Source organism: Medicago truncatula, chromosome 8 (assembly GCF_003473485.1).
Source record: "Medicago truncatula cultivar Jemalong A17 chromosome 8, MtrunA17r5.0-ANR, whole genome shotgun sequence".
Lineage (NCBI taxonomy): Eukaryota > Viridiplantae > Streptophyta > Magnoliopsida > Fabales > Fabaceae > Medicago > Medicago truncatula.
This window is the reverse complement of record NC_053049.1, coordinates 12,410,811-12,554,989: the sequence shown is the minus strand read 5'-3', so window position 1 is coordinate 12,554,989 and position 144,179 is coordinate 12,410,811. Positions and strand designations below refer to the sequence as shown.

The following is a 144,179-nucleotide window of genomic DNA, read 5'->3' as shown; positions in this document are numbered from 1 at the left end:
TTGTATGACGATCATACAACATGTTTCAGAAAACTCAAACATGTATCTCAATTTGTTTTTTGCTTCGATGCACGGTGATCCTTATGTGCGGGGTCTTGTTAATTCAAAGGTAATTGAAATATAGACTTAAATTGGCGTTCCAGTTAGGACTGACAATGAACCGAACTAGCTCGAAAATAGTTCGAGATTCGGTTCGGTAAATAATTCATTGAACTTAATTCATGAACCAAATGAGTCGAACTTGAGTTCAAAATTAAGCTCGTTAAATAAATGAGTTGAACTTGAGTTATGTGTAATTCGACTCGTTTGGTTCACGACACAATATTTTTATTTTTTTTGTTGTTACCCATTGCTATATCAATTATAATAGTTTTAAAGGAAATAATATTCATACTTTTTCATCAAAGGTTTACACTATTGTCACATTTGAAAATGGCTACTTAATTTAAATATACTAGTATGGACACCCGTGCCGAGCACAGACATTAATTTAGACATACTTAAGAGAGAAAATATTGTGTTGTATCAAGTGTCAATTACAGTCCAACACAATATAGAATTGTGAAGATTGAGCAACATATAAGTGAGAAGGCTCAAATTTCAATGTCTTAAATATTTGGTGAAAACGTGCTATCATTCTCACTCGGAGGATTGCACTTTGCCCTATGGCGGCAACCTGTTTCGGTTCGACTTTTTTGGGGATGTAGTCACGAATGCGGAGAGTCTCATACTTGAAGGGGAGATGTTAATGTGCAAGTGTGACTTAAAGTTTCATATTGGATGCAAAAGTAGATATATTGAGCATTGTACAAATGATATGACCCGTATACATAATGCCCTGAGGTTTAGGGTGAATATGTGGTGTCAATCTCACTTATGTTTTTCAGTCAATTTCAATGGGTTTTAGCAGCAAAAAGGAGGAGTATTAGAACGATTGCCTATGATTTTAGGACTTTTGTAAAGTTTTCTATATTTGAATCTGTAATTCTAGTTTTCCTGAAACATAACAATTTTAAGAGATTTTTGAAGTAATTCACGAAGAAATCATGCAAATCGGCAAACCAAGACCACCTGAAGAATTGTCAAGACTTTTGGAAGACCAATAATGAAGATTCAAGAGGTCTCAGGAGACTTCACATAGGGAGGAATTATGTTCCCAAGTTTCAAGAAAAATTATTTAAAGACAAAGACCTAAAAACGACAAAAATCGAAGAAATTGGCCCCATAAGCACACAAGAATGCGCCTAGGGCATAAAAATGCATTACCATGAGCCCAGGGCATATTGCATGTGGTAGCAATAGGATTCCGGAGATAATTTTACCGCTAATGAATTCACTAACATAATAAACATCATCAATTATGTTATGCATAAGCTATGTAATCAACATCACCAATTACATTCTTCAAATCACGTCAAAATGACTATGAATGCATGGACTTCAAGTAAGGACTCGACAATGCATAACTTACCAACACACACACACATATATATATATATATATATATATATATATATATATGGGTTTTGCTAGAAGACACCTTTTAAGAATGTGTCTTTTAGCAAGGCAATACCACTTGGGTTGGCCTAGTGGTATTGGCTTGGAACCTGGGAGTGTGCTCCTCCTCAAGGTCTCAGGTTCGATTCTCTCAAGTGCCAATTTAAGGGGGTTAGTTTAGCAAATAGTGCAAGATTTTCTAACCCTTTATCTTTTATAGCATCAACTTTTAAAAATATCTAACGAGAATTGTTTGAACGAAACGACAATCCATATGGATAAACAAAAAAAGTAAGGAAAATTCTATATGAAAATGACTTTTCTGATGAAGTTAACATTATAACATCAAAATTGTAGTGAGTAACACCCCACTGTTTGTACAGTGGCATCAAAAGTTTGGTCCCCATACTATCATCAATTCATGAGATTAACAAGACTACACTTAATTTAATTTTATACTAGCTTGTTTCAAGTGTAACACCCCACAAAGTGTAACACTTAAGACTATTACATAATATCATCAAAGCTAAAATATGGTTTTAGTCACTGCAAATATGCCTCGTTTTGGTTTTAATCCTTGTGAAAAAAAAATTGTTTTTGGTCCCTGCAAATTTTTTTGTTTTTGTTTTAATCCAGGGACTATTTTCAAAAACAAAAATTTTTGCAGGGACCTTTTTAAAAAACAAAATATTTTGCAGGGACCAAAAACTACAAAATGGGTTCAGTCATCATGTGCCACGTATGCAAATCATCACAAAAATGGGGTCAGGGACTATTTTAAAAAACAAAAAATTTTGCAGGGACAAAAACAAAACAAAAAAATTTGAAGGTATTAAAACCAAAACGAGGCATATTTGTAGGGACTAAAACCATATTTTTGCCTATCATCAAATTTGTTTGCATGTTAAAGATGTCAACGATAAAATAGTACCTGTAAGTCCAAGATGTTGCAAGCATTACTAGATGAATTGCTATTGATCATTAATCACTAATCAACAATTTAAAATGAATCAAACATTAAAATCAAAATTAACTTTTTTAAAAAGGTCCGTTTCCTGACTGCACCGTAAAAACTCCCAAAATGTAATGGTATGACAAATGCAGATGACATCATGCAGATGACATCATTAAGATTTTGAAATCCCCTAACAACCATAGTATATGAACATAAGGTAGATCTAAATGCACATGACATGATACCTAAACCTTATAAAAGGGCATCAAGAGTTGGACACTGATTCCAACAAGCCCAGCCACAACCAAATCTAAACAAAGAAATTAAGTGTAGTCACTCCTCCAAATTCCAACTTTCACAATGTCTCATCTCATCATCGGTGACAATGCTGTTGATCCATTCATTTTTCGAGAATACATTGGCGTGAAGCCATACCCAGCTTCTCTTAATAATTTCCCATATGAAATTATTATCGCCAAGCATTTCCATTTCATTTTAGGCTTTGCCAATGATAGTTACAACGAAGAAGGAAAAGGCACCGGAAATTTTAACGCCAATTGGAATAGTGATTTCTTCGGTCCTCAAAATGTGATGGCTCTCAAGAGAAAGTATCCCCATGTCAAGGTGGTAATAAGCATTGGAGGTCGTGATGCTAACTTTCCATTCTTTCCTGCTGCCAGAGAAGAATGGTGCGGCAATGCCGTAGATTCGCTCAAAGAGATCATCCGATCATACAACGACTGTTCCGTCGAAGATAACATCTTAATTGATGGCATTGATATTTTCTATGACTACATCAATACCAATGAAAATGATTTCTCCAACTACGTTGGGGACGTTATAAATAGACTCAAGAAAGAGGTACGTATCGATGTGGTGTCTATTGCTCCATCCCATGAAACTCATAAACACTACAAGGAACTCTACTTGGCATGCACTGACGATATTAATTGGGTTAACTACCAATTCTACATGCAGCCTATCCCCTCAAAGAACGATTTTCTAAACCTCTTTCTTAATCTTGCAAAAGAATATGATTCTAATAAACTCCTAGTAGGAGGAAGCTCCGATCCAATTGACGCAGATAATTTTAATCCAGACGAATTCGTTGAAGCCTGCAACGATCTCCACAAAACTAAATCGCTCCGTGGAATTTTCATTTGGAATGCTAATGACTCCGCCAACAACGTCCCACCTTTCTACCTCGAGAAAAAGCTACAAGGGGAGTATAAAAGATTGACTAATTAATTACTAGCTCTATGTAGCCGGTAATTAAACTTATAATATCCACTATCTATATGTTTAATTATTCGGGTCATTTATCAAACTAAGGGATGGCTATGACGTTCCTTGCTGTAGTTTGATATACATCTTCTAAATAAGACCCAAAAAAACTTTAATTATTGCATGTGTGTGTTTTGTGTGTCGCACAGGTTAGTTACTTGTGCTATGTACGTTGTTTTAATAATGAATGAATATGTTATTTTTATCTTTATTTTTTTATACTACTACTATATTGAGTGCCCTTTCATGAGTTAATAATAATAAGAAACAGTCAAATAGATATTATGAGTTATTTTATAAAAAAAATTTCTAATAAATTGTATGAAAAAGATAAATTATATAACGTTTTGGTCATTTTACACGTATTAAGAAATGTAATAAATTTAGTATGTTGAAGAGATATTATAAGCTGTTTTACAAAATTGTCTTTAATAAATGATATGAAAAAGATAATTAAAGAATTGAAAAATATTGAGAGAATGATAAATAGTTAAAAGTATAATAGAAAAAGTAATAATAATGTTTCATTGAAACTGTAAAGCGAACTAAAATTTTAAACAATTTTTTTCAAAGCGACTTATAATTTGGGATAAAAATAGTAGTATAGTATGTATCTACATATATAAACCAATAGAACGACAGTGAAGCGACAACAATGTCTATATAACTTTAAAATAAGTATACTACCTATGTCCCTAAATATCGAACTTCTTGGCAAAATCACTAGAATTAAAAAAAAATGATATTAGTATTAAATTTATTTGTAATTCATATTCTTTTTACAATTTTATCCTTTAAGACCGAAAGTTAATTAATGTTTTCAACATAATATTTATTTTTTATCGAAGAAATTTTTTTTAAATAAATAGGAATTTGTTGGTAAGAAAATAATTAATGTTCTTGAAAACATCAAAGGGGACTTATAATAAGTGACAAAAAAAATCTAAAAAGGCTCTTATAATTAAGGATTTGGCTAGCAGCTGTTTATGTTATTTGGAAAGAGAGAAACAGACGAATTTTCCATAAAAAGGAAGAATCTATTCATGATATATACTTCCTTTGTCCCTATTGTAAGCACCCTTCTATTAGATGCAAAAGGTGCTTACATATAGGGACGGAGGGAGTATTTGTAAACAGGTTATGCTTGCAGTTTTCTTGTGGTTGAAATCGAAGTTTATCTCCTTTGATTTTCACTATAATGATTGGAGGCAAAACTCTTTGATGTATCTCTAATCAGCTCTAACTAAATTTTCCTTTCGTCCAAGTTTTTTCTCTCTTTTTTGGATTGTACTTGGATCTTTGATGTCTTCCTAAGTATACCTTGTGCTGGTTGACTCTTTTGATGGTTATATAAATTTCATTTTAGCCTTTTAAAAAAGAAAATTATAATTTGATTGCTGGATAAACAATTAAAGCTCATAACAATGCTTCCACTAGCAATGTTTTTCGAAGTATTAACTTTGGCTTTCAAACAACTTCTTATGAAATTTCAAGTCCATGAATCGAGTCATTTGTGTTTGTTTAATAATGAATTAATCCACTAAATGACTGAATAAAATTATGCATAATTTTCTGCTTGCATGTTTTCAAGTTAAAGTGAGTTAGAAGTTGCATAATGTGTTATAAACCTTTGAGGTCCAATACGTATGGATTCATCCTAAAATCATTTACTACGTTATAAACCCCCACAAAATTCTCAAATAAAAATAACACTGAACCTCCCTGATGTGTTATGATTTATTTGATTGCATAATGTGTTGGAATCTTCATAAAAATGTTGAATAATGTGACTTTTGCACGAGTTTGTTTTGGCATAATGAATATGATAAATAATTTATTAAATTAATCATTTTGCACCCTAATTTAACATTAGTTACTATAATTTGTCCCCAAATGAAATTCTAACTTTTTTTGTTTTTTATTTTGCACCCTAATTTAATATTACTTACTATTATGCATGGCAATATGGGGCGGGATGAGGTCGTGTTTTACCATAGGTAAGCAACATATGGGTGAAGTGTGGTGGGCATGAATAAAGCTTACATGTGTTTTAGGCTTTGTTTGCCAGTTTAAAGGGGAAGGCTTGGGAAAAAAAGAATGAGCAGGTGGAAGAAATTGAGAAAAATAGGAGGGGAGGGCTTTGGGGGGTTAACTTTTCTTCATATTACAAAACCCTCCTCATTGGGGATAATTAAAAAATTGTATTGGAGGAGGGTTTTGGATGGTTTATATGAATTCTTCAAATTTAATCTATGTTGTTATAATATTTTTAAAATTAAAAATATTGTAATCATAAGCATTAATTTATCATTCTTTAAAAAAAAAAAAAAACTACTCTTTAAAAATTTGGAAAGATTTCTCCATTTTCTCTCATATTTTCCATCCGTCAAAGTCTTCCCTCCCTCTTCCCTCCAAACTCCCAAACAAAACCTAAAACACACATGTAAGCTTTATTCATGCACACCACACTCCACCAGAAAAGGAAAGCCAATGATTTGTCAATATTTATTGCCATTATGGAATCCCCTAATTATTCACTTAACCTTGACATGTAAGAAAATAATTTATATTAGTATTGTTGAAAAGTGACTTAAAATCTATTTTCTAGTGATTCTACCATTTTGTGCCCATGTGTACGGTTTTGTGCTCAAGCGTAGGAGATATGCTGGAAACATGTTTTGGGGTTGTTGTTTTGCACCTACATGCAAATGCGCGACTAGGTCTATAAAAAAATAATTTTAACATAATTTTAAGTGTGGAAAAATGTTAATTTTGGGGAACCAAAAGAGATGACTCTTGGGAAAGGGTGGTGCCTTTTGGGAAGAGATTCATGGGATGGAAACACATAAGAGGTAAGATTGAGTGAAACTAGGGTTTACCAAAATAGTAGATCCTTAAAAAAACAAAGTCTAAGGATTGGTTCCTTTTGAGGATAGAAAATATGGTTCAGAAACAACTCTAAACACCTTCGATAGAGAAATCATCGAGTCTCGACCATATGAAGAGATTCGAGAAAATGTTAGAATTAGATTTGAAGACTATTCTTGTAACTCCTTTTGAAATCTTTGTGTAAAGTTAGTCTCATGATTAGTTGAACGAAGAGCTGCTCTCTCCATAGGGTAGGTCGGTATTGGACCGAATTGGGTAAACAATATTGTGTGTTACATTGTTGTTCTTCGATTCAATTGTGGTTTTGCTTTACATTATTGTTAGATATGTTGTTATCGCTTGCTATTGTTTTGGCTTTATTTAACTAAAATGCCTAATGCAATATCATTCTAATATATTAGAATCTTAATTAAAAAAACACGTCAGATAAACTTTTACATAATAGTAATTAACTGCGATGATAAACAAGTTACTAACATAATAAATAGTAAATGACAAGGCATCAAATTATAATTAGAATCATATAATAGTAAGGAAAAGGATTACGAAAACAATGCATCCAATCGTATACTTTGTATTTTTGTTTGAAGACATTAAGTTAAACCAGATTTTGCATTCATATTCAATTGATTTGGAGCTGTGATACTCTCTAAACATGAAATTCCATGATTAGTAAATCTGGAATCCTGTTGGGGGAATATCAACGGTAAAACAATGAAGTATCAATTTGCTTCATTTGTTGCTTGGAGCTGTAGTATCACAAGTATGCTTTGTGTGGCCAGTGTGTTTTGTAGCAAGTGTGAGGTAGAAATAGTACATTGTACTAGTGTGTATACCCGTGCGAGGAAAATTTCTTTTGAATTGAATTAAAAATAAAAATCTTGTGGTCTCACCAATTTATAATCCTGACAATTCTCACTACTATTTAATACGAGAATCACTTAAAATGCAATAGCAATATGAACTCCAAACACTAAGAAAATAATTATTAATAGAACCTAACATAGTCCTTCCAACTGCAGTTCCTGTTTTGCAAAACTGCCGGCAACTCAATCACCACTATAGACCTTTGTTCTCCTCTTGTTTCGCTATGTGGTCTGGAATAAAAATCAAAGAAATGCATAATGTCGACATATCAAGAAGGGTGAAGTTGTTGACCAAGTGACTTCAAACACACAAGAGGGGGTGAATTGTGTTCTTTAGAAAACGATTTAAGATAAGCACTTAAAAAAAGATTTTAACCAAATAAAATAAAGTTCTTATAAAAGGTTTAAATAAATATGAAAATAGATATGGTGAGATAAAATAAATGACAAATAAAGTAAAAGAGATAAAGGGATGAGAGAAAAAGACACAAGAAGTTTATCCTAGTTCGGCCTAAAACACCAAGGCCTACGTCTAGTCCCCAAGAAAAAGCCCCTTGAGATTTTCACTAACCTAGCTTTTAAACGGGATAAGCTAGTAACCTTTACAAGATAGCGAGCACTCTCCAAACAAAACAATCCTTTGTAGAAGAGCCTCTAAACCCAAGAGATATCACCTCTCTTGAAACCTTGGGATCACACCCAATACAAATAAGAATTACAATAATAAATACACCAAATGTGTAGATATAACAAATTGAAGCACAAGAACTACAAGATAAACTATGTAGTATAAAATAGCTCTCAAGATAATAAATTAGCAAGTGTAAAAATAATGAGAGTGATGTAAAAGTATTTTTGACAATGTTTAGTGCAAATATTAGTTCTTCTTAAATGAGCTACACAAAGCATCTATTTATATGCAAAAATGAGAATGAAATTCATTTGAGAATATAACTAGCCGTAGCATGATAAAATCAACTAGCCGTTGGAATGCAATTCTCCCTTTAATGATCAACGGTCACAAAATCAAAAAAAATGTTTCACCATAATTGATTATCCAAAGAGAGTCAATTATGGTTTGAGAAAAAAGACACGTTGAGGCATTAAATAACTGATAATGGATTATGTCAAAATACATACTAGCTGATTATCTCATTGATATGGTAAAGATACATAAAGCCATTTTAATGTGTAGCCATATCATAATCAACTATATGATTTTCCTCAATCAATTATGGACCAAAAGAAAAACGTCCAGGAGCATTTTCTTTGGTGTAATTAAATTATGATTAATTTACAATGATGCTCAAAATATTTTTAATGTCAAAACCAATTATGCAATTTTCAAAATAAATTTTGGCTTCTCATGTAAAAAATAGTTTTCATGCTAAATTAGATTTAAATGAAAATCACTGTGAGTGTATGATTTATTTTCTTGAGAGCTTTTTTAACCACTTACAATAAAGTCCTAACACATATAAAAATAAAACCCAAGACTTGATAACTTGAATTTCTTTTCCGCTTTTTGCATTGTTGCTCTTCTAGGACTTCTTTTGTCAATCATCAAAACTAATGTATTCCTGTCAAGGCATATATTCACAGAAGTCGTGTGAGGGCATGCTGCATAGACATCTCAAAATTCAAAAGCAGACGGTGTATTTGTATTCCATCATAATTAACTTTCTCATCTCTCATTAAGTGATAGGCGTCTCTACATGTATTTTTCTGCAAGTAAAAACATAAGAGATACAATACACAATACGGCTTAATCGCGTAAATGGCTTTCTTTTTTTAAATTAAAAATAACTCTGATACTCGTTTGATATGTATCAATGGCATCGCGTTGTGTAACCTCGTTGATATGTATCGAGTACGATTCACGACCAATTTTCCATGTATCCGTGCTTAAGAGATCCACATACAAAAACTAAAAAGCATAATTTTCCTAAATAACCAAAAACCTTGAGATTAATCCCTTCATTCTACATTCAGATGATTAATCAATATTAGTAGACACAATTTTGAGACGGTTTCTTTGCAGCTGTATGGAGGACCTAGTGGAAAACTACACAAAACAACATCAAACTCAAACATAAAGACTGTACCACTTTTAAATCCCAAATCAAAGTAAATTATGACTTTCAGGTGACCAAATTGCTAAAAATTGGTAGAAAAATGTGTACATTTATACAACTAAAATATTTTACACACAGAAGACTTAATGCAACCATATATAGAAGATAATAATGTAAAAAGGCTTAAATATACTTTTCATCCCTGTAATTATAGGCCGTTTGATTTTTCATCCCTGAACTTACTAATCCTTCCATTTTGCCCCTGTAATTACTAATCATTTGAAAGTTCGTCCCTCTTCCCGGATAATCACTGCCACGTCATCAAATTAGCAAAATGACATGGGAATTGACAAAAATACCCCTGACTTATTTTTAAAAATCTGAAAATAATTTTAAAAAATAAAAAAAATATAATTTTTTGAAATATGAAAAAAATATAAAATTATATAATTTTTTAAAATCTGAATATATAATTTCGAAAATTATTCAAAAATTTGATTTTTTTAAAAATCATAATAATAATTTCGAAAAAATTTACGATTATATAATTTTAAAAAATATATTTTTTGAAATATGAAAAAAAAATGGAAAATTATATATTTTTTTAAAATCAGAATATATAATTTCGAAAATTATTAAAAAATCTGATTTTTTTTAAAGATTTTTTTAAAAATCAGAATATTAATTTCGAAAAAATCTGATTATATATTTTTTAAAATTATGTGAAAAATTATTTCATTTTTTTTCGAAAAAGTTATTTTCAAAATATGTTTAGAATTTTTTTATTTTTTAAAATTATTTTCAGATTTTTTAATTTATAAAAACAATTTTCAGAATTTTAAAAATAAGTCAGGGGTATTTTTGTCAATTCCCATGCCATTTTGCTAATTTGATGACGTGGCAGTGATTATCCGGGAAGAGGGACGAACTTTCAAATGATTAGTAATTACAGGGGCAAAATGGAAGGATTAGTAAGTTCAGGGATGAAAAATCAAACGGCCTATAATTACAGGGATGAAAAGCATATTTAAGCCATGTAAAAAACACCAAAACTTCTTTCAGAAGAAAAAAAATGTCAACAACACCAAAACTTCATTAGCTTCTATTTTCACACAATCAATAGTAACTTGTTAGAAAAACTTCCGTTTCCTTAACTTCTATTTTACACAATGTTTCACTACTCCTAAGCACACCTTTCATTACTTGCCAAAACACCCTTTCCAACTCATTTACCTGTGATCAGTGAGCACAAAGACCCTTTCCCATTCATATGCTTCTTCCTTGATGTACCTCCACCTATACACTACAAGAAAATTTGTAATTTGCTACGACATTTTTGTGGTTAGCTCGTAGCTAATTTCAAGCGAACGTGGTTACGTATAGATATGCTATGAAATAGCTTTTGAATTGGCCGTAGCATGGATTGAGAGAAAAGCTTGCCAAGAAAATCATTCTTAGTAAATCCTAATAGAAAAATTTCCTAGCAAACACTTGGTTAATCCGTAGCAAATAAGTATTCAAATTGTATTTTACGTAGCAAGATAACTATGACTTATCATAGCAATTTTTCAACAAATCCATAACACATAGCCAAGACTTATCATGGCAATTTTGTAGCAACTCTAAATCAAAAATTTAAAATCAAATTTAAAGATCCTACCAATTATGAGGTTTTTACCTTTTTATTTAATTAATATATTTAAATCACTGCCAATCAATTAATAAGCAGCTTTAGTGTAACACACGAGAAATCCAAAACAAGTATTGCATAATAAATTATGTAATACAATAAATAATCCAATATTAAGGTTATACAAAATATATTTTTTTCAAATTAGGCTATACAATAATAATCTAGTATGAGGACTAAAAGAAATATTAATAAAGTTTACAATTCTCTCAGTGAAAACAAGTTGCCCCAGAAGATATGCCATAGGGGACCTAATCCCTTCTGCTCTTGGTCTGCAATAATAGACAAAGAAGCTTTCAATTCAGTGGAAATAAAAAGTAATAAACGTACATAAAAACTATATAGTATCTTATAATTTATCTCTAAAATACCTGTGCTTTCCAAGATGTTAAACACACCAAATAAAATCTGTCAAGAGACACATGTCCACTGCTCTCTAGTAATACATTTTTGGCTTCAAATTTCTTTTATATACCTTGTGAATTTTCACCAAATAATATCATATGTCATAATGTTGCTCTAGTTTTTGTGTATATGTAAATCATATTTTCAGTGATAAAAAGAAAAGGATGATATGATTACTACCAGGCCAATTTATAACACCTTATATTGATCATGTCATGAGTGTTATTGACTAATATGAACATAAAATCAATTATCATCACAATCATTAGTCCATGTCAGTAACATGAAAGTAATAAATCACAAGTTGCTAATATTGTTGAAGACCTTCTTCATATTTATTGTTTTAAAATAACAATTTGAGTCCTTGTTCAGACCTCGTAATCATAGTTGCTCTTTTGCAACGGATAACACTTGTGTACCATTAAGGTACGATATATCATTGGCCAATTAGAGTGTGCCACCTACCAATATTACTTTATAAATATTTTATTTGATATATTTTTTAAAAGGATACGCCACGTGACAGACCCTAATTGGCCAATAGTATATACCATTGGTACCTTAATGATACACAAGTGTTATCCCTTGTGCAACATAATAATCGTCATGTAGTAGAAAATCACTGTTAGGAAACATGATATCCAATGAAGGAATGAGAGAAAACTCAAATAATATTTCTATTGATGATAAAAGTGAATATTACAATGATAAGAGCTACCTTCTAATGAGGTGGTTACAAGTATATATACTACTACAAACTAGTATCTAACATATATCTCTAATAGTCCCCCTCAAGTTGGAAGGTGTTCAAAACACTTCCAATTTGAAATGAGAAAATACAAGGAAATACATCAAGCAAATGAAAATACAAGGTAAGATGCCGGAAATACATCGGCCAAGAGCATAGCAACAACCAAATGCTTATCCAACAAGAGGAAACCACAACTCAGACCACTTGGAGGAAGAAGCAACAAACCAACGCTTAACCACCATCCGGTGGAAGCCAACATCGACAAAGCCATAAAAGACACAACGCTTAACCATCAAGAGTTCTCAATAACTCAAGACAGAAGCACAAGAAGAAGAAGAAGAAGAAGAAGAAGACTTTTTAGCTCTTTTGAGCTGACTTTTTTTTTCTTTCAAAAATGTCATTAATTTTCAATAAAAATAACACATGTAACAAATAGATAAGAATAATTACCTTTAAAAAAAAATAGATAAGAATAAATTTAAATATTAAAAAAATGTAGCAAACACGATATGAATATATAAACGTATAGATTTTTTCCTTTATCATTTAAAAAGAGTAACAAATTAGATGAGTATATTTATACTTACTTTTTCATTATCTCAATTATACCCCTAAACAACTTTGTATAAAAAAGATTGTTGTTTGTGTCTTTAAAAAAAACAATTTAGATTATATTTTGTTTTTTTATATTGTTGGTGTCATTGAAATAGATAATCATGGTTAGTTTGATTTGTTATAACTTTTTTTTTTAAAGAAGATTTGTTATAACTTGAAAGCAACAAACATTTATATATATAAAAAAAAAAAAACGTTCATAATTTTCAAAAGTTGACGCAATAAAAAGAGTGGTGTGTGTGTAATTACGCTTCTTTCCTTCTGCTGGCATATGAAGGCAAATCATCCGAGTTTTACTTTCAATTACCATACATGGTGGATAAATCCTCTTCTTTGTTTGGGACTTCTCATTTAACAACAATTTCATTTTTGTTTTTTTACGCGTGCCTTCATTGTGGCTTTATCGCTTCGATTCTTAGTTTGCTGATGTAACAAATATTTTTATTCCTTAACTTTTTTTTGGTACTACTTGTGCTGAAAAGACTAAGATGTTTGATTAATATATATTTCATTTTAACTTCTTAAAACATCAAACAATTAATAATTACTAACAATAATTGACGATAATAGTAGCATCTTTCTCCTGCCGTGCAAGCCGTGTGTTTGAGTCAATGCTTGATGCTAATTTTAGGTCTCCCATTTACACTATGGGAAAATTCAGATGTAAAAATGCATTTTCATACAAGGACTATAGTGGTGATATACATACACATTGAATAATATAGCTTTCAAAGGGTAGAAAAATTATTGCATCTGATCCAACCTATCTTAACTTATGTTTTAAATTGTAATAAATAATAAAATAATATCTTTATTATTATTGTGTATGAACAGATATAAGTGCAGGCCTTTGTTAAGATGATGGAGGAATACAAAAGAGTAGACTTCTATTGGTCTTCGTCTTCCCCACACGTATTGCATTTAAGCTAGCAGCTACCACGTCATAAGCTAGTAACTTCGTGTGATTGTGACAATACTCTTTACACACTTTGAGTTTTGGGAAAGATGAGAAAGAAGGTTGTAATCTGTTGTCGTGTGAGTGCAGATATGGATTTCCAGTGTGGTTTCTAACACTAAATTATTGACATTAAACTGTCGTAGGACCAACAATAATAATTATATTTTGTTTTTAATACATTAACTTTGTTCTTGATTATATACTTGTGGATTTGTTAGGAAAAATGGTACATCTAAATAAACATGTGGATTGATACAAAACAATGAAGAATGTCATGGAATGGGGGGGGATCAAGACCAAAACTGCACCACGTATACGCAACAACATTCAAGAATGCACACTACCGACAAGTTTAGTTGAATAACGACAATTAGTGTTAATTTTGTAAGCCACGATGTTAGGACAATTGAATTACATGTTATGTTACTTTATCTATAAATATGACATGTAAATTTTTAATTAGACTTTCATAATCAATCTAACTATTATTTTACTCACAATTAACCTTTTTGCCTTTTATTTACTTGTGCTATGGTTAGTTCATTAATTCTCGACAATTCAACACTCTGCTCGCGATTTATCCTTATTTAATTGTTCAGGTCAACAACTATACCTACATACATATTATCCACCCAATAAGATTTTTAAGTCTGCAACGAGAATTGAATTTGGGTATTGATTTGTCCGGTGAGAACAATTGAGTGGCAACGGCGACAAAGAGAGTTATGAGGCTTCGCGGTGGAACGAAAGGTGCTTACAAACATGTTAGCACTCTGACGCTCAAGTCACTAAAGGAACTGAGAAAGAGTGTGTAGAAAATGTTATGAAAAGTGATGTGTACCTTGTGGGTGAAATAAATTCACCCATATATAGGCGCGCGTTGGTCATAGCCGTCTCCGAGTTATACAGCGTGTGATTAGTATAATACCCTTAAACCCCAATGCAATAATTTATGCAAAATAAATCATTTATTCAAAAGAGTTTTAGATCTCGTATACCTTCCTTATTCTTCGGAGTTTTATTTATATATATTGTATATTTTTTTAATCATTAATATATACTATACAAGTAACCACAATTTGGCCCTAGGCCGTCGCATCCCCTAGCCTATGCCTTGGGTCGGTCCTGAATACATCTAAAACAAAATGCAATTTTGAACAGCCCTATTCACAAATAGCAATATCTTTGAAGATACACCCCTAATAATCAGAACTAATTTTGCAATATCATTCATAACTTTCATTGATCCGAAGGAAGTAGAGTATAATATATTGTACTATACTTTTGAAGTATAGAATAGATTTCATAACTTTCACAAGTAACCACAATTTGATATTATATACTATACTTTTTCCGGTCTCAAATGTAACCAATTTTTCACTTTTTAGATTCATTTAATAAATTATGTATGTGGTTCATATTATAGACCACATACATCATTTATTTAATGAATCTAAAAAGTGAAAAGTTGGTTAGATTTGTGACCGGATAAAGTAGGATATAATATAATAGAGGGAAATCATAACCGGTGCCCCAGGGCATGGGTTAAGCATATGAAAAAAGAAATTATATAATAATTAATGCATTGAAATTGTGTAATGAATTTATAATAAAGTCAAAAACAGTTTCCTTTTACGATAATAGTTCTCTTTTATGATATGATTAATCAGTGTCCCGGAAACTCCGGTTAGCAGGACCCATAATATAATATAATATAATAAAAGAGTAAATGTTACAAAAGTGTTAAAATAAGTTATGTTAGCATGCTAGTCACCGGAGGAATCCCTATATGTGTAGTTGGAATCGTTGGTGTGTTGACTTAAATGAGTTATTCTTTTTGATAAGTGCTTTAAATAGTTTCAACGTACACAGGCTATTTAATGTGTACTTTCTTCGGCTATTTAAGTGTGTTAAAATGTAAATTAATAATTTGTTTCTTATAAAAAGGACCGGAGGAAGTATATTATATAATATCAAATTGTAGTTACTTGTGAAAGTTATGAAATCTATACTATACTTCAAAAGTATAGTATAGTATACTATACTTCCTCCGGATCAATGAAAGTTATGAATGATATTGCAAAATTAACTCTCATTAATAGGGGTGTATCTCCAAAGATATTGCTACTTGTGAATAGGGGTGTTCAAAATCGAACAAATTCAATATAAAATATTGCAAATTGAACCAAATCAAACCGAAACCGCAAAAAACTGCATTTTGTTTCAGATGTATTCAAGGCTGACCCTAGGCATAGGCTAGGGGATGTGATGGCCTAGGGCCCATGCTGGTAAGGGCCCAATTTTTTTAAGGTGGGGGTGTATATAGAAATATATGGTTTTTGGAGGTATATATAGCAAAGTTCATCGAAAGGCCCCACACATTAACATGATGAAGAGCTAGGTTGTAGGTTGTTAATGTTTTTGGCCCGATTTGCTATGTATACGCATGTATAGCACATATTTCTATATACATCCTCCCTATAAAAAAAAAATTAGTTGTTCTTAATAATGTGCCAAAAAAATATTATTATCGAAGAAATTTGTAATATTTTTTTAGGGCCTTTGTTCCTAATAATGTGCCTCACTAATATTAAAAATATTGGTGATATTTATTATCCAATAAATTGAGATTATTTTTATAACAAAACAAATTTTATTTTAGTTGAAAATGAGCCTACTAGAAAACTTAATCTTAATCTAGTCTTTCAAAGATTCCAAAAAAATAAATTATATCAATATTGTAATGTCAAATTTCTTGAATTGATTCAATGGATTGCATATTTGAATTTGATAATGAAAGATCATGCGAGACATATTCATAATTATGAAATCGATGTGAGACGCATTTGGGATCATGTGGCCCACTCAACATTTTTTTTTGTTTTGTTGTTCTTGTTGTCAATAGCTGCATTTGACTTACAATGTTTTAAGGTGCTAAAATTTCAGTCTACTTCATAAGTGTTATTGTTCTCTACTTCTATGGTATTTTATTTTGGTTTGCTGTCTATTAAATGTTTGATTTATTTTTAGATATTGCCTAAAAAAACATTTATTTGGTAATGAAAAGCGAAATAAAAAACGAAATGAAGAGCTATATGTATTCATATCGGTTTCTTATTCTTTGGTGTTTTATTAATATATACTGTACTGTATATATATTTCTCCACGAAGGAAAAAATTATTAGACAAATGCTATCCCAAAAGTTATTAGACAAATGTTGTCCAAAAAAATTATTAGGGAGATGCACTATAAATTTGCACTCCAATTCTATGATATGTCCATCTTTCATGATTGTCTAATTATATGATATGTTCATCTTTGATTGTTCAATATTCATTCATGCTAACTGTATGCCATCATTCATTATAAATTTTCACTCAGCAACTTGGTACCTTGCCAACCAACACTTACATGTCCTTGTATGAAAATGCATTTTCACATCTACATTTTCCCGTAGTGTGAACGGGAGACCTGTCATCATCAAGCATTGATTCAAACATACGGCGTGTACTGTTGGAGAAAGATGCTACTATTATCCTTAATTATTGTTAGTAATTATTGATATTACGTAAAGATTGAGATCCTAACCAGCAACTTAATTATCACTGATAAACTCCTTTACTTTAGTCACCAAACTAACTTAATATATTTATATTAAGTTTGGTGTCTGACACTCGTACGACACTTGTCAGATCAACTCAGTTCGGTGTCCCAAAAGTTTATTATTATGTTTTACTTTTACACTCGTTTAATCAGTGTCTGATATTTGTATGACTGTCATATAACATGTATAAGAAAACTCAAACATGTATCTCAATTATTATTTTTTGCTTCGATGCAAGATGATCCTTATGTGAGGGATTTTGTTAATTCAAAGGTAATTGAAACATAGACTTAAATTGACGTTCCATTTAGGACTAGCAATGAATCAAACCAACTTGAAAATAATTCGAGATTCGGTAAATAATCCATTGAACTTAATTCGTGAACCAAATGAGTCGAGCTTGAATTCAAAATTAAGCTCGTTAAATAAATGAGTTGAACTAAAGTTATGTGTAGTTCAACTCGTTTTGTTCATGAGACAGTATATATATTTATTGTTGTTACCCATTGCTATATCAATTATAATAGTTTTAAAGGAAATACTATTCATACTTTTTTTCATCAAAGGTTTACACTAATTGTCCGATTTGAAAATGACTACTTAATTTAAATCCTATTAGTATGGACATCCATACCAAGCACGGGCTAGAATTTAATTAGTAATACTTAAGAGATAAAATATTGTGTTGTATCAAGTGTCAGTTACAGTACAACAAATATAGAATAGTGAAGATTGAGCAATATATAAGTGAGAAGGCTCATATGTCAATGTCTTAAATATTTGGTGAAAACGTGCTATCATTCTCACTCGGAGGATTGCACTCTGCCCAATGGCGGCAACCTGTTTCAGTTCGACTTTTTTGGGGATGTAGTCACGAATGCGGAGAGTCTCATACTATAAATACTAGCCTTCCTCATTCATAATTTGTCGTTCAGATCTGTGGCAGTTCGAGAGGAAGGCTACTTTGGAGCTTCATGAAAGAAGCTATTTTCTCCTTGATTTTCTAGGGTATGTTTTTATCTTTAGTAATTTGTTTTTAGTTACCATGTGTAACTAATTCTTTTGAGGTTAGAGTTCTAAGATAAATCTCTGTTTATTTTTGTTGGATATTTATTTAATTTACTGTCGTTTATATTTTATTTATTCTTTTGGTCACTATTAAGTTTTATTAGGAAGTAGTTTATTTCTGTAATAAGTGCAACCCTAGATTAGGTACTTAGGTTGTGATAAGGCCTAATATTTCTATCACTAACTGGATGTTTATATCTTGATATTTATATCCTTTTACTAATAACTATTATATCTAGGAAGTAAGTGATTATCAACTAGCAAAGATACTGAAAAGATTTTTGACCCTAGACGTAGGTACTTAGTAAGTGAAACTATTAAGACTGGGTGGGCTCCTATCAAACCTATGAATTAACTAGTTTGTAATTAGGGAAATAAGTTGTAGGCTAATAGAACCATTCTCTTGAAACCCTTAGTAAGGTAGACATAAATTAAGGCTGCCTGTTTATATACCTAAGTAAGCGTAGAGAGAGTGTGTTATGAGTGTCCGAAGATTCATAGATGGACAGACCTAAGGGAACCTTGCCCTTCATTGCCTTGGGAAACACTTGAAATTACCTTTGAATTAGCAAAACCCTGCACGTAAGGACCACCGTGCGATCAACATGTGCAGTTAGCCATCGGAGGGATAAACCAAAATAGGTTATTAACGTCCCAACAGCCTCATCACTTGTATAGTCAATGTAAGAGAAATAAATGCGACATTACTGTTATATAATATATCCAACAATATAGACAAGGGGATTCGAAGAATACTAACCGCTGCTTACTTTTCCGCAACCAAAAACAGGTAACTTGCTCTGTTGCAAATTGATAAAAATTGCAAGACTTTCTAACCGTTTATCTTTTATATCATCAACTTATAAAAATATCTAACGAGAATTGTTTGGACGAAATGACAATACATGTGGATAAACATAAAATGTAATGGTATGACAAATGTAGATGACATCATGGAGATGACATCAATAAGATTTTGAAATCCCCTAACAACCATAGTATATGAACATAAGATAGATTTTTAATGCACATGACATGATACCTAAACCTTATAAAAGGGCATCAAGAGTTGGACACTGATTCCAACAAGCCCAGCCACAACCAAATCTAAACAAAGAAATTAAGTGTAGTCACTCCTCCAAATTCCAACTTTCACAATGTCTCATCTCATCATCGGTGACAATGCTGTTGATCCATTCATTTTTCGAGAATACATTGGCGTGAAGCCATACCCAGCTTCTCTTAATAATTTCCCATATGAAATTATTATCGCCAAGCATTTCCATTTCATTTTAGGCTTTGCCAATGATAGTTACAACGAAGAAGGAAAAGGCACCGGAAATTTTAACGCCAATTGGAATAGTGATTTCTTCGGTCCTCAAAATGTGATGGCTCTCAAGAGAAAGTATCCCCATGTCAAGGTGGTAATAAGCATTGGAGGTCGTGATGCTAACTTTCCATTCTTTCCTGCTGCCAGAGAAGAATGGTGCGGCAATGCCGTAGATTCGCTCAAAGAGATCATCCGATCATACAACGACTGTTCCGTCGAAGATAACATCTTAATTGATGGCATTGATATTTTCTATGACTACATCAATACCAATGAAAATGATTTCTCCAACTACGTTGGGGACGTTATAAATAGACTCAAGAAAGAGGTACGTATCGATGTGGTGTCTATTGCTCCATCCCATGAAACTCATAAACACTACAAGGAACTCTACTTGGCATGCACTGACGATATTAATTGGGTTAACTACCAATTCTACATGCAGCCTATCCCCTCAAAGAACGATTTTCTAAACCTCTTTCTTAATCTTGCAAAAGAATATGATTCTAATAAACTCCTAGTAGGAGGAAGCTCCGATCCAATTGACGCAGATAATTTTAATCCAGACGAATTCGTTGAAGCCTGCAACGATCTCCACAAAACTAAATCGCTCCGTGGAATTTTCATTTGGAATGCTAATGACTCCGCCAACAACGTCCCACCTTTCTACCTCGAGAAAAAGCTACAAGGGGAGTATAAAAGATTGACTAATTAATTACTAGCTCTATGTAGCCGGTAATTAAACTTATAATATCCACTATCTATATGTTTAATTATTCGGGTCATTTATCAAACTAAGGGATGGCTATGACGTTCCTTGCTGTAGTTTGATATACATCTTCTAAATAAGACCCAAAAAAACTTTAATTATTGCATGTGTGTGTTTTGTGTGTCGCACAGGTTAGTTACTTGTGCTATGTACGTTGTTTTAATAATGAATGAATATGTTATTTTTATCTTTATTTTTTATACTACTACTATATTGAGTGCCCTTTCATGAGTTAATAATAATAAGAAACAGTCAAATAGATATTATGAGTTATTTTATAAAAAAAATTTCTAATAAATTGTATGAAAAAGATAAATTATATAACGTTTTGGTCATTTTACACGTATTAAGAAATGTAATAAATTTAGTATGTTGAAGAGATATTATAAGCTGTTTTACAAAATTGTCTTTAATAAATGATATGAAAAAGATAATTAAAGAATTGAAAAATATTGAGAGAATGATAAATAGTTAAAAGTATAATAGAAAAAGTAATAATAATGTTTCATTGAAACTGTAAAGCGAACTAAAATTTTAAACAATTTTTTTCAAAGCGACTTATAATTTGGGATAAAAATAGTAGTATAGTATGTATCTACATATATAAACCAATAGAACGACAGTGAAGCGACAACAATGTCTATATAACTTTAAAATAAGTATACTACCTATGTCCCTAAATATCGAACTTCTTGGCAAAATCACTAGAATTAAAAAAAAATGATATTAGTATTAAATTTATTTGTAATTCATATTCTTTTTACAATTTTATCCTTTAAGACCGAAAGTTAATTAATGTTTTCAACATAATATTTATTTTTTATCGAAGAAATTTTTTTTAAATAAATAGGAATTTGTTGGTAAGAAAATAATTAATGTTCTTGAAAACATCAAAGGGGACTTATAATAAGTGACAAAAAAAATCTAAAAAGGCTCTTATAATTAAGGACAGATGTAGTAGTATCATAATTATAATTTAATTTGGCTAGCAGCTGTTTATGTTATTTGGAAAGAGAGAAACAGACGAATTTTCCATAAAAAGGAAGAATCTATTCATGATATATACTTCCTTTGTCCCTATTGTAAGCACCCTTCTATTAGATGCAAAAGGTGCTTACATATAGGGACGGAGGGAGTATTTGTAAACAGGTTATGCTTGCAGTTTTCTTGTGGTTGAAATCGAAGTTTATCTCCTTTGATTTTCACTATAATGATTGGAGGCAAAACTCTTTGATGTATCTCTAATCAGCTCTAACTAAATTTTCCTTTCGTCCAAGTTTTTTCTCTCTTTTTTGGATTGTACTTGGATCTTTGATGTCTTCCTAAGTATACCTTGTGCTGGTTGACTCTTTTGATGGTTATATAAATTTCATTTTAGCCTTTTAAAAAAGAAAATTATAATTTGATTGCTGGATAAACAATTAAAGCTCATAACAATGCTTCCACTAGCAATGTTTTTCGAAGTATTAACTTTGGCTTTCAAACAACTTCTTATGAAATTTCAAGTCCATGAATCGAGTCATTTGTGTTTGTTTAATAATGAATTAATCCACTAAATGACTGAATAAAATTATGCATAATTTTCTGCTTGCATGTTTTCAAGTTAAAGTGAGTTAGAAGTTGCATAATGTGTTATAAACCTTTGAGGTCCAATACGTATGGATTCATCCTAAAATCATTTACTACGTTATAAACCCACACAAAATTCTCAAATAAAAATAACACTGAACCTCCCTGATGTGTTATGATTTATTTGATTGCATAATGTGTTGGAATCTTCATAAAAATGTTGAATAATGTGACTTTTGCACGAGTTTGTTTTGGCATAATGAATATGATAAATAATTTATTAAATTAATCATTGTGTACCCTAATTTAACTAGTTACTATAATTTGTCCCCAAATGAAATTCTAACTTTTTTTGTTTTTTATTTTGCACCCTAATTTAATATTACTTACTATTATGCATGGCAATATGGGGCGGGATGAGGTCGTGTTTTACCATAGGTAAGCAACATATGGGTGGAGTGTGGTGGGCATGAATAAAGCTTACATGTGTTTTAGGCTGTTTGCGAGTTTAAAGGGGAAGGCTTGGGAAAAAAAGAATGAGCAGGTGGAAGAAATTGAGAAATATAGGAGGGGAGGGCTTTGGGGGGTTAACTTTTCTTCATATTACAAAACCCTCCTCATTGGGGATAATTAAAAAATTGTATTGGAGGAGGATTTTGGATGGTTTATATGAATTCTTCAAATTTAATCTATGTTGTTATAATATTTTTAAAATTAAAAATATAGTAATCATAAGCATTAAAAATAAAAAATATGAGGAGAGAGAATCTAGAGAGAGAAGGTGAGCGGGGAAAAGGGAAAAGTGGGGCAATCAGGGAGAATCAAAATGAGAGAGGGAAAGCTAAGCTGATGTCTAACCAGCACTATCGTGGTGCTTCACACAGGCTGGATAAGTCAACAACTTCTTTCTTTGTTTCAAATTTCTCGAAGTCAGCTAATATGGGGGTTTTATGGCAAATTTTTGCTAGGTTTGGTAATGTTGGTGAGGTCTTTATCCCTAACAAAGTTGATAAATGGGGGAAAAGATTTGCTTTTGTTAAGTTTAGGGAGGTTAGAGATGTGGAGGAGCTCGAGGGGAGGATGCAGGAAGTGATGTGTGGTGAGGAGGTGTTGAAGGTGAATCTGGCCAGGTTTGGAAGGGAGGAGGGAGGAAAGGGTCCGGTGATGGGAGTGAGGCGGGGAGAGTTTCCGAGAGCCAACGTTGTAGCTGGAAGATCCTTTAGAGAGGCGCTGACGAGGGAGGTGCCACAGGTGGTGGTCAAGGAGAAGTCTTCGACGCCGGCGTTGGTAGTGCATCCGACGGAGGAAATGCTTCAGTTCTTGAGTACTGGGTTTGTGGCACATCTGCACCATCCGAGGGAGGTAAGCCGTATCCAAGCAGCGGTGTTCATGGAGGGATGGAGTGGCATCAAGGTGTTTGCTATGGGTGAGGGGGTGGTGTTGCTTCATAGTGATAGAGAAGGGGAGATAGAGAGAGCAAGGGCTGAGAAGAAGGAGTGGTGGGCTAATAATTTCCTTTATGTTCAAAAATGGTTACCACATTTGATTGGAAAAAAAAGAAGAACTTGGGTGAAGTTGTATGGAGTACCTCTTCATGTATGGGATGAATCTTTTTTCAAAATATTTGCGGGAAAGATTGGTGTTTTTATTGATTTTGATAGTGACACAGCTGATAAGAAAAGATTTGATGTGGCAAGATTACTCATCTCTACTTATAGATGGGGTTTCATAGATGATTGGGTGAAGGTGGAGGTGATGGGGGCTAGGTATGATATAAAAGTGGTGGAGGATATCTCTTATAGTGGGATAGAGGAGGTGGAAGAGGAAATTTTTTTGGAACAGGGGTCTCTGCCGGAAGTTGACGGCGGCAAGACCGGTTTGATGGCGTATCGGAAGGTGGTTCTGAAGACAGGTCCGACGAGGAGGAGGTGGGAGGGAGTGAAGAAGATGAAGCTCAGCATGGGGCCCTCCAGTTGGATGACGTGGCTGTTGTTGGCATGGGGAACAAGTTGGGAGATGGGGATTTACAACTTTTGGGGGTACAGGGAGCTAGTCACATGTTGGGGGATAGCTTTTCTGATCAATCAGTAGGGATGAGACAAGTGGAAGCTACAGGACAGTTTGACCTTTTGATGGGGACAAGTGGGGTGGAGAGAGAAGGGAGCGTGGGAAGAAAGCAATTGGGTGAGGATGTTTGGCAGGGACACATGGCACCGCTAGAGAGGGTAGTTGTTGAGGGGGGACCGCAGCTGGAAAGGTGTGAGGAGGGTTTGAGGGAAGATATTTCTTGGGGACACATGGCAGCGCAGGAAGCTACCATTTTAGAGGTGGGGCCGAGTCCTGGTAAGAGGAGGGTCCCAACTCCTTTTGTTGTTGGGCTTGGAGAGGTGGGCCAAAGAATTTCTCAAATTTCAGAATCTGAGGAGTCTATTTCCTTCGGAGCAGGGGGTGCTGTTAATAAAAGAGGGAAAAGATGCAAGAAATGTCCCACAACATTTGGAATGCCGAAATTTATCCAATTGAATGATAAATTAAATGAGGTAAGAGCAGGAAAGAAGAGTAGAGGTTGTCCTAAAAAGAGCAAAGAGAAAGAGGTGGATAATATTGAAGAGGTGAACTTGGTGGGGGGAGGGGAGTTAGAGGTTGTGCTTCCAATTTGTCCTCTAACTCCTTCTTCGGGTTTGAACTTTTTTATGGAGGAGATGGGTACAATGGTGATGGAAACACCTTTAACGGGAAGGTCGGAATCTTTGCGTAAGGAAATGGATGCAACAAGATTATTGGAGTTGGAAAAAAAGGCGGGGATTACTTTTAACGTTTTAGATGGAGAAGTGGTCAAGAGGCTCGTGTCTTTAGAAGATGGGGACGTGTCTAAGAAATTGGTTAGGGAGAGGAATGTTGGTGATCAATGATTGTACTTTCTTTTAATGTTAGAGGTTTGGGGGGAAGGGTGAAGAGAAAGAGAGTGAGGGAGCTAGTGAGGGAGCAACATGTTGATTTTTTGGCTATTCAAGAAACTAAGTTAGAAGTTGTAACGGATAATCTATGCTTTAGTTTATGGGGAGATAAAGATTGCGAGTGGGCGTTTCTTCCTTCTCGGGGTAATAGTGGTGGTATTCTCTCTATTTGGAGGAAATCGGCTTCGAAACTTATTCATTCTTTTATTGGAGATGGTTATGTAGGTGTGTGTGTGTGTGGATTGGGGGGTTCATAATAAAAGATGTTTTGTTATGAATATTTATTCTAAATGTGATTTGGCGGCAAAGAAGCTTTTGTGGGAGAGTCTTGGTTTGGTGAGACATGCATTCGGTGAGGGAGCGTGGTGTTTGATTGGGGATTTTAATTCGGTTTGTGCTAGGGAAGAGCGTCGAGGCATCATTAGTGGTACTTCTTCCGAGCAAAGGTCAGAATTGCTTTTATTTAACAACTTTGTGGATATGTTGGAATGTGAAGATGTTAATCTTTTGGGGAGGGACTATACTTGGTATCATCCTAATGGTATAACTATGAGTGGAATAGACCGCGTGTCTATTTCGGAGGATTGGAGGAATCATTGGGGAAGTGTGGTTTTTTGGGCGCTTCCAAGAGATGTATCGGATCATTGTCCGGTAGTTTTAAAGGTAGAGTCTAATGATTGGGGCCCTAAACCTTTTCGGTTCAATAATTTTTGGCTTCAAAATCCTAATTTCAAGAAGGTGGTGGAGGACGAGTGGGGTAGGAGTATTGCTAGAGGTTGGATGGGCTTCGTATTGAAAACCAAATTGAAAGGGTTGAAGAATTCTATTAAGGCTTGGCATAGGAGTGAGTATGGAGATGTGGAGGCGAAGTTAGAAAATTTGAAGGAAAATATTAAGTTGCTTGATGAGAAAAGTGATAGGGGGTTTTTGTCGGTGGAAGAGGTGGAAGCTAGGAAATGTTTCTTTGAGGATTGGTGGAGATTAGCGAAGAGTAAGGAATCTTTGGTGGCACAAAGGTCTAGGTCGAAATGGCTTAAGGAGGGGGATACGAATTCTAAGTATTTCCATAAGTGCATAAAGTCTAGAACCTCCCATAATGCTATCAAGGCTCTTAAGGTGAATGGGGAGTGGGTCCAAACATCGGGGGATATAAGAAAAGTGGTGGTGGACTATTTTAAGAGTCATGTGGAGGGTAGTGTTTGGGTTCGGCCTTCTTTGGATGGGGTACTTTTCGACTCTATTGGTGATATGGGAAATAGGGTGTTGATTGCTCCGTTTACCTTAGAGGAGATAGAGAAGGTGATTATAGATAGTGATGGTAATAAAAGTCCGGGTCCGGATGGTTTTAATTTTACTTTTTTCAAGCATTTTTGGTACCTTGTGAAGGATGAAATTCGGATTTTCTTTGATCAATTCCACGGAAATGGTGTGTTGCCGAGAGGCTTGTTATCTTATTTTGTGGCTTTAATTCCTAAGGTGAGGAATCCGGGGAGTGTGAAGGATTTTAGACCCATCTCTCTTTTGGGAAGTTTATATAAGGTCCTTGCGGCGCGCTTAGCTAGGGTGTTGAATCCAATTATCTCCGCTTCTCAATCGGCGTTTTTAAAGGGTAGACATTTGGTGGAAGGGGTGTTGGCTATTAATGAGGTGGTTGACTTAGCAAAAAAGAATAAAAGGGAGTGTTTAATTTTTAAAGTGGACTTTGAAAAGGCGTATGATTCGGTGGAGTGGGGCTTTTTGGAGTATATGTTAATTAGATGTGGTTTTTGTGAAAAATGGAGGGATTGGATGAAGACTTGTGTGTTTGGGGGGTCTATGTCGATTCTAATTAATGGGAGTCCTACGGAGGAGATTAACGTTCATAGAGGTTGGAAGCAAGGTGATCCGTTAGCACCTTTTCTTTTTCTTCTTGTGGCGGAAGGTTTTAGTGGTTTGATGCGAAATGCGGTGGAGAGACATTTGTTTAAAGGTTTTGAAGTTAAAAGGGGAGGGGTTACGCTTTCTCATCTTCAATATGCGGATGACACACTTTGTATCGGTGAAGCTAGTGTAGAGAATCTTTGGACTTTGAAGGCGTTGTTGAGGGGTTTTGAGATGGTCTCGGGTCTCAAAGTTAATTTTCATAAAAGTTGTTTAATTGGTGTGAATATTGATGCGGGGTTTATGGAAATGGCTTGTACTTTTTTGAATTGTCGGCAAGGTGCGTTGCCTTTTGTTTATTTGGGACTCCCGGTGGGGGCGAATCCTAGAAGAGTGGCTACTTGGGAACCTTTGGTTGAGCAAATAAGGAGTAAACTTTTTTCTTGGGGTAATAGATATATTAGTTTGGGGGGGCGTATTGTCCTTCTAAATTCGGTTCTTAATTCAATCCCTATCTTTTACCTTTCTTTAATGAAGATGCCGGTTAAGGTGGTGAAGTTGATTATGTCCCTCCAAAGGAAGTTCCTTTGGGGAGGGGCCGTGGGGCATAGGAAGCTTTGTTGGGTGAAGTGGAGCCGGGTTTGTCTACCAAGGGTTAAGGGTGGATTGGGAGTGAGGGATATTAGGCTTGTAAACCTAAGTCTTCTTGCAAAGTGGAAATGGAAACTTCTTACCGATAATGGCGCTTTGTGGAAAAAGGTACTTGAGGATAGGTATGGGGTGAGTGGTGGCACGATGGGGGTTTTGGGAGGAGAATCATTGCATAGACTAGATTCAAATTGGTGGAAGGATTTGAGGAGTTTGGAAGGTGGTGGAGGGGAGGATTGGTTCAAAAAGGAGGTGGTGCGGAATATGGGTAACGGTATGGAAACAAGTTTTTGGAATGATAGATGGAAGTCCGAAGGGAGTCTTAGAGATCTTTTTCCGAGACTTTATGCAATTTCGACAAATAAAAACATAAAAGTGGGTGAGTTGAGGAGTGGGAGTGGAGAGGGGACGCATTGGGGATTCACGTGGCATAGGGAGCTTTTTGTATGGGAAAGGGACCTCCTTCAAAATTTAATTCTTCTTTTGGAAGGAGTAAGTTTGGGAGTAGGAAGAGATGAATGGAGGTGGAGACTGGGTGAGGATGGTGTGTTCACGGTTAACTCTTGCTATAAATTACTTGAGGGGTTGTCGTTGGGGGAGGGTCATTTGAGTAGTGTGGAGGAGGGTGTGTTTGGTTTTCTTTGGAAAAGTCGGGCACCAACTAAGGTGTTGGCTTTCGCTTGGACTACTCTCCTCAAACGAATTCCAACAAGAGTGAATTTGGAGATTAGAGGGATATTGGGAGCGGAAGATTCAACAAGGTGTGTGTTGTGGTTTGAAGGAAGAAACGGAGGTGCATCTTTTTTTGCATTGTGACGAGGTTCAAAGGGTGTGGAGAAAGCTTATGGCATGGCTAATTGTGTTTTTATAATTCCAAATGATCTCTTTGTTCATTTGGAATGTTGGTCGAAAGAGGTGTCCAATAAGAAACTTAGGCATGGATTTTGGATGGTGTGGTATGCTTCTTTGTGGGTTATTTGGAAGGCGCGGAACGATGTCGTTTTTAATAATGGTAATTTTGAGGTGGATGAGGTGGTGGAGAAGATTAAGGCTCTTTCTTGGATTTGGAGTTTGCATAGACTTAGTATTGGTCCGAGTCTCTACTATGAATGGTGTTGGAACCCCCGCGAATGTCTCATGAGAAAGGTTTAGGGGGGCACTGTTCAGTGTTCTTCGGTTGGTAGGCTAGGCTTTAGCAGCAGTTTGGCTTGGCAGCATGAGGTTTGGTGGCTGCTGTGGTCTGGTAGAACAGCGGTGCTTTGTTAGCTCCTTTGGCTTCTCAAGCAGCGGGTTTTTGTGCTTGTGTACAGTGGTTAGTTTGGTGCAGAAAAGGGGGGTTTTCTCCGTAACCTGGGGCTGTTCTTGAAGCAGTACTGTTGCTGTTTTTTGTTGTGTATTTCTTGTTCAGTCTAGGCTTAGTTTTGAGGGGGTTTTTTTATTGAGTTTTCTATTGGTGGAGAGGTGATTCTTGTTGCTTGGCCTTTTCATGTGTACTCTTTTTCCTCCTCCGCGGGTTTAGTACTTCTTGTGCTTGCCTTGCTTAATAAATTTTGCTGTTTCAAAAAAAAAAACTACTCTTTAAAAATTTTAAAAGATTTCTCCATTTTCCCTCATATTTTCCACCCCTCAAAGTCTTCCCTTCCTCTTCCCTCCAAACTCCCAAACAAAACCTAAAACACACATGTAAGCTTTATTCATGCACACCACACTCCACCAGAAAAGGAAAGCCAATGATTTGTCAATATTTATTGCCATTATGGTATCCCCTAATTATTCACTTAACCTTGACATGTAAGAAAATAATTTATATTAGTATTGTTGAAAAGTGACTTAAAATCTATTTTCTGGTGATTCTACCATTTTGTGCCCATGTGTACGATTTTGTGCTCAAGCGTAGGAGATATGCTGGAAACATGTTTTGGGGTTGTTGTTTTGCACCTACATGCAAATGCACGACTAGGTCTATAAAAAAATAATTTTAACATAATTTTAAGTGTGGAAAAATGTTAATTTTGGGGAACCAAAAGAGATGACTCTTGGGAAAGGGTGGTGCCTTTTGGGGAGAGATTCATGGGATGGAAACACATAAGAGGTAAGATTGAGTGAAACTAGGGTTTACCAAAATAGTAGATCCTTAAAAAAACAAAGTCTAAGGATTGGTTCCTTTTGAGAATAGAATATATGGTTCAGAAACAACTCTAAACACCTTCAATAGAGAAATCATCGAGTCTCTTGACCATATGAAGAGATTCGAGAAAATGTTAGAATTAGATTTGAAGACTATTCTTGTAACTCCTTTTGGAATCTTTGTGTAAAGTTAGTCTCATGATTAGTGGAACGAAGAGCTGCTCTCTCCACAGGGTAGGTCGGTATTGGACCGAATTGGGTAAACAATATTGTGTGTTACATTGTTGTTCTTCGATTCAATTGTGGTTTTGCTTTACATTGTTGTTAGATATGTTGTTATCGCTTGCTATTGTTTTTGGCTTTATTTAACTAAAATGCCTAATGCAATATCATTCTAATATATTAGAATCTTAATTAAAAAAACACGTCAGATAAACTTTTACATAATAGTAATTAACTGCGATGATAAACAAGTTACTAACATAATAAATAGTAAATGACAAGGCATCAAATTATAATTAGAATCATATAATAGTAAGGAAAAGGATTACGAAAACAATGCATCCAATCGTATACTTTGTATTTTTGTTTGAAGACATTAAGTTAAACCAGATTTTGCATTCATATTCAATTGATTTGGAGCTGTGATACTCTCTAAACATGAAATTCCATGATTAGTAAATTTGGAATCCTGTTGGGGGAATATCAACGGTAAAACAATGAAGTATCAATTTGCTTCATTTGTTGCTTGGAGCTGTAGTATCACAAGTATGCTTTGTGTGACCAGTGTGTTTTGTAGCAAGTGTGGTAGAAATACTACATTAGTACTAGTGTGTATACCCGGGCGAGGAAAATTTCTTTTGAATTGAATTATAACTAAAAATCATGTGGGTCTCATTAATTTATAATCCTGACAATTCTCACTATACTATTTAATATGAGAATCACTTAATATGCAATTGCAATATGAACTCCAAACACTAAGAAAATAATTATTAATAGAACCTAACATATTCCTTCCAACTTCAGTTCCAGTTTTGCAAAACTGGCGGCAACTCAATCACGACTATAGACCTTTGTTCGCCTCTTGTTTAGCTATGTGGTCTGGAATAAAAATCAAAGAAATGCGTAATGTCAACATATCAAGACGGGTGAAGTCGTGTGAGGTCATGCTGCATAGACATCTCAAAATTCAAAAGCAGACGGTGTATTTGAAGTCCATCATAATTAACTTTCTCATCCCTCATTAAGTGATAGGCGTCTCTACGTGTATTTTGCTGCAAGTAAAAACATAAAATTACAACACACAATTGACAATCAACCAGCAAAATCTGATTGCAAAAATTGTGTATGGAAGGACATTCTCCAAGAAAATCCCTAAAAAAAAATTGAATCAATATTATTGGGATGAACCCACAACAGGAGATGAATGGGTGAAGGAGAGAGGAGCAACAAAGGAGGGAGGAGTTGAACAGTCATGAGAATACAGCTTAATCGCATAAATGGCTTTCTTTTATTAAAAAAAAAAAAAAAAAAAACTCTGATACTCTTTCGATATGTATCAATGGCATCGCGTTGTATAACCTCGTTCATATGTATCAAGTACAATTCACGACCATTTTTCCACGTATCCGTGCTTAAGAGATCCACATACAAAAACTAAAAGGCATAATTTTCCTAGATAACCAAATACCTTGAGATGAATCCCTTCATTCTACACTCAGATGAATCAATATTAGTATACACAATTTTGAGACGGTTTCCTTGCAGCTGTATGGAGGACCTAGTGGAAAACTACACAAAACAACATCAAACTCAAACATAAAGACTGTACCACTTTTAAATCCCAAATCAAAGTAAATTATGACTTTCAAGTGACCAAATTGCTAAAAATTGGTAGAAAAATGTATACATTTATACAACTAAAATATTTTACTCACAGAAGATTTAATGCAACCATATATAGAAGATAATAATGTAAAAAACACCAAAACTTCTTTCAGAAGAAAAAAAAAATGTCAACAACACCAAAACTTCATTAGCTTCTATTTTCACACAATCAATAGTAACTTGTAGGAATAACTTCCGTTTCTTTAACTTCTATTTTAGACAAAGTTTCACTACTCCTAGAGCACACCTTTCATCACTTGCCAAAACACCCTTTCCAACTCATTAATTTACCTGTGATAAGTGAGCACAAAGATCCTTTACAAGAAAATTTGTAATTTGCTACGACAATTATTTGGTTAACTCGTAGATAAGCGAACGAAGTTAGCTAGAGATATGCTACGGAATAGCTATTGAATTGTCCGTAGCATAGATGGAGAGAAAAATTTGCTAGGGAAATCATTCTTAGTAAATCCTTAGTTAATAGAAAAACGTCCTAGCAAATATTTAGTTAATCTGTAGCAAATAAGTATTCAAATTGTATTTTCCATAGCAAGATAACTATGACTTATCACAGCAATTTTTCAACAAATCCATAACACCTAGCCAAGACTTATCATGGAAATTTTGTAGCAACTCTACAGAAAAAATTTAAAATCAAATTTAAAGATCATACCAATCAGGAGGTTTTTACGTTTTTATTTAATTAATATATTTAAATCACTGCCAATCAATTAATAAGCAACCTTAGTATAACACAATAAATAATCCAATATTAAGGTTATACAAGATTATTTTTTTTTCAAATTAGGCTATATAATAATAATCTAGTATGAGGTCTAAATGAAATATGAATAAAGTTTACAATTCTCTCAGTGAAAACATGTTGCCATAGGGCACCTAATTCCTTCTGCAATAATAGACAAAGCTTTCAACCCAGAAGATATGCCATAGGGCACCTAATTCCTTCTGCAATAATAGACAGAAGCTTTCAATTCAGTGGAGATAAAAAGTAATAAACGTACATAAAAACTATATATTTTCTTATATTTTATCTCTAAAATACCTGTGCTTTCCAAGATGTTAAACACACCAAATAAAATCTGTCAAGAGACACATGTCCACTGCTCTCTAGTAATACATTTTAGGCTTCAAATTTCTTTTATATACCTTGTGAATTTTCACCAAATAATATCATATGTCATAATGTTGCTCTAGTTTTTGTGTATATGTAAATCATATTTTCAGTGAAATAAGAAAAGGATAATATGATTGCTAGTGTTATTGACTAATATGAACATAAAATCTATTATCATCACAATCATTAGTTCATGTCAGTAACATGAAAGTAATAAATCACAAATTGCTAATATTGTTGAAGACCTTCATATTTATTGTTTTAAAATAACTATTCGAGTCCTTGTTTAGACCTCTTAATAATCATAGTTGCTCTTGTGCAACATAATAATCGTCATGTAGTAGAAAATCACACCTTTCATTATCTTAAGTATATCAATGTTATTAATCCAACTATTAGAAATGAGCTTGATATTTTATTAGTTCTCCTAATTCAAAAACAAAAACTAGAGATGTGCTCAACTCATAATAGACCAGAACCATCATTTACCGACATCTCTGCATTATAGATTAATACCAATTATAACATTTCAAATTTGAACTCGCATAGACAGTTCTTAATTTACAATGGTATCTAACTAAAACCCTAAAGCATAGATGGCCAGACAATGGAAGCAAGTTGAAGCTTGCTACTATCCCTACTAAACAAGAATGTAGGTGCCAGAAACTTCATTTCGTGCAGCACAAATCAAAATTTGAAGGACAGAACTGGTTGTCTTAGTTAATCGAGTACATAATTATATCTCAAAGATTTTAAAAATGAAAACACAAGATATAAGTCAGAGAAATACATAGATAGGTTATGTGCTTGTTTCATGTTGATGCCATAAAGTTAACAAGATCATCGCCTTCCAAGCCAATCAAATCTTAAAAAACGTGCAATTAACAAATTATGATGAAAAGTTTATCTAATCAGCATGAGTTAAGAGAATAGATTAGTGAATACATGTAAAAGATGAGTACATACAACATAGAATTTAGATATGTAAAAGATCAGGGCAACTCAAGGGAAGAAGTTCAATTGTGATGCCAAAATCTTATGCCTCCTTCACAAACAAAGAAAATAATGAGCATATTTACAAGACACTTCAATGTCCCAAACAAAGCACTGGATAGTGAGACAACTTTCAGAAAGAAAAATTAATGCAAATTATTTAAAACAAAGGTTCATTAAGTTTCTGCACCGAAAAATTCAGAGCTAAGAGGGTGAGGCTCAAAAATTATGATAAAAATGATATAGCTTCAAAACAATGGCAAGATAAAATCAATCACCTTTGAAAAGATTCGATCAAGATCTTGTAGAGGTTCTGTCCTCTAGAAAAAATATATTAGATACTCCAAAAGGTTCTCCAAGTACTCCCTGTAGAATTGAAAAAAGGAATACGAGTATAATGTACATATTCCATACAAAACTAGGATGCCGAAAAATGATCAACATATTATATAGATAGAGAATGCAACTCACCTATTTGTTTTCATTTTCGGAGGAATCTAATATATCTCATTATTCATTAAAAATATCAAGGTATGCAAAATACTCAATTGGCTCTTCAAACTTAGAATTGACGCATTGAATGTACAACTCATGCATGTCTAAGTATCGACCAAAAGCTTCCCTGAAATGCAATTTTCACATAATCAGTGACCAGAAAAAGCTACAGGTGCATAAAATATAAGTATTGCTATGGCTTAAGCAATGTTCCACAAATCGCGTGTCAACTCGGCGAGTTTACCGAGTTTACGTGTTTGACCGAGTTAACACTCACTAAACTCGTGTAAAATCGGGCGAGTTTACCGTTTTTTGCGAGTTTACTCCTGTATTTTTTTCCTTCAAAAATGGCCCTTTTTTTTTGGCCCATTTTTTTCAAGCTCAAACTTTCTACGTTTCAACTGAAGTGAAAATTACTACGGGGTCCCATCCAGATTTTAACGTTTCGTTTCATTTTCTTTCCGTTTTCAAGAACAGGGGAGCGGTGGAGAAACCTGGAAATTCTGACGGTGGAGAAACATTGAAATTCCGATTCTTTGCGTTTTCGAGTTGGGTTGCGGTGGTATTGTGGTGATGTTTGTTGTCAGCTGTAACGTTAGATTAGAAGGCATATATACAATCTTGTTTGAACGAAAAACAGAGCTTCAAAGTTCAAAAGGTACTTTAAAGTTCAGATTCAGACTCTCTTTTTCCTTTCCTTTATTGTTTCTTTTATCATCAAAGCTTCAAAAGGCATCTTTTCTAAATAGTTGTTACATGTTATTGTTAGGGTTTTTAACTTTGATCATCAGGTTTCTATTTCTGTTTCTATTTCTATTATTTAACATAGATTACATGTTTTTTTTTTAGTAATGATACATAGACACCCTTAGGTGGCAATACACCCTTTGACACCCACACAAAAATCTGACACGTAGTCACGTGGATCCCGCACAAGCACACTTTCTCTTTTCTCTCCTCTCCTCTCTTCCTAATGCATGGGGTGTACAAGGGTGTATGGGAATAAAGGGTGTCTATGTATCATTACTCTTTTTTTTTTCTTCTAAATAGCGGTGTTACACTGTTACTGGTTTAGTTTAGGCATCTTGTGAATTTGTGAACGTGCATTTTTTCTAAATAACTTATTACTGTTTGTTAATATTCAGAAGCTTGTTATTTAAACTTGGTTATGTTTTGTTTTCTAGGTTCACAACCATGTTTTGTTTTCTAACTTATTACTTTGTATTTATAATTAAGTCTATATTTTTCACTATTGATCCTTTTACAGTATTATATTAGCTTACATATGTCATGCATATAATAAATTGTATAAAATTTCAATTTTAGGTAAACTCGTACGAGTTTACGATTCGAGTTTACGAGTCGAGTTTACCTAGGTAAAACGAGTTGAGGTAAACTCTCGAGTTGCAAAACCTTGGGCTTAAGGCAAAGCCTAATTTCAGCAAGCGAAATCAAGAATCTTCGCATGTTCACCACACACACACGGAGGGAGGGAGGGAGAGAGATAGAGAGAGAGATATTTCCTCTAAACTCAATTTGAGGTTCCTCTTTAAGAAGAGCATCAAAATTGTCATTAGGGTCAACGACACGTACAACTGGGTGCTTCCTATGATACTCTCGTATCTGCACATACCAAAAAAATAACCAAAATTTGTTATCCGAACACAATTGATTCAAACAAATAAATTGGAGAGCTTAACTTAACCATATCCAATTGTTTATCCAATAATACACAACAATTTAGATGGTCCAAAGTCCTAATTTTTCCTTCACCTCTTGAAACTAAAATCATAAGATTTAAATGTATTTGTGACCCCTTAACTTTTAAAAAGTTGCAATTTTGACCCCCTAAAAAAATATAACAATTTTACCCCTTAACTTTATAAAATGTTGCAAAGTTGTTGAGAAGACGTCATGTGTCCACTTTTTGTAAACAGGGGTTTGTGGTATCACTTGTATGCTTTTGTGTGGCCAGTGTGTTTTGTAGCAAGTGTGAGATGAAAATTCTACATTGGATGGAAAAGTGAGTATTTAGCAACATATAAGTAAAAGGATCGATAAATTCATTGTCTTAAGATTTTGGATAAAGATGTGGCGTCCAACTTGCTTGTATGGTTGATCTTGATTCTACATAATGATCTCATTAAAAAAAAAAAAAAAAAGGAAGTGTTGGTGTGTGCTTCACCATTACAGGGAACCGACATTAACCCAATTAGGTGCATCATTGTTTCCTATTCGATAAGAACATTGCATGAGAACATCAAATATGTTGTGTTGCTTTTTGAAATTTGGCTCAAAATTAGATGTCGAAGTTCTGGAAAAATCGTGCCACGTGAGCATAGGATCATGGCACGATTTTGGAACATTTTCTAAGAGGTTGCCACTGGAAATATTGTGGCACGATTAACAGATAGAATGTAGTTCTATACTGGTGTACTAACTGCAATTGTGGCATGATGGATACCTAACATGGCACGATTCTCTTGGGATCTGGACACTATATAAAGCTTCATTATTCCTGTTTTGGGAGAGCTTTGAGAGAGAGAGAGAGAATTGAGAAACCAAATTAGAAATCTTTAGGGTTGAATGTCTTTGGTGAGAGTTTATTTTTTGGGTTGGGAAACATTTGTAAATACCTTTGGTGGTGAGATTTTATTATTGGAAGCATCAAAAACTCCTTTAGTGTTTTCTCTTAGGATTCACTTTGTGAGTGTGGGTGACTTGAAAAATAGGTAGGAACTAGGGTTAGTTCTTTGTGAGCTTTTAAGCTAATTTCTCGTAACCTCTTTGTATCACTCTTATCATAATTGATCGGAGGTTGCTCTCTCTCCCATAGTATGTCATTTTGGACCAAATTAGGTAAACAATATTGGTGTGTTTTTTCTTTCTCTTCTTTTTATCTTTGTTTCTTTGAACATGCTTGAGGTGTTTCTTCATACTTAGATATAGGTATGTTTGTTGTTGTGTTGCTTGAGACTACTTTGCTAATTGATTAACACTTCCTTTGTGTGATTATTTGTTCAAATTCATGACATTGCCCTTATTGTTGTGTGTCACTAGATTGTCATATGAGGCATTCATTTCAAGAAAAGGGATTGAGGTTTTTATGTGCTTGTTTCTATTAAAATTTTGGTTTGACGATTTTGTATTTCCATTTATATTGGATATTGGATGACTTTTAAACCATTCTCCTTTAATTTTAACAGTAGAACTACAATAAAGAATGTATTGCAATAATCAATTTTTAATTACAATGCAAAAAGGCTAATTTAATAAATGAGGATGGAAAGTGCAACTACCCTAATAAATTAGGAGGCAAAATGCTTTTGACCCTTTATTTTGTTTAAGAAAAGATAAAAGTTTATTTGATCGAATTCAAGTGAACTTTATTTATGAAATACAGGTCACTCTACTCATGAGGCACCCTTTAAAAAATTCATACACCATGCCAGTACCAGTAGAAATACATACAATGCCAAATTTCTTCATGAAGAATTGTTCTCTGGAAATACATCTAGGTCAACTTTATTTGTAGAAAACCTTTCTCTAACTTAAAAACATAGCAAACTACTCGTAGAAATACAAGTCAAATTTATTAATGAGACAGTTCTTGAAACTTAGAAGCCAAACACACCTCGTCTCTTGTGTATATAAATTGAGAACTTTACACACTTCCTGCAGACACACGGGTAAACTTTATTCTTGAACACCGAACTCCAACAGAAAAGAAAAGGGCATGATTTTGTTAATAGTTTTTGCCATAATATAAAGCATAACATTTGTCGGTTCCAAGAAGCTAAAATAGTTACATACCTTGATAACAAAAATAACAAATGAAAACAAGCTGAATCTATACATTTGAGGTGATTGGAACATAAAATTTCATAATTTAAAAATTCAGGTTTACAACTATATTTATAAAGCATTTGAAAATTTGAAACTCAGTTTTTCGGTGGTTTCATGATTTTTTGGCTAGCCTAAATCTATAATTTTAGTTTGGACAATTATATGTTCCCATCGAGTGCAAATCAAATTGAATTCTTAACTGTTTCTTTTGTTTCTCAAAATTAACATCTGATTCTGATGTTATCTTTTCTGTGTATAGATACATTTTTCTATAAGATGGGAACAAAATGTGGAAAAAAATTGTAACTAATTAACAAATCATGTTTTCAGCTTTTTTGCTGCTCGAAGAATAGGCTAAGTTTCAAAATCTTGTTATTGCTTGAATATTATCCTATCCTCATCATCACCTTCGTCTTCATCTACACTTTCACCTTCCACTTCATCTTTATCTTGACTTTTATCTTCATCTTGACCTCTACTTTCACCTTCCCCTTCATCAATGTTTGTTTCATCATTTGCAACTTTTAACAGTTTTCCACGAAAAGCTTTTCCAGATTTGGTAGGCTAAGACCTCCTTGAGTTCCAATCTTTGTATAAACAAATACTGCCTTAACAGAATTACAGTTCCGTAGTTCTAGTGTTTTCAGGTTACTTAGGAATGGAAGTAAATGAAAAGGTAGTATCACATCAAATAAGAACTCAAACCCATCAACAACCAAAGAAACTAATGAATTGCAGAAACACCAGTCTGGGACTGTCTCCGACTTGAGCCAAATTGGTTTTAACAAAGGAAAATCAACAGAAACACCAGCTATCAAGTCTTTAACGACAGATGTATCGATCCAATTCAGAGTTAATGTATGATTAGCTTCAGAGATATAGTTTCCTTATTTTCAATTTTTCCATTCTTGAGAGATAATCTCTTTTCTATAAGTTTGCATAACCTCATTGTGAAATACAAGTTCAAAATTCTAAACTATTCAAAACATATATGAAATAAAAGTTCCAATCTTTTTATATTCTTTTTCACATGAATAGCTCAAACAACCCTGTGAAGTCATCTTAGATAATTTAAACAGATGAGCTTTTGTCCTTTCTTGTCTTTTTATTTAATACTAGGATAAATATTAGATCATAGATGAGTTGAACATTTTCATGTTTAAGGTAAAAAAACATGATTTCTATATACAGTGATTACAGGAAAAACCATCACATAACATGATATTGACTCATGTACTCATAGGTTGTGTCTAGAATTTGAGTACTCTTTGCATCATATATTTGATATCTAAAATCTTTTAATAGAAAGGTTATCATATATTAGGGGTCATTTAAGTTTGAGGTTTGTAATAGATTGATTTTAAGTTATTTTGATCACATATAAGTCAATTAAGTTTGAGGTTTGTAACAGATTGGTCTTTAACTTATTTTGATCACATAAATCTTTTAAATTTGTAAATGTTTTCAATTTAGTCCTTCTTGTTAACCAAACATTAGAAACTTAAAGGACTCAATCGAAAATGTTTACAAACTTAAAGGACTTGTGTGTGACAAAAATAACTTAAGGACCAATTTGTTACAAATCTCAAACTTAAAGGGTATATGTGTGACCAAAATAACTTGAAACCAATTTATTACAAACCTCAAACTTAAAGGACCCTTGGTGTAATTTAACCTATTAGATATCTAAAATATTTTTATAGAAAGGTTAAATTGTTGATTTTTTCCAACTAATTTTAGATATTTATTTCAAAAAATTGTAGCCACAAAGTTTTCTCCGCTTAAAATTTGACACAAATCTAGTTATGAACAATATAATTTTCTGGAATCCGTTTCTCTTTAGAGAACAATTTATTTTAGGGTGCAAAGTGTATAATTTCAATCATTAATTAACAAATTAAAGATAGATATTGTGGGGGCATATCACAACAAATCTCGAGTTTGTTAAAATAACATTAGTTGATTTTCTCAATGTACATTTTAATCAGAGGATCCAAATCTAGGTTAGGTCGTGACATTCACATGTAATATCATATTAATATCTTAGTAAGTGTGTGACTGTTCTTGATGAGATTGGAGATATTTCATATGACATTTATGTGAAGTCCTTGAAAAATATCGATTGTCTTGAACTTGATTGAAGGAAAATGTTTATTGTCGTGTCTAATCATAGGAAGCGTAGAAGACAATTTTGACTTGAGTTGTATTCGTTATGAGTTGGATATATCCCATAACCCGAAGCTTCTGCTGTTTGTAAGTATATGGTTTCCATTAATTGATTGTATGTTTGATTGTCAAAAAAAAGTAAATAGTTGCATATCGAAGATTTATGTCGTCTAAAAGTAGACAATCTCAATTCTTTTAGTTTTGAGGGGATTGAAACATGTTATCATGTTTCAAATGCCTTCTTTAAATAAACAAAGTGTTGGTTTACAAATATCAGTACTCAAATCAATACACAAAGTGGAAGGGATCACATGTAATATTGTGGAAAGGAAACTTTCGAGTAAAAGGTCATAAATCAAAAATGGTATCGACATGACATCAAAGGGAGATCCACTTGCACCATGTGAAGTGTAATAGATGCTACTTCTCTACACACGTAACATCAGATTTATAATATCTTTAGTAAGTGTGTGGCTGTTCTTGAAAAGTTTGGAGATATTTCATATTATATCTATGCAAAACCCTTGAAAAAGTGTATGGATCTTTATTAGAGGGATATGTTTATGAGCATGTCCAATGATAAAAAGCGTTGATTACTATTTAGACTTTAAGGATAAAACTTCAAGTACTTGCATATGTTGTTTTAGTCACAAGATACATTTTTCCCTAACTTTTTGTTTTGGTCTTTTATTGCCATGTTCCATTTACTACTTAGTGAACACGTATGTGCATTTATAGTCATGTTATTGGTCCTTCTATTTCACTTCCAAGGGATGTGCTTCTTAAAGAAAATATTGTCACACTTTCATTTATAATTGGCCATAATGTTAACCATATAATTTCGGGTGATTACTATGAAGTAATTGATAATGCAAGAGTACCCATAATTGCTTGACTATAATAAAAATAACCCAAAATGTTATCCCTGTAATTAAGTAATTCATATGTTTCTGTTTCTTGCAGAGTTGCCTTTAGTTATTCTTGGTATGGTTGCATCAACAATACATTTGTGTGTCAAAAATAATATTATTAGCATCTTCCCAAAAAAAAAAAAAAAACTAACTATGCAAACCAGCTGAAGTAATAGAGTACACCAACCATTCCATTCTTTGAGAAAGCACAACAATCAATTCTCAATAACTTTGTCACGACCCAAAATTTAATATCGTGACCGGCGCACGAACTAGAGCATCCTAGTCCGGCAAGCCTATTGATGACACTTGACAAACTATAATTAAACCTTTGAAAAACGCATATTTCAACCCCACGTTTCACAACATGTCAAAACAAATACGAAAATACATAAAATCCAATCCTCCGTTTCAATTTTTTTACTTTATAAATCACAAGTAAAATCCAAATCCAAATGAAGCGCATATTAACATCGAAAATTCTCAAGAACAACAAAACCATAAATACACACATGGATTCTAACTTGAAACATTTATCTTATCAAAGAAACCAAACATCTATCTTGGGAAGCTTTGTGGGGTATATTTTAAGGTATTACTTCCACTGGACACCCCCTATGCGACCAAAAATTGCTAAGTGCGTGTTTGGTAGTATGGTGGATTTACTGAAATCACCATGATACCAAACATGCACTAAGTCAACTCAGGTGACTCACGTTTTCCTACCTACAAAATCAATTTACGCTTCTTTTTTTACATTGCTACTATTGCATATAAGCACAGAGTCAACACACAGACCACCCTTTGTATGAGTGCAATCTATTTGAGACAATGAAAACTTGACCTTCATCAAATCATTAGAATTCTTAGAAACAAAGTTTCCTACATGGTAGAGGATCCAGTGCCCTGGATTATCCAAATGAGTATGGGAGACAGCGCGTTGACCATCAGAAGTCGTCAGCTGAAACTTTGCAGGTTTAATATCCCAGCCATGGATGTGCTCGGTCTTGCAAACTCGTCGTCCAAGCTTCTTGGATGACCTGCCAAGGTGAAGTCTGAAGTACACGCTGTATGTCCCTACTGGAAATTGGAAATCAATATCTCCTTCCACTTCAAGCCACCATATTTGATGAAGATAAGCAACTGTATGGAACCTATTTACACACAAACAAGAATATACTCTATCAAGTTCCACCACCCATAACACATAAATTATATATATGTTAAAATAGAACTTTTTCCAAAAAAATTAAATGAGGATCATGGATTTCAGAAGTCCCTGGAATCATGTGTGCTGGCCAAATCCTAAAACTGACCCTGTTTGATGAACATTTGACAAATGTGATTTTGAAAAAAAAAATTGATTTGATATGGTTGAGTTTGAGTGAAATGATTTATGTTTGGATTGTTTTAAGTCGAACACAGGCATTGGTGTAAATCTAAACTTAAGTTTTTCAATTCAAAACAAAAACTATTTTATAACTACTAATCATATTGACATCTAGAGGCAAAAACAATTTTGACTTATGGTAACCAACACGCATATTTCCAGTAAAATCATATTTGACACAACGAAAAATCAATTTGATAACATACACTGAGCCAACTGGAAAAAATAGTCCATGAGGACTAAAATGATAGAAATTTTTTGCCGCACATGGTTGTTGCAAGGAAAGATGCATTTGGGTTCAAAAAGTTCACTAACATGGTCAATTAAAGACCAAGTTAAGTTATCCCCGTGAGCTTAGCTCAGTTGGTAGGGATATTGCATATTTTATGCAGGGGCCGGGGGTTGAACCCCGGACACTCCATTTCTCCACAATTTAATTGTGTCAGCTCTAGCCACTAGGCTGCTTAACCAAAAAAAAAAAAAAAAGACCAAGTTAAGTTAAGTGTCTTCTGACTCTAGACACGAGAGGGAGATGAATTCCTTGGGGTCAAAAACTAACATGTGGTTGAAAATTTGTCAAATTTAAAACTTGAGCCGTCCAATCTAGCACAAATGGGATAATTCTCTCTATTGTGTAACTGTGGGGGATTACAAACACATGCAATCCATATCCACAGGAAAGTTGGTATTGGATCATAACCTTTGTAAAGAGTTTGAAAAGTGTCAATATTCCATTCTTCAATCCTTGTAACTAACAGAGCTAGAAAGTGAGTCCAATACAGTGGAATCAATCAACCAAAGGGCGAAAAAAATAAAAATTTCGGAATGTTTTATATTTCCATTCATAAAGATGAAAACGCATCCTAACAATGAGTCAGGACATAGCAAGTTCTATAATGGCATAAGTAACATAATTTCAATTGCAATAACCTCACCTTGACTCTTCAGTTGAAATGTGATTCCAATATCTGCGATCATCTATCCCTGTAATCCTTAACGCTTTGGAGGAAATTGCCAAACAAACCCCACCAGTCCTCTTATCTAGCCAAATTTCCTAAACCAAAGTAAGATTTTTGACATAAAAATTAAGAACTAGAAAATCATGTCAAATAAAGTGGAGATCCTATACTTTTGTTACCACGATATTTCTTTAATTTGTGATATTAATGGGTTTCTATTTCACTTTCGATTCTCTGTAGCGACGGCACAAGCTACGTATTAGGCTATTATATTGGGTCTAAATGAATTTTGGTCGGTTTATTCTCGTTATCATAAATGCAAAGTGGAAATAACAACAACTTGAGAGTGATGCACACAATATTAATTAGAGGGTCTAACTTATTCTTGCAAAATCGGCTTTGTAAGGTGAAAAATATATCTCTTTATGAACTCTTTTCAAACTTAATCTCTTATGAACGCGGTACTGAATTTTGTTCCAATACTACAATTGATCCGAATGGTGTAGCCGCTTGAGACTTGAGAGAATTCAAAATCCTTTCATACACAAAAAATAAAAGTCATCGTAGCAGTTTTGAGAAATGAAATTAATGAGCCAAAATTGTTACCTTGGTTCCATTGTCAAACAAATTAGGCTTACAAAGCCTTGCATAAATATCCCTCTTCCCTAATTCAGCACCAGAACTAGAACTAGTAGTATCATCCTCCAAAGCTTTTCCCATGATAAACTCATAATTCAAAGGCAACTTCGATTCCCAAACAAAATCGGCAAAAGAAGCATCACGAAACGCCCTATTCAATCGTGCTAGCTTACATATATCCGGTGGATCCAAATACATCAACACCAATGCCACACAACTCTCTGGTATATCCCCAAGCCTTGGCCTCATACTACAATCCTCATCTCCATCACATACACATGAGGAAAAATTAGCACCCATATTCAACACACACAAAACCAAACCAAACCAAATAAACTAGTTAATCCTCACAAGGTAACATCCGAAAATTTCACCCACCTAGAATATAAATTCAACTAAAACCTTGATCTTGAAACTCAATTTATCAAATTCATCACATATCAAACCAAGCTACTATATCCTCAACAATAAAACTCTAAAATTTCAGACCCAGAATATGAATTCTTCTAAAAACTTGATCTTGAACCTCAATTTATCAAATTCATCACATACCAAACCAAACTACTTTATCCGCAAAATATAAAACCCAAAAATTTCAATGACCCAGAATCTGAATTCAACTAAAAACTATATCTTGAACCTCAATTTATCAAATCCATCACTTATCAAATGAAAATTTCCATGACCCAGAATCTGAATTCAACTAAAAATTTGATTTTGAACCTGAATTTTGAACCAATTGTGTACCTCCCAATGTCAAACCTAAAAAGCTAGTTGTGATGAAATGGGAATTGGCATGAATTTCTGTGAACGACACGCGTGTGTACGCCGTTTTCCAGTTGAATTGGATTCTTCAAGATCTATGGTTATATGAAGATCAGATTATGTTCAAACCTGAGAGAGATAGAGAAGAATAAAAGCATGGAGAAAATATAAAAAATGTGATGAGTGATGTGATCAAAATAAAAGTAATGATTTAATCTTCTATACACATTACACGTCCTCATATAACTGTTTTATGGATATATAATATGAGTGGCGATATTTGAACATCCATTTGAGACAACTCTCGTGATAACTTCTTTTTTCTCTCTTTTCATTGATCAAAAACAATTGAGAGAGAAAAATGAAGAGAGAGAATAAGAGTATAATGTGAGTATGAGAGAGAATGTTGTCAAAAAGTTGTCATAAAATGGATGTACAAATATCATTTCTCATATAATATTACGGATACAATATTTTTTAAGAGTCGTATTAACTTGTGTCTTAAGACACAAATTAAACTTTTACAACATTGAATACACAAGTTTCAAAATAATAATTTTATCTTTTTTTGACGGAATCCAATCATATCTAACTATATTTTTTTTGTCAAGATATCTAATTATATTTTATTATGTTAGAAAATATGTTGTCTCGGGGAAAAACATATACACCATTTAATTATTATTATATGCAAAAGGTCAATTTTTAAATTTATTAAATAAATGATATATATGGTCTATAATATAGATTTGATACATAATTTATTCAATAAATCTAAATAATTATTTTTTGCTTATACTTCCTCCGTCTCAAAAGTAACTGAATCTTTTGTTCATTTCATATCTATTAAGAAAAATGTAAAAGTATTGTTGTTAAATATTGGTGCATTCACCCTTATCACAAATGAAACTAAAGTATATTGAATTGAAAGTGATAAAATTAGTATTGATTAAAATTATAATTGGAAGAAAAATAATAATTAATATTATATTAAAAAGTCAAATGAGTCACTTATTTTGATTGCAAGTGACTCGGATATTTTGGAATGGAAAGGGTATTAGTGATGGGATGGTGGATTCATCATTAAGATATATAGATATATTTGGGTCGCTTTTGCATGAATTCAGTGTAGAAAACCAATCTTGCCAAATCTAGGGTTTAATTTTCCAAAAATGTCACTTTTACTCATGCATTTTTATTTAGTAATGATGAAGCATATATGATGATGTTAGTTTGGCATATGATAGCTCATCCTGGTAAGCTTTGGGTCCAAGTTTTCCATGCTATATAATGATTGTAATTTGTAAAGATATTATTCTTCTTCAATCACTCGTTATTGCATAGCTACCCCGACTTGGAGAGAAATTGTTGTGGCTTGGTCCTATATTAAAACTAATTTCTCATAGGTAATTAATGATGATCATACCATTCGTTTTTGGCAAGACCAATGGGTTGGTGGAATCGTAAACCTCAAAGATTATGTGCTTACATTCGTCCTCCTTAGTCCACATAATAGCACTCATCACTTCTCAAGTTGAGGGTTTTATCTAACAATGGAACTTTCTCTATTAAATCTGCTTATGAGTTCCTTTCCAACAATTTGTTACCATTACTAACATTGATGCCCTCTTTGACTTGGTGTGGATTTGGCATGGCCTTCAAAGAATTAGAGCTTGTTGGAACATTGATGTGATGTTGGATGAAAAATTGAAAGATTAAACACCAAGTTAATATACTTTGATCTAATGTTGTGTGAATTGAAAAAATAGAGTGTGGGGGTCCCGCATAAAATAGAACACGCACATTAGTAGTGTTTAAATTGTGGTATTTAATTTTAAATACTTGATAGTGATAAAAATAATAGTAATTATTATTTTATTAGAGAATATTACTTTCCATAAATTTAGCTTATGGTGGTTGTGATAAGAATAATAATTTAATTATTATTATATTTTCTTCATTCAAATCCAATAGTTTGGTTCCTCCACTTTTGTGGATTTGTTTCCTTTGATCCTATCCACAAGTGTTGTTGAACTGATTAATGGATAAACTTCATTTTAATCTTATCCACTAGAGTAACTGTTGTCGCAATTTTTGCTAAAACAGTTACAGAATCTCTATATAAATAGATGACTCCACTCAGTTCAAAAAACACACCAAAGAGTTTCATTGAGTTGTCGGGAACTCTTTCTCTCTTCTCCCTTTCTTGACTTGTGTTGACGAGTCTTTCTTCTCTTCATCTCCTTTTTCTGTCCCTTCGGAATTAAGAGTGTTCTTAAGACCATAGTCCCTATTCGGTTTAAATGTCCCTTCGGAATTAAGAATGGTCTTAAGTTCATAGTCCCTTCGATATTTTTATGTCCTTCGGAATAAATAATAATTTAAGATCATAGTCCCTTTTTCGGTACAATGCCCCTTCAAAAATATGAATGATCTTAAAATATATTCTTCTTCGATTCTTGAAGAAGTTAGACGTTAGAATGGTGTAAAACCATATTTGAGTGATCATAGTATCATAGTTGGAGAAGTTAATAATTAGAATGGTGGTAACACCATATTTGAGTGGTCTCAGCACCATATAGAGTGGTAACAGTGCCATATTAAAGTGGTTTCAGTATTAAAGAGTGGTCTTAGTACCATATTTGGAGGTGTAATTCTCGAACGATTTTCTACAGTGCAGTAGTTAATCGAACAGTTGTAGCTGGGCTTGTTTTATCCTGGAGGCGGCGTGGTTGATAGTCTGCCTTGCACAATTTTGGGCAGTGCCACGAAATGTCTTAAAGAGAGCGACCTGGTCGTGACTCAACCTAGTAACAACTTCGGTAGATAATAGAATTTGGAAATCCAAATACAACAGTTTGGAAATCCAAAAACAACAATTTTAAGACGTTACAATCTGCTACGTCTACCGAAGAAGTTACTTGTTGAGCTTCAATTGTCCCTACATACATGAAGGATAAATCAAGTTATAGAATTACATCCTTCAACTGAAACAACGAAGTGCTTGTTTTAAACAACAACAGTATGAAATTCACATATCCCTTTTATTTGTAAAGTGTGGAGTTAATTGTGGATAGAAAATTGTCCCTCGACAGATCCGTATAGTTTGGTGTATTTTGCATAACATAATGCTAGTTAATCCTTTTTACTTGATAGAAGGATTAATTGTTCCTCTGCTTGTTATTTATGCAATCAACACCATGAAACTAGTAACCACTTTGGTTGTGGAATATAAATCGGTTTGCTTCATGGAGTAGCTACAGAATGGTATAATGATAATCAAAAGTTAATTTATTGGATATATGGAATGTATCGAGGAACATGAGGAAACTTTTACCATCCAGATGGTAATTTCTATTTGTACGAGAATATTGAAAAATGAAGGAATGGACCAAATTAAAAAGATTTTTTGATGAATAGAAATTGCATGAGAAATTTGTTCCAAAAATTTCATACAAAGATACGAAAGAATCTGAATTTTAGATTTCTACTGAATAAGACTGAGTTGACTCAGACTTAAAGAAAGACTTGTGTATCATGCATGTATGTGGGAGAAGGTTGCACCTTTAATGGTAGGTTCAAAATTAAAATTCTCCTTCTATTTTATTAGTTTTGTGATTTTAATATTTGACATGTGAACAAGCGTTTAATTTTAAACTCGAGTAACTTGGACTTAATTCCAACGTTATATGATTAGACAATTTTATTTATTGCAGTCAAGATATATGAACCAAAAGTTCATATAAATCAGAATTTAGAGAATATGAATATCTAAATATAATAGATTATGATATGTGTGAACTTGATGACACATAAATTAGAAATGATAAAATGATATTTTATCATATTTATTGATGACTGTGAATTTTGGAAAATAAAATTGATATGCTTGATATGTTCAAATTTTTATAACGAAAATTGAAATTTATAGAGTACCCAAGTCTAAGAACAAAAATTCTAATTTTTGAAGAAAAGACAACCCAACTTGTCTTATTTTTTAAACTTGGGATTGTCTGGACTATATTTAGATTCTGGACCCCAAGAGAGTTGAACTCACTAGTAGAGCCTATGAATGTATATTCATTGGGTATGCTATAAATAGCGAAACATATAGGTTTTATGACCTAAAAGTTAAAGTGATCATAGAATTAAAAGACGCCGATTTCTATGTAAATATTTACCCCTTTAAACTAAAGAATAGTGGGGGCACTAGTGGGAGCACAAAATTATCGGGGGCAAATAAATTTCCTTCTAAAAATTAAGAACTAGTGGGGGCACTATATCTGATCACATTCATGTAATCAGAAATAGTTATGAAAACATCGTACCAGATGTTATAGAACCTCGAGGAGGTAGGAAAGCTAGAATAGCTAAAGAGTATGAACTCAGTTTATACATTGGAAGAATATCCATTAAGCCTTAAAGAAGTTATCCTTATTGGATGCTGAATTATGGCAAGAAGCAATAAACGATGAAATGGATTTTCTAGAGTCTAACAAAACAAGACACTTGATTGACTTGTCTCATAGTTGCAAACTAATCGGTTGTATTTGGATTTTAGGAAAAAGAACTAAAACCTGATGGTACGGTTGATGAATACAAGGCTCTCCTTGTAGTCAAAGGTTTTAGACAGAGAAAAAATATAGTCTTCTTCGACACTTATTCACCAGTCACTAGAATCATATCCATAAGAGTACTAGTCCCTTTAGCCGCCGTTCATAACTCGATAGTACTCCAAATGGATGTGAAAGTTGCCTTCTTTATGGTGAACTAGAAGAAGAAGTCTATATTAAACAACCTAAAGGTTTTGTGATTCATGGACTAGAAAACAAGTTCTGTAAGTTAGATAATTCTTTGTGAGGTCTAAAATAAACTCTTAAGGAATGACATGAAAAATTTGACATTCTAATGCTATGAATGAGTATAAAGTGAATGAAAGTGACAAATAATATTTGCACGATCATATGTCTCTATGAAGACGACTTGCTCATATTTTGTTTAAAGATTCATGTTATGAATTATATGAAATCATTGTTTATCAACAACATTGATAAGAAAGACCTAGACAAAGTTGAAGTAATTTTTTGGTTTCAAGATTACTAGATCAGAAAAGAGAACTTTTCTGATGAATCTCACAAAGTTGAGAATATCTTAAGGAAATGTAATTCTTTGACTGTAAACTTGCAAGTGTAAAACTTTTCAAGAACACTTGAGTGTGAGCATCATTGGCAGTCTTTAGACATGCCATTGAATGTATTAGACTCGACGTTGGCCACGTCGTGAGACTTTTGTTCAAGTTTACTAGTAGACAGATGAGAAGCATTGTCATGCTACTTAAAGAGTCATGAGGTGCCTTAAGAAGATTATGACTCTACAATTACATTATGAGAAGTATCTTATTGTACTTGAATGGTACAAGATACAAATGAGAAGTATCATATTGTACATGAGTGGTACAAGATAAAAAAAAAAAATGAACATCCTTCAGATGAGTTTCAAAGCGACCAGTGACTGCCCATTGAGCATCACTGGAGGAGTTATTTGTTGAAACAAATAATATTATGGAATGAATCTGAGATGAGAACACTAGACAAAACTAGTGAAGAAGCAAGTTGATAAGATGCTTGCTAGCTAAGAACCCTCAGTGGGTGAAACCGTTGTCCGAAGTGTTAATTTTTTGTGATAGTCTGCAGCTATTACAAAATTGAGAATCGTTGCCACAATGGTGAGAGACGATAATTAAGGCACGAACACAGAATGATTAGAGAGCTCTAAAAGGAACGGTTAAAGTATATCGTGCACGTACTGATAAAGAATTAGTAAATCCTTTGACGAAAGGAATTACTAGAAAGAAAGTCCTAAACACATCCAATAGGATAAGACTAATGCCCAAAGGTCACAAGTGATGGTAACCCGACCTACATGATTGGAGATCCCAAGAAATAGGTTCAATGGGTAATAACAAGTCATGAGTGATAGAACATGCTATGAGAAAAGTAAGAAAGCATGATTCCTGCAGTGACAGAAGGATGAGATAATAGAAACTCTTAATGAGATCTATACTCTATGTGGAGTGGAGTACCTAGCTACAGGAATACTCTTGATAGACTCACCTATACGAATGTGGAACTTAGGCCGATTCCTATGGTATTCGGGGCAGAATACCTAGAACGTTCGTTAAAACCGGGATAGACGTGCATGGCCATAAAACGCACGAGCTTTTAGAATACACCTTAGGAAAAAGTTTGTGTGTGGGTTCTATGTCTGAGATAGAGTTCAATGCTGTAAGCAACTCTTGTTAAATCGGAATATTATCCGCTATGCAAAGGTTCAAGTTGTAGGCGACACCTTTGTTTATTAGCAACCTTATAGAAACGTTTTGACGTTATTATTGAAACCATTTTTTAAATTCAAGTGGGGGATTGTTGGAACATTGATGTGATGTTGGATGAAAAATTGAAAGATTAAACACCAAGTTAATATACTTTGATCTAATGTTGTGTGAATTGAAAAAATAGAGTGTGGGGGTCCCGCATAAAATAGAACACACACATTAGTAGTGTTTAAATTGTGGTATTTAATTTTAAATACTTGATAGTGATAAAAATAATAGTAATTATTATTTTATTAGAGAATATTACTTTCCATAAATTTAGCTTATGGTGGTTGTGATAAGAATAATAATTTAATTATTATTATATTTTCTTCATTCAAATCCAATAGTTTGGTTCCTCCACTTTTGTGGATTTGTTTCCTTTGATCCTATCCACAAGTGTTGTTGAACTGATTAATGGATAAACTTCATTTTAATCTTATCCACTAGAGTAACTGTTGTCGCAATTTTTGCTAAAACAGTTACAGAATCTCTATATAAATAGATGACTCCACTCAGTTCAAAAAACACACCAAAGAGTTTCATTGAGTTGTCGGGAACTCTTTCTCTCTTCTCCCTTTCTTGACTTGTGTTGACGAGTCTTTCTTCTCTTCATCTCCTTTTTCTATCCCTTCGGAATTAAGAGTGTTCTTAAGACCATAGTCCCTATTCGGTTTAAATGTCCCTTCGGAATTAAGAATGGTCTTAAGTTCATAGTCCCTTCGATATTTTTATGTCCTTCGGAATAAATAATAATTTAAGATCATAGTCCCTTTTTCGGTACAATGCCCCTTCAAAAATATGAATGATCTTAAAATATATTCTTCTTCGATTCTTGAAGAAGTTAGACGTTAGAATGGTGTAAAACCATATTTGAGTGATCATAGTATCATAGTTGGAGAAGTTAATAATTAGAATGGTGGTAACACCATATTTGAGTGGTCTCAGCACCATATAGAGTGGTAACAGTGCCATATTAAAGTGGTTTCAGTATTAAAGAGTGGTCTTAGTACCATATTTGGAGGTGTAATTCTCGAACGATTTTCTACAGTGCAGTAGTTAATCGAACAGTTGTAGCTGGGCTTGTTTTATCCTGGAGGCGGCGTGGTTGATAGTCTGCCTTGCACAATTTTGGGCAGTGCCACGAAATGTCTTAAAGAGAGCGACCTGGTCGTGACTCAACCTAGTAACAACTTCGGTAGATAATAGAATTTGGAAATCCAAATACAACAGTTTGGAAATCCAAAAACAACAGAGCTCATCTTTGGAAATTATGTCATGGTCGTCTTCTTACTAATGATGCATCTTGCATTCACTGTGGGGATCAAGACGAAACAATCATGCATCTTCTTTGTATACTATGAGCCGATTAGGGATTTTTAGAATCCTTTCATTGATGAGAAACACTTGGCAAGATTTTTCAGTTTTTGGTCTTTATCATCGGCTTCATTCGAATCTCACTACAACGGATATTGATGGCACCAGTCTGCATTGGACAACTTTCTTTGGAAAGACCGGAACCTACTTATATTTTATGGCAAATCAAATCTTAGTACAAATCCCCACAATATAGTCGATAGTTTTGTTCGTCATTAATACAATTGGTACCATTAACTTTAATTCTTACTTCAAAAATCTAAAGAAAGAATTTCACATTTTTTGGAAACCTCTCGCGATAATTGTTTGAAGTTTGTTATTGACAGCTCTCATCAAACTGTTGATAATCAACTGCTTTTGGTGTGTTAATTAGAGACTTTACAGGTTGTTTGACTAAGGGATTTCATTGAAATTTAGGAACCTCTATTGTTATCTCTACCGAGCTTTGTGGTCTCAACCTTGGTTTGAAGCTCGATAGAATTTATATATTTGCTCTCTTGTCGTTGAAGTAGACCCATCGGTTGTTGTTAGCCTAGTAAAAAAAGGATACCACAACCATATTTCCAACTTAATTGGAATCCTTTTTTTTTATTCCAACTAGCGAAAAGACGGACACTCATGTCTATCTTTCCGCTCTTTATATATATATATATAGAGTAGTCGATAAGAAAATGAGTTGTTTTCAGTAACTTTTCGCATTTCCAAAATCTCCAATGTAATGCACATTGTTTGTTGACGGATTACTGTTAGCTACTCATTTTGTATTGATGAATGATGGCTATGATTAATCAACTTCTGCATATGACAAAATATAAGCCGATTCGATGGAATTAATCTACTTAAACTTTGTCATTTGTCAAAGACTTATTCAAACACATTACGAAGGCTGATTAATTTTATTGCATTCTTATCCATCGGAATAAATAAATCAAAGATATACAAATACTAGGTTTTGTTGACATCTTTTTTATGTCATTGTAAGCATCAATCATCAACTAACTCCTGCAATTAACTTTAAGCCTTATGCAAGCTTATCCATTAATTAACTATTATAATGAATGTTAGAAGACTTCTATTAAATTAAATAAGTCTGATGATATTTAATTAAAAAAATTAGATTTAGTATATTGTGATATTTAAACAAAACTGTTTACAATCTTGTGACATTTAATTAAAACTGTTTACAACTCTTCGTTTTCATTTAATTAAAAAAAAAAAATCAATCATTTGTACTTGTAACCCTGGAAATATCATAATCTACTAAGAGAAACAATTTTTTATATATGTATTCAACATCTTATTTACTTTCTTTTTCTATTTTTCTATCACATATGTCCTTCTACTCTCTTTATGTCCTTATCTCTCTAATGATATGGTAGAATGTTTTGGATGTTTAAGAATTATTATCAATCTACTAACCATAAAATTATTCAATGGTGACAACTATATTATTCATCGACAAAAAGTGTATAGAGTTATCTATGTAAATTGACACCATTCAAAATCATCTATTTCTCTCCTCTATTTATGTTATAGATAGTGAAAGATAAATCGATAGTTTTGATTAGTGCAAAAACTTAAATGAATAACTTTACTCATATGTTATTTATATATAAATAAAAATTTGTCTTATTTAATATAGTTTTTTTTTTTTTGGGACAAATTTAATAGTGTTGTTTATGTCTATTGCTGATTGCTCATATTTTGTTTTTATTTAACTGATTAGTGAGATAAACCAACTGATGGCACCTGTACATATTTTGTCACTCTTAAGTTAATTTGCTTACAGTTAAACCTACACAAGGACCGTATACGAGTTGGTGAGAATGATATTTTAAAAGTTTTTTTTGGAAAAGATAAGAGAAAATACATTAAAAATATTATTCTAGCACAAGATAGGTAAAGAATAGAAAGAAAAAAAAAAGTATTACAGGTGAAATACAACAAAAATAAAAAAATAACAATAAGAAAAATATATCAAGAGGCTATAAATCCAAGACAAGAGAGTGGAATTAATCCAACAAAGATTTAAATCGTAAGCGTAGCTTTTAATTTTAGCCTTAATCCACTACCAAACTTTGAACCAACTCTTTATGCTTAAAAGGCCGGTTATTGTGTTCAACATAACCTTAGTCAAGCAAGGCAAATTGTATGAAAGATATCATAGTCAATATAGTTAGATAAGGTATTAGAGATGGCTAATTCAAAAAGCCATTTTCTTTATCGACTATAAACTCTTTATATTTCAATAATACCTTCACATATCGTCCTCTGTAGATTCTAATGTCTCGCAGAAAACGAGAGATCAACTCTAATCTCTAATCTCTGATGTCTCGTTCAACTATTTAAACGAGAGGAATTACATTTTGATAATGCATGTGATTGTAAATCTAGCTTGATGTCTCAGAAATATCATCTAGAAGTTCCTTTACCCATGTTACTTACAAAGGGAAGTTTATGTCTAGAACTTACTTAAGTCAAATGATCAATATTAGGTTGCACGTTAGAGAAGCATTAAGAGTAAAATTAAAGACACTAATATAACGAAATATGATTTAATTATGTCGAGTCAGACCAAGTATTTACATTAGATCTCAAACTAACTACATTTAGTCCCAACGCATAGAAAAATTAACTAGGCATAATATATAACTTACAGGACATAAAGAGAGAATGCCAAGATGTTGCATAAGTCGCCTTGATCAGCAAGTTTGCACTCCACTTCATACCACAGAACCATGAACACTTATGTAGTACGCATAAAACAAAAAATTTGTCATTAAATCACATTCCACATCAATAACAACAATATAATTAAAATCCAAACTATATATGGATTTCAGAGGGGTGCGTGAAAGGAGAGGAAGGTGAGAAAAGCAATTATCTCACGAAAGGCACATTGCTGTATTAGAGATGGGCTTGAAGTGTACGTACACATGGGGAGCTTCTTCTTTCCAAGACCCCCTTTTTGTTATAAAATATTTTCTGAAAATTGCCATGAGGTTTTGCAAATATGATTATGGACGAGAAAAATACTGAGTTTTTATCTAAAGCTATACTTTTAAGAGGCAAAAGACAAGTTTTTTTTTTTTTTTAAATGTACTATTGAAGTGGCTGTGGGGGATAAAAATATGGGAGCTTCTACGGTGCAGTCAAGAAATTGATTTTTTTGAAAAAGTTAATTTTTTTTTTTTGCTTTCGCACCGGTTTCCGACCCACCAAAGGTGAGCGACTAATCTGGCTCATACGTAGAGGCATGCACACTGATCAAGTGTTGTTCCCCCTGCGAATCGAACCCGGTATTCCCCGGGTACGTCCTTGGAAGGAGCTCCTTGCCACTAGAGCCCAAGCAACTTGGTTGAAAAAGTTAATTTTAATCTTAATGTTTGATTCATTTTTAAATTGTTGATTACTGATTCATGATTAATAGTAATTCATCTAGTAATGCTTGCAACATCTTGGACGTACTATTTTATCGTTGGCATCTTTAACATGCAAACAGAGTTGATGATATTATGTGATAGTCTTAAGTGTTACACTTTATGGGGTGTTACACTTAAAATAAGATAGGATAAAATTAGATTAAATGTATTCTTGTTAGTCTGATGAATTGATGATACTATGAGGACTGAACTTTTGATGCCATTGTACAAACAGTGGAGTGTTACTCACAACATTTTTTATACTACAGTGTTAACTTCACCAGAAAAGTCATTTTCGTGACTTCACCATAGAATTTTCCTAAAAATATATCGGCCTCCATGCAAAAGAAAGGTATAAATTGTAACTTTTTCTAAGAGTTTAACTTGCATGCATCAATAGTATAAAAAAAAAAATAAAAAAAAATAAAAAAAAAAAAGAGTTGATTGGATCCTTCAATTCATATGTAAAAAAAAAAATAGTGTAAAAAAATTACGGTCAAATTAAATTATATGAATAATACACGCAGTCAAATTAAGTCATTTATTTTAAAACAAAGTGAATAATTAAATAACTCGGTAAAATTTTTTGTTTATACTATAAATTCACGTGCTATAAGAGAATTTCAGAATTATATATCTAGAATATGACAAAGCATAACAAGATCAAAGAGTATTTGTTATAGCCACAATAATTATAGTCCAAAAAAAGAAAAAGCAAGTTGTAACACAACACAAACACAAAGTCTATTTATTCAAATGACTATGCAATAAATCAACCAACCACCACTTACACCCAATCTTCAAAGTTCAAACTCAACTCATCACTTCAACTCTTCAACTTAAACCTTAAACTACAAGAACAAGAACAAACACTAAATATAGTAACATGAATATTAACTTTAAAACCCTACTTCACACTTTCAAATCCAAAATACCAAACATATTATTAACCAATCTATATTTTATCACCTTTGCATTTTTCTTATGTACCTTCTTTTACTTCCTTGCTCTCTGGCATCATTATCCTTCCACCACCGTCATCTCCGCCGCCGGTTACTCCACCACCACCTCTCAACCTTCCACCTCCTCCATATGTTTCCACCATAACAACAACAGTGCCATCACAACTCCGTCACTCGACTTCACCGCCACTCACCACCTCCCTGACCCACCATTAAAGACGGCGCGTGTTTCTCACCTCCCACCATGTGAACCATCTCTCTATGAATACACTCCATGTGAGGATCAGAAAAGGTCATTGAGGTTCTCTAGAAAGAAACTTATCTACCGGGAGAGACACTGTCCCTTACCGGAGGAGACTCTCCGGTGTAGAATACCAGCTCCGTTTGGTTACCGGTTACCATTACGGTGGCCGGAGAGCCGTGACGGGGCTTGGTATGCAAATGTTCCACATAAGGAGTTAACCGTGGAGAAGAAAAACCAGAATTGGGTCCGGTTCAATGGGAACCGATTCAGGTTTCCGGGTGGTGGGACCATGTTTCCACGTGGCGCAAATGCATACGTTGATGATATTGGGAAGTTGATTAATCTTAAAGATGGGTCTATCAGAACCGCTATTGATACTGGTTGTGGGGTACGTATCCTAAATTCTTGAACCGGTTTATTTTTGTGGTTGTAGGAACTGGTTTAGTTGAACCGGTTGGTTCAATTAAGTATTTTTACCTACGAGGTTATGACAATTTTCGTACACTGAACTCACTCTGCACAAAATGTTTGGGTGCAAACTTCCAAGTTGACCTAACAGACATAAATTTCTATTTTTGTATTTTTTTTCATTCTTTGAAAATCATATAATAGTATTATGGGTTTGTAAGAGATTAAAAACTAAAAATCATGTTCATTTTATTCTTATGTGAAAACTCACTTCATTTCTTGTCAACAGAATTTGCACTAAAAAAATATAATGATTGAAAACAAATTGAGTACTAATAAATATCACAATTCAATCTTTTTTTTATATAAAAATAATGCAAGAAATTGAATTAAACAGTATTATATTATTTTTTTAATTCTTTTGTGAAAACTGCTTGAACTGGTTAAATTTATTAGTTATTTTTTTTCAAACCGAATCTAAATATGTATATACATTTTAAAATTAAATATAGTTAAAAAGTTAGCTTTAATGGTTTTTTGTTTGTATCTCTTTTTGGTAATAAGAAGGAATAAAATAACCAAAGAATGTTTTTCTTTTTTTCAAATTGATGTAATGTATGACTGTTGGAATAAAAAATTATGCTCTCAATTTGCAAGCATGAAGCTTTTTTTCCTCAATGATTGGATATTTTTTGTCAAAACTCAATGATTGAATTAGTTAAACTTCTGCATTATTAAACTACCAAACTTGTTTTTAATTTATTTTGCAGCAGTAACTTTTTTTTATATAATCTGCTTTGATAGTTTGTGAACTTTTATCGTAGGATTGGTGTAAAACACCATAATATAATAATAGATATAATTATTGACATGCTAGAGTACAATACAACTTTTCTCAATCAAGCACCCTTTTAGCTATTTGTGTATTATTAGAATAATAACATTTTTTAAAACATTGAATAATAATAACATTATTATCAAATTCCCAATATATGGTAAAGGAAACTTATAGAAAGAAAGAAAAAAACAAAAGTCTTAGATAGGCATGTGGGTTTGAGCCCCACTATCCTTAGTGTAAGGTAAACGTAATTTTCTTTGAGTGTGTTTTTTTTTTTTTTTTTGAGCTCTACTAAGATATTTTTTAGCTCTACATTGGATCTATTAACATCTTGTATTATAAAATAATGTACTCACATCTATTAACATCACGGGAACTACACCTAGGCACGAGAATTTGTACCTAACATGTGATGTGTTCATGCAATCCAACCAAAAATATTAAAATGCAAACCATACATTAATGTTTCTATTATTTTTTATGACAATTTTTTTATTTGATAGGTGGCAAGTTGGGGAGCTTATCTTCTGTCACGTAACATATTAACGGTGTCAGTTGCACCAAGAGATACTCATGAAGCTCAAGTTCAATTTGCTCTTGAACGAGGTGTTCCTGCATTGATTGGAATTCTTGCATCAATAAGGCTTCCTTATCCTTCAAGAGCCTTTGATATGGCTCACTGCTCAAGGTGCCTCATTCCTTGGGGCCAGGATGGTACATTCATAACTCTTTAACTATGAAGCGCATATATGAACACAAACACCTGATACGACATGGACACTGATACCACAAATAATTTAATGTAATTATATGTGTTGGTGTCGTGTCGTGTCGATGTCGAACACAACACATGCCCGACACCGGAACACGTATAATTTGAAGAGTGTTCGTGCTTCATAACTCTTTAATATAATGAGCAACAAGTTTGGCATAAACACATTCAATGATTAAGGGCTCCTATTTTATCACACTATATTATTAATTCCTAAAATCATGTTTACTATATCATCAAGAACTTCAGTCAAAAATAAATATGATTAAGGGCATGTTTGTTAATATAATTTTAAATCATACCAACATTATTTAGACATTAAGGACTCCTTAAGTGATGTTTGGAATTCAAGCTTTGAAGATAAAAATAGTGTGGTTGAAAAGGAGACCACACTAAAGTTCTCGAGTCATATTTCCATACTGAGATTAATCATCAACAAAGCTAGTGAATATTTCGCACCTGTTAAAAAAAACAATAAAACCAATTTACACTCACATTCTACAAAAAAAAGTATTAGTGACACATTTTTTTCAATACTTGCTCTATTATTAGTTGAAATTCATGTGGATTCCACCATTAATACCACATAGAAAATGTAACTAATAAAGTAGCGAGACTTGCATGAATTAACATCAATAATAAGAGTGTAAAAAAAATATTGTCAGCGCTTGTCAAATTATCAGTAACAACGTGTTACTGTCGTGTCCAGTATTTGTGTTTGTCTCATTGCTTCATAGCATTTTTAAGCATCTAGTTTGTGTGTGATTGTGACACTAAATTTGTTTCTGGCTTAATTCACAATGATGATTGGCAGATGGAATATACTTGACTGAAGTTGATAGACTACTGCGTCCTGGTGGATACTGGATTCTGTCAGGGCCACCAATAAACTGGCAGAAACACTGGAAAGGATGGGAAAGGACTAGGGAGAGTCTCAATGATGAACAAGATGCAATTGAGAATGTAGCAAAAAGCCTATGCTGGAAAAAATTAGTACAAAAAGGTGACCTTGCAATATGGCAGAAACCAACCAATCATATGCATTGCAAAGTTAAAAGAAAGATCTTTAAGACTAGACCCTTCTGTGAAGAAGCACAGGATCCAGATATGGCTTGGTAATAACACATTTTATATTAGATTGCAGCTTTAGCTTGTTTTCCAAATTCTGCTTATTAATTTGCTTTATTTTCGGTTAAGAGTATCGCATTGGATTGAATATTGTGTGAAATGTGTTTATAAGTGAGAGACATCTCTTACCTTACAAGTTGGTTTTAACTTTTAACTCAACCCAAATTCTGAGATAGTTTGAGAGTCTATCCAAAATTTGTTGGACCATCCGCTATCAGGTCAGTCAAGCTACGCTCCAGATGTCTAGTCTTAGGCATGAGTGATAATGTTCAAAATCCCACATTTGATGCGATATGGCCTGAATAATGTGTTTATAAGTGATAAACATCTCTCATCTTATTAGTCGGTTTTGTATGATCGAGTTAAGTTCTAACAGATGTACATTTTTCTTTAAATTGTTTATTACATCAACCTTTTTGATTGCAGGTACACTAAACTAGATACCTGCTTGACCCCACTGCCAGATGTAAACAACGTCAAAGAAGTTGCTGGTGGAGAAATATCAAAGTGGCCAAAGAGACTAACTTCAATTCCTCCAAGGATTAGTGGTGAAAGTTTGAAAGGAATAACACCAGAGATGTTCAAAGAAAATACTGAGTTATGGAAAAAGAGAGAATCATATTACAAGACCCTTGATTCTCAGCTAGCAGAGACTGGAAGATATAGAAATCTTCTTGATATGAATTCTTACTTGGGAGGCTTTGCAGCTGCACTGGTTGATGATCCTGTTTGGGTCATGAACATTGTTCCTGTTGAGGCTGAAATCAATACTCTTGGTGTCATATATGAACGTGGACTCATTGGAACCTATCAAAATTGGTATGCCTTGCTTCTATTTGCTAGGGCAAAGTTGAGTAATTTGTTTATTTTTGGTCTTAACCAATCCGGTTTTTAGGACAAATTGGCACCGGTAATTTAGAATTCAACCGAAAGGTAGATAAATTCTGATCAAGAATTATTTCAGTCAGGATTCAAACTCGAGTACTCCCATCCGACATACACAAGTTTTCTAAAATTAAATAAAGTTGAGTGATTTAGTGAATGACATTGGTAGATGAGTTAAAATATAAAAGTAGCTTTTTGGTATGCCTAATTAGTTTATCAGTATGATCCAAGTTGTTTATTAAAACTTTTTAATTAGTCATGGACCTACCACTAATAGCAGCTTTATGAAAAAAATAGTTCAATTATTGTGACATTATTTATTACACACACAAATTTATATTATTATTTTTTTTGTCCTTCACTATTGTTTCAGATTCTATGGTCCAATATGAAATCTAATGCAAACATTTGTCCTAAGCATGTGGTAGTTAAAAATGATTACTTACTACTTTTGTCTTGTCTCAGGTGTGAAGCCATGTCTACTTACCCACGAACTTATGACTTCATACATGGTGATTCAGTTTTCAGCCTCTACCAACACAGGTAATGATAGGAATCAATTTGATATATTGGTCAAATTTATAGAACCTACTTTTATAGTATAATATGATTCAAAATATTATTTATCATTTTAACCACATAATATCTTTGGTTGATTTGAATATTAGACTTGTAACTTACCAAATTAATGTGTCACAGATGTAGTATGGAGAACATTCTTCTGGAGATGGACCGGATTTTGCGTCCGCAAGGTAGTGTAATTTTGCGCGACAATGTAGATGTGTTGACGAAGGTGAAGAGCATTGCAGATGAAATGCAGTGGGATGCAAAAATTAGAGACCATGAAGAAGGACCTTATCAAAAAGAAAAGATACTTGTAGCAGTCAAGCAATACTGGACAGCTCCACCAACAGAGCAAAACTAACACAACAAGTATTAGTTTGTTTTTTGTTTATGACAAAACTTTCACAGGAATTCAATTCTTTCAAACAGCAATTTTTTGTTTGGTGCTTATAAGAGAAATTTTGTTCATTAAGTTATGGCACCTCAACATCTTGAAGCTTATCAGTTATCACTCTATTTTAAAATTTTGTTTAAATATAAAAGAAAATTTGTAAATTAGTAAATACCAACTGTGTGTAATATTTCTCCAAGTTGTCTTAATATTATAATGAGTTTGAAACAAGATATCATCAGTTCATAACACTTCCCCAGTTCATGTCAAGTTGCCTAATGGTTGTCCCTTTAGCTCAGTTTTCTGGTACTATCATATTTTCAGAAACTATTTCATTGCACAATGTGTTATAACCTCATTTCTTCATTTTTTGATGAGTAACACCTCATTTTTATACACGAGCTTTGTCATTCCCTTGATTTTCAACTGGTTTTTAACATCAAATATTGTGTGATTTAGGATGTGCTTACATTGAGGATGACTTGACGTGATATAAAAGCATGTACCACTGTCAGATAACTCCTTTGCATAAAAACTTTCTCAATTACCTATTGTAAATATCATTTCTAGCATTCATTCAGCTAAGCCTCATCAAGTTTGCAGATTATGAAATCTCTCTATGACATCAAGTAATGATTTGCTAAATTGTTCTCTTTCTTGCTCATGGTCGGTCCCTCACCATCCGAGAGCGATTATTTCTTGTTTTCCTTGCATTCCAGTTTCTCTTTTCTACTGCTTTATTGATTTATGTCAATGATATCATATTGACCAGAAATTATTTGGATTCAACAGCCATAAAGTAACAGTTTGATCATGCTTTCAGAATCAAAGATTTGGGAGCTCTAAATACTTATGTCGGTGAAAATATGCATTAGCCATTTCGAACTTGGTTCACAGGCCCTGACAGAAGTTTTTTTGACTTCGCATCAATTTTTTTATTCGGTTCAGCAATTGAGTCAGATCATATCATCTGCCGCCATTTTGATTCAGCAATCAAGTCAGTTCATGGTTGGTCCTAGCTCAACCCATCTCTATGGCCAAACTCATAGTTCCCATAAGCTAAAAGCTAATGAAAACTGAGCTCAGATGACTCTAAACTGCGATGAATGGTGTACAGAAATTATAAATAAGCTCAACTAAATGGACAAGTATGCTCAGCCAACAGCCAATTCTTTCATTCGTAGATATAATAATTGACAAGTATCAAGATCTGTACATACAATAAGTTAACAACGGCCCTCAGTTGTATTCAATAAATATCATCTGTCTCAGACTATGTTTATCCCTAGAAAAGTCAAATGAGCGCCCTGATAATTTCTTGGGTTCTAATTAAGGACCAGGATACTAAATGGAAGAAAATAGGTGACTAAATCAACTCGAGAAATAAAGCCTCATTCTTGTTGCTAAGGCCTGCTTCATTCAAGGTAGCCGATCTATCATTAACACTGTATGCTCGTCGCGGGTACGACCTTACCTGTTCAAATATCCAGGCAGTGATAGTTAATCAATTACGCATTCCAGTCAAATATAATCACTGATCAAGATAGTTGTCACCATGATAGCATAGATATATCATAAGGGAAATGCTAACCTGTGCCCTTATGCACAAGATAAGGATCTTAAAATATAATTAAATAATAAATTATGTATTGAAAAAGTTAAGTTTTTAAGCTTTTAAGGTTATGAATGTACAATTTCCAAGGTTAAATTTCTTTTTTTAGTTTCTTATCTTGTGCCCTAAGCCCTTAGGGCACAAGTTAGCAAGACCCATATCATAAACTTTAACCGAAGAGGAACAAAATTGAGTGCCATAACCAACTTCATTTTAGGATATGTTTTCTTTTAAGCCAAGTTTATTAAGAAAAAAGATAAAGAAAAAATTGGAGGGACATAAACCTAACTCAGACAGGTTGAGAGTATGAAAGATATGAAAATCATTATATTCTTCTCTGATTAGATCACAATAACATGTTTCAATTTTTTATTTTTTTTATTAATAAAAAGTGTTCAAATATTATGAACCAATACAAAGAAATGCATTAGTATTATTTTGATAGTATAAATTAGAAATGACCATAATTCATGACATGTAACTATAGTATCCTATACACTAAGATTAATTTTTAGCCTACTAACTTAGATTAATTTTTTCCATAAGTTCCATAAATTTATTTTAACTCATTAATTAATTAAATTTCACTGGTGCAACTAAATTCCACACGCATATTGCGCAGGTCAGCGTCTGGTATCCTATAAAGCGTGACAACCTCAAAAAATGGTAATAAAAACATAACATAATCCATTATTTATGAAAAACAACCATTTGACAACAGATTATGCCACCACTGAACATCTTTAGCAACAAAATTGCCAAAATCCATGCCATAGTAAAATAACAAAGGTTCAATCCATAAATCGATTTGATAGGATGAGAAACACTCACAACTCTATAGGTGCCAGGCTTCACTGCTCCATAAATGTCTATGAAATCAAAAAGAAGCTACAAGGTAACAAAATAACAAACTGTTAGCAATAACAAGTATCCAAACTACCGCAGTAATGTAAAATACACATAGCTTCCTACTTCATAACTGCATAAGTATGCTATCGTAAATTAAGGGAGAGATAGAGAAATTTTGTTTTCAATATCCTTCCTGTTTCATCTTCATGTCTCATCCCAGCTAAAGAAAGCATCAGTAGCTTATCTAGTAGAACATATTTTCCTAGTTGGTTCTTCATTATCTTGAACAAAATGTGTGTCAAGATTTCAATTAATTGCTTACGAAGCAAAGTTTTAAATTACAATTGTGGTTGCAATTGCAATTACATAAAAATCCTTGATATTGCATAAAATTACAACAAAAAAAAAAATGTGGTTGCAGTGACCACAAAAACCATTATGTTGCTGTCGCAATTACAGCAGCAGACCGCAACATAAAACCATGCCACCAAGGGACCAACTTGATCATACACTTAACAAATGGTTACTACAACTACTGGAGGGTGTTCCTTGCGAAGTTGGAAGAGTGTGCATCTAATTAATTCTAGTTTTCAGACCTTAAGGACAAGGTTGAACTTTAAAGGGGTTGGTAGGAGTACAAAAGGATGTTGTTTGCTAGGAAGAATACAAGGTAGACAAAGTCGTTAGTTCAGAACAATATATTTACCTGAAGCTTGTCAGTTTTGAAGAAGCGACGTTCACAACGACCACCGTCCGGCATTCGAACAACAATAGTAATTGCTTTTTCATCACCTAAGGGTGGTTCATTTGGAAGCATAATTTTTTTTGCATCACCTGTTTTCTCCAATTCCTGCAAATAGGTAAACACAGTTCAGTACTGTTCTAAAACCAATGGAAACAAAATTCTCCTGTCAAAGGCATATAAAAAGTCAAAAGAATCAGGTACCATACAAAAGACACGTCAACTTCTGTTATAGCACAAGTGTTGTTAACATGATTATCAAGTGAATGGTGCATGTTCAAAAGACAAGAATAATTTTATTGAGATGTCTTTATTTCATATAAAAATTCACACATGCAAAAGACAAATGGAATCAACAATCTTATGCAATGCAGCTGAGAACTAGTGTCAAGTGACACCAACACTTTAATATGAATATTCACTAATTGCCACAAAGAAGTCAAACATGCAGGTTCTATACCAGATGAGCTTTGAGGAAAGAATGAATTAAAATAAATCTGTAAAAGGTTTCACGGTTTCAGCATTTCATGCCTCTGTTTCTCATCCATGAGTAGCTAATTTTAACCATTCATCTTGCATGGATACTGAAGATTCGAAATTACTCAGAGGTCACATGACTTTGACTTCTATGCTTGACCATGCATGGATGATCCAATGATCAGCAGGAAAAAAAAAAAAAAACATTTCATAGCTCAGCTAACAATAGGAAAAGTTAAGTTACAAACTCAGGCAATGCATTACCGTTCTTTCAAGCGTATTTTTGTGTTTTTCTTCTTGCTTTGACGAATGGGTTTCAGATTTGTTGAGAGAATTCAATTCTTTTTGTTTATCAGCTTGTAGTGATGCTATATAGTCAGCATCCTGCAAAAAGATGTTTACAGGTTATGCTATCCTTTCATGGATATAGATCATACAGCCATTAAAGGCAAGAGTCTAAACCTGTTGTTGTCTTATCAACTGAGTCTCAGATAATAATTGAGATGCTGAACTGGATGAACGCTGCCTTTTGGGATCAGCATTTTTTTCTGAATGATGTTGCAGATCAGGCAAAGATGGAAATTTGTGAGAACTGTGATTCGAAGTTTCACCATAAAGTGCAGTTTCAATCAGCAATGCTTCATTGAGCTCGTCAGGAGAAATATCACCCCACTACATTGCAAAATAAGGCAAGAAGTCATTAGCATAACCATCAATTTAAGACATGAAGCTTTGCATATGCATCACACACTCTTGGGTCTCCAATGACTGGTTGTGCAACATCTAAAGCTACATTTCAATTCAATGATGGTCCTGACTTCACTTGGAAAAGATATATTTATCACAAAGAAAGAAATACATAATGATTTTTTAAAGTGAGATTGAATAATATAAATGCACAATTTCTCCAATGAAACTGCTCTATCAAGTGCTTATATTCAAATGTGTTGCATGATAAGAAGGTAATATTACCAACTTAAGTTAATACATTTGAATTCTGATTGATATATCAGAAAATTTTGTTGTTATTTCAAATTTACAAAATTAGTTCTGTCTAACATCGACATCAATAACCTGAAATGGTTTAATAGAATTTGATATGTATTTTAATCAACACTGGTAAGGAATGGGCACGAACAAAAGTAGGAAGAGAAAGGTAGCAGAACCACATATAACCCCAAGGGCTTTTTACTAAAACAAAATATTTTTAGGTGAATATAAAAATATACCCAAAAAAATTATGATGTAATAAAGAAATCAAGTTTGGTGAACTACGGATAATGGAATGACCATGGCTGCATGATTCCTCCATATAGAACCACCCAATTCATTGGATGCCTCTGCTTTAACACCCAAGAGTCATGCATGTGTAGATGAAAAATTGCATCAAGTTTATGAAATACCTACCTCTAGTCTGCTTCTGTTAGTGTTAGTTCTCTCTCCCTCGGCTAATAAAGCATGAGCACCAAGTACTTCACTTTCCTCTTTCACTCGAAGCTCACGTATTGCTTCCTCTTTCTCTGCGGTCTAAATTGAATGCAATTGGAACTAAGAATCAGATACATTGGGAAGGTACAAATTGAGTCATATAGGAATTAAAAGGAATTTTCAAAACCTGTAAAGACAGTGAAATGACATGAGCCAAATCATCATCTTCTCGTTCAAAATGACTTTGTGAAGGCACATCATAATATGAATGCTGAAATAATATATTGGAGGAAAAAACTTTAGAAAGGATAAAGAAATAGAAGTAACAAAATATGGTTAAGCTTAATGATATGAGTATACATTATGAGCACTCTGTGAAGAACTTTCTCTGATCTCCTTCTTCGAGGCTTCTATTGCAGCTAGAAGCATTGCATCCTCTGCATCTTCATCATGAACACGTGAAGCACTTGACTGAGCTAAAGGGTAGTCATTTTGATAATCATTTGACCCATAATATCCTCGACCATGAGATGATAAACTTCCATTGGTATCAGCACCTGCATAGCTCAATCCAGGTTGATACAGATAGGGCGACACATGTGCACTATTGATCCCTGTAGGAAATTCCCTCGCCTCCCCTTGTGGAGAACCACGTGGTGGTGTACTATTTGAAATCGTAGTAGCACCAAACCCGTTACATAGATCTCTAAGTTCTCTTCTATAGTTTGAGTCAAGTAGTAGTGAAGGTCTAAATCTTCTAGCAGCATTGAACAAAGGCATAATTCCACGTGACCCAGCACGATTTTCGTTGTTTTGATTATTTGCTTCAGAGTAATCATAGTGTGGGGTTGCAGTAGCAGCAAGATTTTGTTCCTGACTAGATAATTTACAAGAAGAAAAAATAAACTCAACCTCTTATGTCTAGTAAGATTCCAACTTCTAGTAATGGCCATTAACAAAAATTGAGAGGATATGAAAGGAAATAAAAGAAATTCTATTTATGAACCACATTGCCATACATGTGTCTGTCTCCGATAAAATGTGCATTCACGGCTTCGTTTAGATTGCCTCCATATTCCTGCACAGTGCACACAAAAGTTAAAAAGAAAGAAAAAAAAACTCAATAAAATCTCTCTTTTTCTTTCTTGTTTCTTCAAAACCAACTTGAAAAGGAAACAAACAAACAAAAAAAAACAGATAGGAATAAACAGATGCAACAGTTATAGTAAGGATTATACTCTTTTTTGACACTCTTTCATTTTAGTTCTGTAAAAAAAATTATTTATTTTTAGTCCTTACAAATATACCACTTTTTAGTTTTAGTCCTTATAAGATTTAATAAAGTTAAAATTGGTTATATAATAGGTGTGTAATATTCACTTTAGTCCTTATATATAGCAATGTTTAAAAGACTAAAGTAAAATCAATTATTCTTCTTTTTTCTTTCTGGTTTCTCACATTAAATGTCAGACACACTAAACGTGAGCACTTCTTCCAGCCAGAATTTGAACGCCCATTGTGTAAGTCTAGCCCCTTCTACTAGATTCAACCCCTACTGGAAATCAACTCTAACGCAATCAAGTATTTAAAGAACTAAAATAAAACGGACCAATAATAACAAGTAGAATAATCGCAAGGACTAATAACACATAAGTTTTTTAAAGAGACTAATAACACAAGTTTTTTTTAAAGACGCTAACAACAAAATGTGGTGTATCTGCAATGAACAAAAACAGTTAACTCTCCTAGTAAGTTACTCTCTTTGTCCTTAATTATATAAGCCATTTTCAAATAAAAATTTCTCTCTAAATATAAACATATTTACAAACTACCATATACTTATTAAATAATAGGTTAATTAAGTAAATGATCCTTATAAATTTCCAGAATTTCATTTTAAGTCCGAACAAAAAAATCGCACTTTTTAAGCTCTACAAAATTTCATTAGCATTTTTACTCCCTTAAAATTTTCCAACTAAAGAAAAATGTTACAGGACTACGAAAATGCAAATTTTTTAAATGAACTAAAAACGAAATTCTGAATATTGATAGAGACCGATTACTTAACTAATAATGTAATTAAACACATCTTTCACATAGGATAATATACAAAATGTACGTATAAAAAAGATCATGAGTAGAATAAGTAATAATGAATTAAACTTGAGTGGTATAATGAATGAGACTATAAAAAGTAAGGTAGCGACGGTTTTGATGTAAGATCGTGAAATTGGTGAGTATCTAAGGTGGCGTAGATGATAAAAATGAAAACGAAAATTGAAGAGCGTGAAGTGGAAGATATGAAACTACCTCTAGTTTCTGAACAGCGACGAACTCCGTTGCTCCGGTGATTCGCATGAAGGTTGCGACGGATTCCGGGGACAGCGTCGACATTGCGCACAAAATGTTGATGGTAGTGAGAGGAAAGGTGAAGAGATTGAGATTGGAGAGTGTGTATAGTAAGTAAGCGCGCGTAGGAATGTGAAAGTGTTGTTGCATCGAAGTGCGCGCCACCTTTATTCGAGTTTTATTTTCATTTTCAGTCGGTACGGTTCCTTTTCTTTTGTTGGACTCGTAGCATCCCACCGTTTTCTGGGAGTTGATCAAATGAGATGAGATAATTGAGAGGATTAAAAAAAACTTAAATTTAAAACAGATTAACTATTTTAATAAATGTGAAAAATTTGAAGATTAAAATTGCAATCATATTTGTTACATTTCTTATCCTTGTTTTTTTTTTAAAGAAGCAATCATTAGCTAAAAAGTACATCATCATAAATATTGGGGTTAGGATGAGATGGGGATGTCTTCGCTAATTTGTGAGAGATTTCATTAGTTTGTCACTTAGGGTCCGTTTGGTTCGAGAGTTTTGGAGGGGAGGGGAGATTTTTAATTTGAAGTGTTTGGTTCAATTTTTAGAAGGGAAGGGAAGGGGAGGGGAGGGGAGCAAATCTCTTTAAAATTTTATTGCATTGTCATAATTATCCTTAAATTAATTTCAAATCTCAATATTAACCTTGTAACAACTTTTATTATTATTAGATTATATTATTTTTGTAACAATCTTATTATTATTATTAGGTTATCTTATTCTTGTAACAATTATTATTATTATTTTGTTATATTTTCCTTGTAACAATTTTTATTATTATATAATCTACCACTCTTATTTGTTAGATGTACAAACCGCTCTTACTACTACTTTGTTGTTGTCAACGACTGCTTGAGGCTTCCTCCAAAGTGAATTGTGAGTAATTTCATCATCTCATTGTCTATATCGTAGTATTATTAATTACATCGTTATTGATTCGCTACTTTATTATCTTTGTTTAATCGTTATCGTTGTTGGAACTTTATTGTTTAAATTGTTGTTTTATCCTTACGGTGGCTTGTTTGTTTCATAGTGTGTTTTTTCTTATGGTATTGATCCATTCATTTGAGAGTATTGTTTTTTTTCACTTTTAAAATCGTTGAAGTCTTTTTTTTTTTTTGATGAAATCGTTGAAGTTTTATTATTATTATTATTATTTTATTTTAATTCAGCTTATTATACTTGTTGTTGCTTGTTTTTTTTTCACAGTTAATTCACCTATCCATGTCTTGTTGTGTAAAATCTTGACCAGAATTTTTTTTCACTACACAACCTTACTATTATCGGATTAGCTGAATATAACTCGTAATCATTGAATCAAATTGAAAATGAAATTCACTAAAAACGCACATAGTTTTAAAAAAATAAAATAATTTACCATGAGAACAGAAATATACAAATAAAATTTTGCATAAAATAGCTACAGCCTACAGGCAAACGAACAGTAAAAACTCAGGACATGTTTACATTTCACATGTTCCCACTTAAAACCTCTCTCAAACATGCAGGCCATTTATTTTATTTTTTAAAAGGCTGATGCTGGCTATTGAACTTGTTCCTGTTGGCACACTACATTATCCATCCTCAAAGCTGTGCATTATTTTTATTGATACTTATTGTTATTGGAGTATCAGATACAGCTTATATAAAATGCAAATCTTCACTTCTAGCTAAAATAGGATAATCACAACCTAGTAGTGTTTTTTTTTCACTGTTAATTCACCGATCCTACATGTCTTGTTGTGTAAAATCTTGGCTTTATTTTTCTGTACATTAATCTATATGCTTTGTTTCATTTTTTTTATCTTCCATATATCTATACATTAATCATGATTTTTTTCTTTTTTACGTTCTGCTTTTCTTTCTATATGCTTTGTTTCATTTTTTTTTCTTCCATATATTGATCATGGCCTCGTTTATATATAAATATGTTTGTTGTAGTTTATTACATGTCTATATGTAATTGTAGTATAAGAGTTATATAATCTAGAAATTAATTTTATGCGATTAGATGGATCATCAAGATCAGGAAATTGCTATCAATAGATGGTTTGATTTGCACCGAAGAGCTATAGCTCAGCTTATGTGTTCTGTTGTCTTTTGTTATATTCGAATCTCTCGTAAAAAAAAAATAAGTTATAGTATGAGCTCTCAGAGAGAAAGGGTGCGTGAAGAAGTAATGTATCGACTTAAAAATAGTGAAACTAGTAGAAATATAATAAGAATGGGTCCTCAAACTTTTTTAAAGTTATGCGATATGTTAGAAAGAGAAGGGGGCTTACGACCTACAAGATGGTCAAGTGTGGAAGAACAAGTTGCAAAATCACTTTACATACTAACCCATAATGCTAAAAATCGTGAAGTCAACTTTTGATTTCGTCGTTCGGGTGAGACAATTAGCCGTCATCTCCATCAAGTTTTGAAAGCTATTCTTGAATTGGAAGAAAAGTTTATTGTACAACCTGATGGATCAACGATCCCCTTGGAAATTTCTAGTAGCACTAGATTCTAACCATATTTTAAGGTACATTTTTATATTAATAAAATATTAGCAAGTCTTGAATAAATTATATATATATATTGATAGAAAAATACTATATTGTGTCAGGATTGTGTTGGTGCTATAGATGGAACACATATATGAGTCAAGGTATCTGCAAAAGACGCCCCTCGTTATCGTGGTAGGAAAGAGTATCCAACACAAAATGTTTTAGCAGCGTGCACTTTTGATTTAAAGTTCACGTATGTGCTTGCAGGATGGGAAGGCTCCGCCTCTGACTCAAGAATAATAAAGAATGCATTAACACGAGAAGATAAACTTAAAATTCCTCAAGGTAATATAAGAATCAACATAAAGTTATAACTACTTATATTATATACTTCAAACTATCACATTTATTATTTACCTTTACTATAGGAAAATATTATCTAGTTGATGCTGGTTTTGTTATACCCTATTTTTGGACCTAAAAATACTGGGCCCAATTTCATTGCAAACTTTGTCAGTTATCAAATTTCAACTGCACAGTTCAAATTGTCTCTGCCTCGCAGTATTTTCAATCACAATTTTACCTATGTTTTTCTTGCATAAAACTTTTCAAAATGTCTTTACTTGTCTTGTAAGTCATTCAAAAGTGTCTCTGAATCATTACATTGCTTTTTCTACAGTTTATTTCAAAATTTGCAAAAAGTCATACAGAAGGGTATTTTGGTCATTTCCTGCAGTGGGACCCATTTTCATCCTTGTGACTGTCTCCGAGTCTTTTCAGATTGTTTTTAAACGTTTCATCAGTAAGCCTTATCAAATTCATTTCAAACTTGCATCCGAGTCAGTGTCAAGTCAATTTGATTCTGTTTAGGTCATTTTTAGCCCTAGGGGCATTTTGGTCATTTCACACAAAATTTTGGCATAGAGAGGTTACTTTGAAGTACCTCATTTAGGTCATTGGTTCGTTTTAGTCCGTTTTGTCAATTTTATTTTTGTTTCACTTTACGTTTGGTCAAATTACGTTTTTATTCAAATTTTATTTTTAATTGCATTTTGGTCCCTCAATTGAGGTCCCAAAACTGCATTTTGTCCAAACTGTTTTTTTATTTCATTTCAAGCCTTTTTTTAATTTTGCAGTTTAGTCCTCAATTTCTTTGTTTTTACAGAAAGGTCCAAATTTCTTTTTTTGGCCAAAGCCGTGCCATTTTTTCTCCAGGTCCAGGTGTCCTTTTCTTATTGGTTCCAATGTACACATGTCAGCTATAAAAGCATTAAGTCAGATTTCAGAAGCAATGATTACACGCCACTTCACCAAAAACAGAATCAATCTTTCTCTTTCTTGTCAGTTAGATCAAAACCAAAATCACAGAGAAACCAGTAAGAACACAGAGAAAGATCAAAAACCCTAACACACAGATTCATCACAAATTCACCAGAATTCAACAGAAATTGCTCAGATTTCTCTGCAGTTCTCAGTGATTCATTGAAGAATCATCATCATAGAACTTTTTTTCTCTGCAATTCAAGCGCGGATCCATCACCGTTTGGCGACGAATCCCTGCACGATCACAGAGACGAGAACGTGAAAAGAAGAAGGAAAGAAGCAGAATCTGGACCGGTGAAGCAGCTGAAGAATCACTGATTTATTTTCAGTGTTAAAGCCAAGAATCAACAACACAGAAAGCACAGAATCAAGTTTCCCGGAGAAACTCAACAGAATCTCCATCAAAAAAACTTCAGGTAAAACTCAGAACCTCTTTTCAAAAATAAAATCATAGTTTAAACCTGCAAAATCACGCAAGCAACAAACCTAAAATTTTCCAGAATCACAAAGAAAACCGTAACCATAAACACGTAAATCTCGCTTTTCTCTTCTCAAAAAGCATCAACGCAAGCGAATCGTTACAGATCAAGAAGGATAAAAAAGGATTTGATCCAAGAAAATTTCAAAGAAAAAAAGAGTTTCAAAACCGTAACATAAAACCTCAGATCTACAACGATTCAGACCTTGCATGCAAAATCTAATGTCATATTCTTGTTTAGAATAAAAAAGGATGTCTTAATCTGCAAAAGTTTTTGAAAACGGAGGAGTTTCTCGTCTCCGGTGCGGCGGCGCCGCCCTGTTGGGCCGGCAAGCCACCACACCGGAGCGGTGAAGCTCACCGGAGAAGACAACCGGAGGAGAGGAGAGAGGTGAGAGTTTCTCTCACTAGGTTTAGGGTAGAGAGAGAGAGGAAAAGGAAAAATGGACTGGACCGGTCCTGCAACCCTTTTATAAGCAGCTGAACCGGACCGGTCCAGCTCTGGTTCGTTTCCCTCAATCTAGACCGTTGGATCTAGGGTTCCATCTCCTGGATCAATCCAACGGTCCCTGCGCTTTCCTTTGTTTTGAGTTTGGGCTTTGGGTTTGGGCCTAAGATTCCATACGTTTTTTTGCTCCCTTGTGCTATTTACACCGTTTCTCTGTGCTATTGGAACCTGTGCCTTGACCAAAACTTTGATAAAAATTCCTAGATTTTTTAGGCATACGTTTTGTTGATTTCTTATTGTTTCTATGACATTTTTGCACGTTGAGCTTGATAAAAATATTGCATGATTAATTCATAGCACTTTAATTCCTTTTGGATCATTTGCCATGAGTTTTTTTCATTGTATTTTTATCACTAATGTGTTAATATGTGATAATAATCTCTTGATATGTTGATGTGAGATGTTTATGCCTATAATCACATGTTGATCTTGCTGTTTTGAATTGATTCTTTAATCTTGACTTTTGTTACACATTGTGCTTGCTAAATTCTCATGTTTTTTGTCCTTTTTATTGCATAATCATTTGGTACATTTTGCATCATTCCCATTATATTTTTTTTTGCACTAACATTTTGTTCCCCATGTGATTTCACTCCTAGCATTTCACTACCTCCTCCACTTTCTTTAACTTAGCATTTATTTTTGCAAGTTTTGATTCATTTGGTGATGTAATTTGTTATCATTGATTTGTAGCTTGGCAAAGGGGCCATAGAATGTATTTAGGGAATTTTTGTAATATGGACTATGGACACTATGACGCACCAGCACGCACACACTCACTCTAGATGTATGCATAGGATTGAATGGTTAGATGAATGCTTAGGTTTAGACACTTAGAAAAAATCCAACTTTTTTCCAAAATATGCAAATAACCTCACTTGAAAACTTTTTTGAAAATAAAATAGGAGTCAAAACTCCTTATTTCCCTTTTATTTTCTTAAGTAAAATTTCTAATAAATCTTAACTATACTTGGACTTCATTTTGAAAAAGCTAATTCCACCTCACTTTTTTCCAAATCTCATGCCCTTGAGGCCTCTCATCTCTATTCTTCAAAATCTCTTTTCAAATTTAAAATCAACCAACAAAAACAAAAACTATTTTTTGAGAATGAACTACGATCGGTTTTGATCCCTTAAAAAGGGTACGTAGGCAATGAGTCAAAACTCCTCCAAGCCGAAATAAAATCAAATTCTACTTCTTCTCACCCCCATTCTTCACTAATCATACCTTCTTTTTTACAAATAAGCAATAAAACTAAAGCGTAGAAATAAACTTAGGAGAACGGTTCTTATGGAATACCATAATCGCTCCGGGTGCCTAACACCTTCCCGTAGTGAAAACGACCCCCGAATCTAGAACTTTTTAAGGGTTTTTCTCCTTTTACCCTTCCCAAGAAAAAAGAGAGATATCAACGGTCGAAAGGTTCAAGTCCAATTAATGGCTTGGCACCCAAAAACCATGATAACAGGTTTCATGTTGACAAGTGGACTTATTACGCCTTATAGAGGAGTTCGGTATCACTTGAAAGAATTTTCGGCAAGAAATCCACCCCTAAATTATAAAGAATTGTTTAATCTTCGGCATGCGTCTTTACGAAATGCAATTGAAAGAGCCTTTGGTGTATTAAAAAAAAGATTTGAGATTTTATCAAATTCAACAGAACCCGCTTATGGAGTCAAAGCTCAGAAATTAATCATTTTTGCATGTTGCATTCTTCACAATTATCTAATGAGCGCAGAACCAAATGAAGACCTTATAGCTGAAGTAGATGCCGAACTTGCAAATCAAAATGTATCCCATGACAATCATGAGGCATCAAGAAGTGATATGGATGAATTTGCTCAAGGTGGAATTATAAAAAATGGTGCAGCGCATCAAATGTGGTCAAATTATGAAAATAATGGTCAAACCTAAATGGATTACATTGCAATTTATATTATTATTTTGATTTTGGTTTTTCTTTGATGAAGTAGTACTGAATTTATTAAATTATGGTGTTTTTTATATGTGTGTGTTTGGACTAAATGTATATTTGAAATTGATGTCAAGTGAATGATATTGGAACTTCATGTTAATTATATTTATTAATGTAGTTATGTTATAATTGACCATTTTTATAGATTATGACATCGAAAAAGCAATTGTCAACCAACAATGGTAATTCTGGGTCTTTGACCTGGAATAAAGCCATGGATGATGCTCTTGTTGATGCTCTCATGCAAGAATTTGAAAACGGTAACAAAGTTAACGGTACCTTTACGTCAATAGCATATAAAAATGTTACAAATGAACTCGTGAGATTGTTTGGTGACCAAATTGATAAGGTGAAGATACAAAATCGTTGGAAAACTTTGAAAAGAAACTACAGTGAGTATCACGAAATTTTTAAAGGTGGTATGAGTGGATTTTCTTGGAATTCAACTACACAGTTATGGGATGCGGAAGAACCAGTTTGGGCTGCTCTAATTGAGGTAAATTTTGTAAATCTTGTATTTTGAAATATTTTTTGATTGATCAAAAATTTTACAACTTGTGTCAAACTTACTTTTCAGTCGAAACCAAACGCAGCACATTGGAGAGTTGATTCATTTCCAAACTATAAAAAGATATCAATACTTCATGGGCCTAACCGAGCTGATGGAGATGAATCTGGAACTTTTAAAGAGACCAAAAAACGAGGGGCATCGATCACTGAGGAAGATTTTGTTGAAACTATTCAAGATATTGATGACCGTGTTGCTCGGAATGAGGTAACTTTGGAGAGCTTTGATGCTCCTGATTATGACTTTACTTTACCTGAAACACAATCATATGATCCTTCAACCATGGCAAGTGGTGGAAAAAGGAAGAGATTGAAAGTGGCTAAGAATAAAGAGACATACAATGATATTATTGAACTTAAAGAGTCAATGAAAGTGGTTGCAGAGGCACTCAGAGAAGGAAATGCTGCAATACGGGAAGGAAATGAAATAACGAGAGAACGTCATAAACACGAGTTGCCTCCAATTTCAGGAGAAGAGACTTGGAATTTATTAGAGGAGTGTGGATGTGACCCAAATTCATTGCCTAAGATATATCGTGTTGTCATGAAAGATGTAGACATACTTAGAATGATTCTTCAGTGTCCACCCAAAGCACGCAAAGCAGTCATAATGGAAACTGTCTTTGGTTCTTCTGATTAATCATATTATGATGGTGTTATCATGTTTATGAGTTTTTTTAGGGAGACTGTTTTGTTATGATGTTTATCATTATTTTTTTTTAAGGAGAAATAGTTAACAGTAGTCATAGTCACTTTCATGTATCTTATTTGTTCATATGCAACAAATTTCATTTATCTTACAATTGTTAATTATTAAGCACTATCCATGATTTTGAAAATTCTTATGTCATATATTTAAGAGCTATGCTATTTTTTACGAAAGTAATTGGAAAAAAATGCAAGGATTACAAAGAATTGCTCTTATAAAAAAAATATTACAAAGAATTGCTCCGATAAAAAAAGCCAAAAAAAAAAAAAAACAATATGATGCTTGGAGCAAAATACATGAGCCAGTTTAAGATAAAATAGCGGCTTAGATGTGTGCTTGTCTTTGTCAGTTTCTGAAATCGTAAAAACAAACAGTTTCTTTTATTTAATTAAGTTTAAGGATAAAACGGTAAAATACTGTTAAAATCCCTCCCCTCCCCTCCTAATTCTCGAACCAAACGGACCCTAAGTAAACTCGACATGAGAGTTTTGGAAGTCTGAAACTCATTGCAGTATCGTGTGTAAAGCAACTCCTTCCCCTATTCTGACATCGAGTAAATAGTCAATTTCCCCTCTAAAATTGTAAGTTTCATCAATTACCCCCTGAAATTAACAAAACTTCAATTACCCCCCTGAAATTTCACAACGTTAGTCAATTTACCCCCTCCGTCAAATTTTTCTGTTAGTGAACATGACATTTTGCAAATACCCCCCTGAAGTTTTGCACTTATGTGCAAAATGCCCCCCAAACTTAAAAATTTATATTATTTTTTTCTTAAAAACAAACAATTAATAGTTAAATATTAAAACTAACTATTAATTTTGGAATTTGGAAAAACTACATGCATATATACATCAAAATAGGCTCCAAAATGGGGAAAAATATGTATTTTTTAAAGTGACGATAATGGGATGATTTGTGGATTAATATTGGGGGTTGTGTAGTTTAAATGGTTTGAGCAAATTGTTGAAGGAGTTGGAGGAGTTAAAAGACTAAGATGGTGAAGGAGAAAATATAAATTTAAATCTGATTATTAATTTGTTTATAATTAAACCTCTAAAAATAATAATTTGTCTATTAGAAATAACCATTATTGTCACTTTAAAAATACACATTTTTCCCTATTTTGATGTATATATGTATGTAGTTTTTCCAAACTCCAAAATTAATAGTTAGTTTTAATATTAATTGTTTGTTTTTAAGAAAAAAATAATATAAATTTTTAAGTTTGGGAGTCATTTTGAACATAAGTGCAAAACTTCAGGGGGGGTATTTGCAAAACGTCATGTTCACTAAGAGAAAAATTTGACGGAGGGGTAAATTGACTAACTTTGTGAAATTTCAGGGGGGTAATTGAAGTTTTGTTAATTTCAGGGGGGTAATTGATGAAACTTACAATTTCAGGGGGAAAATTGACTATTTACTCTTGTGACATCACAGAGGAGAAAACCAATCAGTTCTCGCAACCACAAAGTCGCATGTTTCGTCACGGATACACATTCCAAGATGGAATTGGTTAAGAGAGGAGGAAAAGGAGGCATCTATGTTACATTTATACCTACATTTCGCTGGTTTTTCCCCATCGGATCACTTCTTAGGTTGACTCATGGTGATTTGTGGCTCAAGTAGTACGACCGTCCTTTCTAATAATTTGAGTTGACTTATGGTCTTCAAGAAGAGTTGTTGCCCTAGTAAACACTCCAACGTTTGTCTCGATTTTCTGTTGCCATAACCGTAAGTTCCTTCTTTTTCAAATGCTCCACATAACGGTAGCAAAGAAAGCACTTTGAGTTGGACTAAGTGTAGATAGCATATTAGATATCACCGCATCCATATTGTAATTTTGCCTGAGAGCTCTGTCAATTTTGTCCCAAAGATTAACCTCACGCCGTATATGCATAGCACTAGGACATTCTAACAAAACATGGATATTATCTTCATAATTGCTATCGTAAAGCACGCAATCAATGGGATAATGCATACCTCTGCTACTAAGGTGGGCTCTCGTAGGAAAACAACCCTGCCATACACGTCAAACAAGGCTGATGGTAGCTAATATGGAAGTTAAAAGGTTCCTCCTCTTATCTTTGTTACAAGAAGCGATTAAATTTTTTCTTCAGATTTATTGAATAATTGATACATCAGCTATTTAATGAATTTAAAAATAAAATTGTTTTATATAATAACCATCGAAGGGAGTATAATATGCAATTGATTAACACTAGTATTATTCACTTTCTTTTCAATATACACTGTTAGATGAAATTCATGTAGATCTCACTATTTTGATAGTTAATAAGATGGAAAATTCACGTAAAGTGGTGGCAGTTTGGTTAACGGGTGGATATAAAATGACATAAATAAATTTATATTTTATAATAATTTTTTGTTTCATATAAATGATTAACTTACATATAATTACCTCTCAAAAATCTTGCATAAAATTAATTATATTGATAGTGTAAAAATGAATGAGTAATAATAAGCTACTAGATAAAAACTAGTTTAAATTTCTCATAAAAATTACAATCTAACACACACACAAAATGTATTTTTTGAGTGAAAATTTGGGCTTCAAAAAGCAATACACCATATAAAAGTTCACATCGTAACTTTTTTAATAGAGAAAAAATTTATTAAAATGACACCAACGACTATTTTACAATGTCTTCAACAAAATTTGGACTTAATAATTAACTTGAGATTACACTGCTAAGTTCTTATCAATAGACAAGCTTCTCAAGTTTAAGTACTTATTCTATTTACATAACACACTACAACTATTCATAACTCAATTCATTAATCATGTAGATTAAGATTTTGGTTGATGTCTTGAGCAATTGATTCAGCATCCACTTTGACTCCCCATAAGCCTCTCCTTGCAAGTCCTCCACAATACAATCCACGATCCCCCTTCCAATGTTTTGGGAAAGCATTTTTAGGCATTCCTTTATCATTAAGAGCATATTTGTAGTCCTTCAAAAATGCAAATATCAAACAATAATCTTATTAATTTGCAAATTACCAATAAGATTGGTTCATTAATTTTCTATCAAGAATAAGAACTTTTATACCTTGAGCCATCCATTAGCTATACTTTTATAGCCGGTAGCAAAAACAATTGCATCAAACTCTCTTTCTACATTGTTTTCAAAGACAATTTTCTTCTTCTCAATTCTGGTTATATTTGAAGGAACAACCTGGTACATCCAAACACAAAAATATTTTATATTAGTGCTTTAACGTTATATTGATAAAAAAAAAAAAAATTATACTTCATTTGGTCACATTTATAAACAAAAAAAAAATACTTTTTAGATTCATTGAATATAAAATGTATTTAGTCTGTATATAGACCAAATACATTAGATATTGAATGAACCTAAAAAAATATATTTTTTGCTTGTAAATGTGACCGGATGAAGTATAAAAATGAATTTACCTTTATAGCACCCTCCTTAATCTTTCCAATGGTTCCAACATCAATAACGGCAGACTTTCCTGTAATATTTTTGAGATGTAAAGGTCCCTCTTTGGGACGATAAATTCCATATTTAGACAGATCACCATATTTTAGTTTTGCCAAAAGAGTAATGTATGTATCCACAATATGAACCGGCAAATACTTCACCATACGCATTCCTTGGTGAATCATTTCCCTAGTGAAGACATGCAGCTACGAAAAAAAAACAATTAATATCCCAATACACACTTATTTTTTCATTAGAATATATATATATATATATATATATATATATATATATATATATATATATATATAATTTAATTTGTATACACCTATGTAAAATTTTACTCATGCTTTCACACGAAATAATATTGATGCAATGGAGTTAAAGTATAGAGTCTAACTCAGTCTATTTTTTGTGTGAGTGAAGTGAGTGTTAATTGGATAAAATAAAAATAAGTGATAAAAAAAAAAAAAAAAACTATTGTTTGTTCTTTCAATCTAAATGATATTATACATATGTGAGACATGTTTAAAGTAATTCATCATGTGTCATATGAATGTACAAAAAGTGAGTGATTATGTTTTGTTACTGTTAGTTTATTAAAAGAGTAAGTTAAAAAAAAATTACCGGATTTCGAATGACAATGGAAGCGCTAGCACCCCAATTGTGGAGGTCATAAGCAATCTCCATTCCTGAGTTACCACACCCAACTACCAAAACATTTTTTGATTCGTATTTTGAACCAGATTTGTAGTATTTGGAGTGCATCACCTCTCCTTCGAAGTTGCCTAGTCCAGGCACATTAGGAATATAACCTTCACTATTTTCACCAGTGGCAATCACAAGATAATTCGACACATAAACCTCCAATGTGTCGTCTTGTGTGTTCTTTGTTTGAACCCTCCATTTGTTTCCAACTTCATCGTATTCAGCGGATTCAACCATGCGACAGTAGCAAGGTTTTATGTTAAAATGTTCGACATATTTGTCTATGTATTGAAGGAATTGGTCTTTGGATAGGTATGTTGGTCCTGAGGGTGGGTGAGGCATGAGGGGTAAAGAGCAAAACTCACTAGCCAAATGAAGATTTAAACGATCATAAGCATTTTTTCTCCAAAGAGAAGCACAACAATCTTCTTTTTCGAGTATGATATGAGAGATGGAGTTCTGTGTTAGGCAAGCTGAAATTGCTAGGCCAGAAGGACCAGCACCTACAATTACAACTGTGAATTCTTGCATATTAATGTTGTTGTTGGTAAACTAGGATCTAAGTTTCTTTGATATGTTCAAGCCAACAAGAAGTTGTCGAATTTATAATCAGTGTGGAAGCTGTAAAATATGTATCGATGCATGAATGAAAATAAAAAATTTCCCATGTTATTTTTCTTTGAATTTGCATTCACAAAATTACTACATATGACTCCAACTTAAAAAAATGTCTATATAAAAAAAAATGGGCTTAAAAAAAATTCTATATGAAAAAATGGGGAATCGGTATCATTCATGTTTTTAATTTCGATGAAGTGTATAGTTCATGTTAAAAATGGTATTAAAAAAAGTAATGAGGGTAATCGTAAAAAACAAAGGTTAGATACACGGTTTATTAATCAGCATTTGTATATGGGGCAAAATACACATGATTGAATCTACCATATATCACACTGAAAATGTTATGTTGTGATGAATTTTTTTTCTTTCTAGAAACAATTAAACAAACAAATAATATCAATTTTATTTATAAGTTTGACCAAAACTCACGTAAGAAAAAATGATCAAGAATAATTTTTCAAAAAAAAAATATATAATTTATAAAACAAAAAGTATGCATTTTTCTCAATCAGTGACAATCTCTTCTTGTTATTCAATTTATTTATTTATTGAATCAAATATAGTGTTCCTTTTTACTTTTAATTAATTATCCGTTGATGCAGATTTTTTGTGTTGCTTATATGATATATTAAATAATATGTAATTATAATTTTCAACAACCATTTGAATTAAAACAATAGTTTATATTATTTAAGTTGATTTTCAAAATTATTTTAAACTTCTAAAAATATGAGATTATTGTATTTTAAGTTTGTCTATAATTGCAAAAGTACAAATATAAAAGTTTTAGAAAACTGTATTTTAAATTTGTCAATTATTGGAAAAGCACAAAATTTTCTAATTAATATTTTTTCCCAAAGATCCTTAATTATATTCTTATCTATAAACAAATACATATAATGTATAATATATGTTAAAAATATCCATGCAATGCACTTATTGTATTAACTATTTTCTTTATCTTTCTTCTTCTATATTAAAAATATACATGCAATGTACTTAATATATTAACTATTTTCTTTATCTTTCTTCTTCGGAGGTCAAACAACAAATCATAAATAACAAATTTGAAGACCCGCAAACCAAATGATCGGGCTCAAGCGTCTAGTGAGTTTCACCAATTATTTGAAAAAATACGAATTCAATTTCTTAGAATAATTTTTTATCAGCTTTACTTATCTCTAGACCGAACTTCAAATTACTATGGGCTAGGGTTGACAATGAACCGAACAAACTCAAAAATAGTCCGAGATTCGGTTCGATAATTGATTCGTTGAACTTGGTTCACGAACCAAATGAGTTGAACTTGAGCTAAGTATGATTCGACTTATTTGGTTTATGAACCAGACCGATATATATATGTATGTATGTATGTGTTTGTGTTTTTTTTATATATATATAATATGTATAATTTATTGCTAGCTTATAATAATTGTGTCCTTTTTTCATTGGAATTATTACTAATTTGATTAAAAGTTAAAGAAAATTATAATAATAGAGAGAGGGAAAAAATTACTAACACTTTTTGCAGTCTTTTAAACAAACATGTACACTAAAATAGTCCCACATCACGGAGTTTTGAAGATATCAGAGAGTGGTGGTGTGTATAAGATAAGTGCATCACAATTACAAAGCAAATGTTATACAGGTAGTATGTAGAATGTGCTACAGTGATAAATTTAAAGTGCTACTACCTTTCTATATTCTACCTAATTGTGGTTGACACGTTTGTTTTATTAAAATTATACTTTTTTAAAAAAAAAAAAAAAAAAGGTCAAAAACTTGTGAAACATGCAATTCGAGTAAACGAGATAAACCTAATGAGTGGAACCGAGTTGTTTGTGAACTTTAAACGAGATGAACTCGAGTTAAAAAAATAGTTCGTTTCGAACTCGAGTCGAGTTTCGAGCTGAACACATTCTTATCGAATCGAGTCGAGTTCAGACAGGTTCGACTCATTTACAGCCCTAGTATGGGCTCATTCACCTTGCATTTTAAAATCCTTGTATATATGAAGTGTAACAATATTTGTCTATTTCTTTACTCACTCAGTTTACCAGGTATTTTAGCTTAAATGATTAATAAATTCACTGAACATCAAAAGAATATCCGAATTTAAATCATGATTAGAATAATTCATGGTTAGACTTTAACTATACATCCGAGTCAACATTTAAATTACCTAGGATTCTTCCCATTGAACCAAAGATTTAGATCATCGATAATGAGTATGCTTATAGTCATCCCTACGACAAAACCCTCAATTGTTGGATTAATTAAACAGGTGACATATTTTATACAATTAAATTTTTTCAAAATAACTTTTCTCACGCTCTCTACCACTCTTATTCTTTTTTTCTTTTTTTCACCTCACCTTGATCTCCCTCATAGCTATCCCTCCCACCGCCTCCCTCGATTGGAACTAAAAGGCCGATGAAGAAAATCACTAACCATCAGCACATCATATGGCACGTCAATGGGTTATGATGCACAGTTGTGATCCTTCTCTGAAACTCCGGCACGCTAGCTTCCTAATGTTTTATACGATGTTTCAACATCATACACAAACAGAATGTTGAGATTAATGTTTAAACATCAAGCTAGCAGAAAACAAACACAACAAGGAAAATATAAAGGACAAAAAAGTAAAAGGTACAGTTGGTTTGTTAACCCAGTTCGGTAACAAACACACATACTATGTGGCTACCAAGCAGGAAGGAAATCCACAAGTGTAGTCCTAGTTCTAAGTTCTCATCAAACTCCAAGTTTACAACTTATCACCTAGCCACTACCCGTATTGACTTCAAATTAGGGATCCCATCTCACTTTCCCTCAATCAATCACAGTCCTGTGATTTAAACAAATACAATCAAAATGGAGACACACTCCAATAAACAAAACCTAACCTTTGCTTAAAAGCTCCATAGAGATTCACAAATAACATGGACTCAAAACCCTAATAAGACTTTTATATAAAGTGATGGTTTTGATCCAATACAACTCGACTATAGGTCATGCTAAGTGCGTCAAGATGATACAAAGAAAGGCTCACAAATAAAGCACAAGTCGAAACCCTAAAAGACACTATTAAATACTATTGAATTGATGAATAAAACTAGGATCTGAGTCTTCCTTATATAGTCATTCAACAGCATGGGCTTTTTCATCACAGGCTAAAAATCAGCAGACCAAATCATATATTCAGTCTCCAAAATATTCTAGAGGCAAATATATTATTTCCTTAAATGTCGCAACAACATTATTAAGAATTAAGCTAAGTATAAACCGACTTTCCTTGCTTCTAGGAACACGCTTCTTGGGAAACAATCCACGTGAATCAAATCTTCAGAGAATATTCAGTGATCTCACGCAAAAATAATACATCCAAGAAAGCGATGCAAGACACAAAATCAGGGCACACTGAACCATACCCACCTGTTGGAACATCTTATCCAACATCTTGCATGAATATTTGTTTTAGCAATAATGAGGCCAACATACAAATATCCAATATTATCAGACTTAGATTGACAGCCTGAGAGATGATTGCGTTGTTGACGATGATGGTTGCTCCAAAGAAAGGATGGTGTACCTACACAGACATTATGACAATCAACTAAGTAAGAAGTGTAAGTGTGAGGCCTTTAGGGTTATGAATCATGTACTTGAATCACAAGTTAGTTGTTGCTAGAGAAGGGTTAGGTTTTATAACCCAAAACCTAATATGGACAGTTAAGAAAATATCGTGATATGATCTTCATCGCACGATTTTGATTTTATCACATGTCATGCATGGATGTGCCATACAATGTGTCCATTACATCGTCTATGGGCTAGTTACTCTGTGGTAATCCATTTCATTGTTGAGTTAGACCTGGATAAGTACAATACAATTGTCCCCCAGACCTATAGTTGAGGTAGTCAAATGATGGTTTGATCTCGGACCACATTTCCTTCTTGATAAATAAAATAAAAAAAAAAAACTTTTCCCTGGACTATAATGGCATAATCTGGGTTTCTAGGCCGCGTTGACAGTTGGTATGGATGAAATATCGACCTCAAATGAACAGAGATAGCGGGAGAGTGGACCGAGATAGTAAAATATTTATGATAGTCCAATTTAAAATGAGAAATGTCAATTTTCAACCCTATTTTTAATTAAAAAGTTTCTATTATATTACTTATTAATTAAGTTAAATAAGTGAATCGATTTTGATTGTGATAGTAAAATATATATAATAATTAATTATTTTATTGACATAATATTTTTAATTAATATTTTTTTCCTTGTTCACACAGAAATTTTGATGTTTTACACTATTTTTATAAATAAAAATACATTGAGAATTGCGATGCGCATGCATACACAATTAGATACAGTGAGGCCAACAAATGTTTCAAAGACATCATAAAATAATATTTGCACTCCTTTTGACATTGAAAAATGTGCAACAACATTATTAGCTCTATTAACTCTACTTGGGCACGTTCTTTGAACGATGACTAAAGGTGAAAATTCGCTAATTGACTTTCAACATCATGAGTAAGGCTTTGATGGACATTCTTTCTTTCTCTTGAATATTGAAGCCATGGATTATTTTTGCAATCTCAAAAGATATTGATATTATTATTGCCTTAGATGAAGCTATTTGTAGCAAGAAATTTGAACATTATGAAAAAACATTAGTGGATATTGATTTGGAATTTATGTTTGGTTTTTTCTTCTTTTTGGTGTTAACCATCCAGTTCTCAGAGAAATGATCCCTGATAATCATGAGTTTGGCGTGAGGCAAATATAGTCCGTCATAAAGTTGTTCAATCTATGAATCAAACTCAGATTCTTCCGAACGATTCTTCCTTTGGTGAAGCTTATTAACTACTTAAGCCAAATTGTTTGGATTCATCTATTTATTGAATATGATGGTTATACTTTTAATGTTTATGTTGCTCGCTTTGTCATTCTAATAGTCATTCTAATAGTCATTCTTTGGATAATTGTTGTGCACAAAATAGCACAAAGCCATTGAAGAAATAAAATATGTCAAAAGCACCTTTGGTCTAAAAAAATCTCCATAATAGGTAGAAAAAAATATAAAAGTTATGTTACCAAGTAAATATCCTTTGACAGAAGATGTAATTGATAAATAGTCAATGTTACTTCTATTGATAATTTTGAAGAGGTTGATGAAACATGTAGAAAATTTGTGGGAGACAACTCTCTGATTCTTTTACCGAGCTAAGAAATAGATAAAGTTGATCAAGAAACATAATTTCATTAGACATAATATAAGGATTTTTGTGATTCTCATATCAATCTTGAGTCACATCATGAAAATATTTTGAAATGAGTACTCTTGTTAAGAACTCAAGTGATTTGCTCAAGTTTAACCTTGTGGTTTCAGAAGAAAAATTATTGTTTGCTTCAACGACTATGACAAAATGCCAAAGATAAAACTATAGAGGAGGTTGTTGTAGCACCGACCAATAAACTTATTTTATTTTACTAAATATCCATCTAAGAATACGAGACAAAAATTGAAGATTCAACAATCCACAAAAACCGATAGTGATTACACTTACGACTCTGTTTCAAGAGTACTTTAACATTTCATTCTCTTTAATTACTTTCATTGAGTTTCGGTCTATACTTTTTATTAATATTTATTGAGTTCGCCGCTTGTGATTGCTAGAGCTCCAACTTAGTTGGACTCTTCTATGACGGTTTTTTGCATAGTTAAACAAAATGACATTAATCACTTGAAAACACATGTAAATAGGGAAATCGGGGTTTAATTTTGATCACACTCTAACTTTACAATTTTGATATTTTCGTCAATTGAGATATGGTTCTCCGATGTTTTAAGATTTAAACTATATTTTAATGTGTAGAGAAGTAACACACTATGAAGGACAAACAAATACCCGAGCAATTGAATCTCTGTACATAATCAATCACTCTCAAATCAGAGAAACCCTAATCCCAATCCATGGACGCAGACGACGAAACCTTAAATCCAATGATCGACGAAATCTACACCAACGGCGGCGAAGACACCGACAACAACCGTACTAACCGTCGTGCAATCATGAGCGGCGACCAACTCGACATCGAAGCTTACTCCTCTCTCTACTCAGGTCGAACAAAGATCATGCGGTTACTCTTCATCGCGAACAAGAGCAAGAACGCTACTGTTCAGCTCGACGCTCTTCGATTGGCGTATCATGAGATTAAGAAAGGAGAAAATACGCAGTTGTTTAGGGAAGTTGTGGCGAAGATTGATGGGAGGTTGGGTGAGGGGTATGAGATGGATTTGGGTTGGTGTGATGGGGTTGAGAGGAAGATGGAGCAGAAGAAAGAGAGGCTTGAGAATGAGCTTAATGCTTATAGGGTAATTTTCTCTTTTCATCATTTTGGGTTTTTATTGTTATTGTTTACGGAGAAAAAGAATTCTGTTTTTTTTTTTCTCGGCAAATTTATAAATTTATAGTTTGATTTTAAGAAGTTTTCATCATGAAATGAATTAGAGTATGATTTGATTGAATTATTTTAGGTGATCCATTAGATTGCTTATGAAAATAGTTTATAACCTATGGGATCCGAATAGGTGTATGTATTATAAATTGTTAATTTGCTGGGGTTTGATTAAATGTTTAGTATGTATCTTTATTAGAAAATCAAGTGTTAACTAGCATAACTTGAACTTCATCTTCTAGAGTGCTTAAGTACCCCCTTATTTTGAAGGATCCGAAATCCTGATTTGTTTATTCAAACTATTTTGTAAGGTCAGATACTTTCAATTTTTGTATTGCTATTGGATGGATTTTGTTGTTTGACCATAACATTTGTTTTGTTGATTCTTCTGGTTTTGTCTGTTTGTATTGAATTGAATGGAATTGTGCACATTTAGAAACCTTGTGAGTTGTGCTGTAGGTTTAGCTTTTCGTTTGTATTGAGTATCAATCCATTACGTTCTCCATGCTTTTTGATACTTAATGGCAGTTAGTAGTGGGTTATGTATGTAGCTCGAGAGGCATAGAGTTGGTGTTGTGTTAAATAGTTGTGTGGTTCGAGAAAGGGTTCCGCAGATAGTTGTGTGTACCATGTTCTGTGAACTTCTGAGGCTAGATGATTGTTGTTAGCAATTGAGTGCTCTCAGGCTGGAAATTTGGCATCATCTTATATTGGTTACTGTTTTGGTGCTCGAATGAAATGTATGAATTATGCCAGACTATATTGTCACGACGTTATTATTTGATATGGTTGTGAATTCTGAATTAATGTCCCATTGGAGCTTTACCTTTTCCAAATACCTTGATTAAATTACGGTTGCTGTTTATTTTATGCTTGTATCTCCTTAAAGATTTCTTTTATTTTTTCATACAAACCAGGTACAGGTTTTAGGTGTGACACATGAAAGTGTTTCTTTCCATAATTGGCATAGTAAAGAAGCTAGACAGATTCCACCCAAATCCAAAAATAAGAATAAAAAATATTGAGCTACATGAATAGGTTTTATACTGGGATGGGACTGTCTCGTCTTATATGATACTTCAATATGACCTGCTTTCTCCTTTTCCTTTTCCAACTACCTGAATTAAATTACAATTGCTGTTTATTTTATACTTGTCTCTCTTTCAAGATTTCTTTTATTTTTTTCAGACAAACTTAATTAAAGAAAGCATACGAATGGGATACAATGATTTTGGAGACTTTTACTATTCTCATGGTCTACTAGGGGATGCTTTTAAAAGTTATGTTCGTACCCGGGATTATTGCACTACATCAAAGCATATAATTCATATGTGTTTGAGTACAATTCTAGTCAGCATTGAGATGGGTCAATTTTCTCATGTCTCAAGCTATGTGAACAAGGCAGAGCAGGCAACTGATGCCCTTGACCCCATAATAACTTCCAAGCTACGATGCGCCGCAGGATTGGCAAATCTAGAGGCCAAAAAGTATAAGCTTGCTGCTCGAAAGGTTGGTTCCCTCTCTCTCTCTCTCTAATCAGATTCTGCTCAAACTACTGGATTATTCAGGGATTACTGCTTGATCTATGAAACATTCTATTTGGAGTTTGAGGATTCAACATTTATTTATCATTGTTTGATGCATGATAACCTATTGACTTCATTTCTTTGGCAACCACGTTTCTGCTATTTAATGCAGTTTCTAGAAGCAGGCCCAGAACTGGGTAGTACCTATAATGAAGTAATTGCAGCTCAAGATGTTGCAACATATGGAGGACTTTGTGCACTTGCAACATTTGATAGGGCAGAGTTAAAGGCAAGTTATCCATTGTATTTTCATGACGATTATTCTTCTTAATGACTACTCAGAGATATTGGTGACATTGTCTTCATGTTTTTATTTCTTGGCAGAGTAAAGTTATAGACAATTCCAACTTCCGCAATTTCTTAGAGTTGGTACCCGAAGTAAGGGAACTGATAAATGACTTTTACTCAAGGTAAGCGGGTGCAAGTGCTCTTTTTGTTTTCTCTGTTGTTCGCTTATGTCGTCTATTAGAAAGAAAAAAAAAATATTTGGGGTAGTTGTATGCTGTATAGTACATGTGATTATGGTAATTAGGATAACTGTAAATACAATGTATATAATACACTTCCATCATGTAGTTTAGGCATATGGTTCTATCAAATGTCTCTCATTTCTTTTCTTACTTAAGATGGTCGATGTAGCATTGCTCACTAAACTCACAATTTTTTTCTTGTTTAACTGAATCAAAGGTAAAATTGAGAGTCTTGGTTTGGTGGAATTGCACTGGGTATTTCTTCATGCATGGTACTAAGCTGCTTGTCCGTAAAAATGACCGGAATTGAAAAGAATTGGAATATTCACATCGAGAGTATAGTCATGAATTCATTAGACACTAACAGTTAGACTTAATTGATTTATGGGGTTAGTTATTTTATTTGTTGTCCTTTTGATTTGTGCTCAGTAAATTAAAACATTTCAAAACCGGAATTTGATTGAATTTTGTTGAATCGGTAATTGGTATTAATGGATTTGTTACAGCTTTTATCTTGCTCAAATTATTTGTTTTATGCACACATTGTTTGTTTGACATCTCTGTCTCTGTATACGTAAACATTGATCTCGTTTCTTTTTTTTTGCAGCCACTATGCTTCCTGTCTGGAATACCTTGGGAACCTCAAATCAAATCTGTCGCTGGATATACATTTGCATGATCATGTTGAAACACTTTACGATCAAATTCGTCACAAAGCCCTTATCCAGTATACACTCCCATTTGTGTCTGTTGATTTGAATATGATGGCTAATGCATTCAAGACAACTGTTGTTGGAATTGAGAAAGAACTTGAAGCATTGATTACTGATAATCAAATACAGGTCCGATATGAGTTACTATGCATTGTTTGTTGTGCTTACAAGTTCAACCAGGCTATCTTATAGAAAATTATACAAATCGTATAGTATAAGAAAAAAGCCTGTCTGGGACTTGAACAGCTTCTAATTTATGAAACTTTTGGATCTGTGCAGGCTCGAATTGATTCACACAATAAAATATTGTATGCACGACATGCAGACCAAAGGAATGCCACCTTTCAAAGGGTTCTAGAAACTGGAAGGGAGTTTGACCGTGATGTTCGTTCCATGTTGCTGAGATCAAATCTTATTAAACATGACTTCAATATTAGGGCATCAAGGAAACTTTGATTATGGATTGAAGACAACAGGACTGAGGTTACTGTTTTACATATTCATTGTCAACTACAATAGAGAAAGTTTGAAGAAGATTTCCCTACCTTATGGCTGGTTGAATCAAGGCTGCAGCAAATAGTATCTTGTACAACATTTAACGATATTTTATGGTTGCTTTTTGTATATACTCTTTCATAGGTTAAATAACCCGTCACTAGATCTCCATTTCCTTTTCTGTTTTATGTATTGTTACTCTGTCAGAAGGGAGCTTTGACATAATTGTTGGAGTTATTGTATCACCACCATGATAGGTATCAAAAAATGAGATAAAAAGTGATTAATTTGTACTGTTCTGTGGGTGGAACTTTAGTGACCTCTGTTGACTAAGATATCCTGCTTGAGGTTGAGTGTTTGCTGGTTAGGCCCCCAGTTCGGAGGATTTCTTGCCCTCATAAAGGCTATTTGGATAGGATTTTAGCCCAAATCCTTGGGCAGTGACATAATGGTGTTAATGTCGTGTGCCATTGACCAATTAGAGTGTGCCACATGACACACCCTTGTTTTTTTTTAGAAAAAAGCTAATTCATGAGAAAACATAACCAGGAACGCACGTTCCTCTTCTCCCTACGTGCCTAAATTGTAATTTGCCACCTCCCTCTGCGGTCCCGCATCATGACATCAATTCTCTATAGGCTCTAACAATACCTCAATCAATCTCATATCCCAAATCAACCCATAATATCCCTACAACTTTTTTCACTATAGCCATTCTCTGCAACTTTATTATAATAATTTGACCACTATTTTGTCATAATTCGCCAATGCCAAATTGACCTATTGCTCAAGAGATAACAACCCTAAATCAATTCCTAATCAATTTATCAAATTTGAAAAGAGATTGTGAAGGTAAGAGGATGAATCGATGGTGGCCTATGGCAGAACAGTGGTGGAGGGAGGAGGCGACAGGTGGAGGAGGAAAGTTGACGATGAGTTGAAAAGTGATGTAGGAAGCAGGGAGGAAAGTTGACGATGAGTTGAAAAGTGATGTAGGAGGCAGGGAGAAGAGGAACCCTGGTTTTGTTTTCTCATAAAGCTTTTTTATTTTTATTTTTTTTAAAAGGTGTGTCATATGGCACACTCTGATCGATCAATGGTACATGCCATTAGAGATATTATGTCCCTAGAGTGGAACCCCAACATTATTTATATTCAGGTCAAATTTAGAATGAATAATGTTGGTTCATTTCAAGCAATGAGAAGAACTATCCTATATTTAATAACATCTAAATTTAATCGAGCTAGGCTAAAATCTCATGATAGTCTGTCCACGTCGATATGAATAATAGCTCAAATACGTAAAAGAGTGATATCATATTCCAAGTTTAAATTCAAATGAAGGAGTAAATATTAATCTAACAACTAACTGCTTCCTTTGTCCCTAGTGATAAAATGATCAATGTCAGTAGCATATTCCACACAATTATCATGTCTTGATTAACGATGATTTAATTCATCATGCGTATCAAATCAGTTGATCTGCTTAGAAGCTACCAACCATGTTCTAGAAAGCCAGGTGCTCGTAGGTTGGGGTTATAAACATAAACATTTTGTGGGTTGGTTCAGATTCACGTAACTCAAGCCATTAATATTCAAATTTGACTCAAACCGTAAATAAAACACACAAATATATGATGGAACAATACCCAACTTTGTGTATTTTGCATAAAAAATTTGTAATTTTTTCTTGTTCTGGCCTAAAATACTGATTCATCCAGGTCCTGCCTGACCCACACATGTACCAACTCGTCCAATCCCTCACCCAACCGACCGACCAAACCAAACAGATGAAAATGAGTCTTTTTTGTTTTTTATGTTTTTGAAGAGGTTTTTTATTTGTTATTTGAGACCAAAGGTTTTTTATCTGCTATTTATTTGTATAATAACGAGTCTTCAATCTTATTATAGTCTCATAAGCTATGAATGGGTCTCTTTGAAACCAAATCTAACCAAACTTGCTTGTCATTTCATACTACTACTTATCTATTAATCGGCAGTAATGACAATATACAGAAAATGTATTTTTTTTTGGACATCTTGAAATACCACTTCACTTGTTCTCCTGATGTTTTACATTTGAAAATTGCTTCTCTAATGATTAAAATCTCAACCCACAACTTTACGCTAAGCTAACACATTTTGGACAAAATGTCCAGCGATGGAATCAAATGCACGTCAATACTATTTTAGTATTAAGTTAAGATATTCTAAAATGGTAAAAAAATAATATCAGATACCTAATAATAGAGGATGAACTTACAGTGAATAAGTTTATAAACTAACTTATAGTTAATGGTGAGTAAATTAACTTATTGAATTTGTAGTGTTTGATAAAATTAACGATGAGAATAGTTAATAAATATGAAAAAACATAAAAAAAATGTGCATTTAATCAATATTTATTTTTTCAATTAAAATTGTAGGGATAAAATTGAGATATAAAGTGACAAGCTCTAAGTTATATATTCTTTAACATAATATGAATATGATTGAATTTGTGAATACATAGACATTGCAACCTTTTTAGTGATGCATCCAATGAAACCATTGTATGAATGGTCATTGATAATACTCCAACTTTAAATATAAACAAAAAATAGCCAAACAAACTTGATGCATATGATTTTCTTTCAATAAAGTTGATGTATTTAGCTAAAAGTTTGAGACATATCTACATGGTTCGATTTATTTAATTTTTTTTATATTTGAGATCGGAACACCACTTTATAAGTATGATATCTAAAATTTCTTAGAAATGTACCTATTATTATTTGATTGAGTGTAGGTGTAAAGAATTTATGTTGTCCACGGCACATAGAAATCAATCTCATGTAATTTGTAAATAGAAAAATGATATTTGAACATTTATTTTTTTACGGCTTTTGTGACAACTTTCTCTTTCATACTCACATTATTTTTTGCATCTCTCTATTACTTTAGTTTACGTACAAATAACTACTTTTTCTTTATAAATTATGGTTGTCAGATAAGTTATCAACTAAATTATCTTTGTAAATATAATAACCCCTAGAAAAGATGTAAATATAATGAATTTTCTGTAGGGGAAAAAATCAAATTAATTAAACTATAATTAATTGGATAATCTAACATCCCCGACCCCGATGGAGTAGCGTAAATTACAGCTGGTCTGACGGTCTCTTCCTTCAAACAGAATCTTCCCTTCTCTTCCTTTTTCCACACCAGTAGAAATTATTTTACACCGTCAACAGATTCAACACAATTTAATACTCCACTTTACACTTCTTAATTATTTCACAAATTCCTAATTAACTTCTTAATACTCAGTGGAGTATTATCTTACTTGCTTCAGAATCTAATCTCTGTCACCAACAAATCCTTTCTACATTACATGCACACAAAAATCAAAACCACTTTACACTCTCAAAATCTCAGATCCTTCATCTTACACTAACAAAAAAACCAAATCAATGGGTCACGTGAACCTCCCACCTTCTAAACGCACCCCAACAATCACTAACATCATCAACAACTACAACCCTCGCCACTGGCGTCTCATAGACTTAATCTCCGCCGCGTTTTTCGGCTTAGTGTTTCTTTTCTTTGTTTTCGTATTCACTTCCTTAGGTGATTCACTCGCCGCCTCAGGGAGGCAGACGCTGCTGATGTCAGGCTCTGATCCACAGCAGCGTCTGCGTCTGGTGGCGGCGATTGAAGTAGGACAGAGAGTTATTGATGCTTGTCCTGCTGATGCTGTGGATCATATGCCGTGTGAGAATCCGAGGTTGAATAGTCAGTTGAGTAGAGAGATGAATTATTATAGAGAGAGACATTGTCCGCCTGTGGAGAATACTGTTCTTTGTCTTGTTCCGCCGCCGAGTGGTTATAAGGTTTCAGTGCAGTGGCCGGAGAGTTTGCATAAGGTATGAGCTATGAAGTACTGATACTAATATGATTTCTAAATTTGAAAGTAATTGAATGTAATGATCAACCTTGAATCGGTTTTAATTGTCCCAGCTAGTGAATGGTGGAATCGATCCCTGGATTAGTCGGTCCTTAGACCGGATACCAATTTTGGATTTTTTATTTTGAATGTAATCATATGTGATTCGTGTTGAGTACTAGACACGTCTTTGATTTGAAGTGTCGGTGTATATAGGGTAAGGTATGAACGATGAGACTGTTTTTGATGCTCAAGTAGTGTAGGAATGTTGGTGAAATACTGAATTATTTTGTTAGAATTTTGGTGCTTTGGGCATGCTTTTTGCATAGGGAGCTCTCACTTTTATGTTGAGTAACTCCGACAATTTAAATTGAAGTTTTGTTTTGTGTCTAACACATGTTGTTGTTCGACTCCACACCGACACTTTAATAATTTAAGGGTGTGTTTGAATGCGGGTTTGGATGGGATGGGAGTGGTTGAAGGGCTAAATCTATACTTGGTATATATTTGAGATTTAAAAAAAAAATGAAAAAATAACATGAAGGATGATACTATAACATCTAATCGCACTTAAGTCATTTTTAGAAACACCTTTATAGCTTCCTTAATTTAGAAAGTAAAAATAAACCGTCCCGTTTTCACCAAAATCCTGAATCCAAGCATATCTTAAGAAAATGGAAGTGATTGAATTTAGTCACATGTTTTGTGTTGGACACATGACTGACACCATATTCGTCAACAATAAGTAGTGTCAATGCTACATAGGGTATGGAGGGTGAGATTGTTTTGGATGCTCAAGAAGTTCAGGAATGTTGTTGAATTAGTGAATTCTTTTGTTTGCTTGCTTTTTGCATTGGGAGCTAGCTAGTATGTTTCATGTTTAGCTACTCAATATGGTTTTGGAAAATAGAAGCTTTTGGTTTTTTTTTTTTTTGTGGGTTTTAGTTTGGTTTGAAACTATCTGTTTGCAAGTTTGCTAGTATGTGATTATTAGGTCATGTTTGGTGTCATGTTGAGTTTACCACAATCGCAGTAAGCCACAGTGATTTTGGTAAATCTACCGTGATACCAAACATGCACTTTGTCGGGTTTAACTTCATAGTATCTAGTTTTTTCTTTTTTATATTAAATGCAATGTCTTTTATAGGTAATTGGTGATCTTTGTTCAAATTATATGGCTGCCAAGTGTTGGGGTAACCTTGGCCCTAAGTCATTTTGATCAATGGACAAAAACATTTGTCTCCGGAATGGGTAATAATATGTTTCGGGAAAGGCCTTTATGTTTGATGATATGTTTAAATTTGTCGCTAAACGAGGCTTGCAGCTATTAGAATGCTGTGTGACTGTGAAGTGAGAAAGGGTGATAGAGAGATAGAAGAATAAGGAAAAAGTTGGAGAAGAAAAAAGAAACAATAGTGAAGCAAAGCAAGGCTTGTCTGATTTCAGGAAACATTCCATTTTTTCATTTGTTATTGTTATTTCCATTTTTTACGTACAAAAATTTCATTTTGTTTTTTGATTTTAAAGAGTTGTATAGGAAATGTTGAACGAATTTACAATTTTGCATACAAATCATGATAAAGAAGAATAAAGGTGAAAACAAAGTTGCATCCTGTTTGGTATTTTGATAAGGTGAAGCAATGAATATTTTAATCAAATAGGCCCCAAATTACCAATACAGGGCCCTGAATAGCTAGTAGCTTTAATGGATCCTGAGTAATTGAAGATCCTCTGTTTACATTCTTTCTTTATATACCTTACTTATTTCTCGTTTACATTTGACTAGGCATTTCAACAATATTTCATAAAATAGTTTATAATGTTCATGTTTATCTTTTGTGATCTACATCAGTCTAAAAGTTCGAATGTATCCTGTGTAGATATGGCACAGCAACATGCCGCACAACAAAATTGCTGACAGGAAAGGTCATCAGGGATGGATGAAACTTGAAGGTCCACACTTTATATTCCCTGGAGGTGGCACAATGTTTCCAGATGGAGCAGAGCAGTATATTGAAAAACTTGGTCAATACATTCCAATGAATGGTGGTGTTCTGAGGACTGCTCTTGATATGGGATGTGGGGTACGAGCTATTTCCTATTTCCTTTAGAGATCTTAGTAGATAGAATTTTGGGTCAAAATTCAAATATGATTTAGTCGCTATAAGATTTACACGTTTTATTTTTAGTACTGTGTCCACATTTTAGTCCCTACAAATTACAAAACCACATGCTTATAGTTTTAGTTCCTCATTAAGGACTAAAACCACACATTTTTGTTATATGTAGGGAGTAGGGACTAAAATGTCGATACAGGTACCTAAAACAAAATTAGAGATGATTTTGGAGGCAAAAACATATTTAACTCTAGAATTTATTATTGTTTAATGTGCAACTGAAACATATTTCTCATTTTTACAGGTTGCCAGTTTTGGAGGATTTTTACTATCACAAAATATTTTAACTATGTCCTTTGCTCCAAGGGATTCACATAAATCACAGATACAATTTGCTCTTGAAAGAGGAGTACCAGCTTTTGTTGCCATGCTTGGTACTCGCAGACTTCCATTTCCTGCATTTGGCTTCGACTTAGTCCACTGCTCTCGTTGTTTAATTCCTTTTACAGCCTACAGTAAGTTCTGCGTTGCACCTCTCCTTTTCAATATCTTGCGAAGTTCTTAATGGACGTAGCTGACCTAACGCCAAAACTGTTCCTTGCAGATGCAACTTATTTCCTTGAAGTGGATAGGTTACTTCGCCCTGGTGGATATCTAGTAGTATCTGGCCCACCTGTTCAGTGGGCTAAACAAGACAAAGAGTGGTCTGATCTCCAGGGTGTAGCAAGAGCTTTGTGTTATGAACTGATTGCCGTAGATGGAAACACTGTCATCTGGAAGAAGTCAACAGGGGATCTGTGTCTCCCCAACCAAAACGAATTTGGTCTTGAGTTATGTGATGAATCAGATGATCCCAATTCTGCTTGGTAATTTCCAGTACGCTATTGCTTGTGCGAGTTCAATTTTCCTCTTACTGTATTTGCTTTATGTTTTTCCACATCCAACATTGATAAGATATATACATCCATGCTTGCTAAAAATTTATGTATCACCCCTTAAAAAAATGAAATTTTGTATCATATGACCTTAATAAGAATATCCCTAAGGTGAAACCTATTATAGTTAATTGTTTGCAACTACAAAAACCTAATATAGAGTAACAGAGCTTATCTATTTGAATAACCAAAATTTTAAGATCGTATCAAAGCCTATCCAAGATCCATTCAGGCTACCAACAAAACTATCTGTGCACCAAGCCCAATAGTTCTACACATTAAGGGGTATATTTGAAAAAAGATACGGCCTAAAAATGTGTTTATAAGCTGGTAACATCTCTTACCTTACAATCTAGTTTTCTAAGAATGACTTAGACTCAATATAAAAACTTAATGCATACATACTTCTCATGGTGGTTACTTGGGACTTCCAAAATTGATATGATCTATTTTGCAGGTACTTCAAATTGAAGAAATGTGTCAGTAGAATATCTTCTGTGAAAGGAGAATATGCTGTTGGGACGATTCCTAAGTGGCCAGAAAGGCTAACTGCTCCGCCACCTAGGTCAACACTCCTAAAAAATGTTGCTGATGTATATGAGGCTGACACCAGGCGTTGGGTAAGGAGGGTTGCACACTATAAGAATTCTCTAAACATAAAGTTGGGGACTCCGGCCGTACGGAATGTCATGGACATGAATGCATTTTTTGGAGGTTTCGCAGCAGCACTAAAATCTGATCCTGTTTGGGTAATGAATGTAGTTCCATTTCGCAAGCCATCCACTCTTGACATGATCTTTGACAGGGGTCTTATCGGAGTCTATCATGACTGGTGGGTTTTAGCTTAACATTTCAAGTATTTTCTTAGTTTTTTTGCATTTATCTTTTGGCTTTCCTTAATCAAATTTGTGAATTGCTATTCCGCTATGCTACAGTGTTATAATGCTTGCCACACCCGCTATTTCACAATATTTTGTACTAAATAGTGTATCACACAATAATAGCGCTGCTTCTAGTGTTATCTTTTCTTTAGACAAATGAACATGAAGTACTTCACCTTTGACTTGTTTTAGACTTTTGATAGGATTCTTTTTTTTAGGTCAAACCTTACCACTGCACTTCAACATTTATTACAGTTTGTTACAGGTTGATATTTCAGATCTAAGTTGTTTGTTTACTGTTCCCAGGTGTGAACCTTTCTCGACATATCCCCGCTCCTATGACCTGATCCATGTGGCCAGCATTGAATCACTTATAAAGGATCCAGTCTCCGGGAAAAGCAGGTATTTATGCCAAATAAAATTCTAATTTGATGTCACCATATTGGTCCAGGATTTCGTAGGGAGCATTATGATATGATTGTATATACCAATTTTAGATATCAGTGCTTGTTTTGAAATATTTGTTGGCACAAACAAATGGAAAGAGATTGAGGAAAATATTGCTCCCTGCCCCTGTACTAACTCGTGGCTATTAATTTAACTTGTTGATCTGCAATGAATGCCTTCGCTGCATATATGACTTATTTTAACATGATCACTTTTGTTTCATATAATATATAAATGTATTTTAATGCTTTTAAATGCTGGCATTTTCATATCTTAATATGAAAATTGATGGTATACTTTTTCAACTTGGAGTCCTTTTGGATTGACTTATTTGAACTTATCTACTGATATAAGTACTTGTTAGACTCTTTGAGAGAGATCTTATAGAAATAGCTTATGACATGTCCATAAGCTGTTTTCAACTTATTTCCATTAGCTCTCCTGAATAACTTATGAAAACAGCTTATAGCTTATATGAAAACAATTTGACTTCATTTTATCTTTATTTATAGAAATAACTTATATATAAGTACTTCATACGATAAATTTTTATACTTGGTGTTTGATTAAGTTGATTATCAGATCATGACATTAGTTTGAATAGATATTATTTGTAGAGCTTCCATCACCGGAAGAATGATTGATAAAAATACATTATGAATCAAGGATTTTCCTAGATTGCCAGTTCCTTCCTTCAATATATGCGTTCAATCTCAATTTTCAAAAGCTTCCTTACTCTATACACGTGTTTTATGATTACTTTCTTTAACAAAAACCAGAGCTCACCCTATTGCTTATTGACTTCATTGCAGATGCAACCTTGTTGATTTGATGGTCGAAATAGACCGAATGTTGCGGCCAGAAGGCACCGTTGTGGTGAGGGATAACCCGGAAGTAATCGACAAAGTAGCCCGTGTTGCTCATGCCGTGAGGTGGAGGCCTACTATTTATGATAAAGAGCCTGGATCACAAGGCAAAGATAAAATCCTAGTTGCGACCAAGACCTTCTGGACACTCTAATTCTCATCCACTAACATAGCTGTGTAATTGAGATAAAATTTACTTTGAAGATGGTGGTTTTGAAGTTATCTATTATATGCATCAAAGGGATATGGTTTCCCTTCTTGTTCATTGTGTATACAAGGAGAAAGTAAGGTTAGGATATTATGAGAGAAATGGAAAAATATATGAAGACTTTGTCAAGTTTTATTTTATATGGAAGGCTCAAGCCTATGTTAGTTATATGTAAGGATATCTTGTAATTCAATGCTTTTATATAAAGTTGCTTATATTCATTGAAAAAGAATAATCACTGTTCTAATGTGGCTATTTAATCGTTGTTCTTTTTGGGATCCAACTTCTTTAAAGTGAGCAACTCATTTTAAAGTGTAAAGTGGGCAATATCCACTGATAATTAACAAATTAAAGGTCGATATTGTAGGTTCACTTTAGAGGATCCTTGCCCGTTCTTTGTTACCAAGTGCCATCTCAAATTCACCTCTAAAGTTCAATTCAATAATCACATATGTAAAAGAACAAGTGAATCATGTAAATATGTATATACCTGATGGAATCTCGGATGAACTACCCTAATTTAGATTTGCAAATTCCGGAAATGAAGCCACATTCAACAATTGATCACATATTTCTCTGAGCAAACAATTTTGAAAACTCACCACCAGTCGCCGACACATGCCTTTACAAATGGAAACAAGAAAAAGGAGAAAGAAAAAAATGTGTCAAACTTTTAGTGATCATGAGTGTATCTTTTATGTAGACATAAATTAAATTGTAACAAAAAATATATAAATTAAATTAATATTGTAGTACCTTGAGATGAGAAGTTGGTCTTGTTCTTCCCAGAAAGTTTTTTTTTCTTTCTATGGTGCAGATGCTATCATCATCTTCATCTTCGTTAATTTCCTCATAATTACAAAACAATAGAAAAACATATCCTAGAAAACAAGAGGAGGATGAAGACCGTATGTCTTGAATAAAAGAGTGTGCAAAGGTTTCTCTTCATAGTACATCGTTACTTATATGCTATAAAGCCTAGAAACATGATACGATACTGGAAAATTTTAAAATTCAAAATACAATACGGCTGAGATACTTCAATAAAAAATTAAATTTAAACTACATATTAAAACTCATAATATAAAATATGGACTAAAACTCAAAAGCAAAAAAATTGGCGCAAAACCTAGACCAAGCAGACATAGAAAAACAATAATGCACAACAATGAAATTGCCTTCACACAACAATCAACAATAACATCATTCTCAAACAAAAAGACACAAAACAGACGCAGCCACAATAGAAATATAAATGTAAGTAATGTTGATAATAAAGAAAGCGACAATTAGTCAATTACATATATGATATATTCTAAATAGAAAACATCGTTACTAAGTCAATTACATATATACCAAATATAATAGAAACATCAGCTAGCCTGCACAGATCGGTTTTCCACCGCCTATCCCTCGTATCCCAGATGTATCTGAAAAGTATCGGATAATTGTTTTTTTAAAAAAATAAAATTTAATATTTGGATACTATGCTGATACGTATCGGGAAGATATCGGTGCAGGATACACAGAGGATACGTACGTCATCCATTTTGAAGTATCCGGGCTTCATAGCTTATATGTGACGAGAAGAAAACTGGGTTTTTTCCCCCACCAAAACAACTTGAAAAACAAGCAATCTGCACTCCCTACCAGTGCAGGGGCACATGAGGTAGTACCCCGGTGCGAATTCTGCAGTTTTCGAGCATTCTTTCCTCTTATAATGCCTTGGAATTTGAAATGAATTTTCTTCACTTTTTATTGTATTAAAATTCTTTTATTTTTTATTTTTTTAAGAATCATTGATCTTCAATCTTCGATACTTCACTTGATGTCTTGTTTTTCAGATTTACATAATTTCTCACTAAAAAGACTCAAAACACCTATAGAGTTGCATGTAAACAATACAAAAGGTTACTCAAATCATTGACAACTCGTTTAAAAGACTTCTAATTTACCTTGTGTGTGTATTGTATATAGCGATGATATTTTCATCTAAAAGACCATCTGTCTTGAAGCTTTTGATGCTTGACCCTTGAATAAAAGAGTGTGCAAAGGTTTCTCTTCATAGTACATCATTACTTATATGCTATGAAGACCATATACATGATACGATATGGATACGATACGGGAAAATTTTAAAATTCAAGATACGATACGGCTGAGATACTTCAATAAAAAATTAAATTTAAACTACATATTAAAACTCAAAATATAAAATATGGACTAAAACTCAAAAGCAAAAAAATTGGCGCAAAACCTAAACCAAACAGACATAGAAAAACAATAATGCACAACAATGAAATTACATTCACACAACAATCAACAATAACATCGTTCTCAAACAAAAAGACACAAAACAGACATGGCCACAATAGAAATATAAATGTAAGTAATGTTGATAATAAAGAAAGCGACAATTAGTCAATTACATATATGATATATTCTAAATAGAAAACATCGTTACTAAGTCAATTACATATATACCAAATATAATAGAAACATCAGCTAGCCTGCACAGATCGGTTTTCCACCGGCTATCCCTCATATCCTAGATGTATCCGAAAAGTATCGGATAATTGTTTTTTTAAAAAAAATATAATTTAATATTTGGATACTATGCTGATACGTATCGGGAAGATATTGGTGCAGGAAACACAGAGGATACGGTACATCATCCATTTTGAAGTATCCGGGCTTCATAGTTTATATGTGACGAGAAGAAAACTGGGTTTTTTCCCCCACCAAAACAACTTGAAAAACAAGCAATCTGCATTCCCTACCAGTGCAGGGGCACATGAGGCAGTACCCCGGTGCGAATTCCGCATTTTTCGAGCGTTCTTCCCTCTTATAATGCCTTGGAATTTGAAATGAATTTTCTTCACTTTTTATTGTATTAAAATTCCTTTTTATTTTTTATTTTTTTAAGAATCATTGATCTTCAATCTTCGATACTTCACTTGATGTCTTGTTTTTCAGATTTACATAATTTCTCACTAAAAAGACTCAAAACACCTATAGAATTGCATGTAAACAATACAAAAGGTTACTCAAGTCATTGGCAACTTGTTTAAAAGACTTCTGATTTACCTTGTGTGTGTATTGTATATAGCGATGATATTTTCATCTACTTTTTTTATAACAACAAATAGAAAAATGAGCACTTTTTTCTACAAATATTTAATGTATCTTGTTGTGTGTGTAACACACACACACACACACACACACACACACATATATATATATATATATATATATATATATATATATATATATATATATATATGTTATATAAAGGATATTAAAGAGATAATAGACCACAAGGTTAAAGTTTTGTTTTTTTGTTTTTGACAAAAAATAGACGATATTCATTCATTCAAATTTTTAAAGTACATTGATAATACAAATTTGCTAAAAACAAAAAAGATGAATTTGTGAACAAACTCACAACATCCATGTTAATAGAATAAATTGGCAGAGTACATAAACCTACAAATATGACTATATTAAAGTCTCCGGAATAGTCATGCATCCTGATCTGCAACGTTGATGATACCAAAGTTATTGGTTGAATTTGCAATGGATCGAAGCTGATCTAACAATTTGAAGAAGAAAAAAACAACGCCGCTCAAAGACGACAAACAAAACAGTGTCACACTAAGACGACGAAATCATGAAAGAAAATCCTAATTTGATGTGAAAATCATTTGTTTAAATAAAAGGGAAGGAGAAAAACGATTTAGAGGGGTGACATGGGGTAAAAATTGACTCTAAATACTTGTTTAAATAAAAGGGAAGGAGAAAAATGATTAAAAGTTTTGTTTGAATGCTTTTAATTTTAATTATTTTACACCATCGATATAAATTTTTGTTATCTTATTTGATAACTTTTATTTTTTGTTATTAACTTTTCCTAAGCAAGATTTATATTTGATTTTTCTAATAGTTTTGTGAAATTCAAACCGGAGAAAAGCTTTGGCAATCATATATTTTAAAATTTGAAAATTCAAACAAGAAGGAGGTTCTTGCAATCTGAAATTTTCCTAAGCAAGGTTATTGTTCTAGTTAGAGATAAAAAAAAAAATTAGGGTACTCTTGAGAATTTAATTTTAAACTTAATTTAAAATATAAAAGTTTACTTTTAATTTATAAATTTAAGTGTTACAAATTTCAATTAAAGAAAGGATGAAAACTCAAATAACATATCATATTAATTTAATTTTGATTATTAGATAAACCATATACAATTGTATTTAATATGACTCATGTATATCAATCACCAAGGAACATCAATAACCAACTATATGCATATCGATCAAAAATAATACAACCAACCAACTATATGCGGGTGCGGTCATCATAAATAAGGAATCCTTATGCACCCTGCATAAATCCCAGCCCATTATGCCAAAACCATTTTGCAGTGAAAATGGTTTCTGTGAGTTGGACTCCAAAACCATTTTGCAGTGGAAATGATTTCTGTGAGTTTGACTCCAAAACCATTAGATGTACTTAATGGTTTTCTTTGATCCAGCAGGGTGCAATTGAAAACAGAACCGCCTGAAATCAGCCTCGGGTAGAGGAGGCGACCACCATCGGCTAGTGTCAAGGTCACCTAAACCAAACGCAAAGCTCGGATTCAAGACTCGATCAAGCACTCGAACGCCGCCAGAATCAAGTCGCCGGTCACAAACGCGACCAAGAAGAACTTCTCCTTTCCACTAATAACAACAACCGCTCCTCCGATCCCAAACCCTCTTACTCCGACCGCCGGGATCGGGACCGTGACCGTGGTCACGATCGAGACAGTTGCAGAGAAAGAGAACGTGATAGAGACAGAGAAAGAGATAGGGAAAGGGAAAGAGACAGAGATAACCGAGATCGTGAATGAAGAAACCGCGATAGAGAACGTGAAGAAGAGAAGACGAAGAAACACAAACACAACAAAATCACGTCACAATCGCTGGAGAAATCCGTGCAACCTCGTCGTGAACCTGGACGGATAAATCACGTCGGAGCGGCGAGCAAGGGTGAGAATCACGTCGGTGATGGAGCTACGATGAGCTTCTGCGTGTGTGCGATCAGATTGTGAGAGTGCGATCAGATCTAATGGTTGTGAAGTGTTTATGCAGGGTGCATAAGAAAATGACTTATGCGTAATAACTTTTGCCACTACATGCATGCCTACTGAATCCATTTTCCCTAATTTTTCACGTATTAAGTATGATTCTTGGAGTCTCACATGTTAAGTGATAAAGAATGCTATATATGTTAGAAATATAAAATGATAACTTTTGCCACTACATGAATGCCTAATCCATTTTTCCTAATTTTTCACGTATTAAGTATGATTCTTGGAGTCTCACATATTAAGTGATAAATAATGCTATATATGTTAGAATAAAATGATAACTTTTGCCACTACATGCATGCCTACTGAATCCATTTTTCTTAATTTTTCACGTATTAAGTATGATTATTGGAGTCTCACATGTTAAGTGATAAAGAATGCTATATATGTTAGAAATATAAAATGATAGTCAATTCTATCCTTCATTACATTTATCATTTATGTATTAAATAATTGATATTTTTTTCTTAATAATCATATATATATATATATATATATATATATATATATATATATATATATATTTTTTTTTTTTTTTTCTCTCAAAAAATCATATATTTTTTTGTTTGTAATGTTCTAATGTTGGGACAAATTTGAAATTCTTGTCATTACGACAATTTAAACGCAGTAAAAAATTATCACATTGATATCGTATTTTACTTCGGCTATATTTTGTATTTACCTAGTTTTCATTCTCTCATCTTTATGCATACATGGGTAACAATAAAAAAATTTGAGTTAATAATTTTTTAAAAATGATTTAATTTTGTGTTTATTTTAAGGATTGATTTTTTGTTTTTATTTATTATTCGTATACCATACTAACATAAAAAAAAACTACACAGATCTGCTTCATTAAAACAAAAACACATACTCTGGTCACAATTATAAACAAAAAAACTACTTTTTAAGTTCATTGAATATTTATCCCTCAAAAAAAAAAAAAAGATTCATTGAATAATTAATTTATTTCATATGTATAATAGACCAAATACATTAGACATTCAATGAGTCTAAAAAGTTGATTTTTGCTTATAAATGTGACCGAAGGGAGTACACATTTATACTTTAATTATATAACAATATAATTTTATTTTTGAATTTTCAATAGTTATTTTTGTTTATAATTTTTTTTATTATTTGACATAAATATCTCATCAAACTACAAATATTACTTTGACCTTATCCATGTAATGTATCATTTAATTTTTGTAATTAATTTCTAATATTTTTTGGAGGAATAATTAAGATCTAATTAATTTTTAACATAGTTTGACTCAATCTAATTTTTTATTTTTATTTTTCAAAATTTTGTTCAATTATGCGTTTTTTCATTATGCATATGTGCTTCTAACACATTCACAAATTTTTAATTAAAAAAAATAAATTTTTATATATAATATAAATATCTTTATAAACTAGACATTTAAATATTCACTAAATTTCTTTTCAAGCTCTTAATTGGTATATGAACTCTAGAAAACCGTCTGCATTATTAGTTGATGTTGGACATGGGATCCTCTCACCTGATTACAGTGTCAAAGTTGTGACCCTTGCATCTGTCGAAAGGATGAAGCCTTTCCATATCAGCTTTGTGATTCTCACAATCTCTGCACTGAAGGATTGTGCGAGAGTGTTTTCGTTCTTACGAAATAGAATATGTCGACGAGGCGAAAACTAAAGGAAACCCTGCCTATGAAGTATTTACATTTCCTGCAATCTAATTCTAAGTGACTCGATTTCATGAATATTTGGGTTGAACAGACACCCTGAGTCATTTGAAAAAAAGATGGATGATATTACAAAAGGAAAATTCTCCTATTGCTTTATCAGTATAGAAGACTAAAACTTAAAATGTTTTTGAAATTTGGCGATGATGCTATCGAGCCTCAGCGGATTAAAACTGCAATGCTCTACAAAACATATACAATATATAATGTGGAGTTTTCTGACATCGTCGTTGCAGGAAAACAACTACATATCGAGAAAACAATAATAAATCCTGCTAGTTACATGTATTGTTAAAAGACTATTAAATAAAGGCTAAAGTGCACTTTTCCCCCTTAACTTTCAAAAACTTGCAATTTTGGCCCCCTAAGTACAAAACTATAATTTTGGCCCCCTAAGATTTAGCCCCATTGCAATTTTAATTCTTTTGGTCAATTTTGACCGGTCAATGCTTACATGGCGTGCCACGTGTGTAATTATTTAATTAAAAAATTAAAAAAAAACATATTATCATTTTTTAAATTAAATAAATGAAAATGAAATTAAAAAAAAATAAAAAAAATCACAAAAAAGTTAAAAATAAAATCAAAATCTTAATCTTTTATTTCTTAGTAACAAAAAAAAATAAAATCTTTTATTTCTTCTTCCTCTCAATCTCAAGAACAACAACATTTGGCCCTCCAAATAAGAGATCCATGCACACCAATTGACCCTTATTCTTCTCCTTCTTCCATCTTTCTCTGACCATCATCAATGCGTCAAATATGCATACCATACAATTACTGAATTTCATTGCTGAAATATATACAGAGTTCACTAAAATTAACAAATAATATTAACAATAAAGAAGTAAAATTAAAACATACTTATATTCCTTGAGAAATAGTAAAGTTAAAATGGCGCTAGTCAAATTACTTCACCAATGTAAAGAATTAGAAATCAAGCACATAAAATCATCCAAATAGCATTCGATATACAATAATAAATTAATTAAAATTACAAACAAAAATCCCCAATTTTATTTCAGAATTCCAATTAAATATCCTAAAAATCAAAACAAGAAAACAACACGAAACCTGGAAACTTGTAGAGTTTAACGGAGTGATCGACAGATCCAGAAGCAAGACAAGTGGAATTAGGGCTAAGAGCCAAAGCAGTAACACCGTCACCGTGATGACAGAGAATCTTGAGAGCAGCAGAAGGAAGAAGAGGGTTATGAATCGAGATGGAGACATCGGAAGAGGAAGCGGTGACGAGATGTTCGGCTTTCTGGTCCCATACGAGCGAGCAGAAGGAAGCACGACCGCCTTTTTTGGGTGTGGGCCTCCCTCATTTTCATTAATCGGACCTTCATGATGGTTTTGAATTACAAAACCCATATAACAAAACACAAATTCATCAAAGATTAAGATTAAGGGTCAATTGGGTGGTTTTTGTTGCTGGAATTGATGATGGTCAGAGAAAGAGATGGAAGAGGAAGAAGAATAAGGGTCAATTGGTGTACATGATCTCTCATTCTCATATGCAGGTTAAATGTTGTTGTTCTTGAGAGGAAGAATAAATAAAAGATTAAGATTTGGATTTTATTTTTAATTTTTTTCTGATTTTTTTTAATTTTTTAATTTCATTTTAATTTATTTAATTTAAAAAATGATAATATGCATTTTGATTTTTTTTTAATTAAATAATTACACACGTGACACGCCACATATGCATTGACCGGTCAAAATTGTCCAAAAGGGTTAAAATTGCAATGAGGCTAAATCTTAGGGGGTCAAAATTGTAGTTTTTGTACTTAGGGGGTCAAAATTGCAAATTTTTGAAAGTTAAGGGGGGGAAAATGCACTTTAGCCTTAAATAAAATATGATGAGATTGTTCTTTCCTCACTGTGATTTAACGGTGACATTATAGTCTCTCAACACTAGATTTTTATCTTACTATCTTCCCCAACCACTTTCTCTCACCCACTTGCATCGTGAATCATAATTGTTAGTGGGGTGTTCAAAATTCCACCATTTTTTTGGATCATAATTGTTCCTCACGACGGTGATTTTTGGATTTTTCCAAGCTTTCATTGAAACTGTGATTTTTTTTACTGTTACGACCTAGCAATAGCTTTCAATTTTTATTTTTCTAGCACCTTTAAAGTTCGAAACCTTTTGTTTTCTTTCATTATTTATTCTTAGTTTATAATCAGGTTGTTCATTTTTCCAATGGGTTTTGTTTGTTTTGTTATTTGATGAATTCAATTTGGATTTAAGAAGGTCGAAGTAATACTTTTTCACTTTTTGATGTTGGGGTTCAATCTATTTTTATGTTTTTAATCTTTTTAAAAAATTTGTTTCTTTTGTTGTTGATTGATGAATTGAATTGAAAATTTTCTGGATTTTAAGATGAAGATAGATGAATGTGTATGAAGATTATGATGAAAATGAAGAAGAAGAGGGAAGAAGATGATTCCCTAAAAATAAAAGGAGAGAAGAAGATGAAGATTATGATTATGAAGATTTTCTGGATTTCCATGTTGTTTTGTTTTGATTTTCTAAGGAGAGAAGAGTGTTTTGTTGTTGTTGTTAAGTTTAGAAATGATGTGAAGAAAATATAGTGTGGATAGACTATAATAACAATGGTGGTACTACTCAATCTAATGGTAAAAAAAAGACTTTTGTGGAAAAGAAGTTTCCTTTCCCAAGTTAAATACCACCAATATGGTGTATTCTCTTTCTTTTGCTTTCTCTCTTCTCTCTTCAGTAACACCTTGAAACTTATTTCAACATGACAATGGAAGCAAGTGATTTTAATTTGTTTTACTATTTGTTTTTTGAGGTGAAAGAAGACTATTCCAATACGTTTACTAGACCTTACACCGGTGCTGCCGCACGGGTCAAACAAAAATTGCCTTTTTGTTTGATTCTTATAACCCCAATTTGCTATGCTTTGGAATAGCAACATAGTTATATCATGTAGCTCCATTAGTTATGATCAGAAATTTGGTATTACTAAAATAGCAACATAGTTATATCATATATTACCAAAATATCTTAGTTATATCATAACTGGAGCAATCACAGGTGGCGTTTAATTTGGGAAAGGGAAATTGTTTCCCACCATGGGAAACCTAATTTTGACCATTAGATAAGGTAGAGAACATACTTTTATCATAGACACTCAACACCAGATTTTTTTTTTTATCCATATTGGCCCACCACTTGTAGCTGTCCCAACTCTCTTTTCTTTCTCTCCTTCTCATTTCTGTTTCTGCTGTTCTTTCTCAAAGAGTTGAGATTCTCAAAGGCTTCATGAATGGTTTTTTTTATCCCAAAATGGATCTCAAAAATAAAGAGGAAAAAAAAAACTTGGATTGGATTTGGGTGTGGTTTTTCAGTTTGGGGGATTTGCCTTCAGGAATTAGAAAGAAGCAACAAACTCAATGGAATTTTTGTATGAATGGTTTTTTTATGGTGTATGGGGTAGCAAATTGGATACAAACTCAAACTCCATTGATGTTATGTTTTAATTTATTTATGTTTAATTATTTGTCATTTGTAGAGAAACAGAAACGGGAAGAAAGAGAGTTGGGTAGCAAATTTGTCATTTGTAGCAAATTGGATACAAAATCAATTTTCCTAAGCTAATAAGGTTTGAATGAGAGGAAGAAAATCTGGTGTTGAATGAGAGTGGTGAGTGTGGGAAAAAATCTGGTGTTGAGTGTCTATGATAAAAGCATGTTCTTTACTTTATCTAATGGTTAAAATTAGTTTTTCCATGGTGGGAAACAACTTCCCTTTCCCAAATTAAACGCCACCACAATCACACGTTATCATTTCCTAGAAGATCATGTACAACATGTTTAGTACATAGCCTCCACTCCAATGGAGCTACACCGATGCCCATTAAGATACACCAGTCACATACTCACTCTTCACTCTTGCCATACTACAACTCTAGAGAGACTAAAAGTTTGTTTTGGTATGAGCTTTACTATACACAAATGAAAGGCTCAAATTACACAACAAAATTACATACAAAATAACACCATCAATCTCCTTATGCAATTAAGCATATGTATCATCGATGAAAGAAACAGAAGCTTGCCATATCTGAATAATTAGCTCCTCCATGAACCCTAAGATACTTGTCATTCGTTTTCATGATGCTTAAGTAGGACAGCTCCAAGATACGACTTCATTCAACTACCGGTTCACCTTTTTCCACAGCCATGACAATTCAATATACATGTATATAAGTTCTGAACTAATACAAAAATGAGAGTTGCATCACATGGCTGCTGAAATTGCAGCAAGAATCAATAGGAATAGATAGACTCATTGATAGCTTAGAATCAGGGAATAGATAGACCATCCAATTTCAAGTTGTTGCTGCAATGTAAATCTTAAATAATACTAATATGAATGAATAATTAGCATGTACACGGTACCTCAAATAGAAGTTCATTTCTTGAATGCTAGATGATTATGCAACAAAGACAAAAATCATAAACAAAACAACATTTTCTTCTATGCAATTTAAAATAATTACCATCAGGGAACATTTATATATATATATATATATATATATATATATATATATATATATATATATATATTAATTACATATGTATGTGCTTTCATGAAGAAATCTAAACCATTTTAGAGGTCACAGCAAACAAAGTCGCTAAATCACTAAGAAAAAACAAACTAAATCAGCCTTACATTAGCACCATACTCACATATGCAAAGTAAAGTGGACCAATTAGTACTATTAACATGTAATTGACCTGGCTAACATATATTTTTTTTATATCTGGTAGATCAATGCTTGAACTAACTCCTAAAATGGTAGATCAATGTTTGATCTGCCTTATAAAAAGAGTAAAGAAAACAGAGTGAAGCATATAAAAGAGTAGAGGAAAAAAATGTAACCTGTTTTGATATTCTTCAACAATATAAGTATGATTTGGATATTAACAATAACCACCTTAAAGTCATAACAAACAATGGTTTTTTTTTTTTTTTTTTTTTTTTGTGAAAAATAACATACAATGACATTAATAATCATCACAAATCAAGAACACTAACCCTTTGTTGCATCAAGAAAGCGATCATCTGGTGGTGGCTCAGGCATGTGCTAATATAACGAAAACAAATGGACCAGTACTATTAGCCTCCAAATATTTTTTAAAATCAAAGTAAGAAAGAAAGAAAGGTGCATCATACATCAACAACTTTTGTGTACATAATTACAAAACATGTAGTAAAAGAGACTTAAAGCATTTCCATATGGTAACAATGTCTTGATTTTGGATATAAGAAAGAAGATAATAATCTTGATTTTGGAGATGTGGAATTCCATATGGTAAGATCGTAGCTTCAAATATGGTTAGGAATAAAAAATATTATTGTGGAGACAACTAAAAACGAAAGTTAATATCATGGTAAAGTGAGACAGTAGTGAACCAACCTTTTCAACTAAGCAAAGCAGATGCAGCCTCTCAATTGTTGCATGCCATGATGAAATTCTGCATGTGCAACATTTCCAACCTTGCAGAAAGCTTTCTATTACTTTATTACATTATAGGTTGTAAGTGAGTACTTTTTTCGCAATGTTCACATACATTTGCAGTATTATTTGTAACGCATAGTCAGAATCTGAGCTGCTATCATCATCTTCATCGTCAGAATCAGAGCTATCTTTCTTACTCATTTTTACAGGTGCACTCCTGTTTTTAGATGGAACAACTTTAGATACGAGTTTTTGAACCATACAAAAAGTGAATTATAGACAGTGTTTTAAAAAACAGAACAATAGGTTGCCAACACAGTGTTAAGATATAAATCAACAGCATATCATGCAATAAACTTCAAGATGGCTCTTTAAATTTGCTGCACTCAATTCTTCTTCGTCAGAAGAGGAGCTGTCATCAGAATCAGATTCCTTTGAAGTGGTCTCTAGCTGGGTTTTCTTCACATTTCCATTTTTAGTTGGGGTCTTCTTTGAAGGAGCGGGAGCTTTTGCAAAAGGTTTCTGAGCCCACGTAAAATTAACATGACATAAATCAATAATAAAGCATATGTAGTGAAATATAATACCTCATCTTCATATTCATCAGAGGATTCCTCCGAACTACTTTCCTCCTTCTTGACTACCTTCAAGGCCTTTTGCTTGGCGGCAACCTCTTCTACTTTTTGCTTATTTGTACTCACTGCCTTAACTTCTTCCTCAGCCTACCTCTTGCCTGTATCAAAGTCAAAATAGTATATTCAAAAAACACCAATAAATCATATAAATGTCTCAATAGAGAAAAAATAATCGACACTCAACACTCATGAATCAAAACTAATGAAATTCAACTAAAACAAAGTAATAATAATATATTCGAGAAACCAAGTTTAAAAAATCAATTAAAAAACTCGGAACATAAAAATCATATGGATGAAACTATGAGCTAAAAAAATTAATCAACACTTGAAATGTTAAAACCCATGAATCAAAAACAATAAAATTCAAATTAAACCAAGTAAAAATATCATCTCTAATCAAAATTAACCCTACTAAATTGAGTGAAAGAAAGATAGAGCTCTAATTCTCGCACTCAAATCATTTCAATTTCGCCGAATTTCGATTGTTAGAAATTCCACCAAGTTTCTCGAGAAAGATAGAGCTATGCGCACAACAAAATGAGTTTTAAGACTTCCAATCTAACCAGCGGAACCTAATCAACGACAAGCAAGACTTGACGCAGGCGAGGGGTAAATCCGAGGAGTAAATGGTGTCAGACTTTCAGTGAGGAGATGATCCAGAAGGAAGAAGAGAGAGGAAGAAAGTTCAGAGAAAACAGATGAAAGGGTAAATAAAAGATGGACTTGAATAGATGACAGATCAATTCTGCTTTGTTGAAAAATGAAGAAAAAGTAACATGGGAGACAAAATGGTAAATGCTTATAGATGAGAGTAAATGCATGTTATTTCCGATGCAAACAATAAGTTAAGGGAATTTGAAATTCAAATTTGGAAGAGGGAGGGTGCCAGATTTTTAGGGTTAGAGGGTATGCATTATGTACCTTTGGATTAAATAGAAAGATTAGCTAAACTTTGGTAACCTGTTAAGTTGTGTAAATTATTGTATGAATTCTGAATTTTCAACGTCTTGTTTTAATTTTACCAATTCTTTTCTTGTTTTAGTTAAAATTCTTTTTAACAAATTCTTTCTTTATGAACACAAGATAAAAAGAGCAACAATAAAAAAAAAGTGGGAAGACATAGTGCCTAAAAACACTCGAGAAGAAATATCCAACAACACCAGCGAAAAGTTTAAAAGTAATCATTTTTGACATCCATCGTTTACATCCTGACTCCGTGATATCTTTTGGGGTATCCCTTTCACTAATGATCTCATCCATCTTGAATGTTGGTTTCTTCCTGCTTCTGATACTTCTCCGACCACGAGTGTGTCCTTGTCTGTTTGGTGTGCCTTTCCATCCAAGAAATCTTCCTTCATTTTTGGAAGTGGATCTCGAGAATGGCTGTGGCCTTGTCGAGTCCTTTGCCCTCTGTTGATGAAGTGGGAGAGGGAAACCAGGTATAGAGGAAGTGGGAGACAACAACTGAGGTATAGATGAGCTACAAGTTTAATCTCATCCTCAACAACTGGAATTTGTATATTTAATATTAAAATTATAAGTTTTGAATAAATAATTGTTGTTTTTCAAGAAAAAGTTACTACTATTAATTGTTTTAACATGTGTAATGTTGCACATGTCAGACAAACTCATAAAATGTCCTCGTGAACTTAGCTCAGTTGATAATAATATATGCAAGTTTCATGGTTCGAATCCAGCCATAAAAAAAAAAAAAGACAAACTCATAAAATAATTATCATGGTAATTTCTTATTTTTGATTAGATGTTATCTTGTTTCTTTTTAAGTACACATCAAATTCAGCGTATGATAAGTCTTTATAAAAACTATATTGCATTTTTACCAAACTTTTTTTTCTTCTATATTATCTTAAGTCCTAACCATCGAATGGTTTCTAATAGCTGATGTGAGTGACAAAATTGGATGAATTCTTCGTTACCATATTAAAAAAAAAAAAAAAAAAAAAAAATCAGGGTATGACCCTATGAGACTTGTCACCAATTTTTTTCCTTCACATTCGTTGTGTACAATACAATACAACAAAACCTATTATTTTAAACTATTCTTTTATAGAAAAATAACACCAAAAATATCAATATAGCTGTTTAATCCAGATAAGATGGGTTCACGGGAAATGATTTTTTTTTTAGATAACAATACAGCTAAACTGCCGTATCACAAAAAATCAATGCTTTTTTGTTTTTGGTAAAACACAAAACATCAATGATAAGATATCAAACTCAACACAATTTATATGGACTTGCGTTAATTGTGATAGCCCACAAAGATATAAATAAATGTTATAATTCAATAGCATACATATGATCGTTAACTGAAGTTCCCTTAAAAAGAAAAGTGAAGTTCATATACACAAACATATATCTTTTAGTGGAGATATATACTTTAATATCCAAAATAGTTCTTATATTTAAAAAAAAAAAATCAGAGAGAAAAAATAACACTTCCCTTTCTTATGAGAAGCTTTAATTGCACTTTTATCCTCTTATGTTAAAATATGTATATTCCTTAAAAGCTAAAAATTAAGAGTAGATTATACATTCATCTTCTAAGTGATATTTGATTCAAAAAAAGCTTCTAAGAAATGTTTAAATTACAAGTCTCTCCCTTAATGATAACAATTATATATGTACTACATTTAGTCTATTTTAAAATAAATGAATATTTTTATGATATGTTTAACTCCGAGCCACCATTTGACACAAACAATCTATTTTGTTATAATTATCGATGTTTATGATAATTAAATTTAAATGTTTTATTATTAATTTAATGATTTTACAATATAAAATTAATTTTATCGGCTTCAATAATTTTCTAATATTAAAATTTTATTTTGTACTTCTTCATATTTTATAACAGGCTTAAAACTATTTATATCAAGGATATTGTGAACCAAAACTAGAGAAAAATATGTGTTAATGGGTTTCCGATTCCCCTTTTCTCTTTATATTCTTTGTTATATTTTTGTTGCTTGACTATTAGAAATAAAAATAATAATTATTAAGGGAAAAAAGTGTATATTTTAATATAGGGAGGGAAATGTAATTCATACTTTCTCTCATAAGAGGGGTCAAATTTTCCCTAATACAATATATTTTTTTATAAGAGTGTATATTTTGACATGAGACGTAAGGGTATTATAATTTAAACATCTCTTAGGAGACGGAAGTGTAATTTGCTAAAAAATATATAATTAGTTTTTCATATCAAAACGATATTTACGACATCATATTGTTGTTTGTGCAATAGTTCTTTGTCATCGACGGTCTAGTGTATGATAGAATGGCATAAATGAATTATTTATGTTTCCAGAGCGGTAATAATTCTTCATAGTTTTCGATGCTATTTTCTACGAGAGATTGACGAAAATTAGTCCTTTCCGTTTTTTACTTTCTTAAAAGTCCAAGACTTTATGTTTATTCTCCGATATTCAATGTACAATAATAATCTTCAATCTGCACTATTCCTAATTGCTAATGTGGATAATTTTGCAAAATTGATTGAGGCAAAAACCTTGACAAAAATCATAGCAACCAACGTTATCAAATTTTTCAAAAAGAACAACTTGGCGTGTTTTGTGATCCCCAACCTAGAAGACTTGAGAGTCAAACAACACTTAGACCAACAATCAGGTGAAGTCAGGAAACAAGGTCCTCCTGCACTACAAAAAAAAAAACTGTTAAATAATGGCGGGTTTATTACGGTGGTGTACTAAAACCGCCACTTTATGCCGTATATTACGACGACAATTTTTGAAGCCGTCACTATGTACTGTATATTAAAGCGGTTTTGGACGTGCAATATTTTATGTGTTAACGTTGCTTTTTGTTATTTTGAATTTTAATATTTACATAAAAGGCCTTCGCAATTAAAACTTTGGTAATATGTTTCCTTTGTACTAACTTTGAATTGTATCATGTTATTTGTGTATTTTTGGGTTTTGCAAAGTTGAAAGCTCTAATATTTTATGTATTGGGGTTTTGCAATTGTGAATGGACTCTATTATGCTTGACATGTATCTTGATTTTTTTTTTTTTTTTATACTTTGTGTTTGGTTATGAATCTTAATTATGGTTTATTGGTTTCGGGTTTCAATAGCACCGTTGACCTTTTGTCCATTTTATTTGCAATTCTTCCCAGCTGAAACTGTGAAATTGACTTCAACAATGAACAAATAGTTATGCTTCTGTGCTAGAGTTTTTTATGTTCTTAACCGAAGATACAAATCTATAATGATGCTGCAGAAATAGTAATTTTCAAGTTGTTTTCCATGTTAAGCATCATTTCTGATATGTACTTGTGGTACATATCAATTAAACTCTTATATTAGTTTTGTTATTTCTTACTACCTCCGGTCCTATTTATAAGAGAAATTTAGGTCAACAAAAGTGAATGTATTTGGACTGAATTTTTAACTAGATACATCAACTTTTGTTGACCAAAAATTCTCTTATAAATAGGACCGGAGTATTTTCAAAGCTTGTATCAATGATCACATAATTCTTCGGATGTTTTGCTTGCTTGATTTCTTCGTGAATTACATCAAGAACACCCTAAAATTGTTATGTTTTGAGAAGAATAGAATCACAGATTCAAATATAAAAAAACATAACAAATGTCCCAAAATCATTGCAATTGCTCTAATACTCCTTTGTTTGTTGGTAAAACCTACTAAAATAGACTGAAAAACAAGTTAAGAATAACGTAAGATGACATGTCATCAATATGGTATACCAATTACTCCCTCGAGTTTCTTTTTAACTCTCTCTTTTGAAGAAATTTTTTGTTTCTATTTAACTATCACTTTCAAAGTTCAATGCAACATTAAATATTGTTTTACCAATATTATCTTTAACTATTTATTGCGGAGAGAGAAATATATGAAATGAGATATTAAATGAATAAGGTCATTATAGTAAAAGTACAACTTATTGCATCAAAAGTAGTAACAATCATTGACTATCTTGGTTTATGTAAAATGTCAAAATATGACAATTAAAAAGGAACAGAGGTATTACAAGTATACCAAAATCAAACCACATGTTCCACCACTTGTGCTAGTCCTCGTCAATTCCTTTGAGTTTTGCTCTAGCGACTGTACTCTTCTCCAAGCGGGGTGTTTAATGTGTTAGCTAGGCCTTGATCCACATATATCAAGGGTAAATACACATCGTGTACGGCGTGAACTACCTAAACTTTACCAATTTTCAGCGAAATTCTGAATTATTAGGGTTTCATTTTTCCAGAAATTGAAAGGTTAAAAGTTGAATTGAAAATGTTCATTCAAGTGAGGAAAAGTTGGGACTTTCTCTTCCTATAATTTATTTATAAGGTGGTGGAATATGAATGAGGCATTCAATATAACTGACTACTCCTTTCTTGACACTTACACGGTTACATTTATAGTTATAAAGAAATGAAGAAGCTCATGACAAGAATATTAATGTGATCTCTAAGTGCATGGTTGGATGATCAGTTGGCCCCATCATAACAAAAATTACTGTACTAGTATGAATAATTCTCGTAATGGCCCCCTGAAATAAATATATACGTACGTAAGTGAAAAACTTCCAATCAAAATAGGTTTGTTCTACGGGCGATACACAATTTTTTTGGGGTATGAATATAAAAACTACTGTATACTCAAATATATGTCAAAATCAATTTTATTTAGGGGTCTGAGATTTTTAGGTGTTTTAGATATACAAGCAAAATTCTAACTAATTTTATTTATTTAATATTAATATTCTCATAAATTCTTTAATAAAACAAGTTTTTATACCAAATTAAATGAAAAGATAAAAGAATTCAAATGAGAAATGATATTTGTGTAACCATCTTGAGACAACCTTTTATCAATTCTTTCACATACTTTCATCCTTCTCCTTACTCTCTATTTTTTTCTCTCTCTAATGTTTTTGACCAGAGAAAAAAAAAGATTGTTTCAAAAATTGTCACCAAATATTATACAAATATCATTAGCCAATGTAAAATTTACGTATGTATTAGGTTTTCATTTTTGGAAATAACAAATACAACTAAAAAGTTGCTTCACGGATGTCTAGCAAATTACTATTTATACAAATCAATTTTGGTACCAGAAAATATAAAAACTACTATATCCTCACGTATGTATTTAAGTGAAAATCAATTTTGGGCCGATTGGTTCTTCTCAAGTCCGTCATGTCCTCTCTGCCTGTCTACGCTCTTTCCTTTTTCAAAGCTCTGTCGGGTATAATCTCTTCCATTGAATTTATTTTTTTAAATATATTTTGGGGAGGGAGTGAGGATAACAGGAAAATTTCCTGGATTGCTTGGAGTTCGGTATGTTTACGAAAGGAGAATGGGGGTTTGGGGGTGAGACAGTTGAAGGAATTTAATATGGCTTTGTTAGGAAAGTGGTGTTGGAGGATGTTAGTGGATAGAGGAGGGTTGTGGTTTAGGGTACTGGTGGCGAGGTATGGTGAGGAGGCTGGGCGGTTGGAGGTTGGGAGCCGGAGTGTTTCTAATTGGTGGAGGTAGATAGCGAAGATTAGGGATGGTTTACAGAGTGAGGTGGGAGGATGGTTTGCAGACAGTGTGTATAGGAAGGTGGGGAACGGTTCAAATACATTATTTTGGCATGATAGGTGGTTAGGTGATGTCCCGTTGTGTCAGTGGTTTAGTCGTTTATTTGATTTATCGTTGAATAAATTGATTACAGTCACTGATGTGATCTCTCTAGGTTGGGAGGTAGGGGAGCAGCGTGGAGATGGAGGAGAAGGTTGTGGGAGTGGGAGGAGGAGTTATTAGGGGAGTGTCGCCATTTACTTAATAATTTTGTTTTGCAGACTGATGCTTCTGACAGGTGGCAGTGGCTCCCTGACATTGTAGGGGGTACACTGTGTGTGGAGCTTACCAAATTCTTACTACCCATGTTGCTCCTTTACGCGATGAAACGACATATCTTGTTTGGCATAAACAGGTACCTTTGAAGGTCTCTATTCTAGCCTAGAGGTTGTTACGGGACAGATTGCCAACAAAACAGAACTTGTTGAGGCGTGGTATTATACAACCCGCGGCCATTCATCGTATGGCGGGGTGTGGGAACATCGAATCATTAATACATATGTTCTTTCATTGTGATTTTTTTGGTGCTTTATGGCAGCATGTTAGGAATTGGCTTGGCATTTCAAGAGATGATCCCTATAATATTCATGATCATTTCATCCAGTTTACTAACGTTATAGGCACTTCGAGGACACGACGCTCATTTATGCAGCTTTTGTGGCTATTGTGTGTCTGGATATTATGGAACGAAAGAAACAACAAAATATTCAATAATGTTCAGACTCCAATGACAGAATTGTTGGATAAAGTTAAATATACATCTTTGTGGTGGCTGAAAGCTAATAGTGCTTGTTTTGTTTATGGTTCACAAAGATATTGGTCGGACCCTTTACGTTGTTTGGGTATCGACTAATGGTTGTTATTGTTATTTGTTCACAAATAGTTTGTAATTTTGGGGTGACCTCTTGAGTACATCTTGTGGTAAAGGGGGGATACATCGTCGTGGTTAATATATATTCCATTTTTTATTCTTAAAAAAAAAACTTAGTATTGCTTAATTAGAAGAAGAAAAATGTTAGCAACACTCGCCTTAATATACCCTTTCTAACATTTACTCCGTCCATTTCAAAATGAATGTCGTTTAAGGTTTTTACACACATATTAAGAAATGCAATGATTAAAAGAGAGAATTGTTATTTTACAAAATTATTCTTATTGATTATTGGTTAGTTTTTCATTATAGTAAAATTCATGTATTTTGGAAGTAGTGTGTATACTATTAATTGGAGTGTACAATTGGAAAAAGAAAAATTATTATTGTATTGAAAACTAAAAATGACATTCATTTTAAAATATTTTTTTTTTGCTAAAGTAACATTCATTTTAAAACGAACGAAGTATTATTTTATTGGAGAAAATACATGTAGATCGCGCATGCGAGACTCATTCTTGAAATGACGTGACTTCCATTATAAAGAGTATGTTAAAATAGAATAATACTTGGGTGACATTATGGTTAACATCATCCCAGTAGTAGATATTTTGAGAGAGGATCAAAATCCATCAAACAGAAAAAGGAAAATGGAGTAGTATTAATCACACGATAATAATAATGAAAGTGCTCCAAGGCTCAAGGAGCGATGATGAAGGTTTTAAGAAGTCAAAATGCTCAATGATTATGATATACCATTAAATAGCCGGTGTACGTTGAAAATATTTAAAGCACTTATCAAAAAGAAAAACTCATTTATGTCAATACACCAACTATTCCAACTAGACAGATAATGATTCCTCTCTAATGAGTAAATTATGCAAGTATTATCCTTATAAAAGTAGAGAAACGATATTTGTACAATCATTTTTTAATAAATTTTATGACAATTTTCTCTGTTATACTTACATTATAATTTTACTTTCTCTTTCTATTACTTTGGTTTATTTGTTAGTGCACATTTTTCTTTGTAAAAATATGGTTGTTCATTTAGTTGTCACACAAATTGATGTCAAATAACACTACTCATAAAAATAACATATTTTTGACATATTTACTCTTACAAATATATTTTTAGTCACTCAACTTTGTTGGAGAGTCATATAAATAAGAGATGAAGGGAGTATCTTTCTCCCTTTTGTTTTACCTCTTTTTATCATTTTATTATTTTTATTTATTTTTTCTCTCTAGCTCAAGGTGAAAAACATGATGATGCAGTTGATGGCTACTATTGGCGAGTAGAATACATACTAGAAGACTAGTGTTAATGACATTCACTTACACACTATTTTCTAACATGTATTCTTTTAATCGAATAAAATTCATGCGTGTCTTACCATCACTTTATGTGAATCTATTAAAAATGAGTGTGAAAGTGATATTACTATCACTAAAAAAGGATAAACATTGATGCATCATGCATGCATGTGCTCTGAAATACACACACAAAAAAGCAACAAATAATTAACCAAATTAAGTGTAGTGGTCCTTCCTATCAATAACATTTTTTTTAGCTCTCTCTCACATTAATAGTCAATCTAGCTATAAGGTACGTATTTACATGAAGGATTCAACAAGCTGTCTATTTCCATTGCATTCAACTTTTGGGCTAGCTTGATTGCGAAAGGTCATGTGGGAATTATGTGTCTTTGAAAGGTATGAACTCAACGACCTACCCTTTATTTCTGTGCCACCATAACTATATTTCCGGGTTTGAATTTCAGACCAGGATCATCTTTTGTAAACACATTCTTATAATACTTCATTCTTATAGGATATGAACCCGGTTGAGAAATATTAGTGAGATACATGTACATTCATATGGCACACATTGATTTTTATGATGTACAAACACTTGTGATGAGACTTCGGGGGAGTCTTAAAACATACGAGTGAATCATTACATTGAACTTAGAACAATTACAAGTGAGTTTTGATACCACGTATTTACTTAAAATCTTAAAACATTAAGTATATTGGTCTTTTAATTTATAGGTTGGTCAAAATATACTCTTTCATGCAACATAAAACTTTTAATTCGTACTTGACATATCAACATTCTTTCATTCAAATGTGAAACTCTCCACATCATTTGATCCAACAAATATCGCTTCTTCTCCCCCGTCAAGTTGAACCAACACTCTGATACAATTGGTGGAATTTTCGTGGAGCCTTAAACATTAGGGAGGATCATTACATCAAGATAAGAAAATCAAAAAATGAGTTTGAACATCATACGTTCCTCTAAAATGAGGCATTATGTATACAATTCTTTTCAGTTATATATTGTTCAACATCTACGTTTACATCTAATGTTAAACTTCTAACTAGCTAACACTTAACACATCTAACAATTTGCACATCCTATGAATCATATAATGGAATAAATTAAACTCAAGTAATTCATATTTTTGGCCCTTATAATATATGCTTACTTTCTGTTCTAGTCCCTTGATTTTTTTTCTTAGATTATGTCCATGTAGTTGAAGATTTAATTGTTTTAGACACTAATATAATTTTCTCGTTCAAGATAGATAATGTGGCATGTTGATATATACACACACTTTAAACCAACGAAGATTGAGATTAGTATAGGAGGTTAGACATGTATAATGTGGCGAATCAATGTTTGAATCTTTGTTAAAAGAGGTGTCTATATAAAGTGTTCGATAGTGTTACGAATAATACCTTCAATAAAAATCAATGAGAATTTTTTTTTAAAACATATTGAAAATTCTTACCAATGTCTCACAATCATCAACAACCACCTCCTTATTATTACCATGTAAAATTACCCAATTCTTCCGGTCATTTATAAGCGAATAATGTTTTATCTGCTCATTATAAGGCGAAGAGGGTAATTTGTGTGATTTCCTCCATCCGGTTGCATTTATACGCAAATATTGTTTTGTCAGCTTCGTTGTATCATTTATGTATTTGAACTATAATATAGTCTAAATACATCAGTTATATAATGAATCTGAAATGAAATTAGATTTTTATAAATGTTATCAGATGAAGTATTTTACATTTATAGGTTTCATGGATTCTTTTAGAATTTTTATAGAACCTAGTAATCGTAATACTAGTACAAAGAAGTATTTTGTAAAAGGACCATGTTACATGACCAAATCATCTAATACAATCAATCAATTTGATTGGGGATTCAGTGATTCGATCAAGGACTTTGTGATATGACGTCCCAAGCACATACCAAGTGGAAAAGTCAGGAATTTTATAGAGCATGTGCAAAAATAATGGAGCCAGGAATTCTTGTGCGTGCGCGTGTGAAAAATATTGAGTTTGCCCAAAAATAAAATTAAGTGAGTTAATAGGTTATTGGATTGGGCCAAATATAAAGAAATATCAATTGAACCCGGGTGAGTGTCCGGGGTCGCCGGATGGTGGCTCCGTCCCTACAGATATCACACACAAATCAACCCTGGCTTGAGGCTTAGGTGGTACGATTTACTATGTGTGGTGAACAATATACACTTCAAAATTGTATATTAATAATGATTAAAATCGTGGTTAACTGTCTTCAATGAATGAATATGAAACTTTGGTACATTTTTATATTCCAAGATATAAATAGTAGCATTTTCATTATTCCAAATTAACATATTTTCCGATGATTGATTATTTTGACGTTGTGTAAAAATATTAGTAAAAAACAAAAATAAGCACAAGATAGATTTAAGAGTTAATTACACTCCCCTTCCCTCAAACATGGTTGAATAACACTTCCCTCTCCTCTTATGTTAAAATATACACTTCCCTCCCTTGAAAAGTAAACTCTCCTCCTCTATAAGATGCTTGAACTACAACTCCATCCTTAATAATTAAATATGCACTACACTTTAATCTATTTTAACATAAATAATTATTTTTATGATATATATTAATTTTGAACCACCATTTATGAAAAATAAATTCATTTCTTTATAATTTAAATGCTAATGATAATTAAATTTAAATATTGATGGAGATCTTGTTGAAATTAGAATGTGTGAGGAATGGGGCTTCAATTTGGGTGACGATGCTTGTTTGTTTGATGAGGATGAGGGGTCGATTAGTTCGGCTGACGATGGTCTTGTGGAAATTCCTAGGGACCCAGAGGCGGCTCATAATGTGGACACTTTGGTTGATAATTTTGTTAATGATTTGTTAGAGGATGATAATCATAATGTGTCACACCACTTGGATGTTGCGAAGATGAATCGTGTCAATCAGGTTTGGCTCCTTCTGCTGTCTCTGGAAGTGGGGGTTCTCTTGAACGGTTACATGTGAACGACCTGATTGCTTCTGGTGAGGTTGTGAAGGATGGAGTTTGTTCGAAGCTCAAGAAGCGAGGTCTGCGTCAGTCGTCGTGTCCTCCTGTAGGTACGCGATCTGTGTCCTCTATGGGTCCGTGGAGCATGGAGTGGCTGCAGTCTCACAAGGATGGGGGGGTCTGTCCCAACTATCGCTGATAGGCCCATAGAGGTGGAGGACGGTCCGCTTCGTAAAAAAGTGGGGGGTTTTCTTAATCATTCTGTTCACTGTCTTAAGAAGGTGGCCCGCATGACCGGGGGTGATCGCTCTGAGGTGCTGAAAATTATTCGGAAACAAGAGCGTAAGCGTCAACGTGAGCTCTGCTTGCACCAAGCGATGGAGGGAGTGGCTCATATGTTGGTAGATGGATCCACTTCTTCTTCTTCGGTCAATAATGACTGGCAACACTGGGTGGTGATGCGTGGAGACCAGTCTGTGGCGGATGCCGATGTACGGGGTATAGGAAAGGATATTGGTTTAGATTTCCCGGGTGCGACTCAGAATAGGTTTGTGGTGTTACATGGAGAAGGCAGGGATGTGCAGTCAGGTGCGGATTTGGGGATGGATGGTGTGGGTGGCTCGGTTAGGAGTGGGTGTGCGTAGGGGTGTCTGGTGGTGCTTAGGGCGGGTGGGTGTGGGTGATGAAGCTCATATCTTGGAATATCAGGGGTTTGGGAGGTGTAGGTAAGCGTAGGGAAGTGAGGCTGTTGGTAGGGGAGAAATTGCCGTGGCTAGTGTGTCTTCAAGAAACCAAATTGCATGTAGTTGATTCTTCTTTAGTGGCGTCTTTATGGGGTCATTCCTCTTTTAATTTCTCTTTTCGTCCCTCTGAGGGAGCGTCGGGGGGTCTTTTGATTTTGTGGGATGACAAGGAGGTGGAAGTGTGGTCCTCTGTTAGTAGACAACATTTCTTACTGGTCCATGGTAAATTTTCTGCGTCGGATGAGGAATTTTATTTGCTCAATGTGTATGCTCCTTGTGGTTTTCGGGAAAAAGAGGCGCTGTGGGTTTCTTTATCCGCGCAATTGACGGTGTTAAGGGGTAAACGAGTTTGTGTGTGTGGTGATTTTAATGCGGTTCGGAGCACAGTTGAACGTCGATCTGTCAGGGGGGTTAGTGCGTCGAATGATTTCGTGGCGTTTAATTCTTTTGTTGAAGATAATGTGTTGTTTGATTTACCGCTTTTGGGAAGGAGTTTTACTTGGTTTAAGGGCGATGGCAGTTCCATGAGTCGCATTGACAGGTTCTTGTTGTCTGAGGAGTGGTGTTCTTCCTGGCCTAATTGCGTTCAACCTGCGTTACTGAGGGGTGTCTCTGATCATTGTCCTCTTGTTTTAACGGTGGATGAGGAGGATTGGGGACCACGGCCTATTCGTATGCTGAAGTGTTGGCAAGATGTTCCGGGCTACAAACAGTTTGTGTCTGACAAGTGGAAGTTGTTTCAAGTTGATGGTTGGGGGGGTTTGTTCTTCGCGAAAAATTAAGAATGATTAAACAGGCGCTAAAAGAGTGGCACGTGGCTCACACTTCGAATTTGTCAGCAAGAATTAAATCTCTAAAGGATAGGCAAGCAGAGTTGGATGGCAAAGGGGAGACGGAGGCTTTGTCTGTTACTGAAGTTGAGGAACTGCATGGTGTGTCCTCTGATATTCACGCTCTGGTTCGTGCAAATACGACCATAGCCTGGCAACAATCTCGGCTTCACTGGCTGCGAAAAGGGGATGCGAACTCTAAATATTTTCACTCAGTTATCCAGGGACGGCGGCATCGCAATCATTTGCAATCCATTGTTGTTGATGGGTCTGTGGTGGAGGGAGTTCACCCCGTTCGCCAAGTCGTTTTCACCCACTTCAAGAATCATTTCAAGAAAGGTCGGACGCCTAACATAGACTTGCACAACCTTCCATTTAAGTATTTGAGTTATTTGGGGGTGGGGCCTTACTAGGCCTTTCTCCGAAGAAGCGGTGAAGGCGGCGGTGTGGGATTGTGACAGTTTCAAAAGCCCTAGTCCGGATGGGGTAAACTTTGGGTTTTTTAAGGATTTCTGGATTGACATGAAGCAGGATATTATGCGGTTTATGGGAGAATTTCATCGAAATGGGAAGTTGTCACGCGGTATTAACTCAACTTTTATTGCTCTTATTCCTAAAGTTGACAGCCCTAAGAGATTGAATGATTTCCGTCCCATTTCGCTGGTGGGTAGTGTTTATAAAGTTTTGGCGAAGGTTCTAGCTAGTAGACTGCGGCAAGTGATAGGAATTGTGGTTGCAGAAGAACAGTCAGCTTTCGTTCGGAGTCGACAAATTTTAGATGGGATTCTTATAGCAAATGAGGTGGTCGATGAGGCGTCCAGATTAAAAAAGGAGTTATTGCTGTTTAAGGTGGATTTCGAAAAAGCGTATGATTCAGTTGACTGGGGGTATTTGGATGCAGTTATGGATAGGATGTCGTTCCCCGTTCTTTGGAGGAAATGGATTATGGAATGTGTTTCGTCTGCAACAGCTTCGGTGTTAGTAAATGGTAGCCCAACTGATGAGTTCCCCTTGGAGAGGGGGTTGCGTCAAGGAGATCCTCTCTCCCCTTTTCTTTTCTTGTTAGCCGCGGAGGGTTTGAATATTCTTATGAAGTCGGTGGTCGACCGGCATATTTTTGAAGGCTATAAAGTGGGGGCGCCCTCCTCAGTGTCAGTTTCTCATCTTCAGTTTGCTGACGACACGTTGATTATTGGAGTGAAGAGTTGGGCCAATGTTCGGGCGATGAGAGCGGTGTTGGTGTTATTTGAGGCTATGTCTGGCTTGAAAGTCAATTTTCATAAAAGCATGTTGGTTGGTGTCAATGTTTCTGTTTCATGGCTGAATGAGGCAGCTTCTGTTCTCCGCTGTCGTGTGGGGAAAGTGCCGTTTGTTTATTTGGGTCTTTCTATCGGGGGTGATCCACGTCGATTGATCTTTTGGGAACCTCTTCTTAGTAGCATTAAATCGAGATTGTCTGGGTTCAATAGTCGGTTTTTATCGTTTGGTGGCCGTTTGGTTCTTCTAAAGTCTGTCTTGACCTCTCTACCTGTCTATGCTCTCTCCTTCTTCAAGGCTCCATCAGGTATAATTTCTTCCCTTGACTCTATTTTTACTAAATTTTTTTGGGGGGGTTGTGAGGATCATAGGAAACTCTCTTGGGTCAGTTGGACCACTATTTGTTCTCAGAGGGAGTTCGGAGGTCTAGGTGTGAGGAGGTTGAGGGAGTTTAATATTGCGTTGTTAGGCAAATGGTGTTGGCGTTTATTAGTGGAGAGGTGTAGTCTTTGGTATAGGGTGTTGGTGGCGAGATATGGTGAGGAGGATGGGAGGTTGGGGGCCGGAGTGGTTCTTCTTGGTGGCGAGAGATCGCTAATATTAGGGATGGGCTGGGTGGAGTTGGTGGCGGGTGGTTTCGAGAGTGTGTGTCTCGTACGGTGGGGGATGGTGGAGATACACTTTTTTGGCATGATCCGTGGTTAGGTGACGTACCGTTTTGTGAGCGCTTTAGGCACCTTTTTGATCTTGCGGTTGATAAATCGTGTACGGTGGCCGCCATGTTTTCTGCTGGGTGGGAGGCTGGGGGCGCCGGTTGGAGGTGGAGGAGGGGGTTGTGGATGTGGGAGGAGGAGATGCTAGGGGAGTGTGTTATTTTACTTGGTAATGTTTCTTTGCAGTGCAATGTGAAAGACACTTGTAGATGGCATCTGGATCCTATTGCAGGTTATACAGTCAGCAGTGCTTATTTTTTACTAATACTCCCGACATTCCTCAGGTGGAAGGTGCAGATGCTCTTGTTTGGCACAAACATGTTCCACTTAAGGTCTCAATTTTTGCTTGGTGGTTGGTAAAAAATAAGCTGCCTACTCGATCAAATCTGATGCAGCGTGGTATTCTCTCAGCTTCGGGTGCGGGTTGTTTGTTAGGCTGTGGCCACATCGAGACTTCTCAGCATTTATTTACATCTTGTCGTTTTTATGGCACTTTATGGAGTCAGGTGAGGTCCTGGCTTGGTGTCTCAGGCCCCGACCCCATTATTGTCTCAGATCACTTCCTTCAGTTCTCTTATTCAGCAGGTGGAGTTCGTGCAAGGAGCTCTCTCTTGCAGCTTGTTTGGTTGCTTACTGTGTGGATCATTTGGAATGACCGCAATCAGAGGTTGTTTAATAACACCGGTAGCTCTATTGATCACATGATGGATAAAGTAAAGCAGACATCTCTTTGGTGGCTAAAAGCTCATAATGTTGTTTTTGTTTTTGGTTTTCATTTGTGGTGGTCAAGTCCCTTGGCTTGTTTGGGGCTAGGCTAATTTTTCCTTGATTATGTATATTTGTCAATACTCTTGAGCTTCCTTGGTACGTCTTGTACTAGGAAGTGTCCGTATTTGTTAATATAAGTTCCATTTTTGCTTGTTCAAAAAAAAAACTTTATAATTTAGAATATAATATTAAATTTTAAATAATCATATTTTATTGTCTTTAGTAATTTTTCATATATTTTAATTTTATTTTGTGTTGTTTCGTATTTTATAATAGGGTTTAAAATTATATGTAAGTGAAATTGTGAATAAAAAATAGCAAAAAATATGTATTCAAATTTTGATTATATTAAAATAGACCCGAAATACTATTTTTTTCGAAGTGTGTTATATTATTATTATTTTGCTAGATTATTAGAAATAAAATAAAAAATTTATCGAGGGAGTAAAGTGTAGATTTTAACATAAGAGGGAAGGAGAATATAATTCAAGCTTATCTTAAGGGAGGGGAATGAAATGTTTTCTAATATATTTTGAATAAGAGAGGAGGGGAGTGTATACTTTAACATAAGAAGGAATGAGAATGTAATTTAACCATTTTTAAAGGGAGGAAAATATAGCTTACTCTGATTTAAATTGAGAGAGTTTATTATTATTGATGTAAAATATAAGGGAATACAATCTGAATTTACATTTCACTAATCCATCAAAACAGTGATGCAAGAGGTAGTCGAATGAAAGTAAGCGAAGAGTCCATTCACGCTACCGCCAATGAGGAGAGAGACAATCCCAGAGGATCTTGAACCAAACAATCACGTAGAAATTTGTTCGAAATCAACTCCTTAATAAATACATAATAATAATAATAAGGGTTAATAGATCTTTACCCCCTGTAATATATGTCATTTCTGATTTTTCTTTGTAAAATATTTTTTTGATTTATCCCCTGTAAAATATTTTTGTTTTGATTTACCCCTAATAGGCCAAACAAAAACCAATTTTTTTATTTTTTTTGTAAGAAATTTTCATTTTTGTTTGGCCTATTAGGGGGTAAATCAAAACAAAAATATTTTACAGGGGGTAAATCAAAAAAAATATTTTACAGGGGGAAAAACTAGAAATAACCTATATTACAGGGGGTAAAGACCTATTAACCCTAATAATAATAATAATAATAAATACATTAAGAATAGAACATGTGTTGATTCTCCTATGTTAATAAGGTATTATGTGTCATCGTGAGTTTAACTCAATTAGTATGTACATTGCTAATATATGTAATTATGGGGTTGAAACTCTGGCCACCACAAAACTGCCAAAGAATCAAAAAATAGGGGGGCTGTTTTGTATTTAAATTAGTTAGGGGTCCATAACCGCAACTTTTGGAAAGATATGGGTCCAAAAGTGCAATTAAACCTTTTTTTTTGACAAAAATAAACGATACTCATTCATTCAAATTCGCTAAAAACAAAAAGGAAGAATCTGGGAACAAATTCACAGCATCCGTGTTAATAGCATAAAACGACAAAGTATCTACGCCTACAAATATGACCAATATGACTATATCCATGTTTTCGAAATACCCATGTCTCCGGATCTGCAACGTTGACGACGCCAAAGTCATTGTCATTGATCGGATCTGCACTTGCTCAAAGCTAATTTTTCAACCTAAATCAAATAAACACCGCATTAAGACGGGAAATAAAAAACACACCGCACAAAGACGGGAAATCAAAACAAACATAGTCGTTCAGAGACGACGAAATCACAAAAACAAAACGAAAGAAAACAGAAAATATGTGAAATCACTTATTCAATTAGGATAAAAGGAAAAACAATTCGAAATGGTGATTTTTGGATCAAAATTGACTCTAAATCACCCATCTGAAAAGAAGAAATGAGTGACGGTTAGGGTTTGAGAAGGAGAGAAGAGAGAGGAAGAAAGTATAACACAATTGATTACATAATATATGCGGATGCTCGATTTAAACCCCAAATTCTTTACTCACTGGTGAATTTTAGCCACTACTGATCTACTTGATAAAAGGAAAAAAATACATCAGTAATTACCACTCTTAAACGAAATAATGATCTTTTAATGTTTTCCTAATAAAACAATGATCCTTAACTACATGAAATTCATTTCGTAACATTAAACGACATTAATAGTAATAAAAGAAAAATATACGGACATTTAATATAGGAGGAAATATATAAAAAAAAGAAAATTGAGAGAGTGTTTGAACTCAGGTTAAGGAAACGCAACAATGATAAAATTCTTAAGAAATTTTTTTCGTCCATTTAAATCTAACGAGGTTTAATGGATTAATTTCTCTAATTACACGCGGATAACTCAATTTACATAAAAAATAATGACGGTAGATGTGGAAGGAACTCAAATTTACAACTCCTCCAGTCTCACAATATGGTTAAAATGCAATAAATAAATTTATGTTACGGAAAAAAGTAATAAAAGTTATATTAATATTCTAAAAGAGATAAATAATGAACTATTTTTTTATAGAAAAATTGACACTTATTATAAGACGGAGTAAGTATCATAATTGTTCGATGAAGATGGAATATTGACTTCTCAATTACCATCTTCATTTATATCCTATTTTAGATGAAGTTTCATATACTACTTTCTCTAGTCATATTTATAAACAAAAATTAACTTTTTAAATCCATTGAATAACTAATGTATCTGATTTCTTTGTGGACGGGGTTTGAACTTCATACCTTGAATATATTATACATTTTAATTATCAATTGAGTTAAACTCACAAAAATCTGATATATTTGATTTATAAATACAATCAGATGCAATAATTATTCAATAAATCTAAAACGTTAGTTTTTATTTATAAATGTGATCGGAGAAATTATAATATAATCCCAAGGACACTAACAGAAACAAATCTGATATGATATGATTTGAATAGAATCTCATGAACCAAATCTGAGCCTTTCAGCACTCTATCACTTCCAACTTCCAACACAGTTTACTTTTCACATACCCCCCATATCCCCACAAAAAGTAATCAAAAAGTGACAAAGCAATTTTCACCGTCAATCACAGGCTTTATAGGGTTACAGACACAGTATTGCAAAGAGTCAACCGACCCTTTTTGGATCTATCTATTTGTAAGGCTTCAATGACTCCACATCTTGGAGTTTTATCTTCAATCTCTCTCTCTCTCTCTCTCTCTCTAACATAATATAAAAGTACTTTTTTTTATCTTCTTTGAAAAATAGTCAAGCATGCAAATATATGATATATAAAAAAAAACACTATTAGGGTTCTTTTTCCATTTAACCTAAATCAACTTGATTCATTATTTCAACCCACCTTTCAAGTTTCTCTCACTGTTACACTCTTTCTCTCTCAAAAGGGTCACTGAAAAGAGAGAGAGAGACTGAGAACGAAGAGCAAAATCTTGCCTTTTTTCTCTTTCTTTCTCTCCAAACAAAACACCATTTTTTGTTACAGAGAGAGTTTTGAGACATTGGTGTTTCTTATTTGACCCTTTGTCTCCTTAATCTCTCTGTCTTTGTTCTTTGTGTTTTTTTTCTTTTTTCTTGCAAAGTTCTGTACTTTTTTGAACTTTTTGATGATTCTGCTGACACCAAGATTTACTTGTGATTAAGGGGTTGGAAAAAGTTTTGAACTTTTTGGATTTGGGTGGTTTTTTTTATTGAAGAAAAAAAAGTGGGGTATTTGATGAGTTTTGGGGGGTTTGTAGAGAACAATTCAGGAGGTGGTGGAGGTGTAAGAAACATAGGAGAAATTTCTTACAACAACGAAAGAATGCCATTTGGTTCTTTCTCTCAACCTCGTCTTGTTACTTCTCCAGCTTTGGCTAAATCAATGTTCAACTCACCTGGATTATCACTTGCACTTGTAAGAACTAAGAAAGATCTTGTTTTTTTTGTTTGTTTTTGTTTTGTTTGTTTTCTTGAATTTTGTTGTGTTTTTTGATGACCCTTTTGATTTGTTTGATTGAAAAAATGAAGCAAACTAATATTGATGGACAAGAAGATGTGAATGGATCAATGCATGGGAATTATGAGCAAAATGGTTTGAGAAGAAGTAGAGAAGAGGAACAAAGTAGATCTGGTAGTGATAACTTGGATGGTGTTTCTGGTGATGAACAAGATGCTGATGATAAGCCTCCTAGGAAGAAGAGATATCACCGACACACTCCTCAACAGATTCAAGAGCTTGAAAGGTATTTTTCTTTTACCATTTTTGTGTTTTTGTTTTTAAGGTTCATTTTTGTAGATTTTAATAATCATGTTTTGTGTTATAGTTTGTTTAAGGAGTGTCCTCACCCAGATGAGAAACAAAGATTGGAACTTAGCAAAAGGCTTTGTTTGGAAACAAGACAAGTTAAGTTTTGGTTCCAAAATCGAAGAACACAAATGAAGGTGAGTGATATGACATCAAAAAAGTCATTTTCATTTTCACATGGTTTAACTTTTTACTTACTTTTTGAGTTTTTTTTTTAATAACATTTTGTGTTGCTAACTTTTTTTGTTTGTACAATTGTGTACTAGACTCAATTGGAAAGGCATGAGAACAATTTGCTTAGGCAAGAGAATGATAAGCTTAGAGCTGAGAATATGTCTATAAGGGATGCAATGAGGAATCCTATTTGTTCCAATTGTGGTGGTCCAGCTATGATCGGCGAGATTTCACTCGAGGAACAACACCTTCGAATCGATAATGCGAGGTTGAAAGACGAGCTAGACCGAGTTTGTGCACTTGCTGGAAAGTTTCTAGGCCGTCCGATTTCTTCGTTACCAAATTCAAGTTTAGAGCTTGGTGTTGGAGGAAACAACAACAATGGTTTTAATGTGATGAACAATGTGCCTTCAACATTACCTGATTTTAGTTCAGGAATGTCTAATAACCCTTTAGCCATTGTGTCTCCTTCAAATAGACAAACATCTATGGTGACTACTGGCTTTGATAGATCGGTTGAAAGGTCTATGTTTCTTGAACTTGCTTTGGCTGCTATGGATGAGTTGGTTAAGATGGCACAAACTAGTGACCCTCTTTGGATTAGGAGTATAGAAGGAGGAAGGGAAATTTTGAACCATGAGGAATATATGAGAACATTCACTCCTTGCATTGGTTTGAAACCTAATGGTTTTGTTTCTGAGGCCTCAAGGGAAACTGGTACTGTCATCATCAATAGCTTGGCCCTTGTTGAAACTCTTATGGACTCGGTGAGCTTCTAAACTTGTAATTCACTTTTCACAATGTTAATGTTATCGATGCAGCCTCAATCGCGGTCACATAATTATAAGAAAAACTATGATGTGGTGTTTTTTATTGGAGTCACATACCTTTTTCTTAAACATTGTGATTAAATTTATGAATTTGCAAATTGTTTTAGCTTTTGATGAGTATAAGGATGGTTTTACATTTGTGTTGAAGTTATATTATGAAGCTGATTTGGTTCTTTTGTTTCAACAGAATCGTTGGATAGAGATGTTTCCTTGTATCATTGCAAGAACCTCCACAAATGAAGTGATATCTAATGGAATAAATGGAACAAGAAATGGTGCACTTCAACTAGTAAGTAAAAAATGTTATGTTTTTACCGTGTAGCTAAATAGCAATTATGGCGTAGCGGTATTTAAACAAACTGCTATTTCACGCAATCCGTGATTGACAACACTGGCATTACATGAATTAGCTCTAGCAAAACCGTTGCATTTTCGGTGTTTTGACAGTAATGTTTGTGTTTTTTCAGATGCAAGCTGAACTTCATGTGCTATCGCCTTTGGTTCCGGTTCGCGAGGTAAATTTCCTTAGGTTTTGCAAGCAGCATGCAGAAGGTGTTTGGGCTGTGGTTGACGTGTCTATAGATACCATCAGAGAAACTTCTGGTGCTACAAGTTTTGTGAACTGTAGGAAGCTTCCCTCTGGTTGTGTTGTGCAAGATATGCCAAATGGTTACTCCAAGGTAATTAAATTTCAAAAATGCTTTCTTATTCTTGTTATTAGTGTGTTTTATGGTTTTATAATCCCTACATTTCATGTTTTTTAGTTTCCACATCTTGTGGACAGTAAAAATGATTTACATTCCTCCATACATTGTGTTCTGAACTTCTTTTATTTTAATACTATAAGGGAGAGTTAGAGTTACTATTTACCATACATTGTGTTTTTCGTTAATTTGTTTGGTCCTCGAAAGCGTATTCAATTAGTCAGATCACACATTTGCGGACCAAAATGACTATTTATGCATATATTTACCATTCTTTAAGTAATATGTGGATCAAAAGAGGTGAGTAGAATATTCAAGTGAAGTGAAGCAAAACACAAGGTCAAGGAATCAAGGGGCTTGTGCTTTTCAAAGCTATTAATTAATCAAAAAGCTCATTGTTCAAAGTAACTTAACTAGTCTAGTGACTACTCACTATATAACTACTCTGTCAATTATAATTCCCATATAAAATATGAATTTTCCACTTTTCAAAGAATTGTATTGCACCTGAGTAGGATGCTTCTCATAAACAATTACAAATTCCAATCTTAAAGTTTTCAACAATTAATCTTTAAATAATACACCCCATGTGGCCTAAAGTATAGATTAATCCACTATTTTAATATATAGAAACCTCTTATCACTTGAATTTCTGTACCTTGAAACTTATTGACTAGATTAGCAATTTTTTCCTTGTAATCTTATAAGTACATTTTGATTCTATAAACAAATAAACAATATATACAAAGTTTCTATTCCAATCTATTATGCTATATAGATAGTTCCTTACAAGCATTATTTAATTCACATGATTTGGATTTAGCATAGTTCAAGGCCTATTTTATTACTCATTTTCATTAGGGTCAAACATATAAGAGACTGGCTATTTTGTCTTTTTCTTGTGAGTATTTGTTTAGATTGGCAAATCTCGATGCTTCACAGTCCCCCATTGTTCCTAAAAATCTTGCTTGACTTTATCAATAGTACCCTATTTTATGTAAATGGTCCATGAGATACCTCTTGTCCTTTCTATTGGGATGACCAATCATCTCTCATCATATAATCACTATCATATTACTAGTAGTACATTGATTTTTGGACAAATATTACTAATCTGTAGTACAAGATAAAACTTGATAAAATGTTAGACTAAGTTATATATGGAAAATATGATTTCTATTTAATATTAGAAAGGTGAAATTTATTAAGTTCTATTTGAAGTATATGATTTACATGAAAAAAGTTAAGGTGTAAGTGTGACTTAATTCATGTATTCTTTCTTTTTTTTTTTAATGATCTATTTTAGTGTTATGTAACTATTTGGCTTGTGCATTTTTCTTCTATATATAAGTAGTCATTTTCTATATCAAGGTCAAGATTTGTTTTGATTTTCCTTTCCATACATGAATATATACATAATGTAATGACAACATCAAAATAATATTAGAAATAATTTCTGTTGTTGTATAGTAATGAAATATGTACTTAATCACAAAAGTACACTTATAATACAATATATAGTAAAGAAATGTTTTGTAGCATGATATAAATTGATACTATTATTATGAATGCCATAAGGGCATGACTTATATGTGTATTTTTGCATTGATGAATTTGCAGGTGACATGGGTGGAACATACAGAATATGAGGAAAATCAAGTCCACCAGCTGTATAGACCTCTGTTGAGCTCAGGTATGGGGTTTGGTGCGTCTCGCTGGGTCGCTACCCTACAACGCCAGTGCGAGTGCCTTGCCATATTAATGTCCTCTGCCGCTCCCTCTCGAGACCACTCCGGTACTACTCTAACTCAACTACTCATAACATCTTTGATACACATAAATATCTTTTGATAATAAATATATTATTTCTTTGTATACAATTATCAACATTTGATTATTGCATCTTTAAACTTTATTTTGTTTTGGTTCCTAAAAAAATATAATATAGGATCAAATTTGGTTGTAAATTCAAAATATTTCCATTTGATTTTATCTTCATAACACAAAATATTACCATAGTTTGTAATTCATGTTGGCTTTTAAGATATTAATAAATCATAAATAATAGTAAGGAAAAAAATATCACTCTTTTAATACAAAATATGTTATATGATCCTCACATTTCATAAAATAAATCTAATACAATGACACAATGTTCCAATTTCTCTAGTACATTTTACTTAAAAACATTCAATGATGGCATGATTAACAATAATCTGAACTAAATTGTATTTTTTATGAATGTCTCACAGCAATAACAGCAGGAGGAAGGCGAAGCATGCTGAAGCTTGCACAACGAATGACTAACAACTTCTGTGCCGGTGTCTGTGCCTCCACGGTCCACAAATGGAACAAACTTAACCCTGGTAATGTTGACGAAGATGTGAGGGTGATGACACGAAAGAGCGTCGATGATCCTGGTGAGCCACCAGGGATCGTGTTGAGCGCAGCCACGTCAGTATGGCTCCCGGTTTCACCTCAAAGACTGTTCGATTTTCTGCGCGACGAAAGGCTCCGTAGTGAATGGGATATACTGTCTAATGGTGGTCCTATGCAAGAGATGGCTCATATTGCTAAAGGACAAGATCATGGCAACTGTGTTTCTCTTCTCCGTGCTAGTGTAAGTTTTCTTTATTTCTTTCTCATTTCATAATAATAATAATAATAGTAATAATAATAATAATAATAATAATAATAACAATGGTGAGATGTGACAACGTTGTAACTATATGAACTTGCAAGTTGCAATAGTGTAACAAAGTTCAACGTTGAAATGTGAATGTGGCTTTGTCTGTTTGTCGGTAGTGTTTGGATTTTGAGAGGTTGAAAAGTTGAGAAGGACAAGAAGGAAATTTCTGAAGGAACTACAAGCACAAACTTTGATGATTCACTTAGATAAGCTTTTATAACAAGTCAAAATACACTTGTCATCTTATGTATTCCTATTTTATATGGTCCCACCCTTTTTTATGTTTAATCTAAATTGCTACATTTTATAGTTTTTAAAATAATGGAAAAATGTTAGTATTATTATTTTAAGAAAAAGTGTTAGTATCTTTCTTGGTTTGACTAGCTTAGCTCATCAAGAAAATGACAATACATAATAATTTATATTTCATGATTCATTCTCAATTATACATTAATTTGTGTTTTTTAATTATTTATTTTGATTTTGTAGGCAATGAATTCTAACCAGAGTAGCATGTTGATACTACAAGAAACATGTATAGACGAAGCGGGGTCGCTTGTTGTCTATGCGCCGGTCGATATTCCAGCTATGCATGTTGTCATGAATGGTGGCGATTCAGCTTATGTTGCATTACTACCCTCCGGCTTTGCCATCGTCCCTGATGGTCCTGGGTCACGTGGACTAGAGAATGGCGATGCGACCGCAAATGGAGGTGGCGAGGCGCGTGTAAGTGGGTCCCTTTTAACGGTGGCGTTTCAAATCCTTGTGAATAGTCTTCCTACAGCAAAACTCACCGTGGAGTCAGTTGAAACAGTGAACAATCTCATTTCATGCACTGTTCAGAAAATCAAAGCAGCACTTCAATGTGAAAGCTGAGTCACGTGACTTAAGTGGTTTTTCTTAAATTTTTTGTTTTTCTATATCTACTACTATTGCTATTGTTTTTGTTGTTGTTGTTTTGGTAATGGATGAAAGAAAAGGGTAAAAATGTAATTGGTGGGATTTGGGGTGTGTTTGAGTCAAGAACGAACCACTCATGGAAAAAGAAAAAGGTTCCTTGCATGGTGGTAAGGATATCTATCTTTTTAGGGTTAGGTTCCTTAACACAAGGCAAGGATCGTGGTTCGGGTATTGACTCTTGTTTGTTTCCCCTAGTTTGAAAAAACATCAATGAAAGGAATAGTGGAATATGACACAATTTTATCATAATTACAAATAATATGGTTTTTGTTGATAATATTAGTAATATTTATGTAAATGTTATATATTTAATAAGTATCTGATTTTAGGGATATTTTGTTGTTACTATTTGCCATTTTTTAAAATTTAGAACTTGTTTATTATAGCTTTAAAAACAATCATTTAAAGTGTTTTCATCAATGGGTTTTTTACAGTTTTAAAAAATGAGACAAATGATTTCTACTTTTGTTTTTTTGTTTTTTTTTGAGGAAATGATTACTACTTCTTATAAAATGGGTTATCTATCATTGCATGAATTAATTATCTTAAAAAATGTTTTTATTTGGGATAAATAAATACAGATATAGTTTTATTTTTAAAATTTCTAAATTATTGAATTGAAATCATTTTTCCAATTTAATTTATAACTTGCAAGTCTTTCAAAATGATATCAATTGTTACTATTGTTTTGTCAATTATATATATATATTTTTTGGTAGATAGAAGAGATGACAAAGCCTTTGCCATCATAAACTCACACGCACAAAGTAGAGGTATCGGGGTTCGAACTCTGGTCGTGACGTTCGGCCTAACAATTTTGACATTTTTGTCAGTTGAGCTAGGACTTATGAGACTTATCAACTATATTTCTAATATTTAATTAAGAATAAATAATTCTTTTTTGTATTCTATGTATAATCTTACATGGAGTTATGTAGTTCTTAGTAAATTCCTTGTGGGCATGAAGATCTTGTGTTACTCACGCTGTAAAGATTGAAAATGAATGTGATAGAGAGGTGTAGATGGTGGTGAAATGTCTGCAAAGCATTTAATGAGGATTCAGAATTTGTTGGGAAAATTGTTGGCAACATTTAATGCTCAAGTTGTGGAATTTTCTTCCTTATTGTGAGGCTAACCAATAAGGTTCTGACATGAGTTTTTGTCTATGAGCATTAGTTGACAAGGAAAGAAGTGTTGTGATTTTGTAAGATATTTGCCATTTTGAATGCAAGAGGGCTTGTTTTCATGTTCATGAGTTGCCAATGCATTTACCATAAGTGTTGATAATATGATAATGATGTGATATAGTTGGAAGTTTATGCTCTTTTGTTTTTGTTGACATGGCTTGTGATCTCTTCATGATAATGTGGGTGTTTTTTTATTCACATTTTCTAATGAACTAATTTGATGTTTGTAAGGGCTAATTCAAGTTGAGATTCTTAACAATGATCTATCTTAGCACGTCTTTACAAGCCATATCTATTGTGAGGCTAATGATCTTGCTCATTTAGGCCACTCACGTGACTTCTCTTGGACCATTTAGGTTAATTCTTTGAATATTGTGAGAAATCGTGTTCCGACAATCAACATACTTTTGTACCATTTATTTTTGATATTTTCAGCTTCCTAGCATTAGAGAATGTTAATAATGTTAAAATAAAATTCATATCTTCTAGATTCATAGGTAATTCATAGCAATATCATATCTTCTAAATTCATGAATATAGTCCAGATAAATTTTTATTATTTTTTTTGTAAAGACCCTCAACTTTTGGAAGATATGTAAGAATAATTTATTTTCTTAACTTTGAAAGTGACTCTTACTTCATGTCGTTTCTCAACTCGTGATAGATAAAAACACATCATTTTCCTAATAATGTTAATAATGGATATAAGAATCTAACCAGTCACCATGAGTGTATGGATAAAAATCTCCTTTGGAGACTACTAGTGTACCTACTTATACTCAATCAAGTTTTAATTTCTTGTTCAATCAATTGCTTTCAATTGACAAATAAGATGTTATCCATTCAATGAATGGCTTGGCCTAGCTTCATTTATGCACTTTGCCAATATTGTTGTAGAACAAACACATCCATAATCGTAATTATGCATGTCTTGTCGAGGCCAGAAATGGACCTTTATGGTAGTTGTGTGGGGATCGTTAGATTTAAGGAGAGTATATTCTTCTTTTTAGATCTAATAATATTCACATTTGATGTATCGTGCATGTGATGTGTAGGGGATATAAATCATTTGAAGCCCCTTCCAATAATGAAACACCAAGGTTTTGTTTAGAAGTTTGGTGGGGAAGGGAACATAAGGCGTTGGAGGGTGAGAAATATATAAAAAAAAAATTGGAGAAATTTTTCACATTTTTTGGAAGAGCAATTCTTTAAACAATGATAAACTAATGTTTATGATTATTATATTAAATTTTTAAAAATATTATAACAAAATAGATCGAATTTGAAAAATTCATACAATCCAAAATTCTCCCTCAATACAATTTTTGAATTCCCCAACTATGGGGGATTTTGTATTATGAAATATGAAAAAAGATTTAAACCCTCGAAGCTCTCTCCCAATGGTAACCAAAAAAAAAACAAGTTCTCCCCCAATTTCTCCTATTTCTTTCACTTGCTCATTCTTTTTTCCCAAAACCTTCCCCTCCCTTCCCCTTTTAAGGCTTTGTTTGCGAGTTTGGAGGGGAAGAGATGAGAGAATTTTGAAAAAAAATAAATGAGAAAATGGAAGAAATATAAGATTTTGAGAGGGGAGAGCTATGGGGGTTTATGATTCTTCATAATAATAAACCCTCCTCACTTGGAGAACTAAAATTTTGTATTGGAGAAGGATTTTGAGGGGTTAAATTATATGAATCTTCAAATTAAATCGATATTGTTATATATTTTATTCGTCTCCTTCCCAAAAGCTCCCTCATTCCCTTCCCTCCAAACTCTTAAACAAAGTCAATATACATATAGATACACAAACTTTTAATTTTACTTTAAACATGTAATAGTTTATATATGTATGTATGCATGCATGTATGTATATATATATTAGGGTTAATAGTGCTTTTCACCCCTGTAATATAGGTCATTTTTGGTTTTCGTCCCTATAAAATTTTCGGTTTGAATTGCATCCTTGTAAAACTTTTTTTTTCCAGAAAACACCCCTCCCCCATCCAACTCAGCAAATTCGCTTACGTGGCGCTGATTTGACATTTTTTTTTTAATTGGCCATGTGTCAAAAATATAGCCACATCAGATTTTATTTTAAAAAAAATATATATATTCAGTTTTTTTTCCAAAAATTTAAAAAATCGAAAATTAATTTTTAAAAAATTCAAAAAAAATATTAAGATTTTTTCGAAATATAAAAAAACAAAAAAATAGTCATATTTGTTTCCAAAAAAATTAGATTTTTTTTTCAAAAATTAGAAAAAATCAGAAAATATAATCAGATTTTT

At 33.3% G+C, this 144,179-nt stretch overlaps 9 protein-coding genes and 1 long non-coding RNA gene across 12 annotated transcripts; 6 read left to right on the top strand and 4 right to left on the bottom strand.

Annotated features, from left to right (window-relative positions):
- The first annotated feature begins 2,724 nt into the window (after window positions 1-2,724).
- Window positions 2,725-3,947, top strand: LOC120577646 (chitinase 2). The gene has a single exon (XM_039829396.1). It carries the CDS (start codon window positions 2,813-2,815, stop codon window positions 3,698-3,700), a length of 888 nt encoding a protein of 295 aa, XP_039685330.1. The 5' UTR covers window positions 2,725-2,812; the 3' UTR covers window positions 3,701-3,947.
- A 15,780-nt stretch (window positions 3,948-19,727) lies between these two features.
- LOC25480759 (chitinase 2) lies at window positions 19,728-20,950 on the top strand. The gene has a single exon (XM_013586765.3). The coding sequence runs from the start codon at window positions 19,816-19,818 to the stop codon at window positions 20,701-20,703; it is 888 nt and encodes a 295-aa protein (XP_013442219.1). The 5' UTR covers window positions 19,728-19,815; the 3' UTR covers window positions 20,704-20,950.
- A 20,792-nt stretch (window positions 20,951-41,742) lies between these two features.
- On the bottom strand, window positions 41,743-45,318 carry LOC25479302 (F-box protein PP2-A13). Its single transcript, XM_013588200.3, has 3 exons — window positions 44,310-45,318; window positions 43,680-43,798; window positions 41,743-42,508 (listed from the first exon to the last, which is right to left on the bottom strand). The coding sequence occupies exons 1-3, from the start codon at window positions 44,640-44,642 to the stop codon at window positions 42,094-42,096; spliced, it is 867 nt and encodes a 288-aa protein (XP_013443654.1). The 5' UTR covers window positions 44,643-45,318; the 3' UTR covers window positions 41,743-42,093.
- Window positions 45,319-57,046: 11,728 nt separating this feature from the next.
- LOC25502324 (probable methyltransferase PMT15) lies at window positions 57,047-63,649 on the top strand. Of its 2 annotated transcripts, XM_024772665.2 has the most exons (7): window positions 57,047-57,873; window positions 59,235-59,445; window positions 60,318-60,618; window positions 61,058-61,450; window positions 61,982-62,059; window positions 62,216-62,449; window positions 63,295-63,649. In XM_024772665.2, the coding sequence occupies exons 1-6, from the start codon at window positions 57,166-57,168 to the stop codon at window positions 62,439-62,441; spliced, it is 1,917 nt and encodes a 638-aa protein (XP_024628433.1). In that variant the 5' UTR covers window positions 57,047-57,165; the 3' UTR covers window positions 62,442-62,449; window positions 63,295-63,649. The 2 variants fall into 2 exon arrangements, with proteins under 2 accessions (XP_024628433.1, XP_013444931.1); XM_013589477.3 differs by lacking the exon at window positions 63,295-63,649 and having other exon boundaries at window positions 62,216-62,702.
- On the bottom strand, window positions 63,626-70,151 carry LOC25502323 (plant UBX domain-containing protein 9). Of its 2 annotated transcripts, XM_013589476.3 has the most exons (10): window positions 69,890-70,148; window positions 68,599-68,657; window positions 67,940-68,456; window positions 67,767-67,850; window positions 67,559-67,678; window positions 66,614-66,823; window positions 66,416-66,535; window positions 65,639-65,782; window positions 64,915-64,971; window positions 63,626-63,945 (listed from the first exon to the last, which is right to left on the bottom strand). In XM_013589476.3, the coding sequence occupies exons 1-10, from the start codon at window positions 70,076-70,078 to the stop codon at window positions 63,838-63,840; spliced, it is 1,608 nt and encodes a 535-aa protein (XP_013444930.2). In that variant the 5' UTR covers window positions 70,079-70,148; the 3' UTR covers window positions 63,626-63,837. The 2 variants fall into 2 exon arrangements, with proteins under 2 accessions (XP_013444930.2, XP_039684593.1); XM_039828659.1 differs by lacking the exon at window positions 65,639-65,782 and having other exon boundaries at window positions 69,890-70,151.
- Window positions 70,152-80,799: 10,648 nt separating this feature from the next.
- Window positions 80,800-82,709, bottom strand: LOC25502322 (probable indole-3-pyruvate monooxygenase YUCCA10). Its single transcript, XM_013589475.1, has 4 exons — window positions 82,098-82,709; window positions 81,443-81,676; window positions 81,075-81,200; window positions 80,800-80,976 (listed from the first exon to the last, which is right to left on the bottom strand). The coding sequence occupies exons 1-4, from the start codon at window positions 82,707-82,709 to the stop codon at window positions 80,800-80,802; spliced, it is 1,149 nt and encodes a 382-aa protein (XP_013444929.1).
- A 6,030-nt stretch (window positions 82,710-88,739) lies between these two features.
- On the top strand, window positions 88,740-92,834 carry LOC25502321 (COP9 signalosome complex subunit 1). The gene is made up of 6 exons (XM_013589474.3): window positions 88,740-89,188; window positions 90,460-90,780; window positions 90,970-91,086; window positions 91,182-91,267; window positions 91,935-92,169; window positions 92,320-92,834. Exons 1-6 carry the CDS (start codon window positions 88,787-88,789, stop codon window positions 92,494-92,496), a joined length of 1,338 nt encoding a protein of 445 aa, XP_013444928.1. The 5' UTR covers window positions 88,740-88,786; the 3' UTR covers window positions 92,497-92,834.
- Window positions 92,835-95,658: 2,824 nt separating this feature from the next.
- LOC25502320 (probable pectin methyltransferase QUA3) lies at window positions 95,659-102,149 on the top strand. The gene is made up of 7 exons (XM_013589473.3): window positions 95,659-96,440; window positions 98,341-98,544; window positions 98,882-99,092; window positions 99,182-99,443; window positions 99,970-100,344; window positions 100,700-100,795; window positions 101,653-102,149. Exons 1-7 carry the CDS (start codon window positions 95,988-95,990, stop codon window positions 101,858-101,860), a joined length of 1,809 nt encoding a protein of 602 aa, XP_013444927.1. The 5' UTR covers window positions 95,659-95,987; the 3' UTR covers window positions 101,861-102,149.
- Window positions 102,150-109,343: 7,194 nt separating this feature from the next.
- On the bottom strand, window positions 109,344-110,325 carry LOC25502318 (uncharacterized). The gene is made up of 2 exons (XR_003008050.2): window positions 109,847-110,325; window positions 109,344-109,565 (listed from the first exon to the last, which is right to left on the bottom strand). It is a non-coding gene; the product is annotated as an uncharacterized lncRNA (long non-coding RNA).
- A 23,943-nt stretch (window positions 110,326-134,268) lies between these two features.
- On the top strand, window positions 134,269-140,976 carry LOC25502315 (homeobox-leucine zipper protein ANTHOCYANINLESS 2). The gene is made up of 9 exons (XM_013589468.3): window positions 134,269-134,957; window positions 135,071-135,285; window positions 135,367-135,484; window positions 135,614-136,288; window positions 136,539-136,640; window positions 136,819-137,031; window positions 138,676-138,850; window positions 139,308-139,675; window positions 140,234-140,976. Exons 1-9 carry the CDS (start codon window positions 134,778-134,780, stop codon window positions 140,618-140,620), a joined length of 2,433 nt encoding a protein of 810 aa, XP_013444922.1. The 5' UTR covers window positions 134,269-134,777; the 3' UTR covers window positions 140,621-140,976.
- Window positions 140,977-144,179: the final 3,203 nt, after the last annotated feature.

Excerpts from the sequence above, each read along its gene's own strand:
- LOC120577646 (XM_039829396.1), top strand. The coding sequence starts at position 2,813 with ATGTCTCATCTCATCATCGGTGACAATGCTGTTGATCCATTCATTTTT.
- LOC25480759 (XM_013586765.3), top strand. The coding sequence starts at position 19,816 with ATGTCTCATCTCATCATCGGTGACAATGCTGTTGATCCATTCATTTTT.
- LOC25479302 (XM_013588200.3), bottom strand. The coding sequence starts at position 44,642 with ATGGGTGCTAATTTTTCCTCATGTGTATGTGATGGAGATGAGGATTGT. Across the intron at positions 43,799-44,309 it reads TGTTTGACAATGGAACCAAG|GAAATTTGGCTAGATAAGAG; the intron begins GTAACAATTTTG and ends ACTTTGGTTTAG. Across the intron at positions 42,509-43,679 it reads ATTTCAACTGAAGAGTCAAG|GTTCCATACAGTTGCTTATC; the intron begins GTGAGGTTATTG and ends GTGTGTAAATAG.
- LOC25502324 (XM_024772665.2), top strand. The coding sequence starts at position 57,166 with ATGAATATTAACTTTAAAACCCTACTTCACACTTTCAAATCCAAAATA. Across the intron at positions 57,874-59,234 it reads CTATTGATACTGGTTGTGGG|GTGGCAAGTTGGGGAGCTTA; the intron begins GTACGTATCCTA and ends TTTATTTGATAG. Across the intron at positions 61,451-61,981 it reads ATTGGAACCTATCAAAATTG|GTGTGAAGCCATGTCTACTT; the intron begins GTATGCCTTGCT and ends GTCTTGTCTCAG.
- LOC25502323 (XM_013589476.3), bottom strand. The coding sequence starts at position 70,078 with ATGCAACAACACTTTCACATTCCTACGCGCGCTTACTTACTATACACA. Across the intron at positions 67,851-67,939 it reads CTTCACAGAGTGCTCATAAT|CATTCATATTATGATGTGCC; the intron begins GTATACTCATAT and ends ATATTATTTCAG. Across the intron at positions 63,946-64,914 it reads AGCCTGGCACCTATAGAGTT|GTAAGGTCGTACCCGCGACG; the intron begins GTGAGTGTTTCT and ends ATATTTGAACAG.
- LOC25502322 (XM_013589475.1), bottom strand. The coding sequence starts at position 82,709 with ATGCAAGAATTCACAGTTGTAATTGTAGGTGCTGGTCCTTCTGGCCTA. Across the intron at positions 81,201-81,442 it reads TTAAGGAGGGTGCTATAAAG|GTTGTTCCTTCAAATATAAC; the intron begins GTAAATTCATTT and ends TGGATGTACCAG. Across the intron at positions 80,977-81,074 it reads TAGCTAATGGATGGCTCAAG|GACTACAAATATGCTCTTAA; the intron begins GTATAAAAGTTC and ends GCATTTTTGAAG.
- LOC25502321 (XM_013589474.3), top strand. The coding sequence starts at position 88,787 with ATGGACGCAGACGACGAAACCTTAAATCCAATGATCGACGAAATCTAC. Across the intron at positions 90,781-90,969 it reads ATAAGCTTGCTGCTCGAAAG|TTTCTAGAAGCAGGCCCAGA; the intron begins GTTGGTTCCCTC and ends TATTTAATGCAG. Across the intron at positions 92,170-92,319 it reads TTACTGATAATCAAATACAG|GCTCGAATTGATTCACACAA; the intron begins GTCCGATATGAG and ends GGATCTGTGCAG.
- LOC25502320 (XM_013589473.3), top strand. The coding sequence starts at position 95,988 with ATGGGTCACGTGAACCTCCCACCTTCTAAACGCACCCCAACAATCACT. Across the intron at positions 96,441-98,340 it reads GGCCGGAGAGTTTGCATAAG|ATATGGCACAGCAACATGCC; the intron begins GTATGAGCTATG and ends TATCCTGTGTAG. Across the intron at positions 99,093-99,181 it reads AATTCCTTTTACAGCCTACA|ATGCAACTTATTTCCTTGAA; the intron begins GTAAGTTCTGCG and ends TGTTCCTTGCAG.
- LOC25502315 (XM_013589468.3), top strand. The coding sequence starts at position 134,778 with ATGAGTTTTGGGGGGTTTGTAGAGAACAATTCAGGAGGTGGTGGAGGT. Across the intron at positions 134,958-135,070 it reads CTGGATTATCACTTGCACTT|CAAACTAATATTGATGGACA; the intron begins GTAAGAACTAAG and ends GAAAAAATGAAG. Across the intron at positions 135,485-135,613 it reads ATCGAAGAACACAAATGAAG|ACTCAATTGGAAAGGCATGA; the intron begins GTGAGTGATATG and ends ATTGTGTACTAG.